This window comes from Solanum dulcamara, chromosome 2 (assembly GCF_947179165.1).
Source record: "Solanum dulcamara chromosome 2, daSolDulc1.2, whole genome shotgun sequence".
Classification (NCBI taxonomy): Eukaryota; Viridiplantae; Streptophyta; class Magnoliopsida; order Solanales; family Solanaceae; genus Solanum; species Solanum dulcamara.
In genome coordinates, this window is record NC_077238.1 from 77,214,885 (window position 1) to 77,359,063 (window position 144,179).

The following is a 144,179-nucleotide window of genomic DNA, read 5'->3' on the forward strand; positions in this document are numbered from 1 at the left end:
TGAGATAATAGTCATACCAAAATATAAAACAAGGAGTAAGGAAACAACCCAATAAAATACTTTAAATTTCTGAAAAATAAAATATTTCAAGTTCAAGTTTATACACGAACCTTGGCGTTTTAGCATACAACAAGTTCTACCACCACTCGCGGAGTTCAATTTCTCTATGTCATAGATCAACCAAAATCCACTTCGTCAAACAATTTCTCTTAGCTTGTATAAGAGAATATACACCTTAAATACACAATCAAACATCTACTTAAGTTTAAAAGCTCCAACATATCGAAACTAAGCATAAAATCACTGAAAATCAACCCAAAATATCAAAACAGAAATTCTGGGCAGCACTACTGTCTTGTATTGCTGCTCAGTTTCGAAGGGGTAAATGGGATAATTAGGCTTTGTGTCCTCAAAGAAAGTTATAGCTATATGTCTTAGGGTCATATACAACTTTGAATCACCCCTACAGCAATTATGTACAACAAGATATGCTCAAAATACCCACAGCAGTCCATGTAGGACTTTTAGACCAAAATCTGGGCAGCACCTCCCCTGTACTTCATCACCCTTTTTCGAGTCAATAAAAGCAAAACTGGATTTTGGATCCTAAATACAATTTATAGCCCTATGAAATAGCTTTCCAAAACATCTTGAATCACTCAAAACTAAGTTTTACACAAGGAGTTATACTACAATTACTAACAGCAGTCCCAACCAAAAACGGGTTTGCAACCAAAGTTTATTCCCCCAATTTCGACAACAACAACTTATCAAGAACATCAACAACAATATAAACAATCATTCTACTTCATAACTTAACTAATTCCACCCATTTAATCCAACCAAAACATCCCCTAATCCATAAATTCCAACAAAGCAACAAACAAGTTTATAACACTATTTTCTCCGTTCTAATCCGTTAAATCTCTAAACAAGTTTGATAATAAGGAAAAACAACAACTAAATCTTACCTTGAAGTATAAGTCAACCACCTTAATACACTCCTTCTTCTCTGATTTTTAGCTCAAAATGAAGACAACGCAACGTGCAACGTTTTTCTCTTCATGAGCTTTTGAAATCGGAACTCGAATTTGGGTCAAAATGGATTTTAATTCACTCTCTCTCTATCTCTCTATATTTCTATGGTGTTCTGGAAATATTTTAGATGAAAGGAAAGAGATAAGGCTGAACTTATCTCTTACATGGAAATAAATATGGGCTGACCCGATTTGGAATCGGGTTGGGCCAAATTTTCTTCCTATCTTGACCCTTCTGCCTTGCAATGTCCATAACTTTTTATTCCGATGTCGTATATAAGCCCATGACCTATGGTTGGAAAGGTATTTCAATTATCTACAACTTTCATTTTATGGGTTTTCCCAAATTTTCAAATTTTGATAGGGTTATGCCCTCCTAAAGTCAGATCATCCAAAATATAACTTAAAAAAAAATAAATAAATAATTCTTAAAAATAAATTGGGGTGTTACAGGCTAAGGACAGCCCAAAGTCGCCAAAAATTGTACACCGATGTGAGGAGGAGAGACTTAGAGTTTGAGGTGGATGATTGGGTGTATTTGAAAGTGTCACCCATGAAGGGTGTCATGATGTTTGGAAAGAAGGGGAAACTTAGTCCTCGATATATTGGTCCGTACCAAATTTTGAGGCGGATCGGGAGTGTTACTTATAAGTTGGACTTACCCTTAGAGCTAGCTGCTATTCATCCGGTGTTCCACGTTTCGATGTTGAAAAAGTGCTTGGGTGATCCCTCGTTGGTAGTCCCCATTGACAGCGTTGGAATTAAGGATAGCTTATCTTATGAAGAGGTTCCAGTCCAAATTCTTGATCGCCAAATTCGCAAGTTGAGGAACAAAGAAGTTGCCTCAGTCAAGGTCCTGTGGAGGAATCAATTTGTTAAGGAAGCCACATGGGAAGCGGAGGAAGCCATGAAATCTAAATATCCACATCTATTCGAGCCTACCGAGGAGGATATTGAAGGTAATAACTATATCCTTAACTCAAATTCATTTGTGCCTTTTTGAGTTTGATTGATACTTGATTGAGAATTTGATCGATTGAATGATTGAGTTTTAATTGTGATTGGTACCCCGAGTCCATTCTTGGTTGCTCGTCATTCGAGGACGAATGATCCCAAGGGGGAGATAATGTATTTTTTAAATATTAAATAAATAAATAAAATATCTAAAACGTCGAAAACGTGTTTCACATATGGAAACTGTAACACCCCTCAAAATTTTTCCTAAGATTCGGGCCTTCTGTGTACACGTGTGGGGGCCATCGTATTTATTTCGAAGTACGTGCTTGAGTTAAGATGAGTCCCTGAGGAGTTTAAGAGCGTTGGAGGTGATGTGGGTTCATTGAGGACCCCTAGGACCGAGCTAAGTCCAAAAGATCCGTCGTGGCTAAGTTTAGGACGAGTTCACATAAGGGTCGACTTTCAATGACCCTATTATTTGAAAGACGTCAATCCGGGTGGCCCACGACCTATCAAATTAAAGGTCGTCGAGTCTTCTTTCCAACGCCACCAAGAACGTAGATTTTGGAGTTCGGGGCCAAAAGATATGACGATCCGAAGACGAACTAGCACGACAGGGATTTCATTTTGGCCTGGGTTACCACTGCTGGGGAAATGGCCCTGGCGCCGTAAGGGCGCGACGCGCCACTATCGCGCCAGGAACATGCCTCAGTAGTTTGGTCCCTGGCGTGACGCGCCACTAAAAGTGTGCAGGGTTTTTCAGGCCAAATTCCCAGAATTTGGAGCAATAGGCGTGGCGCTGTAAGGGCGTGACGCGCCACTATCACGCCAGAAACATGCCTCAGTAGTTTGGTCCCTGGCGCGACGCGCCACTAAAAGTTGTGCAGGTTTTAAGCGTAATTGGCCTTGGCGCTGTAAGGGCGCGACGCGCCACTATCGCGCCAAGAGCATTTTTGCCTAATTTTCAGAATTTGGAGGAAGGGTAATTTGGGAAATTTCCCAAATTATATATACACAAGCCTTGTGTATATTGGGGGCATTTATTCAGCCCCCACTCTCTCTCTAAAGAAAAGCCCTAGCTCCTCTCCCTTCTCTCTTCTCTTCTTCTCCATTTCCAACCAAAAAGGAGTCCAAGAACTTCAAGATTTGAGTCCTCCATTGAAGACCCAACTACAAGGTTTTCTTCAAGTCTTCACTAAGGTATGTAAGGCTATCCAAAACATGGGTTGAGTCCATCCATGTGCCCTATTCTTGTTTTGAGGTTAGATATTCATGAAAATGGAGTTTCTTGGTATGGTACATGTTTGAATGAGCTTTGTCTCCATTTTATTTAATTATTTATGTGCCAATGTTGTTGAACTAAGAAGTTCCTAAAATGAGCCCTTATGTGAGTATGAGATGATGAAGGAATGAGTTGCTAAATATGTTTTATTGATCTTCTTAATTATGTAGATTTGATAAAGTATATTATTTTCTTAAAAATGTTGCCTATTATAAAAATGTCGATTTGAAGTCTTGAAGATGTGGTGAGTCATGAGGATTTTCTCAAATGGATGGAGGTAATGATTGATTATATCTAGATGATGTTATACATGTGCATTTAAATTTTCTTTGAAGATATGATTGAGATTGAGCAATTAGTATGCTTGGGAGAGATTTGATTGTGATAGAGTTGATGAGTTGACAAGGTTGTAATGAGACTTGTTGATATGAGTTGATTGAGTTGATTGGATGGAGTTTTATGAGCATTGAGTCTTGGGAGGAGTATCGAGCACCGAATTGGGCAAGAGTATAGTCCATACTCGAACCCAATACCTGTGTTGCCAAACGTAGGGGGGATTGAACCGTTAAAGTCGGATGCTTCCCCGGGAGCTTTTGTCCTGACATTATAGGACCTGGTTGGATTGGATCCATGAGTGTTCGTCGTTCATGCCCTGGCAAGGTATGAACGGGCGTGGCAACGACGTCGTTTCGTTGTACCTTCACTGGCTCGTAAGTGTTGGTTGTCGGTTAAGAGAAACTCCCAAATAGGTGTTGATAGTACTCTGGGTCAGATTGAGTTGAATTGTATATGATTGGTCCAGTCTAAATCATATCCTTGTTTAGACTTAGGACATTTGATTGAGTTGTCATCCCTTTTGAGTTGAGCTCCCGAGTTGATTTGTTCTTCCTTGATGTTCGTTGTATTCGGCCATTTTACATACTCGTACATTCCATGTACTGACGCCATTTGACCTGCATCGTTTCATGATGCAGAGACAGGTACTAGAGATCATCAATCGGCGCTCCGTTGAAGATCCACATACACTTCCAGCCAGTAGGTGAGTCCTCTTAGTTCCCGGAGGATATTGGGCCTTCTTTTACAGTTTTGTTGCTCTTCCTTTTATTTAGATTGTTGGTAGCCATGGGCTTGTCATTGGCACCTTTTTGACATGAGTAGAGGCTTCATAGACTGGAGTGTGGGAGGTCGAGCGGTCATCTTGAAGAGTCCTATTTTTATTGTCTTCTTTTGATTGTAAATGTTTGGCCTTCGGCCCTTATATTATGAAAAGTATTTCTTTAAATTGAGTTCCTGCTAAGAGAATGTGCTTGAATGAAGGAGTGACTGGACCAGGTGGTTCGCTCGGAGGTCAGAAATGGCCTTCGAGTGCCGGTTACGTCTAGGGTACCCTCCCGGGGCGTGACAGAAACCTTCTAATTTAATTATATTAAGTCATAAGAACACAATATTTTAGTGATTTTACATGCTAGTGATTTTACATCCTAAGCTCCACTTGTTATGTCCACTTTCTATAATACAATTTATATGCAAAAAGTCAAACAATAGTATGTGGTTACTCTATGCCAGAAAAAGGACCATGGTTAATAATTGGTGTTTTTTTTTAGTACGGGAGCTTTTTTCAATTAATTTTTTATTTGATTTTTGATATTTAAATTAAGATTTAATTAAATTTGAATTAATTACTGTCGAAATGTCTCACAATTGGGGATTAATTAAATCCCTTGAATTTTCGCCCAAGTTCTATTTTCTCATCCTACTTTTCTTGTCCTTGTAAAAGAATATAATAGTAGTTCTTTTAGATTTTATGGAATAGCTAATTTCCATAAATTTGTTCTTCAATAAAAAGTTCATTCATAGGCATTAGATACCATATTTTAGCATTAATGTATACGTGTGAAGTTGGATCTTCATGACTTTTTATAATTGTAAATGATATAAAATCTAGAAGTCGATTTCATACCTTAGAATACTCAACAAGCTTGTTTGGATAGTTATTACGTATTGTGTTTAAATATAATATTTATTTTAATTGTTAATTAAATTTTATTATATTGTATCGTTACATAACAAAAAAAGGTTTCATATATTATAATGATCGATGCATCGTTGCCTTATTTCTCTTTCTCATGTGTGTTTGGTATGAATCAATTTTCTCTTGTTTGATTGGCTTAAATATTTTCCAAATCAACTTAGTTTCTTCAAACTTAAGGAAAATCACTTTCCTCCAAAAATTAAGTAAAACATTTTTCAAAACTCTCATCTAACCTCAAATTACAATTTTTTTTCTTACCTCGTCCTTAACCCTGATCCTCCCCATCAAAAAATAAAATAAAATTCTTAAAATTTCTTTCTTAAAAAAATTTCAATTTTTTTATCCCTACCTCAACCACCCACCCCCACCCCCCTCCAACCAACCAAAAAAATTAAAATTTTTAAAAAATATTTTTGAAAAATACTTCAAATTTTTAAAAAATTCATTTTTTTTTTAATCCACCCAATTCCTAAGCACCCTTACCCCCTACCCCACGAAAAACAATTCGATTTTTAAAAAAAAAATTAAAAATTTTCATTTTTTTTAAAGTCATCTAGAATCATTGAACATCAAATAGATCGATCCGTAGTTTGAAGTGCTGATTCTGGCACCTTACATTTGTAGGAAAAGAAGTGATAAATGAATAGAATGGACAGCCACATGATAGACAAAAATAGTGATTTTGACTTTCACACCAAATACCAATAATTCAAGCTAAGGCGGACCCAATCCTATTATCCCAAAATGAAAAAGTCGAAAAAAAAATTAATAGCTTGATTAATCGGCTATTCATATTATTATCTTGTTAGTGAGAGTTTAATTTATTATATTGTGATCGATCTCTTTAATTTAAGTAAAGGAGGACCCCGACCTCTATTATTCCAAAACGAAAAGTCAAAAAATCTTAATAGCTTAATTAATTTGCTATCTAAACTTTCACTTTATTAGTGACGGTTGACTGCCCACATTATAATCGACCCCCTCCCTGTTTCCCTTCCCCTACACCTATTTTTCTTCTTTCTAAAAGTCCATTTATATCCCAACAAGAAAAAAATTAGTTGGAGTGTGGACAAATTGATGTCCAAAAAAGAAATATTCCCTCCGTTCGCTATGACCTGTTCGTTTTTAACTTTTCACGTTCCTTAAAAATAAGTATTAGTATAAATATTTAATTATAGATTGGGTCAAAACCGAGGAACTATGTTGTTTTTCTTTTTCTCTAAAAAATAAATTATACTTTTTACGATTAAAAAAATGATGTCCATCCGAAGTCCATCGGTTTTTTATTTAATTTTTTAAAAAAAATACGACGGACCGGGTCTTGTCTTCTGTCCGTCAGTGTTTGCATTATTTGTAGTAATGTTTTACCACAAAATATATACTTGATGTATAATTTTGGTCTTAGAAATAGTTTGAAAAATAAAACACTAAAAAAAAGGAGGAGGAGTATATCTTTTTTCTTTAACATGCTAAAAATGAATAATTTCTAGAGTTAAATGATGAGTAACCTTTTTTTCTCTAAAAAAAACTACACTATGTTCCATCCATCTCCAACCCAAAAACAAACATTTCCGTAGTCTCTGTTTTTCTAACATTTGCACACTCTGTTTCAACTATGGCAGCCTCCGACAACAACGACGTTGTCACCGATTTCTACCCTTACTATCGACTCTATAAAGACGGTCGAGTTGAGCGTTTCTACGAACTTTCTGGTGTACACGAAGTTCCACCGTCGCTGGAAGATCTAGTGACTGGCGTATCATCCAGAGACGTGAGCATCTCTGCTCACGTCTCTGCTAGACTCTACCTTCCAAAAAACACCGCACCTGATCAAAAGCTCCCCGTCCTAGTGTATTACCACGGCGGGGGACTTGTATTAGGATCCGCTTTTTTCAAAACAGAGCATACTTACCTCAACCATTTGGTTTTCGAATCGAATTGCGTAGCGATCTCTGTAAATTACCGACTTGCCCCTGAACATGACCTCCCTACAATCTACCAGGATTGCTGGGACGCTCTTCAATGGGTCGCTTCACACGTTGTTGCTGATACAGTTAACAAAGAACCGTGGATTGAAAACCACGGTGATTTCAACCGCGTGTTTGTAGCGGGAGACAGTGCAGGAGGAAATATAGTTTATAATTTGGTGATGAGAGCGGGGATAGAAAAATTGATTGGAGATGTGAAACTTTTAGGTGCTATCCTTGCTTTCCCTTATTTGTTGATACCATCGATCGAAAACTTCGATAAAGGTTTAGCCTACAAGCTTTGGAATACCATTTCCCCGCCATCTGAGCGGGGAAATGATAGTCCCATGGTTAATCCAATTTCGAAAAAATGCCCTAGCTTATCAATGCTAGGGTGTTCGAAGCTTTTTTTGTGTACAGGGGAGAAAGACGAACTTGTTATAACAGGAACTGGGATTCAATTTGTTGAAGCTGTGAAGAAAAGTGGATGGAAAGGGGAAATTGAGTTCATCGAAGTTGAAGGTGAAGGTCATTGCTTTCAGGCTGAAAATCCTGAAGCTGAGAAATCTAAAGATTTGATCAAGCGCATTGCTTCCTTCATCCAATGCAAGTGACACATGTCGTACGGATTATTAAGATCTCTGAACATTTTATCTTCTCCGAATTCCTCTTATGGGATTTTACTATTAGTGTATATTACTATCTTAAATTAAATACGAGTAATATCTGCAATAAACATGTATGTAAGAGTGAATACTCTATTGGAATTGTTCTTTTGTGTATGTAAAATTGTTGGCAGCTGTAAAGAGTTTACCATTGCTTACAATAGAAGAAAAACGAGCAATTACATTTTATCAGCTCTATGTTGATTTGTGTTACCAGTATGTTTTAGATTTCTGGAGTTAAAAAATTATAACTAAAATTCATATTCAATTAATCCATTTAAATTTGGATTGGATCAGTTTTTAAAATTCGATTTTGAATTAATTAGATTGGTTGTTTTGAGTTTCTGATTTTGAATTTATAAGTTGAGTTTCTTCGTTTTGCAAAAATGAACATTCTAATAAAGTAAATGTTCATTCAAGCAATTAAATCATTATCAAGAAAAATTCAAGTAGAGCAAGTAAAATTCCAAAAACTAAATTAATTTGCAAGTTCATGACAAGCACACGTATGATCAATTGATATTCAAGTCAACCACTACTCAATTTTTATAAACTTTATGCAATTTAAACATCATTTAATATTTACTTTACTGTTACGTACTATATATAAGACTCTAGAAGCAGGTAACACTTGGTCAACATGTCTGCGTCCTCACAAGGGTATTTTTGATATTCAATAATTTACATGCTTAAAGAATATTGTACCAAATTGCTTTAGAAATGTACATATGTATTCTTTCATAATAAAACCAACTCATTTTAGTTTAATTACCTTTTTGTCCACCAAAAGCATATCAATTTTTTGTTGGCCGGACAAATTTGACATATCTTCGCTTCTGTCCTTTGCATTTGTTTCGATTATTTTTTAAATTTGTGGGTCCTATTTTATACAATCTTAAAATAGCACTTCCAAGTTTTAATTTGTTGGTATAGGGGCAAATTTGTCATTTTGAAAATTTATATTTTTTTCGTTTTAATTTATTTGTCTTCTTTTTCTTTCTCAAGTTGTTAAATATTTAAAAATATTTCTCAGATATAAACAATTGATTTGATTTTTGAAATTCTATCAGTGTCACGATAATTAAAACAAAAAAGAAATATATATTATTTGAAATGACTAAAGCGTACTATAAATAATAACTAACAACCAAAAAATTTAAAAGACATAAAAATTTCGATGAACTCTCAAAATTCTATCGGTATCACATAAATTAAGACAGAGAGAGTAACATCTATTATTTGAAAATGACGTAAAAGTATTATAAATCACAATTATTATACTATAGTATAAGAGTCTAGAGCACACATGTCGACAACAACACGTGTGTTTCTTGAAATTAAATTTCCATTAAAGGGCATTTTAGTCATTTAAATATTAAAAAGAATCTTCAATAATTTATATATTTAGAAATTACATAAAAAAATATCATAAATTACAATAATTAACAATGTAAAAACATATAAAAATAAAAACATATAAAAATTTATGATCAAATAAAAATTAGATTGACTCTTCAAATTTTATTTGTGCCACATAAATTGAGACAAAGAAAGTAATATATAGTTTTTGAAAAGACTGAAAAGTATTATAAGTCACAATAATTAACAACTTGAAAATTTAATAGACATATAAATAAATTGAGTTGACTCTTGAAATTTTATCAGTGTCATATAAATTAAGATATATAGAGTAACATATCTTAGTTGAAAATGATGTAAAAAGTATTATAAATCACAACAATTGACAACTTAAAATACTTAAAAGACATAAAAAATTTGGTTTGAAATTTTATCAATGCCACATAAATTGGGACATAAAGAATAACATATATTATTTAAAAATTATGTAAAAAATATTATAAATCACAATAATTAATAATTTAAAATATTTATAAATCATAAAAAAAAATTGATTGACTCTCAAAATTCCATTTGATATAAAGTGCGACAAAGTGAGTGTCACATAACTCTTCAAATGACGATAAACAATACGGTCAAATGCTTCTCAATTTATACTATATATTTATTAGCCCTATAAGATATATTGACTGGTTAATAGGGTATTGAGCTTAGTATTACCCTTATTACTTATATTATTGCAATATTTTGAGCAAGCTAACTCTCGACTCTTTCATTGAAATATTCCTTCAATTATAATACAAATTAGATTAAAAACAATTTGTGCAATAAACATTTCATTCTTTTATATTTTTAATAAATAATGCCTAGTTGTTTTTAGTAAGCGCAAAATGTTTACATAAAAAATTAAATATTTGTATGGTGTTTACATAAATATTCACAATTCTTTAAACACCCTAGTTGTTACATTTAAAAATTGCATATTCTGATGTATATAAACATTTATATGTAGTTTAAACAACCTCATGATGTTTATACTAAGAGTTTGTAGTATACAAATATGTTTCATGTAAACAACCGTACTTTGTTTAAACATCCACAAGTTGTTTATAAAAAAATCTGCATGTTGTTTAATCTATGCATCTTTATAATACTTGCAGGATTGTGTGTAATGACCTGTCCCGTCGTTAGGGCTAGGCCAATGGTGTAAGATTTCGGTCCAGAAAATTTCGGATAGTAACTTCAAAAAATTTGAGTCTAGGCCAGACTTAGACGAATTCTGAGTTAGGTGAAGTCTAGGGTGATCACGTGAATGATGGGAGATCAAATCTATAATTTGATTGGATAGGCTGATAGACAAGACGATACGGAGCATTTACGACTTCGCGGAGTCGCATTCGGGAGAGTAAATCTCTCGGAATCGAATTTGGCATGAAGAGGATAATTTTAATACATCTTTGAAAGGGGTGTGTTGAGAAATGGAGGCTTGAATCACAAACTCCGAGCTCACTGTCTCCGCCTATTCCATCAGAATGGGGCCGTCAGAGTGGGATTTGTCCAGCCAAAGAAGGACAGTCACGACTTCAATCGTGAAAAAAACCCAGAAACGGTCTTTTCTGCAACATTCAGTTTCTAAAAACCCAAGAGGCGACCTAAGGTGATTTCAATTGATTTTCCATGGATTTCCACGCTTAAGGTTAGATTTTTACTCCCTAGATTCATACTTTGATTCCTATAAACTAGAAGTATGGGTGATAATCATTGGGGAAGGGTTTGAAATAAAAATCTATGGTGGGAAATAGCCCTAGGGTAAGGTTAGGATCATGGGTTTGGCCTAGGGAGTGAAATTATGTTATATTTTTTGATAGTTAGGCCATTGTAATGATCCTTGATATGTATTTAATATTTTTTAGACCAATAACGAGAAGAACGAACCCGAAAAGGGAAGGCTCTGGCATTGTAAGGTTGTGAAAGCTTGAATTTGAGGTAGGTGATGGTTTAGTTTCTCGTATGTGTTTCATATACTTGTTAAATTGCTTCATTATATGCATGTATGTATACGAATAGGGAAACATGCTAGATTATGTGTGAAATGATCACTTGCTGGCCTGTTATTGTGATGAACTTGTTCTTGGTGGTATAATTTTTGGATCGGGTGTCACATTCCAACACGTAATTTGGATCGGGTGTCATGTTTCGACACGTATTTGGGTCGAGTGTCACGTTCAACACATATTTGGATCGGGTGTCACGTTCGTACACAAAGTTGGCTGTTTGTAGGCCCCTTGAGAGGACCTTTATGTGAAATTATAGCATGTGGAAGACATTGAGCTGTGATATTGAGATGTGGTCAACTTATTCTGTATATTATATGCCTATTGTGTTGAATTTACTTGTCTATAATCCGCTTACTGGCTAACCGCGTGATTCTACCAATAAACTGTTATCTTTGTATACTGATACTACACTTGCTCTGCCTTTTTGTTGAGTACAGGGCATATTCAGCCGGTTGCGGAGAGACCTCGTCTAGAGTAGTGATCGTGTCTTCGAGTTCAAAGGTGAGTTGTTCCCTCATGCTGTCGTGGACTCTATCGTTATTCTAGTCCTTTTCTTTTCCAGGACTTGGGTGTCCAGACAATGTTTATATTTATTACTAGTCTCTATTTGAAGTTGTACTCCTGTTCTAGACTTGTTAGTTTAGAGTTTTGGTACGATAATTTTCAGTTCCTAGGGGTGTTTAATTCCGCACAATGGAGGTTATAACTAGTTAGTTTTCTATGTTTATGGAAACTCAACACTTGTCTTTAATTTAAACCCGCTTCTGCATCTTTAAACTTGAGTACATATTGCGATTATTGTTGTTGGGCGGTTAGAATGGTTCTCCCACTAGAGAGTTAGAGTGGGTGTCAGTCACAGCGGGTTGGGATCGTGACAAAATTGGCATCAGAGCCTAGATTCGTTGATCTCGTCGTACCAAAACGTGTCTAGTAGAGTCTCACGAAACGGTACGAAGATGTCTGTATTTTTCTTTGAGAGGCTACAGGATTTTAGGAAAAGTGTCACTTTCTTCCTTCCTTCGTTCTATAAACTAATTCCAATTGGTATCTGGTGATCCAATCACTCTCTTTTCCGCGGATGGTTAACACACGTTACAACGGTGTCAGGCTAGTAGCTCCAGTTGAGCCCGAAGAAGAGCCAGTCGTTCGAGGGCGTTGGCTCATTTTCCCGACTTTCAGTGTATTAAAATACCCGTAGTGTAACGAAATTTATCATGCTGTTTTCCTTTTTCTTGGTGCTTTCTTGTGAATTGTCGATTGGATGTTGATGTAGTAGTGATAGTTCTGTTTGCCATAAATTTTTGCCTTCTTTGTAGTCACAATGGTAATTGATGCCATCTTTCTTCTCCGACTGTGTTTGTCAGCTTCTTTGTTTTGAATAGTCACTGCTGTTAGGAAATTGTACAAACTGACAGTATATTGTTGAATATTAATGATTGTAAGGTCTTCGACAATATGCCAAAGAATATTAATGATTGTAAGGCCTAATTATACTCTTGTATTTTGTGTATATAAACTGATGAGGTTAATGAAATAAATCAAGGGATTAATCTCTTTCAAAATATGCTCCGTCGAACTAGATATGCACAAATGTCACCAGAAAGAAAACAAGTATATCTATCGCAACAACAAGCTAAAAGAGCTGAATCAAAAAGGCAACGTCTCTTGAACCATTCAAATAATACAATATCATCGTCACAAGTTGATAGTCATGAAGCAAATCAAAATATGCTCAGAATTTCTGCTACTTCATTAGCTACACATGAAGGTCAGAAAAGCTAAATTACTCATAGTATCACTTATGTTTATATGAATTTCAATATGAATCACCCGATTTTTGTTGTGATAATGGATCAATTAAACTAATTTCTCATCAAATGCCAATGGAGTTACGAAATCTCTTTCTAGGCAACACAGAAGAATGTAAACATTTTCGTACCTACAGTAGAACATACAATAATATGTTTGCATTCACCTCTCTTGGGGTAAATTATGACAGAAATCTAGCACAGAGAAATCGTGGCATATATACATGTAGAGTTCAAGGAAAAATGTATCACTTTATTGATGATTTAGTTTCTGTGAATGAAAGACCAAAAAATCTACAACTGTATTTTTATGAAAGTCCAACAAACATATAACATTTCTAACTATCAAATTTACTGTGAAAGTGAACAATTACCAAGTGTAATGAACATGGCTTCAATTGAGGGCCTACTCGACATGAAATCTGAGGTTTTATCAAAAGGAAAAAAGAAAAGATAAACTGTTGATTATCGTGAATAATGAATATTATTGTTATAAAATTCAAGTAAGACAAAAAGAAACCCATGAAACATTACATTCTGGAAGAGTGTTCCAACAATATATAGTTGACCAATACATAAAACTTGAGACACAACGATTAGATTTTTTCTCATTTAATCAAAATTTATTTAGAGTTAAGGTGTTACAAGGGATTGTCGATATATTAATACATAGTGAAAGAGATGCTTCAAATATTGGAAAAGGACGAATACAACCCGCGACTTTTATAGGAGGTCCACAAGCCATGCATCGTCGATATATGGATGCTATTGCATTAGTATAACATTTTGAAAAAATCCTACATATTTTTTACAATGACTTTCAATCTTCATGGCCTGAAATACAAGAACATTTACTGCTGATTGATGAGGTTCAAAATAGACCTGATTTAGTAAGCTGAGTATTTAGAGCAAAAGTAGAGGAGCTTAAAAAAGATATACCAAAAAAGAATATATTAGAAAAATTTGCAGCTTTAATGTATACAATAGAATTTCAAAAACGAGGACCTAAAGGGACACCAATATGTATCTTTCAAAAGCAATCAAACTGTGGATCAAATTCTAAATAATCCAATGATAAGAAGAACAATGTTAGTTGAATTTTTTGAAATGAATAGAACCAATAAATATGTTATAGAATTTAATTTATTATATAAAGACTTCCCAAAGTATTTTGCTTGGTCAGCAACAGACAAAATGTGGTCACGTCGACGACGACATAGTAATGCGATTGGTAGAATTGTCACATGTCATCCAACTGAAGGGGAAAGATACTATCTTAGATTATTTTAACAAATGTAAAAGAATCTAAATCGTATGAAGATCTGCGCACAGTTAACAAAATATGTTGCGATACTTTTGGAGAAGCTGTAGAAAAAAAATACTTATTACATTCTGATAAAAGTTTAATAGAATGTATGTATGAAGCTGTAACTTATCAAATGCCTTATAGTTTAAGACGACTATTTGCCACAATATTAATTTATTGCAATCCTGTTAATCCAAAAGAATTATGGGAAATATTTAAAGATTCAATGTCTGAAGATTTCAAAAAAAATCCTAATTTGAGAATAAAATCCATTCAACATTCAGTTATAAATCATATCAATGAATTTTTTACATTCAATCGGACACAATATATAAGAATTCAATTTTGTTCTTCAAACCATTAGACCTTCTAGAGTAACTAAAGAAGCAAAAGATGTGTGTTCTCTTCAAAAGAAATATAATAGTAAGTGAAGAGGATCTACTATTACAAACAAAGTTAAATACACACCAAAAAATGGCATTTAATATGATACTTGTTAGGGTATATTCGGATAAACCAGGTGCCTTTTTCATTGACGACCCAGGAGGAACTGGGAAGACATTTTTATATAGAGCTTTGTTAGCAAATGTAAGATCAAAAGGATTTATAGCTTTAGCAACTGCAAGTTCTGGTGTTGCAGCTTCAATTCTCCCCGGAGGCCGAACTGCACACTCACGTTTCAAAATTCCAATTGATATTGATAGCAACTTTACTTGCAACATTAGTAAACAAAGTTCATTAGCATCTCTAATTCGAGATTCAAAATTAATTGTTTGGGATGAAGTGTCAATGGCCAAAAATAAAATGATACAAGCTTTGGATATTCTTTTAAAGGACCTAACAAGTAAATCATGTTTGTTCAGCGAAAGAGTTGTAGTCTTTGGAGGAGACTTTACACAAACACTACATGTTGTTCGCAATGGAAAAAGAGAAGACTTTGTATGTGAAAGCTTATTATATTCTGATATATGGAATCAACTTGAAAAGTTATGCTTATCCGAAAATATGCGAGCAAAAGAAGATCCTACTTTTTGTGATATTTAATGCGAATTGGAAATGGACAAGAAATAACTAACAATGACCATAAAATTGAAATTCCACGTAAAATAGAATCACTAAATCAATTATGCAAAGAAACTTATCCTAATATAAAGACATTCTTCTCAGATCTATCTTCTATAACTTCACGAGTTATTTTAACTACAAAAAATGACTTTGTTAGTGAAATTAATGATATGCTTATACATCAACTTCCTAATGATGATAAAGTTTATACTGCAATTGATGAAACTCTAGAACCAGCTGACCAATGTCAATTTGAGGATTTCTTACACACCTTAAATCCTGCTAATTTACCCCCATACAAATTGACTTTGAAAAAAAAAATTGTCCTGTTATATTATTGCGAAACTAAAATCCTTCTGAGGAATTATGTAATGAAACACGATTACTATGTCATAATTTTAATAGCCATGTTATTAGTGTTACTATTGCCAGTGGTGACTTCAAAAACACACATGTATTTATATCAAGAATACCATTATTAGCATCAGCGCAGATGAAAAATTACCTATTGCTTTTAAAAGAACGCAATTTCCAATTCGGCTATGTTTTGCAATGACAATAAACAAAGCTCAAGGTTAAACATTAAATTTCGTAGGAATCTATCTACGCGAACCAGTTTTCTCACACGACCAACTTTATGTCGCTTTATCTAGACCTAAAACTTGTAAAAATGTCAAAATACTAATACGTCCGCCTACGGTTGAAGATGCAAATGATCATTCTACATATAATATAGTGTACGAGGAAATCATTCAAAAAGCATTCACATAAAATCCTAACTTCTCTATCCTTCATAAGCAAGAGCTACTAAGCCTAACTAGCTAGCAAATGCCTCCCATAACAGCTATAGCAACAATCTTCACTACAAAATATGGTTAGTAAAGCTTACATCCGATTCCTAGAACTAATTTAAAAAAATTCGAGAATACAATAATAAGCTTTAATAGGAGAAGTCTTCTATTGTTTTAGAAAAGGTCTTCGCCAAAATATACTCGTCCAACTACAAAGAATACTTGATTGACTTGATTTAAACTTGATACAAATTTTTAATTTGCAGCTATAGTTCAACTCTAAAATTGTACAAGTGCTGCAATAAAAACTGCTTATCCATGTTGTTAGTGTTCTGTGGTAATATAAGTTTTGGCGTTCAAATTTGCAAGTTAACTTTACCTATTCTATGTTCATACTTAGGAATTTGAGGAAGCTGCTACATATGGAAGAACTAGAAGTACCTGTTGTGTTATTCGAATATTCAACCACAGGGCTGAAAAAAAAGGCAAGACTTCTTAACTACCTACTGTCGAGATTTGTGTTTTTCCCCGGACTTTTAAATTGATACAGTTGAAATATAACGTCATTTAGATTTGCTTCTTTCCTCACAACCTTGAATGTTCTTATGTTGTTCAATAACACAAAATATCTTTCTTATTTAAGCTATTTGTGTCACGCTCAGGAGGGTACCCTAGACGTGGCCGGCACTCAGAAACCATTACTGGCTCTCAAGCGAACCACTTGGCATGATCACACATCTGTTCATTCATTCAATCAGCGAAAGACTTAAAATAAAGACATAATTAGGTGGTCAATTCCAATCAACAATTTAGCTCAAGGAAGAAAGACCATGGGCCAACAAATCGAACTCTAATCTATGTTATTAAAATAGTATGACAAGACCAATTCAAGGAAATAAAATACTCAATCAACCTATCACTATCTAGTTTATGAAGCCTCTATCACTATTATCTAATTGGTGTCAATGACAGGTTCATGGCCACTTCAAATCAGAAAGAAAAGACTAAACTCAACACAATAATAACATAAGTGGTATCCTCCGAATGTAGGGGAGGACTCACCAATAAGCTGAGTGTGAACAGATCCTCAACGGTGCACCTATTGATGATCTCTTAAACCTGTCTCTGCAACATGAAACGATGCAATCCAAATGGACGTCAGTATGAGGAATGTACGAGTATGTAATGTAGCAGAATGAAACATGCATAAGGTAGAATAACATCAGCTCAAGTAACTCAATCACGTGTAAGGAACTCAATCAAGATATCATAAGTCTAAAGCAAGAGTAAGATTTAGATAGAGACCATTCATATATAATCCAATCCAATCCAATCATTAGAGTACTATCAAGACCAATCTGGATCAACTCTGAAAATACTCATGTAGACTCAGAGGACTCAACTCGATAGATATGCAAATTAGAATTTAGCAATGCCTTTCAAATGGACTCAATCATCTATAATCTCAATCAAACCAACGACATCATGCACAATCCACTCAATTTGGGAGTTTCTCTAACCGACAACCATCACCTATGAGCCAGTGATGCAAAATGAAGCGGTGTCATTGCCACACCCGTCCAATACTTTATCAAGGTAAGGGATGAATCACTATCATAGGATCCACAATCTATCAAAGTCCATCGTTTTGGGACTTAAGATGTTTAACCCTCCATCCAACAAGGCTAAGTAGTTCATATGATTCGAGTAGAGACTTACTCTTACCCAATTTGATGCTCAATACTCCTCCCAAGATCAATATGCTCATATCTATCAGGTAAGATATTCAAATCATCTCATCTAGTCTCATTGGACTCTTTTTCAACTCATTCGTTCTATCAAATCAATCCTTTCAACCAATCAATTTCCCAATCGTTCTCAAATCATTTAGTTATGATGGGTTTTAGACAATTATTTATGACAACATCTAAGACTATCAATTCGTCAACACTATCAATACTATCATCATGCTCACATTTCAATCACAATCATGCATTCACAGTTCAAGGCTCTAGACTAAATACTTAATCATGATGCTCTTTCAAATCAATACAATCAAATCCACTCATTTAAATTAAATACTCAACTCTTTTAAATCTCTTTAAAAATATGCAATCTCGACTCAAAATAATGCATAGAGAAATCAGGATCACAACACAGTTATAATCTTAAAGACTCTTTACAATTCAACTCAGGCTCGGCTCTTGCTCAAATCATCAAGTTCTTTCTGTAAAATATATATATTCAAAATTATGAAAAACTTTCAAAGACTCCTTAGACTCAACTCATGTGAAAACTCAAACTCTTATAAAATCATTGCTCAAAATCAAATATAATCCTCAATTAGGGTTCACGTGAATGAAGACATGAAAATGTATCCAAATCACATAATCAACCCATGAACAACACCAATACGTATTTAAATAAGTATAAGGAACTCAAAAGACAATAGATAACTCAAGAATTCAATTCAGGGAACTTGAAAACTCCAACTCAACTCAACTCGAATCAATAAAGATGAAGGGGCACGTGGACGAACTCAATCCAATGTTGTGGTAGCCTTACATACCTAGAATAATTAGATTCTTGAAGGATTTTGAAGAACTCGATGAATTCTCTTGGAACCCTGCCTTTTTCTCCTCTTGAAATAACTTAGAACGTGTGAATTTTGATTTGTTTGAGGGTTTAGAATGAATGGAGAGGTTATAAGACTATAAAGTAGACCTAGGGAAGTTAATTGAGGATAAAAGGTCAATAATATCCTTCTAGGAATGTAAGAAAACCATAAAAATTAAAAAAAGACCTCTTAATGAGTCTCATTGTCCAAATCGACGAGTTGGAGGTCTCTTTGCTGATCCATTCGGTGAGTCGCCAAAAGGGGCTTTAGCTCGCCTAAAATAACAGTTTCTGGAGGATTTTGGATCCATTCGGTGAGCTAAATCGGGTCTCGCATAACCATTTGGTGAATCGCCAAAATGGATAGTCAGCTCGCCTAATTGTCCTGTCCGTACTCCATTTAGTAAAATGACCATAACTTTCTAATCTGAAATCCAAATGAGGCAAACTTGGTGAAGTTGAAAAGAGAACACGTAGATTTTTAATTTGATAGGTATGGGCAACCTAAATCTTAATATTCTGAGACATATGATCATTTTAAGTTGACCCTCATAAGATCTTATATGAAAACTTAATTGGTAAAGGATCTTTCAACTCGACTTAGTACTAGAGGTTCTTTATGACCATAATTCACCTCTAATACAATTCAAATACTTAGGAATTGATTCTAATTCATATATAAAATTAGAATTCATCGATTCGAGTCTATACGCATATGAAGAATTGTTCGAGTCTTGGTGAAAATTTTTGGGGTGTTACAATTTGGTTACCGAAAAAGAACATCTTTTTGAGTTCTCGAATTAACGGACAAGTCTCGCTCAGTAGTCAGATCCATCAATAGGAACTAGGGAAACTAAACTAGCTAAGTAATTATCCGTATTTTTTATTGCTTAATATTGTAGACATTGTAAGTTTGTTATCCAACTTACTAATTGTATGTTGTACATGATTTTCCTCACTCTGTTACAAAATAATCATAGGTTTTTTTTAACTGAAACTGAAAATAGTAGCATTCTTTAAGATGAGGCATATCCAAAATCGTTTGATGATCTTAGCATTCTTTAGTTTCAATAAATGTCATTACTGATGATCCAAAATCATACATATTGATAAAAAGAATTGTTATTTATTTGTTGAATAGACAGATAGATTGAAAAAATCAAGATTATGCTTAATAATAAAGACTAAAAGTAAAGAGAAATAGCAGAAAAACTAACATTGTTAGCTGAAACTAAAGTTATGTATTGAAGCTTAAATTATACATTTAGGAACTCAAGAATTTTCTTGTAAATTAAATTCCAACATTTTGGTTCTCTATCCAATTGTACTTTGTAGAGAATTTTTAGTTAGTCCGAGTGATTTTCAATATAATGTTTGCTACGCTTCCAAGGAAAGTTACATCCCTAGCCTCGGTTCACTTTTCTCCCGAAAAAGACATGAACAGCTGAGTCAATCAGGCGAAATGGAATTGGCGCGTACCAATTTGGGTTAGATTCCAGAGGTGAAATCTTCTAGTTCTTCCTATTTGACCCGAAACCAAAGGTATAGGTTGGTTGGGGAAAACTCCAAAATTAGCATTCCAAAAAGCTTACCTTATATTATAGAAATATTTGAGAAAGGGGCACCATAACCATCCACGCCGTTCCGAGCCTCGTCTTCAAAAAATTAAGCTACTTAGACTGATGCTGGTGGCGCAAGCTTGCAACAGGCAAGCGCAAGCTTGCAACAGGAAAGCGCAAGCTTGCAACGGCAAGCGCAACAACTATTTTTGGAATATTCCTAGGGCAAGAAGAATTCTAACCTGTAAACCAGAGTGGGCGAACAAGATGCAAAACATATCATAAATGTTGAATTCTAAGAAAGAGGGGGGGCCGATCGACCCTCTTTCCCTCATTCCACTCGTCCAGCCTTCTTCACGAACTTGTACGACCAGAATAGAGTAAGGGGAAAAGACTCAAGTATAGTTTAGCAATAAAAAGAGGTGGAATCTTCTAGTTCTTCCTATTTGACCCGAAACCGATCGTCCTAGACTACATTCTTCTTTCCTGGCTTGGGAAAGTTTTTCAACTTTCCAACCGGGACTGATAATCTCGGATGATGCCATAAAAAAATGTCTAAAGCAGCCCAAAAAACAGCAAAAAAGGAAAGAGTGACAGTTCCTCTGACATTTTCTTGCAATCTTCCTCCCAATATCTTTAACAAGGTTGTTTTCCCACTGCCAGAAGGCCATCAAATTTTTTTGAGTTATTTTCTTGATTCTGATTGATTGCCTTTTTTGTTCCTATGCAGATAGGAGGATCCCTTTTTTGGGATAGTCTTTTCACTCTCCACTCTCCACCATAAAAAAATCTTTCCATTATATCTCAGGATTAGTCAAAGGAAGTACGACAGAATCTAAGAAATGATCAAGTCTTCAGTAAATTGGTGGAACATTTTGCATCAGCTCTAGGATAAGAGGCGGTTGGTTTATGCTCGGCTCGGGCAACTCGTCCACGTCTGCAAGATACCAGAAGGCGTCTAGAATTTCTCGAGCGTGAGCTCTCCATGTTCCGATCCCGAAAAAAACTAATTTTTCTCGATCTATACGCAATCAAAGGATTTCTCCTTAAAAAAGATAAGAATTACCCTTGCTTTCTTTTTGGGGGTTCGAAATATAAAATATAAACACACAAAAAAGCCTAAGGAAATTCAATATACAATATATATATATATATATATATATACATAAAAAATAACTTTAACCATGTATATGTAATGATCTGTTAGTTCGTTTTTAGCACTAAAACTATTTTGACTCTTCCCATAAAATTTTTGAATAAGAATTTTGAACTATCCGTTTAACTATCGTTATTTAGTTGAAGGGTATTCTTTTAAATAATTAATTTATGTGGTGATTTTAATATTTTTATAATTAAATATTAATGGAAGACAATAATTATTTTAAATTAGAAGTGGGTCATATCCACTACTCCCTTAAAGTCCATATATCTAGGTTAGATAAAATAGAAACAATTATTTATAATCTGTACTTGAAGAAAAAAAATAGAGAGGACGACAATACTTGCGACGGCGTGAACCAGAGAAGCATTTAGTGTGCTTCAGGTAAATATTATGTTGAATGTATATTAAATTTTTAAGGATAGAAAAATTCTTTTATACTATTGAAAAAAATGTAATGTTGCAAGGGATAGTGGAAAAGTGTGATGCGGTGGGTTAGTTATTGGGCAAGAAGACAAATTGGGTTTTTGGTTCCAATTTAATGTAGATTTGCCTTTTTCTATTTGCTTTGCAGTATGCTAGAATTAGTGGAATAGTTGTATGCTCTCTTTCTTTTCTATTTTTTTTGTTAATATAACTTGTAACAAGTAACAGTAATTTATGTCTACAGATTTAAGTTTAAGGAACTAGTTATTAAATCAGAAACAGTAGGTTGATAATATGTAAGGTTTCTTATAATTTATTGGTGAATTCGCAAGTTTTTGTAGTTAAGTTGGTTTTGACATGTTGGTGTATATTTAATTATTGGGGGGTATGGTATTATACGAATACCATTAGATTTATGATATGGAAGAAATTGAGACTTAATCTTAGGCTTGAGACTTAGGTAATTGGTTATAGGTTTGGGTGAGTTTTGGGTCTAGGCTAGACATGTAATAATATGGGTGTCTACGGATTCATTTACTTATTAATAATATATATTTGATAGATTGGGAACGTTCTGAAGCCTTGCGAAAGGGAAAGGCAAAATCTTGAGGATTTGTGACACGTGTTCAATATTAGAGGTATGTTAAGACTTTCAGACTTCGTTGAAGGATATTTTTTCTAATTAAAGATTAAAATTTAAAATAGATAACGGGTAAGGACGAAAGATGGGGGTCTCGTACCAATGGTGTGATGAGCATTGGTACGAGTACTGGTGTGATAAAGGGAAAGTTTATTACTATAGAACGAAGGATTATAATCCAAGAATGCCAAAGCATATGGGCTTTAGCTGATGTATTATTAATTTGGTTTCTTTTGTATGATTGTGCTTCTTATTTGAACCCATATAATTGTGATAGTAGAGGTGATTATATGTCACACTGATGTTTGATTTATTGATATGCATCATCATCCCATATGTTGTTGATATTATATTGTGCACATGCATTGAAATGAGATTGAGTATGAGTAAAGGTCCGACACGGGAAGATCGTTCGTGAAAGATCATTTTATGGTTATAAGTTGGGCACGTGGAGATCGTCCATGTTGGGGATGTTTGATTTTATGATAGTGCATTGAGATCATTCACATAGACACGTGGAGATCGTCCATGTCGGTATATGGACCTTGCGAGTCCCCCATGGGTCACAAACTCTCTTAGTATATTCCGAGAAGTATTGTGTATATACGGTTGTGAGGTTACTTGATATTTGAGGCATATCATCTCATTGTGTTGCATTGCATCTCATTATCTTCTTCATTTTTACTTGATTATGTGTTAAATATTTTGTGTCATTTAATTATCCCTATTTTGGTGAGACTTGACTGATGAGTATAATGTAGAATTATAAACTTTGAGAATGAATTTTATATATTCATGTCACTACTTCTTCGTTGTCGGTCAATGAGACATACTGGGTACATGTGGTTTCGTCCTCATACTACACTTGTTGCATTCTTTTGTGGTGCAGATTTGATTTTGAATACGAGCGCATCTCGTGGAGCTTTGTGAGTCCGAGCTTAAGTTATCCGGGAGTTGTGGTGAGCTGCTTGGCTGTTCCGCGGCCCACACCTCACTCTATCTTTCATTTATTCTGTTATTTTAGTATTCAGGCAAGATATTTATTACGTCTAAACTGGTAATTTAGTTTCATATTTGAATCTTATTTTAGAAGCTCTTGTACTTATGACACCAAATCTTGGGTGATATTTTAGCTTTCCGCATTTCATACTTATGACAAACTTAATGTGTTGGATATTCCACTTGTCGCTTGTCTCCATACTTTATTTATTTTATTGATGCTATATAATGCTACTTGATGCTAAAATGTATCTACAAGTAGATTTTTTTATTAACTATAAGAAGAAAAGGACAAAAGTTTTCTTTTCTTAGAGAATAAAGAATGGGAGGAAGGAAATCTTGATAGAATTTGAAAAAGCAAACGACAAGTCAAATAAGGCAATAAAATATGAAAAATATATACATTTTTTATATTTCTAAGGCCTTTTTTAAAGCAAAACAAAAGGTGATCTACTATTGGTTATAGTCTTCATGACATGACATGATAAATCAAGTCAAGAAGGCGAGGCTCCTAGCAATGGAGAGAAAGGGAAGTGGGTAAGCGCGCTCCTTTCACTTAACTGGTTAGTTAGGACCTTTTTTACAATTAGTTTTATATTTTATACTATGTAATGTGTGGAATATGAATGAACAATTCTTATCTATGTTTTTTTCAATTTATAAATATCCTAACGTGTCCAATCATTTTTCAATGTGCATGCTTGCGTTTAAATAGGTTATGTGATAAACTCAAGGCAGTTTAGACGCATTATTCTCAGTTGCCTTTAACATTGTCAGTTTAATGAATATAATATCGTTTCTATAGTGCAACAACTGTTCAGTCAACGATCTATACCAACAATTCTTTTCTCCATCATTGATGTTATCTTCTCCTTCAATTTTGTGTACAAACAGGTCGATGTTGGCCCGTGCTAAAGCATGGGCCTTGCCCCTCTAGTATATGTATATGAGTTTACATCTAATCATTGGAGACCAATAGAATGGATATCATATCATTTGGTACAACGTGTAAAAATAATGTTAAATAAAGTATATTAGTATTGCTTGCATTGATAATATTTATATTAGAAATGTTTGCATTAATTATAATAAATTATTTCTTATGCATTATTTGGTTTGGTGTATTAAAAATAGCATTCATTGCATAAAAATATTTATTTATAAAAATACCCTTCACAATTATAGTGGAAAAGATCGATGTAAAAAAAGATTTTGAGAGGCAATGGGGTCTTTAATTATGTTAATGCATACATTAAAACTCTTTGCATTACTCATACCTATATATCCATGGTATTAGTAATACACACCTTAATTAATACCAGTGTTAATTATACATAACATGAAAATATGTATCAAACAAGGTATTACTAATATACAGAATTAAAGCATGCATTATTTTTGCTAATACACTCTACCAAATCACTAAAATCAATTCAAGTTATTATGTTTGAGTGAAATAATAAAGTAAATATATATTAACTAATTATGATTAAATAATAGTTACACAAATATATATATATATATATATAATATTAATTTAATTTAAACACTTAATATAAATAATTTTTTTAGATAAAAGAGAAAATATATTCACCAGTAAGAGCAACACAGAACAAATACCAACATGACTTGTGGTGCAATTGTGGGATTGTTTCACCCTTAAGTAGAGGTCTCGGGTTCGAGCCCTTGGTATGAAAAAAATCATGTTAAAAGTGTCACCCCCAAATGGGCTCTGCAGTGCACGATCCGAATTTAGTCGGGACTCCACGAGATTTGGACACCAAATAAAAAACCAAAAAATAAAAATAAAACACAGGACAGATAAGGCAAATGTCATTTTCATAGTTATATTTTAAAAACTTCTACAATGTAGTCTAGTCCAGAAAGACACTTCCTGTTGGTTGATAAAATTAAAACTCTTTCGAATTTATTTTTTCTCAAAGTCTATGGGTCGTTTGATAGAGTGTATTAAAATAATATTAAATAGAGTGTATTAGTAATGCTTGTATTAGTTATGTTTGCATTAATTATACATAGAATATTTCTTATGCATTGTTTGATTTAGTGTATTAAAAAATAACATGCATTGCATAAAAATATTTATTTACAAAAATATGCTCAACAATTATAATGAAAAAGATGTAAAAGGAGTTTTGAGGAGTAATTGGGTCTTTAACCATAATAATACAAGTATTAAATCCCCTTCCATTACTAATACCTAGAAATCCAAGGTATTAGTAATGCAAACGTTAATACACAATAGAGTGTTGCCATGAAAAAATGTACCAAACAAGATTGTCACGACTCGATCTAGGGCCTAGTCGTAAGAAGTCGATCAAAACCCGAGGGGCCTCCAACCAAGCCTCTTAAAATATCATTAAGCAAACACAAGGAAAAGTAAATGCGGAAATAACATAGAAGAAGTCTCAATCATGAATCTTTTAATGTAACTTTGACGACATAGACTCTATAACATTTGTCCAACTAATGCCTCTACTAACTAAGAAGGACGGGGGCTAAGACATGTCCCTAGATCACCCTCAATAATATGAAACATAACAAAGTCCTTTGAGGTAAGAATCAACAACTCATAACTAGTCCCAATAGATGAGTACTCACCAAACACTTCGCCGAACGGAACCTCTACTAGCCACATATAGTAGGAGCGTGATCCCCAACCCCTACATTATGAGACAATGTAGGCAACAATATGCATTAGTACGTTTGAATGTACTAAGTATATGAACATGACATGCAATGTAAATCATAGGATGCGATGATCAAATAACGTACATGATAAAAAGGCTAAGTAAAGTCATGAGGAAATCATAGTGATCAAAGCATTTAAAAGGCATATTTAAAATCATGGAAGAACATACATATGTGGGATAGAACAGTAACCGACAATAAGACCATGCGAGCTATAACATGGAATCCCGATATCTCCCCATACAATGGAAGAAAGGAAAATCTACTTGCCAAGATAGACTCTATCCCGCTAGGCGAGTCATGTACATATGCTATATGTGGATCCACTAGCTAGGCCAAAAGGAAATCCTACGGTGGCACGTAGTTATGAGACAAGAGACTTTATATAAGGACCCCCTAAGTTGAGTCTCCACCTTAAGTCATCATTCGGTGCTAAGTCAAATCCCACGAAATACATATCATAGTAATCATACTTAGCATATATCATAAACTTATGCGTAGACTTCATAATTCATAGAATAACTCCGTTTCATGTCATACTTGCAATGTGAGTATAAGTCTTTCAACTTACAATATCATACTTGGATAATTCATTAGGTTGCTTGATCACCAATATAGAGTCCAAAGTCAACTTTTCCACAGCTTGCATGAATTTCATAACTTGAACATAGTTGTAAACCGTGATCATAATTCATGCTTGAATTTAGAGTAAAATTCATATACATAGTCAATTTGGATGAAACCATGAGAATACTTTGAAATCATTGAACTCCATAATCATACTTCATGTATATCATTTTTGAAAATAGATTCATGCATGGGCATTCGTAATTCAACTAGAAATCATGCAATTTATATAGAAACATACTTATAATGATCATTGATAATAGTTAAAAACGTAATTGAAACAGCCCAACACAATTCATCAAAATTAGAGTTTAAAGACAATGAATTTTCATGAGATTTTTGAAGAAAATCTTGGGACACCATGGGAGAAAGGAACCCATGGATCAATACCCACACACCTTGGTAAAATTGACTTAGAATTGAAGAGGAAACCTTGATGAATTTGAAACCCTAGCTTGAAGTTTAGAAAAGAAGCTTTGAGAAGATCTCTTAGTCTAGCCTTAGGGAAAATTTGAAGAATAAATTGAATAGAAGGGAAATTGAAGAATTAGGTTAATATAGACTTTGAACTTGGCCATGAAAGTGTCTAGGTTCATTAAACCGAACTTGAAAAAAGACCAAACTACCCCTCATTTAATTCTGGTCGGACAGCCCTACGAGGGCTCTTTAAAATCGTAGAGGTAGTAACAAATTGTAGGAATGACTCGTCCTGCAGGCCCTGCAAAAGACCTGAAAGTTGGGGTCTCTAAAGTTGTGTCTACGAGTCGTCAATTCGACTCGTCCTACAGGGTATGAAAACTCGCAAAATACTAGCCTCTGAAGTTTGCATACGACTCACCTTTACGAGTCGTAGTCCTCTCTACGACTCATCCTGTCGAGTCGTAGAAGAGGTCACAAGAGTTACATAGTTGCAGGATATCAGGCCTGCACTACGATTCCATTCTACGAGTTGTCAAAAAATTCGTAGGCTTACACACCACACTTACCAAATTTTCCAGCCTCACTTACTTGCACAAGTCGTTTCTACGACTTGTAAGGGTCCCTACAAATCATAGACATATTCGTAAACCTGAGGACTGCCCAAATTTTCTTAAGTTCACTTTTGTTCGAGGCCTTACAAAAGTACTACTAATACACCTAATTAATGCATGCATTATTTTTGCTAACATACTCTACCAAACGACCCCTATGTTTCTTTCAAAAGAAAATGAGATGCCATGACTCTTGGAATACACATAAGCTGGGAAAGCAAACAATCATAATTACTTGCATGTAATATATATATTTTAAGTAAATATAAAATTGATACTTATTTTTTAAAGCGTAATTGAGACCGTGAAATCGAATCTAACAAAAAAAATTCATTTGATCATCCTATAGTTTTACGATCTTTTGCTGTGTAACCTGAATAATATTGTATTTTGTGAAATCCGTATGGGTGAAATTCTCATGGAAGAACGTGGGTAGAAAAATTTATCTCCTTGATAGAATACAACAACAATATACTCAACGAAATTCCACTCAATGAGTTTTGGGAGGGTAGAATGTACACTATCTTATTACTAACTCGTAGAGATAGATAGCCTGTTTTGAAATACCCACAGTTCAAGTGCATCAAACTAAGTAAACCACCTACCTTTGATAATCGAAACACAATAAAGAACATATGATATAAAGTTTGTCTTCTTGATTGAATATAACCCTTTTTAATAACTACAAAGTTTAGGGTTTAAATCCTCTTCCAAGTTGGCTAGGTCTTCCTTTACCACAAAGAAGAGTTTCCTTCATGGTAGAGTGCATTAGAAAAATAATAAACACATTAGCTTTGTATATCAACGTAATGTATACATTATACTTGATACTATGCTATGTATAAGTAATACATAAAAAGTAATGGTATTAATAATGAAAAGAATTTTCATGCATCCATTGACATGATTAAAGACACATTTGTCGCATAAAACCTCTTTCATATTTTTTTCACCTTATTTGTAGATGATATTTTTGTAAATATATTTCTTAAATATAAACTATGTAAATCAAAACTAATGTAAGTATAACTAATACCAACATTACTAATACATTATATTCAATACCAATCTCATACACCCTAAGATTATTTGGTACACATATTAAATTATTTCGATATTATAATTTTAGGATTATACTCTCTATCACATGATTAAACTTGAGATTAAATTTATATAGAGCCCGTTTGGATGGGCTTTAAGTTGGTCAAAACCAACTTAAAGCCCTTTTTAGTTTTTGGACGTGTTTGCCTAATGCTGACTTTAAGCCATAAAGTTCTTAAAGTCAGTCAAAAATGAGGATTCCTAACTTTTTTTTTCCTAAGTGCTTAAACTCATTTTCTTTGACCATAGAAATTATTTTTATATCCCTTATATTTTAACTAAATTCCCAAATTATCTTTTTTATTTTTTTAACCCTAAAATTCACATCATTTTCCTCATTTAAGCACTTTTATCCAAACACTCAACTATTTATTTATAAAAATAACTTTCAGCACTTCAAAGTTTTAAAAACACTTTATACATAAAAGTTATTTTTTTAAGCCATCCAAACGGACTCATACTAATATTTAATTAATAATATAAATTTAATACAAAATAAATTTATATTGTCCACCAAACCGAATAGAAATCTAATTTTGAAATATTCCAACTTATCTGGCGGTACCGAAACAATCCTTACACTACATCCAAACATGCCTTTCCCGCCATATGTTCCCTACCCCATAGACCCCTAGACCTTCTCGCTACGAGAGAGAGACGGTACAATTGTACTTCGTTGCCGTCAGCTCAAAATTGCGAAATCAATCTTCAATCTCCGGTGGTATCGGTGAGTTGGACCCTCAAGTAGCCGGAGAAAATGGCGGATAGGGTTTCGACAGGGAGGCCTAAGAGTCTGCAATCGGGAATTATTTCGAAAATCCGATTGGAGAATTTCATGTGCCATAGCAATCTCGAGATCGATTTCGGTGATTGGGTTAATTTCATTACTGGACAGAACGGAAGTAAGTTCTCTGCTCCCTCTTTGTATTCTCGTTAACGCACACTGTTTAAACTCCGTTATGTTCTTTGTTTGCCCCTTCACCATTGGAAAGATTCGGAGATTCACGATTTAAAGTTTATGATTTTGTAATGCTAATGAACTTGCTGATCATTTGAGTTAGTGGGTTTGGACTTTAATTATATATTTAGTAGGTTTGTCAACATATATATACGGTTTGAGCTAAAGCTATTGGGTTTGGATGAACCCATAGCTTTAATTGTGCATTTTCACTAGTCCTATGTGATAATGCAACTTACCTACCAGTTGAAGTTTATGGGTTTCGGAATGCCACTGAACCAGCTGATCATTTGAGTTGGTGGGTTCAAACTTTAGTACTATATATTTTGTAGGCTTCTTAACTCATATATATGGTTTGAGCTAAAACTAATGGGTTTGGCTGAATACATAGCTTTAATTGTGCATCCTCCTCTGCCCACCCACTAGTCCAATGTGAGAATGCAACTTACTTAGGATTTGAAGTTTATGGGTTTGGAATGCCACTGAGCAGGCTGATCATCTGAGTTAGTGGGTTTGAACTTTAGTACTATATATGTAATAGGCTTTTTTTAACACATATATGGTTTGAGCTAAAATTACTTGGTTTGGCTGAACTCTAAGCTTTAGTTGTGCATCTGCCCCTGCCCTCCCACTAGTCCTCTGTGAGAATGCAACTTACCAAAAAAGTAAAGTCTCGAGTGAGAATGCATGCGGACTTAGTATGAATATATATACCTTTTCAATTTATCAACTATATGTACAAGGTAGAACCAATCAAGATTTCTTCTTCGATTCATCATATTTCAGACTTAAAGGCTAGTGGGTATACCTTGATATTGAGTGGGCACTTGGTAAAAATATGAACTTGTTTCCTTTGCAAAGAAGGAGTACAAGTGGTAGAACTTGTCTTAGTGCTTACAAGTACAACTTCCCCAGATTCATTTTCCCCTAGTGTGTCTGCGGATTACTTATTAGAAATGTGTTCATATTTGTCTGCTCTACTTGTATAGAGGGAATTGCAGATAGGTGGTTCACTTTCAATAAGTTGGATTAAAGTGGTACTTTGAGATGCACAGCCAAGAGAATCCTTCTATCTGCCTTTAGTAATATGACTTGAGATCAAATAACTTAGTTAGTTTGGTTAATTTTTAAACTTTTAGTACTATGTATGTATGAATCATTGACTAACTTGGTGTTTGCTTTTATTATCTTTTCCACAATGTGGCTTGAGATGAACTATTTGTTGTTCGTGTATTGTTTTTTTGTTTGGTGTAGGTGGAAAAAGTGCTATACTTACAGCATTATGTGTGGCATTTGGGAGCCGTGCTAGAGGCACACAAAGAGCCAATACACTAAAGGATTTTATAAAGACGGGCTGCAGGTTTATTATTGTTTGATTATCCTTATCTCTTGCTATTTTTCAAAGAAGCATTTATTGTCCTCTATTTTGTGGATTGTGTTAAAAGCCTGTTTTTGCTGGAAGATTAGTTGTAAGTTATCATACTAATTCGCTTCCCCCCCTCCATTTTATCTCTATTTCCCTTGGGTGTGGAGAGGTGAATTGCAAGATGGTGTTTGGAATTTCTTTTGACTTAAAACTTACTTCACGGAGAGCCGAGTGTATTGCACATGTTAGATCAACAAGGTAACATAATGGATTTAAAGATGATGCCATCGTTTCTCTATTAAACCATATGTTAGTAATATGTTCTCTTCTGTTAGGTTACCTTTGAAGTTAACTGCATGACAAACTACTCTTAAGTTTTATAATATGCAAGCCAAGATTAATCCAGCTCGGAGCAAATTTGCAGAATAGTCTTTTATATCTTTATGCTCGATTCTAATGGAAGAAGTTGTTTGCTGAGTTGTTAGCAACATGGAGCATGATGCATTATTCTATTAGTGGGTATCCAAAACTAAACAAATCTAGTTGAGCCCCGAACTTTCATGATCAAATGTATCCATGAATTCTTTTTTTAACCCCTCCCTAGGAGCTCCCACCTTTTTAGCTCCCTTGGTGACTCAAACTCACAACTTTAGGGTTGGAAGTAAGGGGTGCTTACCATCCTCCCTCTTGTCATGAATAGTGGTGACACTTGGGGACCTCCTTGCTGTCATGGTTAAGGGTTAGTAGTTAGTTGACGGTCATAAAAGAGTTGCTCTCAACCTTGGAGATCATATAACTCTGATATGTATATATAGCTGAAGTTCATAATTGTGGCTAAAGAAGCTTTTGAGTTTATCTCCTATTTTTTTTTTCAATTTTGTTTGAACGGTTAAAAAGAGAACAAAGAAAATTCTGTTAGAATTGATGAAGAAAAGCTTTAAAGGAAATGTTTGTCTGAGATGATGCATGTCTAAAAAGAAAGTTAAATATGGTTCAACATCTTCAGTATATACCCATGTTATTTAGGTATGAAAGGCAAATACTTCTCTTCTTTCCTTTATATTTCCAAAAAGAAAAGAAGAAATAAATTGAATGTGTAGACCCAAAAATATTTCTCTTCTTTTCATAATGTATACAACAACAACAACATATGCAGTGCAATCCCACAAGTGAGGTATGAGAAGAGTAGGATGTACGCAAATCCTACCCTTACCTTTGTGGGGGTAGAGATGTTTCCGATAGATACTTGACTCAAAAGACTAAGAATTCGAGCACGATTGCAAGAAAATGAGATGGAAAAAAAGAATACAAAGCAAATTAAGCAACAGATAATAATAAATGCAAAAGAACAAAAGAACTATATGATTCCTAAATATAATATTACTAATAAGGAGAAGCAAAGAGGAGGCTTGCCCCCTGCCTTTCCCACATGAAGTGCGACAACACTCGGCTACCTACTAACTTCTACCCTAATCCTCAACCTCCATACCTTCCTATCTAGGGTCATGTCCTCAGTGAGCTGAAGCTGTGCCATCTCCTGTCTAATCACCTCCCCCTAGTTCTTCTTTGTTCTACCTCTATCCTCCGAGCTTTTGTTATGGCTGAACCCATTGGTAGCCTCTTAAAGTTGGCACTAATTTTCACTTAGACACCTCAACTAGGCTTTATTCATTTTAGACACTTCATGTTAGGTCCCGCTGTGTCATTTTGACACTTTTTTGACAATCAACTAAAATTACAAAGTGTATGTATTACATTCGCTAATGATGTGGTATGATGACTAATTAAAAAATGACATGTGACATTTGGGTATAAAATAATAATTAAAAGATAGATTATAAAAAAGTTAAAAGAAAAACTATTTTTCATAAAAAAAATAAAGCTATTATCTAAACCCCCACCCCACCAACTTGCCCAACCCTTCCTTCCCCAAGAATTCCCCCCATAGCCATTAGAACTCCATTACCAGTGACCATCATAAACTCCACCGTTTTACCTCTTCTTTTTTAAAAAAAATTCATATAAGGTTCATGGATAGAATTCAAGAACAAGAAGCTACACAATACATTATACCAAAATGCTAATAGTTGTTAACCAAAAGAATTGCAATGAAAAATATACAAAATGAATAGGTAAAATTTGAAATTAATGGACTAAAACGGTAGCTTTTAATTTTATTTTGCAAATGAAATGAACGGAATATTAGATTAATAAATTTGTATAATCGTTGACGAAAAAAATGGAGTGTCAGTCAAAATCTCTTGAACTCAGATCTTATTTCTTCTCTTGATGATCTTTTTCTTATTCTTTCTGTCAATTTTGATTAATATGTTAGATCTATAATTACATTGATATAGTAACATATTGGGATAAAATCTTGAAGAGAACAAGATAATAATTGTGAAAGATTCGTTAATGGTAGAATATTAAATAGGAAAAATAGAGAAAAAGAATAAAGAAGAAAAAGGAGGGGGAAATAAAAAAATAGAAAAAATGATTCTTTAGGCTCTTCACGCGCTTATTTGGAGCGAAAATCACACAAGTTGTCAAGTCAGCAAAAAGTGTCAAAATGACATAGTCCAACCTTACCTTAGGTGTTCAAAATGTACGTGGCTTACTTGAGGTGCCTAAGTGAAAAATGGTGCCAACTTTAGGGGCTGCCGATGGGTTCCACCTTTTGTTATTGTCAAACTCTCACACCTCCTTACAGGTGCACCATGCACCTCTTCTCACATGCCTAAATCATCTCAATCTCGCTTTTCTCATCTTGTTTGCCACAGAAGCCGCTCCTACCTTGCCCTGTAATGTATAAAAAGTGAACAAACAAATGGATGCATAATAACAACAACAAGAACATACCCAGTGAAATCCCACAAGTAAGGTTTGGGGAGGGTAGAATGTATGCAGACCTTACCACTACCTCGTAGAGGTAGAAAAACTGTTTTTGAAAAACCCTCAGCTCAAGTGCAACAAATCTAAGTACACATAAAAAGGAGACAATGAAGAGAATATGACAAGTAACAAAATAGCAATGCAAAGTCTACCCAAAAATGAGCCAAAAACAACAATAAAGTAATGTGATAATCGAAACACATTAAACAATATAATAGAATAGATTATTGAAAACAATAATAAAAATAAAAACAAGTACTACAATAATACAACTAGTACCATGGTAAACACCAGCCACCCTAAGCAAGACAACACTACACTACCTACTATCCTTCCACCCTAATATGTGTCCACACCCTCTTATCTAAGGTCATGTCCTTGGTAGCCTGAAGTTGCGTCACATCCTATCTTATCACCTCGCCCTAATACTTCTTCAACCTATCTCTGCTTTCCTCGTATCCTTTATAACCAAACTCTCGCACCTTTTCACTAGTGCTTTACGCATCTCCTCTTTACATGTCCAAACCATCTCAGTCTCGCTTCCCTTATCTTGTCCACCACAGAAGCCACTCCCACCTTATCCCAAATATCCTCATTTCTAATCGTATCGCTCCTAGTATGACCACACATCCATTTTAGCATCCTCATCTCCTGCATCTTTTGGACATGAGATTTTTTGCTTAACCAACACTCTACCCCATATAACAATGTCGGTCTAACCACCACTCTATAGAACTTACCTTTGAGTTCTTTTTATCACACAAGACTCCTTAGACAAACCTCCACTTCATCCATGCTGCACCAATATGATATGTGATATCATCGTCTATGTCCCCACTTCTTTGGATTATAGACCCAAGATACTTGAATCTCTCTCTCTTTGGAATATTTTGTGTGTCAAGCCTCATTTCCACACCTATGTCATGCATCACATCATTGAATTTGCACTCCACATACTCTGTCTTTGTCCTGCTCAACCTGAACCCTTTTGTCTCCACACCTCTAACTTAGCATTTACTCCATTACGCGTCTCATCAATTAGTACTATGTCATCCACAAATAACATACACTACGGCACCTCACCTCAAATCATCCATCACCAAGGCAAATAGAAACGAACTAAGAGTTGAACCTTGGTGTAATTCCATCTCCACAAGGAAATGCTCTGAGTCTCCCCCTACCATCTTGCCCGCATTTTAGCTCCTTCATACATGTCCTATATCGCCCTAACGTAGCACACTGATACACCTTTTGCCTCTGGGCAGCGCCACAAGACATCCCTCAAGACACTGTCGTTGGCCTTCTCAAGATCAATGACCACCATATGTAAGTCTCTCTTCCTTACATATAACCAAGAAATTCTCTTATTTTCTTAATGAAGAAGGAAACACTATTCAGTCTTCACAGTTGCTACAGATATCTGTGATATGTTCCTCAATTTTTTGGACTCCTGGTTCATGCCCCAAAATATCAAAGAAGCTTATGAGTGTTGGAGTTGTTGGTAACTCAGTAGATCCATAAAGAATATCTTGCAGATGATGCCAGCTTGTTTTTTGGTGTGTTTGGACGGGAAGAAACTGCAGATGCTTTGATGGAATGTCAACTCCAAATCACTCCTCTAACGGCTAGGTGTACCATACCCCCTTTATGCTTTTGGACTTTGTCAGCTCCCTATCCTTAGCGTAGGTCCATTCTAATGGAGCTGTTAATCTCTTTTTTTGCACTCTATGTATTTTGTTCTATATGCATCTTCTTGATGCCACTAAGAAAACTAATTATTTCATAAAAAAGCACTCTTTAATCTGGTATCCATCTCGTTAATCACCTTTCCCTTTCCTTTCAGCAAGACAATCTAAGTTGAGTTCTGGGTTTGAATTTCTGCTAATTTGCTTATAATGTGCTGCTCATTTGTATCTATTCACAGCCATGCCCTTGTTCACGTGGAAATGAAAAACCGAGGAGAGGATGCTTTCAAGGCTGAAACTTATGGTGACCTCATAATGATAGAGCGCAGGATTTCAGAGTCTACTAGTTCTATCGTACTAAAGAATTGCCAAGGTTTCCTATAGTGATTTCAATATCTCTTTCCAGTTGATTGGTTATGCTAGCATCTGTGGCATATAGAATATGTAATGGACAGCAATCTAAATTTACGTGATATATGATTACATCTTGATTTTTACTGAAGATATCTGTTACTGAATATGCTATTGTCTTGTGTGCTTGCTTATTTTGTTTGTTTCATTTTCCTGTCCTGGTAAAACAATGCTTTTGCCATAAACCTTCATGTCCAAAGTCCAGCTGAAACTTGTCTTCTTCCTTTTTTTCATTTTTATTTTCTGAATTTGGTTTGGCAGTTTGTTAGGGTCTTCTTAAAGCACCATGATATGGAAATCTCTGTTTGGATCTCAATTTACCTATGCTCAATTAGGTTTGAGAGTAACTTGGGTCGATATCGGTTGTGTGGCCTGATTAATTTACAATAGAGTAGTACTTTTTTCTCTTTATGTCCGTCTGTTCCTCCTCAAAGTTCCCAATTTTAGGAGTATAATCCTATTTTTCTGAAATGTAATGACCAAGTTGGAGATCGGGCTGTGCAGTATCCATGCATCATGTATTCAGTTTCAAGTTCACATTCTAAATCATTGCTTATGTCACAATTGATGATTCAGTAAACATTCAAATGCCAAAAATAAAATAAAATAAAAGTTCATTAAGCTCCTAATTTATGTTTGTGGATACAAGAGCTCAACTAAACTAAGTTACCTTGCTTGTTTTGTTATCTCTTGGGTTATGGGGTAGTAGCTTATAGATTTCTGCCTGGATCTTCTTGTTTTTCCCTGTCTTTTTTTCCTTCTTCTAATTGACATTTAACAGGTAAAAAGGTGGCTGCCAAACGAGAGGAACTCCAAGAGCTTATAGTACATTTCAATGTTAGTGCCTGCCTAAACAGGAAATTTGTTCTTAATTTTACTGATGAAGTTTGAGCTTTACTTTGCCGAGACCGGTAGACTTTTTATTCTTTGAAAAACATGAATGAGCAAGTGGAGGGCATCACTGGCTTCTTCTTTATGCCATTACAGAAACAAGGTATTCTAGATGTTGTTCATTTTTGATTATGCAGATTGATGTGGAAAATCCATGTGTAATAATGAGTCAAGACAAAAGCAGGGAGTTCTTACATTCAGGAAATTCAAAGGACAAGTTCAAGGTGAGGTGCTTAATTGCTAACGTTATTAGGTGATGGTTGTGTTATTTGATTGTCCACTTGGTAGCTTATTTTTCTGCTTTATTCATATTTCATTTGGAGGTTGGCCAGCTTTGTTCGGTGAACTTTATGTCTTTTTCTGTTTCATGTTTTTTGTTTATCAATGACAATTGCTTAGTGGAGGGAGATCCTATTTAGTGATTAATCTGCCATTATCATCATCCTTTGCAGTTCTTTTTTAAGGCAACATTACTTCAACAAGTGGAAGATCTTCTGTTTGGTATTGAGATTCAATTGAAAAATGCAAATGAACTAGTTGCTGAACTAGAGAAATCGATAAATCCTATAGTGAAAGAGCTTGATGAGTTGCAAGGAAAGATTAGAAGCATGGAACATATAGAGGAGATTTCTAATCAGGTAGACTCATTGAAGAAGAAATTGGCATGGGCATGGGTCTACAATGTAGATAAACAGTTACAAGATAAAAGCAAACGGATTGAGGAGCTGAAAGGACGGGTCCCCACTTGTCAATCTCGAATTGATCAGCATCTTGTAAGTGCTCTGGTTTTCCCTGGTGAAAGTTATGCTAAGAGTTAGAATGCCTTTGCTGGAAGCATTTTTACAAGTTTTCTTTACTTCCACGTATGCTAATGGTGACTTTTTCATTACCTTGATGTAATGTTTATTAGTATGGCAATCCTTCTTTGTTAGAAGCGGCTGCGCTTGCGGCCTTTTGGGAGATGGTGCTATCCTATTTTATAAAAAAAGAAGTGGATGATAAAAAGTGCTCCCTCCTTTCAAATTTATGTGCCGTAATTTGACTCGCCACAAAGTTTAAGAAAAGAGACTTTTGAAACTTACACATCCTATGACATTTGTGTCTATAAAAGCTTCTCATTATGTGTAAACTAGGAAGTTCATAGTTAAATTGCTTCCAAATATAGAAACATGTCTTTCTTTTTGGAACACATTAATAAGTAAAAGTGTCACATAAAATGGAACATAATGAGTAGAATGTTATTGCTCTTATTATATTATCAAATGAGAATGAACATCAGTAAGTAGACAATGGAGGTAAGATTTTTTTGATAACCGTGGTGTTCGGACCAACTTTTGTGCACCTCGACTAATTCCACAGGATATCTGCCACCTCTCACCAGCAATAAGTACCGGGTAACTTTGTCCACTGCTAGGGAAGATAGGAAGAAATCTCCTTGTGTTTTTTTGTCTATGCTAGGATTTGAACTGAGAGCTCATGGTTCTTAGCCTACTTCATTACCACTTGGGCACACCCTTGGGTGCGTGGAGGTCAGATTTTCTTCAACTAATCACATATCCTAAGTGCAAATATGAATTTAAATAACTTATCAATTGATCTTTTTGCTATCATCAAACTTCTGTTTCTTGCTTCCTGCAGATTCCTAGTGTAACTAATGTTCCCCTTCCTCGTGTATAGTAAGGTGTAATCTGGTCTTCCAAAAAAATAGCATTGAATTTTGGGATAAAGAAAGAAACCCACTCTATTTTCACTTGTTACCTCCTTCTTTGTTTCTCTCTTCTCTCTCCTCTCATCTTCCAACGGTAAGTACCTCCCACCACCCCCACCCACGACCCCCCATCCCATTCCACCTACCCCCAGGCCACCACCTCCCCAAGCGGCCACCGGCAAAGAGTATTTCCGGCCAGATCTCTCTCTCCCCTCTGTTCTCTCTCTTCATCTCTTCTTTCCTTCTTCTTTGTGTTTTTTTCCCTCTTTGACTGCAATCCGAAACCCCTACCAGTGGATTTTCGAGCAGTTTCTGCACAGGTATTTCGGCAGTTTTCGGCGAGTGAACAGTATTTTCGGTGAGTGAACAGTGTTTTCAGTGAGTGAACAGTGTTTTCGGCGAGTGAACATGTTTTATTTACTTGGAGTTGGTACCTCCTATAGCCCATTTCCTATATTTTAGCCTTATAAATTTTGCTTGCTCCGCCTAAATAATTACATATCTCACTGCTATTAGACGATTGCTAACCTGTGCTCTACTATTGATCCTTTGTTTATCTTAGATTATCCTTTCACTAGCATATATCTGCTGTTCTGACTTTAGTGAGCGATGGTAGACTAGGGTCATGTTTTCGGTTGGGATCGAGGGACAGGGTTGGGGGGGCTGAGAGAGCTTCTAGATTGAGAGTAGGGTCTTGGGATATTGAGACTTTATCAGGAAAGTCCATAGAGTTAGTTAAGATTCTTAAGAAGAGGAAGATTAATATAGCTTGCGTCCAAGAGACTAAATGGGTAGGACCTAAAGCTAAGGAGGTGGACGGATACAAACTTTGGTTCTCGGGCAAGTCGAGGTATAGGAATGGGGTAGGGATCTTAGTAGATAGCGAACTTAAGGATCAGGTGGTAGATGTTAGGAGGATCAATGATAGGATGATGACGATTAAGTTAGTCGTTGGAGGGCTCACATTGAACATTATTAGTGTCTACGCGCCACAAGTGGGGTTGGACGAATAGATAAAAAGGCGTTTTTGGGAGGACTTGGACGAAGTGGTGGCCAGTATATCGCCTACTGAGAAGCTATTCATAGGAGGAGATTTTAATGGGCACATTGGGTCTGTTTCGACGGGCTATGACGAGGTGCATGGAGGATTTGGCTTCGGGTGCAGGAATAGTGGAGGAGCCTCACTCCTGGATTTCGCAAAAGCTTTTGGATTAATGGTGGCCAACTCCAGTTTTCTGAAGAAGGAGGAGCACTTGGTAACCTTCCGTAGCTCGAGGGCAGCGACACAAATAGACTTTTTGCTCCTTAGAAAAGATGATAAAAGCCTCTGTAAGGACTGCTAGGTCATACCAAGTGAGAATCTTACGACCCAATATAAGCTATTGATCATGGATTTGGAGATAAGAAGGAAGAAGAAGAAGAGGGTCGTAGATGACCGCCCGAGGATTAGGTGGGGTCGTTTGACTCCGTCTAGTGCCCTAGAGATTGGGGAGAAGCTAACGGCTATGGAGGCGTGGGATAGTAGGGGGGATGCAAGCAGTATATGGGATAGGACAGCCAGCTGCATTAGGAAAGCAGTTAGAGAGGTATTTGGGGTCTCACGAGGCCGCCGTGGTGGGCACCGAGGGGATTGGTGGTGGAATGGAGAAGTCCAGGGAAAGGTAGAAGCAAAAAAGCAGGCATATGTGAAGTTGGTAGATAGCAAGGATGATGAAGAGAAGTGGACGAACAGGGAAAAGTATAAGATGGCGAGTAAGGAAGCGAAGATGGCAGTTTCGGCGGCTAAAACGACAGCCTTTGAACGCTTTTATGTTGAACTAGAGGTGAGAGGTGGGGATAAGAAGCTATTTAAGCTCGCCAAGGCGCGAGAGAGGAAGACACGCGACTTGGATCAAGTGAAGTACATCAAGGACGAGGATGGCCAAGTGTTGGTACAGGAATCCCGCATCAGACAGAGATGACAGTCATACTTTCACAAACTATTGAACGAAGGAGGGGACAAAGACTTTGTGTTGGGAGACTTGGAGCACTTGGACAGGCGTCGCAACTTTCGGTATTGTAGGAGGATAATGGTGGAGGAGGTTAAGGGAGCTGTTCGTAGGATGTGCAGGGGAAGAGCGATCGGACCTGACGAGATCCCTGAGGAATTTTGGAAGAATGCATTTAGGGTAGGATTGGAGTGGCTGACTTCATTTTCAAGACATCGAAGATGCCGGAAGAATGGAGGTGGAGTACAATGATTTTCGTGTACAAGAACAAGAGAGACATTCAAAGCTGCAACAACTACAGAGGTATCAAGCTACTAAGCCACACTATGAAAGTGTGGGAAAGGGTAATGGAAATGAGGGTGAGGAGAAGTATGTCTATTTCAGAGAACCAGTTTGGATTCATGCCGGGGTGCTCGACTACAGAAGCCATTCATATTGTAAGGAGATTGGTGGAGCATTATAGGGAGCGGAAGAAGGACTTACACATGATATTCATCGACCTAGAAAAGGCCTACGACAAAGTGCCAAGAGAAGTCCTATGAAGATGCTTGGAGGCGAGAGGTGTACCTGTGGCGTACATTAGAGCGATTAAAGACATGTATGATGGAGCAAAGACCAGGGTAAGGACGGTAGGAGGAGACTCGGAGCACTTTCCTGTTACGATGGGGTTGCACCAAGGATCAACTCTTAGCCCGTTTCTATTCGCCCTGGTGATGGATCAATTGACGAGACAAATACAAGGTGAGGTGCCTTGGTGTATGTTGTTCGCGGATGACATAGTCCTGATTGACGATTGACGAGACTCACAACGGAGTTAATGATAAGCTAGAGGGCTGGAGACAGACGTTGGAGTCTAAAGGATTTAAATTGAGTAGGACTAAGACAGAATACTTGGAGTGCAGGTTCAGTGGCTTGCCACGTGAGGCGGACGGGGAAGTGAGGCTTGGTACCCAGGTCATTCAAAAGAAAAGAAGCTTCAAGTATCTTGGGTCTATTATACAGGAAGATGGGGATATCGATGACGATGTTTCACATCGTATTGGTGCAGGGTGGTTGAAATGGAGACTCGCCTCCGGAGTGCTGTGTGACAAGAAAGTGCCACCAAAACTCAAAGGCAAGTTCTACAAAGTGGTGGTTAGACCGACTCTATTGTACGGGACGGAGTGTTGGCCAATCAAGAGGGGCAAAGGGAGGCCAAAGAAGTATTGAGAAGAGGTGATTAGACATGATATGACACAGTTGCAGCTCACCGAGGACAGGACCTTAGACAGGACGTTGTGGAGGACTAAGATTAAGATAGTAGGCTAGGTGACTTATCTATCCACCATAGTAGTCGTAGTTTTGCTCATTTGTTTATTAACTTTGGATTTCTACATTTGATTACTGCTTACATTTGCGGGCCAGGTATACGTTGGTTATCCTATTCATCTATAGTAGTGAATGCTTCTTTCTCTCCGATCTGTCCCTGACTTTCTCGCTCTCAGTACACATATTTTTATATTGTTTTCGATATGCTTGGTTCTATCTGACTTTGGTTTTTGTTTTCCTTGTTTCTTCTCTCTTGTTCTTCTCTCTTAAGCCGAGAGTCTTTCAGAAACAGCCGCCCTACCTTTCAAGGTGGGGTTTAGGTCTGCGTAAACTCTACCCTCCCCTGACCCCACATGGTGGGATTATACTGGGCTCGTTGTTGTACCTCCTTCTTTGTAGGAAAATCTATTTGTTATCAACTTTCTTTTGTTTCCCTGGTCACTCCTACTTAGAAAATCAATGGCAAGTAGCACTATGACTGCTCCCAGCCATTTTGTTCTGCTTGATCTACACTGGCTTCAATGGCTGCTTCAACTTTGTCTTTATTCTGTCAGGCAGATGGAGCAGAAAGGTTATATTTACTCTTGGGATTAGGAATTTCAATGGCCCTTATTTGATTTTCATGTTGTTTGGTTTATCCAAACTTCCTAGGCTGGTTCTCCATTTGTAGTGCTGCCTTTGAATGTGCCTTTTGTGCTGAAAGCTTGGTCCTTTTTATTTATTCTGGACCTAACTCGCTTTTGCCTGTGCCTATGTACCTGCTCAATCAATTTTTATATTTTGAACACCATATTGTGTTTTGGTACAGTGTCAGTACATCATCCTTCCTCTGACTGTCTGACTTTCTCGTCCTTGCCTTACCTGTGTGACCATCTTCACTGATAATGGCTTCCTAAGGGTTTTTCTGATGGCTTCCTGCAACCAGCTTTCTGTCCCGCCTAGAACCTTGGTTCCCATCATGATATTTTTGTGGTTTAAGTGGGCTCCACCAACAACCGAATTCTAAAAAAACATTCTGTTGGCTATTTTAACAAACATAGAATGGTTCATCTGTTCCAAATGAGTGGTTTCACTCTTGACATGTCCTCTATTCTGGTGTGGAATTAGAACATTACAACATCTAGAAAAACTATAGCTTAGGCTGTGACGTCTCATTACCGTTCTTACCATAAAAATATGGCACCTGAGCCTGCTCATGAGGGGAAGATTGCTAAGTCTATATAAGCAGACCACCATTTCCTTTCTCAACCAATGTGACCCTCTAATCCACTCTAACACCCCCTTTCACGCCCAGGCCCAACTGAAGCGTGGACCGAAGCCCAAACGAGGATGAAACTGGCTATGATACCATGTAAAGATATGACACCTGGGCCTAACTCAATCCCAAAAGTTAGCTCATGAGGGAAGGATTGACCAAGTCCATATAAGTTGACCACCAGTTCATTTCTCAACCAATGTAGACTCTTAACAGTTACATTTGGCTTTTGTCTCATAGATCATACTTCCTGTTGATGTTCTGACTAGACTTGCTTTAAGAACTCCTTTCTCCCTTCTACTTCTGCTTTAAAGAAAGAATTTGAAGTAGGCGTTTGGACAATATTTTGTTGAAGTTGAAAAGAGTATTTGAAATTGAAGAGAGTTTGTGGAATTTGAAGTTGTGTTTGGGCATGAACTTCACTTGAAAAATAAGTTGACGATTTATGTTTGGAAACCATTATTTCACTTGAACTACTTCTCAAACCAACATTTTAATATTACACATATAGAAGTTCACCATTTGCTCTTACCGATGGCCAACCAGTATTTGCAAATATCGAAGACCGTAATCATCCTTCATTTTTCCACATTGCATTTTTCATATTAAGAAAGAGTTCTCCGTCCTGTCGTATCCCTGCACAAAGTATCTGTGACATTTTCTAGTCAGATACTCTGATTCAATGGTTGCTATACTTTTTCTGTACCAACCCCAAATTGCTATTGAGGCGTAGTTGTTTCTCTTTCTGTACCAAAGTCATACAAGTTTTAGGCATGTTGTTAGGTACATTGTAATGTTACTCAAAACCAGAAGAGAACATGATAATTTGTCCTCGTGTATTCTGTGGTGAAACTTTGGTTTGTGGCCCTATTGTCTATCCTTTTCTTTCTCTCTTCTTGCATATTTCAGTTGTCTCTTCACATTGCTTGATATGATGTCTTATTCCTAGAACTATATAACACACTAAGCAAACTTGTTTGGTTTTCAGACGAAGATGGAGGAATTGAATGATCAGTTGACCAAGAAGAAAGCTCAAATTGCTCATATGATGGAAAAGACATCAGAAGTGAGGAGGATGACAGAAGAGTTGAAACAGAGTCTTTCTTTGGTATGTGTGCAATTTCATATATTTTGTTTCTGATTTGGATGGTGTTATTTGATATGTATGATGATGAGATGATGGTTTCATTGTCATCCTAGTTTGAGTTGTAGCTGATGCCCAGTTCTGCTACTCTTGTCATCCTATATGAATCCTCACTATTCCCATCACTCCTTCTAACCCATTCTTTATATTGAATTGTTTTCTTCTCATTTTCTTTGTCTCCTTCTTCCATATGTCCATCTAGAGTTAGGAAATCAAGTTAGCTGTATATATATGTTGATATCTTCAGTGGTGATCTATCACTTAAAAAATAAATGTACAAAACTTGCCGTGTTTTGCTCCTTTGGCTGTATTTCCTTCTGGAAAGGACTGAACACTGTATACATTCAAATGCTCTTTCTCTAGCTTTTGTTTTTATCACCAAAGCTTTTCTAATCTATGTGAATTTCATTTGTTAGGCTACAAAGGAAAAACTTGAGCTGGAAGAGGAACGGGGTCGTAGATCTAATTACATCCAAAAGATGGCAAAACGAGTCAAGATGTTTGAACAAAAAATATGTGATATGGATGAGCAAAATATTAGAGATACACAGGTTTTCTTTACCTCTGTGAATTGCTACTCTATATAATTAGTTCTCAGTACACCCTGATATTGCAACCCTAGAATGAAAGTATGCTCCTTTTTCCTAACTTCAGATATTCCTTTCAAGCCTTTCTTGATGTGATTTGTTTCCTAATTTGACAGTAGCATTCCGGTATTTAAGCTAACAGTAGTAAGTCAACTGTACAATATGGAACTTTTCCTTTACTATCTTACGGGGCAGGGATGGGTGAGGCTTTCTGATGTTATATGTTGACTTTGAATGTAGCTACTAATAATGACATAAAATTTCCTTTGTGCTCACCCTGCAAGGTCGCGTTCCATGGATGAGGTTAATGCAGGAGCTATAAACTGTAGGCATTTCTTGTGTAAGGGCTGAAACTTGTGCAGCGATGTTGAAATTGATTTTGACCTCAATAGATCTTCTCGTTTTCTATGAGTAGCATAGCCTTTTGATTAAAAAATGATACTCCAGCGTGTTTCCAGCCATGGTGAATAAGGTAGGATTTCAGGCAAGTGTCTATGCCTCTATATAAAAACTTTTCTATCAGGGGTGGTGCGACAATATTAAGTTGGGTTTGGACGAACCTAGTAGATTTTGGTTGATTTTAGGGAATCCATTAAATATGTATAAATATTTAATTGTGAACCCAGTAAGTAAAACGAGCCTTGAATTTGGTGGCAAGTTCAGAACCCATAAACTCCAAATCCTGGCTCCACCTTTGGTTATTGTAGTTTGAGGTTCAACTGTGTGAAAACTGAAAAGATTAAAACTAGTCGTGTAGGAAAAAAAATGTGTTGCTGAATTCAATTCTTCAGCTGACTAAGTGTGGGGTTTTATGTTTATCTTGTGAAAGGGATTTTACATGCTTCTATCTTCCAATTTACTGTAGGCTGAAGATCTTGATATGGAAGTGAAACTGAAGGAGTTCCAAGCTGAGATTGACAGAGCTAATGTTGTATTTCAAAGGTCACAGAATATTGTGTTCTAGAAATAGTTGATTGTGTTACTGTTTGACTCCTTGAATCCTTCACGAGTAATGTTTGTTTTTTAAGAAATTATTCTCTTTATCCAGCTGAAGTTTTTAAGCTGTAATATGGCAGGTTGAGGAATGAAGAAGATACCTTACTAGATAAAATTAATCAGGCGAAGGATCAGATAAGCAAACTTTTTCATGAGGTATGAAGATATTAGCTGATTTTCCACTGTTCAACAAGCATGACATAGTATGCGGAAAGCTTTCCGGACTTTTATAACCTTTTTGATCGATGCTGTGTTCTTTGTTTTATCTTGTCAAGATCCAAAATTGGATGAGCTATGACTGACACATATTGAGCCATTTCCCACTAAGTAAACCCTTAATCGCTTTACTGGACCAATATTCGAAATCATTTAACTCAAAGAACAGTCATAAATTGCATAATACAATAAAAATTCGTAGTTGTAAGACAGTGTCCAAAGTAATCAACAGTCACCCACAATCCATTATCACCATGGAGTATCTAAATAAAGCAGAGTCAAATAAAATTGAGACACAGCCCAAAGAAACATAACGTTATAAAGTAAAGACAAGCTTCTGCCTCCTGGAAGAATGGAAGGCTCACAGTGACAGCTGAAAGTATCGCTGGTACTCAGACGTCCGTCGCAGGGAATGCTCAGGTTCTGTACACATAAATATAAGGGTTCAGTCAGATAGATCCAGTAAGCATCCTCGATCCGTCCCTAACAATTCGGGACAAGTCTTCTATAAGAGCTATGCAATACAACCTGTGATGCAATTGTATGCTGATTGGATTGACCAAGTCTACTATGATGATGTGCCCAAAGGTTTGATCATATTGGCCACTGTGCATACGCTGATGCAACGGCGTGTATGAGCGGTTCTGTATCAAATCGAACTGGGTTCTCTTTGGCTCGATATGGTACTGACGTTGGAGCTGGCGCCCTAAGAGCTTGAATGGCTATACATGCTAGTGCGGAACTATGCACTCAAAGTGCACACACTCTGTATGTAAAAATGCAATTGTGAGCATGAGACTAGGAAAGGGTTCCTTTTGGACACCAACATATGTTGGCATCAACCACGACCTATGTTGCTCGGATCTTCCAAAAATTCCACCGCACCAGTTTTTTTTGGGGATTTAACACTGGTATGATAACATTTTAGGGGGATGTTGAATGTTTCCAAGAATCTATTGTAATCAGGTTAGTCCCTTTGTGCTCAACAGAGAGAGAAAACATTTCACACTTGTATTTTAAATGTGAAGTATCAGCTCAATTATGGAATAAGCTTGTACCTGGCAGGGTCTATCTAGACCTATGGACTGGCAAGAGGAATTAAACTGGCAGCTCTGTATCCTAGATGACGAATTACTATAGTAGAAATTTATTGGATGGCTATGGCTGCATCTATGTACTACATTTGTCATGAGAAATCAAAGAGTCCTTCAACAAAAGCAAAAGGAACCAGAAGCTATCACTAGACACATTATTCAGGAGATCTTTTATGCGGGAGCTGTGCGGAGGAAGATAGCACAAATTATTTTAGCATTTCAATTTGTATCCTTAGAGCAAGGGGAAGAATTAGTGCAGTTTACTAGGCATGTGTGGCGAAGTAGTAGAGAGTTGTGTTTACTGTTAGTTGGATCCGTCAAGTTGCTTTTGATTTTCAGTACATCATTTTCACAATTGGTAATAAAGTTTTCTATTTACAAACAAAAACAGTTTAGGAGAATCCGAGTAACATAGGCCAGAAGTAGCTTTATTTTAGAGCAATACCATTCGCTATCACTGAACTGTCCCTCTCTGTGGGGAGAGGGGCATGGCTGGTTCACATTATGAGAGCATATAATCTGGCCCTCCCTGTGGGGACATAAATTGTATTCTCTGCGGGGACATAAGAAAGATGGTCTTCCGTATGTCGGAATATCTAAACGTGTTTTCTCCTCTTTGATTTTCTCAACTGTCTTCAATTTGAGACCTTTCTTGTCCAATCAAAAATGATTATATCATTTCGGAATACACAATACAATATAGATTGATATATACCTCATTTATGTCTCTCTTCTTGTCATTTTGCCATTCAATTTGAAATACTTGAACTATCGATTCTTGTGTCCTCTCTATGGGGACATAACCTTCATGCATGTGTTATTTTTGGGTGATGCCCCACAATAGGGGGAGATCAAACCCCCACTCAGTGCCCTTCTGTATACCTCCTGGCTCCTGTGACACAACTCAATAATTTGTAACTAATCGTACTTATTTTGATAAAGGTAACAGTTGTATAGACATCAACAGGTATACCACAACAAAAATTGTGTAGTCCCCCCTCAAAAGAAAGTCAGTTACAATTGGAGCCTTATCTACTGAGATACTTACAAACTGTCTAGAACATCAAAAATATATTCAGTTCGTACTATCAATTCCTGTTTACACCAAAAATAATAGAGAGCTAACCAATTCATCTTGAACTTCTGAATATTACATTGCTTGTCCTCAAAATATCTCTGATTCCTTTCTGTTCAAACAGACCACCAAATGCATGCAGGGGCAATCTTCCATCTATCTCTCTGTAAGCTGCATTCCATCTCTATTCCAGCAGTTCAGAACATCCTTTATTCTATCTGGCACGACCCACTTGATTTTCCTCAGATTAATGAAAATCTTCTGTAATTGATTTGTCTAGTTACAGAAAAATAAAGGAGATGGCTGATTGTCTCTGCCTGTTCATTACAAAGGTAGTTTCTGGAGCATAATTGAATTCTTCTTTTGTTCAAATTTTCATGAGTCAGAACTTTTTCTGAGTGTATGCAACAATGCATATATTATGTATGTAAATACAGCTAATACTAAAATCTTGTAGTAAAGCAACATGACTAATCATCCATGAGATATAAACGGGTAGAATCTCAACGGGTATCCAAAATCAGCTTACCACCAAGTATACCCTCGAATGTGTGTATATATGTGTGTGTGTGTGTGTATATATATAATATGGAAATTAAAACACATGTTCAAAACATTCATGCTATTTTGGAATCATTTCACATGCAATTTACAGAACAAGCAGTCATGGGGTAAAGTCTCTATTTACCATGATTTCAAGCTTATGTAACGCTGCTACACTATCCACAGTCAACCTGAAGTCTCTTTTTTTTTTTTTGAGAAGGTAACAATTGGTATTGTAAACCAGTACTTAGGTAGTACTGAAAACCCCTTTACAAAAAATGTATGAAAATGTAAAACAAAAACAACAAGCCTAGCATGATTTTAATACTTCTAGGATTGCTTCTGCATCTATAGGGGAACTCTTTGTAGTTTGTACCCCAAAAACATAATAACAGAATACAATCTGTTTTGATCATTTGTAGGGATCTACTTCTATCCTCAAAGCTTCTAGCATTCCTTTCTCTCTAAATGGTCCACCAGATGCATGTTGTAATGGTCCTCCAATAACTTCTGTTCTTTGTCCCAATTCCTGCTTCCTCCCAACTTGAGAGAGTGTCAACAATCTTGCTAGGCATTGTCCATTGAATGCCTCTGAGACTGATGAAAATCTTCCACAGTTGATCAGTGATTTTGCAATGTAAGAACAAATGTCTAACTGTCTCAGCTGCTTCCCCACATAAACAACAGTGTGTCACCAGAATGTTGTCTCTTTTCCTTAGATTCTCATGTGTTGGTACTACATGATTTGCTAGCAGCCAAGTGAAAGATGCCACCTTGAGTGGAACTTTGGCTTTCCAGATTTGTCTCCAAGGCCAATTGAGGGTTAGTGGAGCCCTGCTTATGACCTTGTAACCGGAGCTCACTTTGTATCTTCCTTTGTTGTGCTTTGAAGTCTTCAATTTACACAAAATATGGTTCGATGATGTCAAATTCACCTAAACACCTCATCTTTTAAAATTGGTTTTAGGTTATAGTAACACATCCTTTATTCAAACTTTGTCTAACCAAGGGACACATTTTTGTTCTAGGTTACCCATAGTCTCCTTATCCAATTCCACCATTTATATGTCATTAGATCCATTAGATATTTCTATGTTTAAATCTCCAATCTCAAGGTAAAGCATACATAGATTCATGTATATAATCCAAATAGCATTAGGAATCTCACTTACCAGTAATTTTACTGTCACTTTTACTACTAAAAGAATAGCATTAGGAACCTTGTTCTCTAGTGTGTTTAGGATATTGATATTTGCGAAGAACACATCTTTTTATATTTTGGGCATGGCTGCGATCTAAGTTGATCGGGCTCTTCAAAAATACTGCTAGGTATATGTCAGATCCTCCAAATCCTCTGTCGGATACATCCAAAAATGCATATCTATCAGAGGATTCGACACACACCCAACAACATTTTTTGGAGGATCCGAGCAATATAGGCTTCGATTATGGAGCCAGTTATGAATGTTGCTAGGCCTTTTCGGGTCTACAATGGTCATATAGCCGATCCTATGATCGCAGCTCAGTCCATGTGATGTCCTGAAATGGCTCCTGTTCCCCAACCCACTTTCTACTGCAATCGCGACTGCACTAGATTTTATCCAACTTGATCCAAAATGAGTTTGATCCCCTCCAAATTCAATCCAAAAATCTACACCATTCGTACAAGTGACAAACAGTCACATCAGCTTGATATCATGCTCAAAATTTCGTTTATGTCACGACCCGAATTCGGGTGTGATGACACTTATCCTTTCCCACCGGACAAGTCAGTCTAAAACCCAACATTTGCTGAAAATAATGTGGAAACAGTTTAAAGAGATAGATAAATATGCAAAAGCGGAAGACTTTCAAATCTAAAATAACCCTCAAAATCTGGTTGTCACATGTACAAGCCTCTAGTAAAACAGAACTAGAAAATAAGTATAAGTCTTGATGCAATTGTTCCTCAAATAGAATAAAGCATAAGTAAAAGGGACAAGAGAGATTGTCGAGCGTCAACAACTACCTTTCAAGTCACCTCGAAGCCTCGGAGGATAGAATAGAACTCACACACAGATCAGGCACAGTACCTACACAGGTGTAGAAGCAAAGAGTGAGTACCAAACAACACGGTACCTAACAAGCACACAACTAAACATAAGGAAAGCTATATAGAACTCAAATACCCCTGTCACACTACTCGAACCTCCATAACTACAACCTACATGCAAACCAGCCCAATCTGGCAATATATATTACAAGAAGCACATAGGTTACAACAGTTCTCTGTATTTCAATTAACTCAGTCAAGTGGCAAGATATATCTGTCACAAGGATATCACAGGGGTAAACACGAATCCACAGACAATCAATGAAGTGCAATACAATGCAATGCCGTGTTAAATAATATGATGCATGTCTGTCCTACCGGTACACATCCGCTGAATCTCAATCCAGAATCCATGAGGGAACATATTTGTCCATGTTACCTGTCACAGAGCGTGTGGCCTGACCCCTCATATAGTACATGCCACGGAGCTTGTGGCCCGTCCCATCTTTCTCATTATTATCACAAGTGTTTCATTTCAGTTGTGTCATAGAACAAGTACAATATTGGCATGATCACACATATAACAATGTACAATGATAATCATAACAACTCACTAGTCATGTCAATATAGTCAAGGCACGTTGTCTCAAATAAGTCAATATCATCAATCTCAATATAGTCAAGGCACGGCATTTCAAGTAAGTCAATATCATCAATTTCAATACAGTCAAGGCACGCCATCTCAAGTAAGTCAATATCATCAATCTCAATATAGTCGAGGCACGCCATCTCAAGTAAGTCAATATCATCAGTCTCAATATAGTCAAGGCACACTATCTCAAGTAAGTCAATTTCATCAATCGTATTGCACATATCGTTAGGATCATCAAATTTTCCTTTTTATTATCCCATTCGTCATCCTTAATACATTCAAAGTTCACGAGTGATTCCCAAATCCGAGTCCCTATTACTTCTCAATACAGATAGCAAGAAGTAGAGAATTCTACAAGCTTAACGAAGGTTTAGAAATATACTTGCCTCGAATTCAATCATAACTAGTCCGAACTTGAGCCTTGCCCTTACGTCGACACTCTGAATCGACAAAATATAATCAAATACGCATTCACAATAAGAATACAAGTCTAACAACACCCAAATCATAATTTTTGAAAATCAGGCTGAAGCGGTCCAAAAACCTAATTTCGAAAACAAAGGGTTTAAATCTGAAATTTTTTGGATAAAAATGTTCTCTATAATAAAGGAATCTATTAGTGAAAACCATTTCGAAAAAGGAGTTCAAATCAGTTCGGAATCATCACTTTAATCAAATTTTCAATGTTCTTGAGAACCCCCAATTTCTTCTATTGAAAAACCTCAAATTCAAGTGAAATTAATAATTAATCAATGGATAGTAATGAATTCGAGTTAGAATGACTTACCCAATGAAATCCCATGAAAATATTCCTTCAAAATCGCCTCTACCAAGCTCAAGAACTCAAAAATGGTGAAAAAAAGAGGACTCAACTTTATAAAGAATTTTCCAAAACTAACACCCAACATTGATCAGAAATGACTCAGGGCAACTATCGAGAGGGGTAAAATGGTCATTTTACAAAAATTACCAGAAGTGACCTTCAGGGTCATTACATCATCTGCCACTAAAAATCATGTTCGTCCTTGAACATAAAGTAAAAGAAGGTAGAACACTCGATGCTACCAAGAGCCCGAGGCATAACTTCCAAGCTCGGTATTTGTTTTTCCCAAGCGAACCCATCCTTAGACCATATCATCAGAATCCAATGCTAAAATGAACTTTCTAATCGAACTTTGGCGAATCTACAAATCAGAAGTAATATCCAAGTCACGAACTAGCCCATGGACCAAATCTGAACTGAAATCCTCAAAACCCCAGCATAACCATTAGGACAAATCCTTCATCACATAACCACGAGAGAATTTCTGAATCAATTCCCACCAAAATCAGGTGTCGGCCTGAATCAGCCACTAACCACTCATGACACACGAATCATCACCGACTCTAGCAAAATTCTATTCCCACTGCCAAATCTTTCCATAAGCTGAAGTTATACAAATTTGATTCATAGACATCGGGTACTCATCACGGGGGAATCAAATTTATCTGACCCAAAGAATGAAATGGTCAAGCAACCATCTAGTGGGAGATACTCCCAAGCACCCAGAATCTTAAACAACACTATCGAAATTATCAGATCAATAGCTGTGATTGTAAACAACCCTTAAGAGTGGTAGCACTAGGTCTAACGGTCTCCACATTCACTCATACATATCTGGAATGTGAACTCGATGACGAGATGAATAACAAAACTGTCGGTCACTGTATATATCCATGGTAGCTCTTTTATAAGTTCTCATAAGCAAGGTGACACTTATAAAACCATCGAAACATTTCAACTGCCCCAAAGCAACACCAAATTTGCCAAATCTGAACTAAGTCTGCACAAGCATCCTACCCTATCAAGAAGACATCGCAGGATCGGTACACCCAATCCACCACTATGAATCCATCCACAGAAGTGGGAACACGCTTGACCATATGCATCGAATCATACTCCAAACCATATCTTGAGTGAAAATAGACGATCACATAAGAATGTACGAGACCAAGGGAGAATACCACAAGGTACTCCTTCCATAGTGTCCCTATAAAACATCTCCTTTACAATCGTAGACATGCTCGTTTCATCATCTCCCACATTCTCCTCACAGTACTCTATTGAAGCCAACACGCTTAGTACCAATAGAACTTCATAACCACATCTGTCATTCACTTTACTCTCAAAACATCACTAGTATCAAAGTCTTCGTAGCAACACATTGTTAGTCTCCAAAATTTCAAACTATGGACCTCTCTCCTTCTATTTAAGCATCCCATGACAGGTGTGGGTCCCACCCAATTGCTAATAATCCAAATTTTTGAATCTCATAGTACTTTTCCATTGAGATAAAACTATTGAATCACACCCAATAACACTCCCACACAACCTTCACTTACCCAGTTTCAACTACTATTCAACCCATCATATACCTCATGCCAAAACTTAAAAAAATTCTTGGTCACAACAATAATTCTGTATACCACGGGCACATAACCTCTATTTACCATCAAGTGTTTATGTAACACATTACAACAGTCTGGGTAGTCCTATCAACAGAGTTATCAACCCAGCTAAAAAATCCTCATTAACCACATAGAACTATAAATCCTTTCGATGGTGCACCCATAAGCCATCTACCATAATTTGAACGACCCAACCCAACTCAACAGCGCAGAATCTCTCATACATCATTGTTTATCACCGACACCAATTTCTTGAAAGACTTTCTGAGACCACAAATGCAGAGGAATGCCTACCTCTCATCCAAGTTTCTTTGCATGTTAAGGAGTTAAGGACGCTTCTTATTAAAGGGTTCTACCATTGCAGATGGAAGCTGCAATTCTTCCATCTCCATTTACCTTGTAAGGTTTGCTCCACCATGTGTTTGTTTGGAAATTCGAACAGAAATGGGTCGCCATGAAGCTCGTAAATGTTGACCCCAAATGCTTTCTTCTAGTTTGTTGAGAACCATCTTCTGATGTCAGCAAGTGTTGGCTTTTCCTTCAACTCCTCTCCGCAATAACCAACTACACATCTCTTGTGTAGGCTATCTTCTTGATCGTCCATTCTATCATCTACTTTTATGTTACCCATTCCTACTTTTTATCTCAGCAGTACGGAGACTTTGTGATTGCCATTTACTCTCTTGTACAACTGCTGCAAAAGGGTACTTGACATCCGTCATTCTCGGAGGAGGTATCTGTACCTTTCTCCTCTGCCATTTAATGAACCTTTTTATCTTTAATGCAATATCCATCTGCCCAACATTCAATGTTAGTTCTGGATTGATTAAGCCAGATCTTCCCCTCCATTTAATGAGATTATGCTTATAAATCTCCCGTGTTGGTTTCTCTTTCTAGTGCAAAAAAGGTGTGACTCCCTTTCTGAAAATCTCCATTTCTTGATCTCCTTCTTCTGATCTTTCGATGCTTCTTTCATACAAAAGCATATCCACTCCATAGCTTTTCTGCTGACAGTGGACCTTCGCATCATCTTCCTACTCCTTTCCACTCATTCATACCATTCAGACTTACCATTTTCCCACCTTGTAATATCGAATGACTTAAAACCTTGCGTTGAAATAGATCCTTTTGTCCTCCATCATTAAAAAATAGAGTTTCTGGTTGAGAGAAATGCTCAAAGAAGGAAAACAATAAAAGAGAGTAACAACAGAAGGTGATAACTCAAGGAGGTGAGAGAGTGGCTTTCTAGTAAGGAGTGCTGGAAAAGTGTCTAGAAAAGATGTTTCTCCCTCCTAGGAAGTAGGAGAGTTTTTGATTTTTGTGCCTGAGAGCATTTTTTACACTTTTTATCAGCTTTTTAAAGTAGCTTACAAGCTAAAAGCTAAAAGTCATAAGTTGGGAATATCCAACTTTAGGCTTTTAGCTTATTTTTGTACTTTTTCAGCCTAAATTAAGCACTTTTTGTCTTTCCCAAACATATCCAAAAATTTAAAAAAGCTTAAAATCCAAAAGCTACTTAAAATAAGGCAATCCAAACACCCTCTGCTGGCATTAGAGACCTTACATGAAGTCGCTTTTATTAAGGATTACTGTTTAGTCTTTCCATAACAATATACAACATCGGTGGTGAATGGTGTAATATTTATTCTAACGATAGTTACATTAATGATGAGGATTATAATGTTTGTTCGTCAATAAAATAAATGGATATATGAACAGCCAATCTTGGTTTGTCATTGTCTAGCATGATTAATAAATTAAAAACTGGATTTGTTTGTGTAGTCAGTACTGTGGCAATTTATTACAACAACAACAACCATACCTCAATCTCAAACTTCTTAGGTTTGGCAATACAAATTCTTTGTATCCATTCGAAATCATTTGTCATTCATTTCACGTCAAAAGCAAATTATGAATTGTTTTAAAATAAATTCTCTAAATTCTGACACTCTCTAATACTGACATATAATTCTCTAAGCAATTTAAAATACTCAAACACCAAACTTATTACAAGTGTACCAACTATGTCTAAACCTGAAATCCAATATCTTTAAGCACCGAATCCCGTTTTAATTTTACCTAAACAATGCGTCTTTTTCTTGGTAAAGTAAATAAATTTAGGAATGATGGGGGAACAACCCAGTATACAAGCTGTATACCAGAAGGTAGAGAACTTACAAACAAAATATGGTTTCCCACAAAAGAAACCCAATCTTCTATACAAATGGGGATCTCATGGGTACACCAAAAGGAAACTAAACAATACTCTTCAAATGCTTTCCTGTTTCTTTCTTTCCATAAAATCCACATGATGGCTGATGGAGCAACATCCCAAACATTCGAACTTCTTTTCCCCCCTCCTGAAAGTCTAACTATGTTTATGCCGTGTAATTCGTACATAGAAGGGTCTGTACTTATTTCATTCTAAGTTTGGTTCCTTTAATTGTTTGAGACATCCATCTTCAATTTGATTTTTTCTCCTATTCGTCTTGTTTATATAAGTTGCTTGCACTTGGCATATTAGCACAACAAGCACAACAAAGGTTTCGTATATAAACTTCTTAGGTATTTTTTGGGTTGTTGATTTTATCATTTATTCTCATTTGTTATTGCTGTTAGGATTATTACTGCTAATACCGCTGCTGTGGCACTGCTAGTATTTTGTTTTTTCTTTAGCTTTTGCTGAAAAAAGATAGAATTGGAACGAAATGCAATGTGGATTGTGTCGGCGACCTTGCTAGAAACTCTATTCCAAAGAAATGTAATTTAGCTCTTGAATTTCTTCATAGAACTTAAAAGCCACGGGAAAGTAAAAGGAAAGAACTGAAAAGCCACAGGAAAGTAAAAGGACTCTTGAGTAATCTCCTAATATATTTCATTTTGCCCTTAATTTCGCTTTTTAGATGCAATTCATTTTTGTTGCTTTGGAACTAATGGATTTATACTTTTTTTTTGGTTCTTTTAGATTGAGGAGTATGACAAGAGGGGTCGTGACATTCACTCTCGAATCCGTGAACTTCAACTTCACCAAAGCAACAAGGTATCTTATCTCTAGTATCTCAACTAGTGTTTTGCTTAGAGCTTCTTTATTCTTCTTAGCTTGCTTGAAGTAAGGAAATTCATTTGCAAAGTTCTTAGCTTCCCCAACCCTAACAATTGATACTTTGGCTGTCTTCCAAATTTATAGTTAGATGGGATTGAATCTTGGCATTACCATATGATTTTCTATTGACCTAGATGAACCGTCTTATTTACCACTTTCAACAGTTGTTTCGAAGATCACCCGTTAGAATTGTATTTTGGTTATCAAGAGCTCAAATATGGAGACGTACAATAGATAAGATAATTGTTAAACATGAGATACTATATACTCAGTTACATATAATGCCATTTTCTGCAATCATCCTTTGTTTTTGTTTTTATTTTTGTCGAGTGAATGCAAAGAGTTACTCAATCTTTTCCCTGGATGTTCTTATGGCTTTTCTGGTATGGATTTATCTCTTCTTTCTGTGACGTATTATAGCGATAAGCTATGTTGTTGTCAAAAGAAAATAAATTTGGGGAATGAATTGTTTGATTATTCTGTCAAGTATGTTGGGGTTTCAATAATGTTTACAAATATTCCGAGTTTTGTTCAGTTGATTTGACTGAGGCTTGGCATGATTCTTGGCAGAACTATCCTGCAGACTTTTGGGTTGTTTGTGTCTGCCTTGTGTGGATTTCTTTCAGTTTATTTGTGTGTTAATGTACATTAGAAGTTGAGTATTCCATATGTGGATTTTTTTGGGAAGGAGAATTATATAATTAGGTAAAAGTTCATGACAATGTAAGTTGTAAAGATGCTATTAATAAAATTGAATCTTATTGTAATTTTCATCTGGTTTGTGTTTTGTCCACTGTTAGCATAAGAATTTTGTATTATAGTTTACACACAAATTGACTGACTTATTTGCATTTCCTAAGTGATTATTTTGTCTTTCTTTCTCTGCAAACCTTGCTGCTTGGCACTGATTTTCTTTTTTCTCAGGTTACAGCCTTTGGAGGAGGTAGAGTGATGAACCTCTTGGAGGTGATTGAAAGACAACATAGAAAGTTCAACAGGGCGCCAATTGGTCCAATAGGTGCTCATGTGGTATGTGATAGAGAAAACTCATTGTACATTGGTGAAGTATATCTTTTCCTGCTTTTCTTTCCTGAGCTTACAAGCTAATTGTTGAAGTGTGTGACCATCTCGTCTAAAAGGTTAAGCCGTTAGAGAGAGCACACTCTTGATAACTTAATTAGGTCTTCAACACACCCTCTCTCGTGCGCGCATGATGTTTTCTCATGGGCTAAGCATGTGGAATTTCTTTTTAATAATGGATGGGGGTCACTCGAACCTAAGGCCTCTGTTTGCTTGATACTACTATTTATCAACAGAATCTTCAATCCATGCTTGCAACTTATGATTGCTCTCACTTGGCAATCATGCTGGTTTGTAACCCAACCTACCAATTTCTTTCCTGAGATCGAAAATATTTTTCCTCTCAGAGATGAAGATTCCTTTTTGTGATGTGGCTACTTCAATTCTGATGAAATATTGCAGCTTCCCTAGATCCATGATATCAAACTCCTGAGCCAAGAGGTTCTTCAGTCGAGCCATCTCTTGTTATCACTGTCATCAGAGTCAATTATGAAAAGAGTGACTACCCTTGTGATGTCTTATAAAGAGAGTGTGATCTGCATTGCTTTGTTTATTACTGAAAAAATCATGTTTTTGCTGTATCTGTTAAAGTATGCTCTAGGAGACTGTTTTAACCCGTATAAAAGTTTTTCTCAATCTACATAGCTTTCCTCGAGTTCTCTTATCATCAAATCTAGGATGAATCTTTACATACACTTCTTCTTTCAAGTTTTCTTGCCAGAGTGCAATTTTGAGATTAAACAACAGCTATTCCCAGCCAAGGTTGGCTGCATAGGAGTACAAGATTCTGTTTGTGTTCATTTTTGCAACAGGAGCAAATGTTTGCTGGTGCACATAAGCGATTTAACACCTTTCAAGACGATGTCTATTTTAAATTTTAGCCACTCCATTTTTTGGCGCTAGTTAAGGACAACTAGCTTGGTGGATGATCACATTAGACTACAAGTAGATCATTTTTTTGCTTTGATCAGATACCCTAGTTGCATTTGCAATTAACAATTTAGCTTTCCTGCTTGTTTAACTTTTGAGAGCTCGTGCTAAGCATTTATCAATATTTTATCGCAGACCTTGGTTGATGGTGACAAGTGGGGTACTGCTATTGAATGTGCCGTTGGCAAGGTGCTTAACGCTTTTATTGTAACTGATCATAAAGATTCCCTTTTATTAAGAGCATGTGCAAGGGAAGCAAACTACAATCACTTACAGATTATCATTTATGAGTTCTCTAGACCAAGGTAATGATCGTTCTGTATGTGTTTGTTGATGTGTGTGTGTGTGTTGTATTTATAGGGATGATTTATATCCTTGAACATTGTTGATGGGTGATATATACCAGTCACTTCTGTGGAGATATATACTTATCTAGTTTATTTCTGATAAGTGGATTATTTATTTATCAAGCTTTTGCTTATATTTTTTGGTGTAGGTTGCATATTCCCGATCACATGCTTCCCCAGACTCATCATCCAACAGCAATTTCTGTTCTACGGTCTGACAATCCTACTGTACTAAATGTCTTGGTTGATGTGGTAAAGTTGCTATTTCTGTGGATGATAATTACCAAAGCTAAGCTATTCTTTAGTTCTGCAACTTCTTACTGATCATAATCAGTTTTGAATTCAAATTTAATTGATTTTTAGGAATAGGCATATGATGACAAATTTGCAGTAAACACTCCTTATTGTCATATCAATTATGATTATGGCAGCTCGGGTTATCCCTTGCAGTCACCACAATTCCATGTTCCTTTAATTCTCCTCACTTCTGGTTTCTCTAAGTTGTTAGCTCCGATTGGGGTTCTTATTCGTTGCCATGAGCTTCAGACAGTTTTCCAGCCTCTTGTGTTTATATGTAATCACTGTTACATCTGTATTATACTATTTTTTAGATTAGTTGTGCTGATTATGCCTTGATATTTACTGTGTCTTATTAGAGTAATGCTGAGAGGCAAGTGCTAGTTAAAGACTATGATGCTGGGAAAACAGTTGCTTTTGAGCAAAGGATTTCAAATTTGAAGGAGGTTTATACTTCTGATGGGTACAAAATGTAAGATTATGTAGTCTCTCATATGCCAATTAATTTTTTTTATCTCGATACTAAGTTATTTTCTGTAATCCCATGAGCAACTCACCGTATGAGTCAGGTCTACGTATTGCCTAAGTTGCATATGGTTCATGTATAGATTCACCTAGTACTTGGTGACAAAATACAATTAGTTTTTCCGGTTAGAATTAAATCTATAAATTGCCTTCCATCGGCTTATTTTGTGAGGTTTTTGGATGACTAGCCTGGTGCTCTGCCAACAGAAACAAGTCTGACAATAGTTGTTTATTACAAGAGAACATCCTCCACTATAACCATCATGTTGATTCAAGATGGCTTAAAACTTATAATTTGTTTTTTATGAGCCTTAACTAATCTAATTTACTCTTTTTGCATTTCTTATTTTAGTCTTGGCTCTAGATAGAAAAGTTCATTTTGTACTAACTTGATTAACATACCAAAACTTCCTAGGTTTTCTCGAGGTTCTGTCCAAACTATTCTTCCACCAATGAAGAATATGAGAGGTGGGCGTCTTTCTGGTTCATATGACAATAAAATTAAAACTCTAGAAAGCGAAGCACTTGAGGTACAGAACAAAGCTCGACAAAGCGAGGGTATGAAGAGGAGTATCCATGAAGAGCTTCAAGGACTCCATGATAATCTGCAAAGTGCTAAGGTATTTGTTATTTTAAGTTAGATGCAGTCTCCACCAGAGTAATAGCTTATGCTCCTTTTCTAAGGCTGTTGCAGGTTTCACTCTGGTTTTACTTTATCAGAAGTAAAAGTGGTTTTCCTTTCTTCTGTCTTTCTTTCTCCATCTCACTTTTGTGAAGGGATATCATCTCAGCGTTATCTTTGCTTTCTGTTCATCATGTATATTTCATTACTTTATTGTGTATGAATACTTGATACACACAATCCTCGACACCATTTCTAGATAATGATTAGTCTATCTATCAATTGCATCATACTTCTGCTGTTCCATCCTATAAATTCGTGAAAGCATCAAGCCTCATGGACTGTTTGCTCTGACCAGAAAGTTGAAGATTTGGAGCAAGAAAAAATTAGTGCATAGCCACTAAGCCCAAACCTATGGACATCAAATTATAAGCTGGCCTTGCAAATTTTTATTAGGATCCTTCAAAGATTATTCTGCAGAAAGAGTGCGTTTGGCTTGCTCACCAGAACAGTTTCATGTGACTGATCATTTTTCTGACAGAACAGCTAACATTCAGAAAATGATAAATTAAAGTAATGTGTGGACCAAGTAGGATTAACTTCTCTCTTTGATTTCATTAGTTGTTCGTTTGTATGCTTTATTTATATCTTTAGATTGTCTGGACAATGCCTCTTCATCTGGTTGTTTGAAAACATCTGTGTCCACACATATTTGGGAAAAATGTGATTTTACTACCTAGAAACAAAGAAATGGTATATATTTCTCATGGCCATATTTGGTGAAAAAATTGGGAATGCAATAATCGCCAGAGGACACAGAGCATCCATTGCTAAGATTTTAATATGCTTTTTCATGGATGGTTCTTTCCTGAAGAATCATACAACCGCTTTTTAGTTACTAGAAGAAACCTTGACTTGCTGTTACTTTTCTTCTCACTGAGGTTTGCTGCCTCATTGAGAGTGAAGCAATGCTAAACCTTCTAAAAAGTAAAGAGAAAAAGATGATGTACTTGTACTGCAGAGAAGTTGGTGCTACCCTTATCTAATAGGGTGCATTATTCTTTCTGGAGCATCATTTGTATGGTCAAGACAAAGGAGTGTTCTTGGTAGTCTAAGTTACTGTTATCCATATTCTTTTGAATTTTCATCCTTACGGTTCTTGAGTAAATTGCTATTACAAACTTTGCTTTAACGAGTTCTGATAAAACATTCAGACGGATATATGTGAGTGGGGTTTCCTAAGTATTGAATGAAATGAACAACTATTGATATAACCATTAGTTCCTCCGCTCCTGTAGAAGAGGCGCCATGATGCAGAGAAAGTTTTGAGATCCAAGGAGTTTTGCTTGCAAGATTTTAAAAAGTCATATGTTGCAGAATCTAGCTCCAGTGCTGTATCAACAGTAGATGAGCTTCATGTAGAGCTATCGGTTTGTTCCTCTTTTCTTCCACCCATATTTCACTTCCATTTCCGGGGCTTCAGTTTCAAATTCAATGTTCTCTTGATCTTTTAGAAGGCATTCCACTACAGTTTTATTTTCTTGAAAACTATGTACAGAAAATCCGTGATGAGATGCATGAAAGAGAAAATTTGTTGGAAAAGCTTCAAGTGAGGTTGAAAGAAGCAGACAACAAAGCTAATGATGTTAAAATATCCTTTGAAAATTTGTGTGGTATGCATATTTTGCTTCTTTGTCAGGTTCAAATACCTCCAAGTATATTTCCTACTATATATGCCCTTTTCATAAATTCCGTTCCATTCTGAAAATGTAGAATCAGCAAAAGTGGAAATTGGTGCGTTGGAGGAAGCAGAACGTGAGCTAATGATGATTGATAAAGATCTAAAACATGCAGAATTGGTTCAGTCCTACTTTTAATTGACACTTCATAAATGTTTTTAACCTGTTGTGATGTTTATTGAAATTTATGGTCTGTGTTGCAATTTAAACTCTCATTTCAGAAGAAGAATCACTATGAAGAGGTAATGAGTACGAAAGTTCTTTCTCAACTCAAAGGAGCAGAAGCAGAGTATCGGGAACTTGAGCACAACCGTAGGGTATGAATATTTGCTTATATTCATATAAATTCTATGAGCACTAACTGGGATTGATTAAGATATTGTACTACTTACCAGAACAAAAATTATTTATGATAATGCATTATCTGCTTTGCTAGTGAAGTTCAACTAGTTAAATATTAGCCAAAAAGCTTGATTAAGTGCTTAAACTCAAAGGGTCTTAATTAATTAGAAAGTTGTATACTGATTGAGACTTTTGGCTTTCCTAGTCCGTTTTCCTATTGTAAATGCATTTTCATTTTTGAGTTTGTGATGTTTTCAATGTTCTATACTTCAATTTTTGTTGTTGGGCCTATATTTTTGATTTTTCTACTGAAATAAAATCTAGTTACTATTAGGAAAAGCATTTATTGGTTTCCAACAAATTATACTCTTCAGTAAAAGTCAATGGAAGCTATTCATGCAATTGAAAGAAACATCATCTTTAGTTTCTCTTGTTTTTAAGAACTTTTTTGAGAGTACAATTGTATTGCACATAGAACTACAAGCACTTGGTATTTTTTCCCACAAATTATTCGTCTTATATTGTGAGTTTCATGAAATGTTTTAAATGTAAATATTCAAATTAAGATAGCTGTGAAATGAAGGGGAAGTATACTTTTGGCAAGTTACTGTATTTAGAGAGTGATTGTTAGAGATATAATTCAGTTACTGCTATATACTAACAGTACGAAAACTATGACAACAAATGTTATTGGCCTTTACATTAGTAGTATGATTAACTATTCACTGCCTTGTTCCCCCTCTCCATGGTCTACCTTATTGGTGGATATATGCTTTTCTCTCTCTCTCTACTCTAGAGCCCGTTTGGATGGGCTTAAAAAAAGTAACTTTTATGTATAAAGTGCTTTTAGAACTTTGAAGTGCTGAAAGTTATTTTTATAAATAAGCAGTTGAGTGTTTGGATAAAAGTGCTTATGATGTGAATTTTAGGGTTAAAAGAATAAAAAAAGGTAGTTTGGGAATTTAGTTAAAATATAAAGGATATAAAAGTAATTTCCATGGTCAAAGAAAATGACTTTAAGCACTTTGGAAAAAAAAGTTAGGAATCCTAACTTTTCATTTCTGACTGACTTTAAGAACTTTATGGCTTAAAGTCAGCATTAGGCAAACACGTCCAAAAGCTAAAAAGGGACTTTAAGTTGGTTTTGACCAACTTAAAGCCAATCCAAACGGGCTCCTACTCTATTTTTCATTTCATGTCAGAGATTACATTACCTTGCTTTAACTGTACCCCTGGCTGCAGGAGAGCTACAAAAAAGCTTCAATCATCTGTCCTGAAAGTGAAATTGAGACTCTAGGAGGCTGTGATGGAAGCACTCCAGAGCAATTAAGTGCCCAGTTAACCAGGCTAAGTCAGAGACTTCAGCAAGAGAGTCGGAGGTAAGGATTTGATTATGTTTGATTGTTTACCTATTCAAACTCCTTTATGAATTTTTCATGCAGACATCCAGAGTCCATTGAGGATCTCCGCATGCTGTACAACAAAAAAGAACGCAAAATTTTAAGAAAGCAGCAAACCTACAAAGCATTTCGTGAGAAATTAGGTGTAAGTTACCTTCTTTATGGTTATAGTCTGCTCTCCTCCATCTGGAAAATGTAAAAATTGTTTTTCCCGGCTCATAGAAGATGATAATGAAGGAGTTCTTGTGGTTACAGGGGATCAGCAAGTCCTCTCTAGTTGCGTTATACGTGAAAACTGATCTGTTTTTGCTTTGTCATCATCCTTGAGTGCTTAGATGTATATTCTTCTTATTGATATGAATGACTTGTTCCTCACTGATGCTTGTTGCTTTATCCTAGTAAGGAAAGCTTTCCTGAAAGCCGCTTAGCATTTTTTTGGTATAGGTTTTACATTATTGGTAACACATATCTTTGCCTGGAGATGGTACAGAGAGATGTTAGGGGGCAATAAATCTTACCATAGTTGTGTTATCTTCCTCAGATGAAAGCAGTTTTCTTTAAAATCTCCGGTACTTTCTATCAAAATCGGAGATGATATAAGGAGGAACTTCTTATGGATCCGGATAGTGTTACGAGTTTTCCACATTGGTTGAGGGAACATGATGTTGTCTCCTTATATAGTCCTTGGCAATCCTCTCCTCAAAATCTATAGCATGGGGTTGAGTTAGACACAAGGTCCATTATCTTACCATAGTGATGGTGGCAGTGCCAGACTCATACCTATTCTTGGTTTGTCAAATGTAGGGCCAATATTATTATGTCCATGCTGCAGACATCTAACCTTTGAGCATACAGGGATGTTAGAATTTTCCACATTAGTTGGGGGAATGGATGGTTGTCTTGTTATATGGTCTTGGACAATCCTCATAGCAAGAGCTAGCTTTTGAGTTGAGTTAGTTCAAGGTCTATTTTCTTATCATGTTAAAATTGAAGAAACTTCTCATAGATTTGATAAAATAAGAAGGGAAAAGAACACTTATACCCTAAAAAAGTAAAATATTTACTCTTAAATGCCTCATTACTTTCATACCCCCTTTTTATTTTAAATTCGCGTGCTGATGTCAGCCGCCACCTTTTTTTCCTCTCTGATACCATCATAGTATATTACAGAATATGAATATACCTTAATGGTATCAAAGAGTAACTGAGCAGTGTCTTCATTGAAGGACTGCTTCTTCCTCCTTGATACCATCAAAGTATTATACTTTGATGGTATCAAAGAGTAAATAAGCAGTGTTTTATTGAGGTTTGCTTCAATTCTTCGATGAGATTACTCAATCATCCATGATTCCATTATGATTTATCTGCATACTGTCATGGTATCATTGATGTATGTTTCAATTCTTTAATATTTTAATTTAAAAACAATTTAAAAAAGAGTCATAGTTTCGATACATTTTTGTAAAAAATTTGAAAAAGAGAAAAATTATAAAATATATTTTCTTCTAATTTAGAGTTTAATAAATAAGATTTTGACTTTCATAATTTTCTCTTAATTGAGCCAAATCGTATATGATACCAATAGGGTATCAATATACTCATAGAGTATCACTAAGAATTAAGCTTAGTCCTCTATGATACCAATATGGTATCAATATATTGACGGAGCATCACAGAGGATTAATTCATAGTTATGATGTTGACGTCATGCGCAAAATAAGAAGAGAGTGGGCTAGGCGCGTAAATAGTTCCGGCCATGGTTCCACCGAGGGTAAATAGTTTGGGTTTGGTCCAATTTCAGTAAATAGTTTCACCAATGGGTCTAATTTATGTAGTTTTACTAGAGATGCTCCTTATGTAGGAGCCCTAGTCTACCAATAATATGGTAGGTAATCAATCTCTATGATAACAAGGTAAGTTATTTGTAATTAAATACATAATATTACAAAGTATCCTATAGAGTTTTCCTTATTCAAGTATAATGAATTTTAACTTGTATTCTCTTGATATTCTAAAAGGTTCCTCAAATTCAAAGTGGGAAACCAACTTAAGTTTCTTTTTTTGAAAATATAAAAAGTTGATGCTGTTAGAATAGGAATATGTATATACAATCCAACTTAGAGTAGGAACTGAAATAAGAATAGAAATAGTGAATAGTATTCTACTTGGTAAAGGATTGTAGTGTTGTGTCTATAAATAATGTCTTTGTGTAATAATGTAGATACATAATTCAATAATATTTTTTCCTTATATTTCTCACATGGTATCAGAGCCTCTACGGTCTTGGTAGAGAATCAAAAAAGTTTCTGCTGCCGGCAGGCGGTTATTACCCATATATGTTGGTTGTCTGACCAATGATTATGTTAGCAAAAGTCAGACCAATGATTATGTTAGAAAAAATCGTGTATCTTTCCGATGACTATTCTCTCATATCGAATTTGCGTAGCACAATGCATCTTTTCGGTGACTACTTTTTTTCATATTTAATTTGCGTAGTACCGTGCATTTTTTTGGACTACTTTCTCATATCTGATTTGTGTAGCACCATGCATTATTATATTCTGGTGACTACTTTTTCATATCTTATTTGTGTAGCATCGTGCCATTTTTTCGGTGACTATTTTTTCATATTCATTTTGCTTAGCATCGTGCCATCTTTTCGGTGAATACTTTCTTATTTGTGCAGGGTCGTGCCATCATTCTGACCCTACCCTTATCATTCTCTTTCTCAGTAGGGTCATGCCTTCATTTCGACCCTACTCATATAATTTTATTTCTTAAATTGTGAACACTTTCGACCATTAAATTTAATAATCCAGGGCATGAGCATGTTCCAGCCAGTTTTACAGTGACTTTTTTGTTCAAGATCTACTCATCTCTTGATTTTGAGACGTTTCATATATATTATACCAAATTTCAAGCACTTTCTAGCGACCATTGCATTGTTTCCGAAAGATTTGAGTTTTCCTACAGTGTTTTCTTTCTGTTTCGGATTTACTTTCGCCAAAAAAGAAAAACAAGGCATATTAAGATATTTGGGCTGGATTACAGTAATTCTCTCTCATGGCTAAAATAGCACATGTCCGCCTTTTTCTATCTATAGTTGTCATTCTCCATTGGCTTTTTAATCAGTTGGACATTAAGAATGTTTTTCTCCACGGTGATCTTTAGAAAAAAGTTTATATGGAGCAACCGCCTTATTTTGTTGCTCAGGGGGAGTCTGGTAACCTTGTATGTCGATTGTGTAAGTCACTCTATGGTCTGAAACAGTCTACTCAAACTTGGTTTGGGAAGTCCAACACTGCAATTCAAAAATTTATCACTTGTGTTTTATCGACATTATGCCCCAAATTCAGTATTTCATGAGAAGACCAAGCACATTGAGATTGACTGACATTATGCATCAAATATAGTATTTCATGAGAAGACTAAGCACATTGAGATTGACTGTTAATTTTGTGAAGTTGAGTGATCAACTTGCAGATTTCTCACCTAGTCCCTCACTAGTCCTTGTATTAATTACATTTGTAGCAAGCTAGGGATATATGACATGTATGCACTAACTTGAGGGGGAGTGTTAGAATAGGAATAGGTATATACAATCCAACTTAGAGTAGGAACAATAATAGGAATAAAAATAGTAAATAGTATTGTACTTGATAAAGGATTGTATTGTTGTGTTTATAAATAATATCTCTGTGTAATAATGTAATGTAGATACATAATTCAATAATATTTTCCCCCTATATTTCTTATCGACGCCAAAATCTCGCTCGATAGTGCACAATCACAAAAAAAAGGCAATGTTTGAACTCTTTCCAATGGGAATCGTTGGTAACTGCTCAATGGAAGAAAGTGATTCTAGTACTGCACATGAAAGTAAATCTATTTTTGAGCACCTAAAAGAGATATGATCGGGCAAAACTCCTGGACAATGTCGGTGTAACTTGAATTGATGACAAAAGTTCAAGGTTTAGATGAGGGTGCTAGGTCTCTTAGAAAACAGTGATTTCGGTCGTCGAAGAGATAGTGGTACTGGAATGGTCGCCAGAAAGATGAAGAGTCATTAGATAATCCTAGAAAGAGCAACGCCTGAAAGGTTGATAGCAGTGTTTTGAGAAGCGAGAAGCGGAAAAAAGCGACAGGGGCTCGCTTCACAGAAGCGAGAAGCGTGAAGCGAAGCGCATGCTTTTTTCCGAAAAAGCGTATTTAGTATAAAAATATAAAATATAAAATATGCATAGATAAATAATCAAGAACTCAAAAGACTTAGATTAAAAAGTAACTAGATAGTCAATAATCCTCATAAGTAACAACATATAAAGCAAATGCATAACCAAATCACAAAGAGAGCAAAATCCTATTCTTCAACAAGATCCTCAAACTCTCGAAGTGCCATCAACAAGGGTTCTACTTCTACTTGGTCCTCGTCTTCTTCCTCATCGGAGGACTCATCAACAAGAGTTCTACTTCTATTTGAACATGAACTTGAACCTGTAGCTACTCTTTTTTCCTTGCCCCTTAAAGTACTCCCCCTAAAACCATAAATATTCTCCTCCACACCACTAGCCGTAGCAACATCACCATAAGTGAGACCTTCTCCTTTATATACTTCTTCATCTTCATGATTTTTGGGTGCTCCAATTAACCATTCATTTGCATCATCAATATTATCCAACAAAATTGGATCAATGGTATTGCGAGCATTATAGCGACGCACCAATGTTCTATTATATTTGATGAACACTAGATTATTCAGGCGTTTTTACTCAAGCCTGTTTCTCTTTTTAGTATGAATCTGCATAGAATTCGTTGAAAGTAATTAATGGGAGGACTTTGGACAATTAAGATACCATTTACTTTAGTAATAACGAAATATAGGTTCTCACATGTTCATACACGCTCCAATTTCTCTCGCAATCGGATGAGCTACAAGTTAAACTTTGTATTCTAATAGCAAATTGTTGCAAGTTTGGGACATTATGACCATATTGCATCCACCATTCAACTGTAGAAGAATTATTTTAAAAGTTAATATATAATAACTTAAAAGTTAAAGCTCTAACAGTTAAATGTTGAAATGCTCACCTGGTGACCTTAAGGTTCTAGCTCTAATGGCCGACTCAATTCCAAGTAGCCCATGAGCTTTCATGTACACACCAAGCTCATCCCCTATTTTGTCTTGCAAAGTTTTATCTAGGATCATCCTCTCAACACATGCATGATATCCCAACCACACTTCTTCAGTTAAAGTCTTCATCTCATTATTTTTATAATAGAGCCCCGGGTTCAAAATATGTCCAGCTACATGTAAAGGTTGATGAAGTTGATCCGTCCACCTTGCATCAATAATTTTGAAAACATTCATATATTTCCTTTCATCATAATTGAATGCCTTTTCAATACTTTCTTTTGCCCTATCCATGGCTTCATAAATGTAGCCCACTGGTGGTTTTTTCTCCCCATCCACCATACGAAGTACATTAACTAAAGGACCACCAACTTTAAGTGCTTGAACAGTGTCATTCCAAAAATATGGACTAATGACGTGTCTCGCAACTTCTTTCCCAAGAGTTTCCCTTGCATAGACACTTTCATTCCATTCAGTGGACATAAATAAGGTTCTCAGATTTTTCTTTTGCATATAAAAACTATGCAATGTCAAAAAAGCTGTTGCGAATCTTGTCTTAGCAGGGTTTACCAAATTTCTTTGCTTTGTGTATCTCCTCATCATATTCAACAACAGTGCCCTTTGACTGATATAAGAATGTATCTTAACAGCCTTACCAAAAACTATTCAAAAAATTTTAATAGTTTATAAGTAAGAAAACTAACATGAAGATTAAAAAAGAATATTAAATATCAAGACTCAAGTTCACCTGTAGAATACGGGGCCTCTTTGAAAATGTCACCAAACATCAAGTTGATACAGTGAGCAGCACAAGGAGTCCAGAAAATATGCGGGAACACTCCCTTCAACATTTCACCCGCTTTTTTGTTCTCACTTACATTATCAGTCACAACTTGTACCACATTTTCCTTGCCTATTTTCAAGATAGTCTTCTCAAACAAGTTCATATCTTATTAGAGTCAGTAGAAGAGTCACTAGCATCATGAGATTCAAGGAACACACTCCCTTTTGGAGAATTCACCAAAACATTGATGATCATTTTCCCATTCCTTGCCGTCCATTTATCCATCATAATGGAACAACCATATGTTTTCCATTGAACCTTATGATCTTCTACAATTTTGTTTGTCTTTTCCACCTTTTTTTAAACAAGGAACTCTTACCTCATGATAGGTGGGGGGCTTCATTCCAGGGCCATATTGGCCTACTGCCTCAATGAATTCACCAAAACTTCCGGTGTAGTTAACACAATTGAAAGGCAATCCTGCATCATACATCCACCTAGCAAAAGCAGATACAACACGATCCCGTAAAATCTTACTAGAAGCCTCTAGATCAATAGGTCCACCTTTTCTCTTTTCATTTGGTTTTTGCGAGAAATAGAGATTAAGAGGACCTTTGACATTGCTAGCGGTAGATGACCCACTTTCACTAGTTGAAGGTTTCTTTTTTGTTTTTGAGGGAGGCCCCAACATATTCACTTAAACTTCATCATCCATTTCATCATCATCAACAAGATTAACCACGGATGCTTCAGGATTCATTTGAGTTTTAAATTTATTTTTTTCGTAAAATACTCTTTTATTTCTTCCTTCACACTATTCGGGACCTTTGGACACACTTTAACATCTTTATAACCACCAATAAGATGCTTTTTGTGACGAAATATTCCGCCATTATATGTCATATCACAAAAAACACATTTGATTTTTTTGTTACTTCCCATTGCAATTCCATATGCCCAAGCTGGATCCCTTTTTTGTGCCATTATGAAAATACAACTTACTACAAAGAAAAAATAGAATAATAATTCAGTCACACAAGTCAAACTGTCAAAACAATAACAGAGCAGCTGTAGCAAAATTAAAAAAAATAAATAAAGCAGCCAGACTGTGAAAAAAAAAACAGAGCATATGCTTTATCTTCAAAAAAAAATGGCCAAACTGCTGAATAAAACTTGAAAAAAATAATTCTTCGCAGACAGCAGTTGCGCAGAAATAGAAAAAGAAGAAGAGAAGAACATCGCAGGAGTTGAGAGCAGACGGCAGCACTGCTGAATGGAAATAAAAATAGAAATAGAAAGAGAAGAAGAGAAGAACAGAAGAAGAGAAGAAGAAAAACTAACCTAGTTGACGTTGAACTGTCGAAGTTGAAGAAGAAGTCACACTGTCACAGCAGCTTGGAACAATTAATGGTAAGTTTTACAGTTTTTTTTTTTAAAAAAACTAGCGCCACTTTTTCCAAACAAGCGAGCTTTTTTCTAACTTCTAGATGAAGCGTGCTTCTCGCTTCTCCCATGAAGCGCACGCTTTTCTGAAATCGCTTCGCTTCACGATGTTGAAGCGCTAGTGCCTCGCCTCGCTTCGCTTCACGCTTAAAGCGAGCGCTTCGGCGCTTTTTCACAACACTGGTTGATAGAGAAGCCATGCATGAATAGTTTCCAAAGTGGAGATGCACTCGTCCAATCATCCTGAGAGTAATGGCATCGGTTGTCGGAGAGAGGAGTGGTATCGTAAACCGAAAGGAAGAACAAAAGAAGAAAATTTTGGTTGGACTTGAATTGCCTGCCAGTGCAGAAGCTATTTGTGTCTCACCAAGATCATAGAGGCTCTTATCCATCAAATTAGAAGAAATTTCTCATTGATTTGATTAAATAAAATGTATAAGAGGTATGCCTTACGTAATAGTCTTAGACTACGTACAATTTGGTAGGTAATTAATTTCTATGCTAATAAAGAATTTTTTATAATTAAATGAAATATCCTTTAGTATTCTATAGACTATTGTACTGTCAAGGTTGGTGTAAGGTTTGTGTATAGTCTACTCTCCCTTGACCCCACGTTGTGGGATTACACCAGGTATGTTGTTGTATTCTATTGAGTACTCTGTAAAATGTCACCATTAGAAAACTTTGGAGGATGATAACTCCTGCTATTTTTTGGAGTATCTAGACTGAAAGGAACAAACTATGTTTTGATGGAATATCACTGTACTTGCAAATCCCTCAAATCTAGACGTCTTATGTATCTATTTAGTTGGGCTTCTTTGTTTCCTATATACTCCCTTGATAGTGTTTTTTAAAAAAAATAAAAATAAATTGTTGGCTCCCTAGTTCTAATATGAACATTTGTACTGGAGCTAGCAATCATCCTTTTCTTCTATACCACTTATGTAACTATTTTGCAGCCTCTTGATTCCTACAATGAAAAAAAATTACTTCATAGAAAAAAAGATTTCCCTTTGTCAACTACAATGATCTAGACTTATATTCACACATATTCTATTGACATTCTGACAAATAGTAAAGGAAAAAGGAAGAACTTTGCACCTAATAAGATGGAAAAGGTAATAAAGTTGATACAAAATATTGGTTTGTGTGTAAATAATTTAAAATCATTGAACAAAGCCACCTTGGAAAGTGGATGCAAAGATTTTGCAATGAAAAACAAAGGGTGTGGAGAAGTCCAACAGTGGGCAAGTATGGAAAGGATAAATGAATTGAAGCTCTAAGCTAATCCCTACTTCCTATTAGGTATGTGTGGGAGCAGATAAATAGATATTGATATAATTCCTCTGAAATACTTAGCTTTAAAGTGAGGTATGGGAGAAAAATCTGATTCTGATCTGATACTTGGATGGAGCATCCGCTACTTAAGAAAGTGTTCATAGTTTTACACAAATTTGTGATAATTATGAGGGCATAAAAGCCTTACACAGAATCGTCAATCTTATTGCTGAACATTAAGTGCAGAATGGAATGAAATGATTTGGTGATGGGCCATAAGGACCTTCTTCTTACCATGTTTCAAAAATATTCCACTATGCTAACACCAAGATGAAATGCTATAAAATGGCTGGAGAAATGGTAGTTAAGCTAGGTCCTTCTATTAAGTTCTTCTAGGTCAGAAGGAACATGAAGTACCTTTTCCATGGAAAGCCATTTAGCAGACAAAAGTCCCTCCTGGAAGTTGCCTTTTTCTTTTTGGTGGATTGAAATAACTCGATCTGCAAATAACTTGAGCTATTGATGACCTGATCTCTCCAACCAAAGGAACCTATAGGTTGTTTTGATTTTCATACAGTTGAGTGTGTTATCATATAGGTCAACTTTTAATTCTTACTGAAATTTGGCCTGTACTCATCTTTGTTTAAATGTGTTTTCTTTTATACTAGAGTTATCTGTAAACAGTAAGACAGACAATTGTTGGTGTTATATATAGATTACGAGCTGCTATCTCCAACTACCTAGTATTTTATTACCTACTAAGTGATTGTGCTAGATTGACTAGTGAAAGATGTACATCTGATTTCTCAGATTATGTACCTGTTCTGAGTTAATTGGAATGACTTGAAAAGCTAGTCATCTTAAAATTGCAAATCTTGACCTCCAGCTTTACTCAAGTTTCTGTCTCACAGCAAAGTTAGTGAGGCAATACCTGCTTAATTGTTGCAATTCAGCCAATATTTATGACATTTGGGGAATCATGCTATATTAAGTCAGTCTTTTGTTCATAATACTTTTTGGATTTGAAATCTTTTACCCATTTTCATAGTGATAATGTTATCCATCTTGTGTCTTGCCCTTTTGTTTTGTTAATGTTAATTAACATAAATCTTCCTAAACATATTGTCAGGCATGCCATAAAGCTCTCGAGCTACGGTGGAGAAAATTCCAGAGAAATGCTACTCTTTTGAAGCGCCAGTTAACATGGCAGTAGGATCTCTATCATTTGCATATCCATATTATGTAGGTTCCTTAGTTGGCAGTTCCTTCATATCTCGATTTTCTTGATTGCCAATTTTGCTCTAGATTTAATGGCCATTTGGGTAAGAAAGGAATCAGTGGGCACATCAAAGTTAGTTATGAAGAGAAGACTCTTTCAATAGAGGTGATTTGAATTAACTTGACGTGGTTCTGTTTGTCTAAGCTAGTAGTCCATTCTTATTTATGTGGACTGATTCTTTAAATTTTGTTTCCCCATCTATTTTTTTGTTTCTCTGAAATGTTCCTTAGGTAAAAATGCCCCAAGATGCATCAAGCAGCAGTGTTCGTGACACACGAGGACTTTCAGGTTTTTTCTCATTCTTTAGAAATACTAGGAAAGTGAATGCAAGAAACAATGGTTGATGACCTAGCGCGGAAAATTTGAATGTAAAATCCCTTTTTATCTCAAATTTATATAGATACTCACACCATAATCAATCAACTAAGCCGTAATCCGTAAATAGTTGGGTCGGCACTGTGATCATATGTGGTAATGGTGTGGGGAAGAAAAGTATTGTTATATATCTTAAGAAAGATCAACTTTAGATCATCAAAATTGGGATGCGAGACTAATTTGTTGCTGCAAGTACCAACAACAACATACTCAGTGAAATTCCACAAGTGGGGTCTGGGGAGGGTAGAATGTACGTAAACCTTACCACTACCTCATGGAGATAGAGAGGCTGTTTCTGAAAGACCCTCGGTTCAAAAGTATCAGCCCCAAGTAAGAGAAAAATAACATATATAGCATAATGGAAAAAAATGAAAAATGATGTAAATTTTACAAGGCAAGAACAATAACAATAACAATAGCAAAGTAATGTGATAATCAAAAAGCAATAACAACACAACTATAATGGCACGCCTAGACCTACGACCAACCCTAAACCGACACAAGTCAAGACACCATTATGTCCCTACTAGCCTTCTACCTTAATCCGCAACCTCCACTCCTCTCTATCTAATGTCATGTTCTCGGTAATATTGAGTAGCGCCATATCTTGTCTAATCACTTCTCCCCAATACTTTTTCAGTCTACCCCAACACCATCGCAGTCCGCATAACCCCCAAATCCAACCTTTTGCACCTTATAATTGAGGCGTCGACACCCCTCTTCTGCACATGCCCAAACCATCTCAGTCTCGCTTCTTTCATCTTGTCTGTCACAGAGGCCACTCTCATCTCTCGAATAACCTCATTCCTGATTTTATCACTCCTAGTGTGTCCACACATCCATCTCAGCATCCTTATCTCTGTAGCATGCATCTTCTGAACATGAGAGTTCTTGACTGGCTAGCATTCCACTCCATATAACAATGTCAGTCTAACCACCATTCTGTAGAACTTATCTTTAAGTTTAGGTGGTTCCTTCTTATCACACAGGACTCAAGAGGCAAGCCTCCATTTCATCCATGCTGCCCCAATGCGATGTGTGACATCATCGTCGATGTCCCCACTACTCTGGATGATGGATCCAAATATTTAAAGCTTTCTATCTTGGGGATAGGTTAAGTGGCAAGCCTCACTTTCATGCCTTCTTCATCTATCGGAACACTAAGTTTGTACTCCAAGTATTCTATTTTGGTCTTGCTCAATCTGAACCCTTTGGACTCCAGAGTTTGTCTCCAAACCTCCAACCTATTATTAACTCTATTCCGAGTCTCATCAATCAAAACTATGTCATCCGCAAATGTTGCTGCAAATACCAGACGAGCAAAAATCTTTTTCTATCTAGAGAGCGTTGCGGATACTATATGAATAAATGTGCACACATAGAGGATATAATGAGTGGTTGCAGTAGATTCTTTAGTCATGACTCATATCTTACGTAAGCCTGATAAATGAGATGTCCTAATTCTCAACATAAATTTAACTTTTGGCTAAGGGTTCAGTCACTTTCTGAGGGGAACAGTTCACCGCATGTTAAAATCCTTATGGGGAGTGGCCTGGCCAATCCCCTGACCCCTAAACCCTAAGGTCGGTTGGTTAGGGAGCAGTTCAGTCTTGTTTTTATTTTTTTTGTTTCAAAAAATAAATTATCTTGCAAATTGTCTTCATTTTTATTCAACAACAACAATAACATACCCTATGAAATCCCACAAAGTGGTGTTTGGGGAGGTTAGCATCCGTTTATTTTATTCCTCACTGTAACATTATTTATTTAAGATTACAAAATATAAATGTAATACGTGCAAAATTGGAAAAATTCCATAAGATAGTAGATTGTATTTATAATTTAAAGAATAAAGTAATTAGAAAGCTTAGGACTCTAAAAGTTGTGAAAGATTGAAACTAAAAGTGGATCTAAGTTTGTGCTCGTGTTTTTGTTTTCTATAATTTTTTGAATTCAAGTATTTTTGAGATTGAACTCAGAGAACAATCAAAAGTGGTTTAACTCTGAACATAACATCCTTTTTCTCTATTACATCCATAACCCTAAAAGAATCAACTTCCAATGTTGGTATCCGGTTTAATTTTATATTAATTATATCTAATTGTTAGAGTGGGTAAAAGTCTCATATTGGTTGGGGAATAGACTGGTGCTATGCTTATATGGACTTGGCAATCCTCCCCTCATGAGCTAGCTTTTGGGGTTGAGTTAGGCCCAGGTGCCATATCTTTACATGGTATTTGAGCTAGGTCCATCCCCATTTGGACTCCCAGTCCATGCTCCAGTTGGGCCTGAGTGTGAAGGGGGGTGTTAGAGTGGGTAAAAGCCCCACATGGGTTGGAGAATGGACTGGTCGTCTGCTTCTATGGATTTTGGTAATCCTTCCCTCATGAGCTAGTTTTTGGGGTTGAGTTATGTCCAGGTGCCATATCTTTACACTAATTATATCAATTTTGATTTACTTCTTGTGTACTAGCGTTTTTTGCCCAAACTTTCAACAAACTTATTTACTTTATAAAAAAGATCATTTTTTTTTAATTTTTTATGTAATTATTCTGTGTTATAACTTAAAATTCGTTGGCTTTAATATTGTGATTAAGTTGTTTGTATTTTAGTGTCTTCTTTTACAAAGAGCTTTGTATACATGATTGGTTATTGCTATAAACTTGGAAATGCAAGGTCAAGGATTCGAAGTTTGATGGTAATTAGGGGCAGATCTATTACGGAGGGAGGGGTGCCATGGCACCCGCACACATCAATCGAAACTATGTATATATATAAAAAATATTATAAATATGTAAAGTGACACCCATACTAATAAATGTTCATTTGGTGCCACTAGCTAAATGCTAAAATTTTCTTCCCACGGGCCATGAGATTGACCCCAGCCTGCAACACTTTTAGAGAACTAATTTGTGTTCTGCATTTAATAAGCTTACAGCCTTAGAGGAGATTATTTCTCCCTTTTTCTTCTTTTGTTTTTCTATTTTGCTTCTTCTTTTCTTTCTGTTTCTTGTTTCTTCTTTTTCTTCTGTTTCTTTATTTGTTGTTGACTCTTTTTTCCATATGAGTTCCTATTATTTTTTAAGTTTTTATTATTTCTTTCTTCTGTTTTTAAGTTCATAGAGTTCACTAAGCTTTTGCTTTGCGCATTTAAATATGCATTTATAGTAAGTCTAGTTCTAGATGTCCATCGTTGAGTCAATAGCTCCAAAATATGAAAATTCGTCGAGGACGATTATAAATACATAATATATTTTTGTTGATATTAGTAATATTATTGAACTTTTATGCTTTGTTTAAAATTGTCATAATTATTAAATTATTACTTTCAATCAGCTTGTCTATATAAACCAAAAAGACAGATAATCCGAACCGAAGATCAAAATAGATCAAGTCAAAAAATAATGTGGTACTTGGAATCTCAAAATCTTGGATCCACCTCTGCCGATAATGTTCCTAGAAAATATATTTGGGCCTGTTAGGCCAATGGCCCCAACACCAATCTGATCTCTGGTCAGGCGGGGATCTGGGAATGGTAGGATTATCCCTAACACCTTAGGGCTTGGGCTAGCTTCAACCCGTTACAGTAGGAGCTGTGCAGTTAGGTAGTGGGTCAACCTGGGCTATTTTTCTGGTCAATCAGGCCTACTTGCCATGTATAAATATATGTAGGCCTCTATATGCGCCGGTCTATAGGTATGACTGATACTTGTAGTTGTAGATGATAATACACTAGGACGAGATAAAATTAAAATTACATAGATTGACGTCGTCTTAAAAGACTTACAATCTCTCTCAATCATTATGGACTTGCTTAAAATGTAATACAATGGATGCAAAAGATCTGTATGATGCGGTAGCCCAATACATAGACAATCCCTAGAGTCCCTTTTGTAAATATGGTTTCAGTACTATCTAAGTACTGTTCTGGATACGATACAAAGCCACTACTTATCATAAAACATCTTAACTGAGATTGCTACCTATTAAACACCTCGTTTGTATCCAAAATGTGCCTATTGAACACGCCACACTGATGTGGATAATAAGTGATTTTCAAGTTGAGCACGTGAATTGAAATGTAATTTGTTTTATTTTCTTTATCAAATAATATTTTTTTCTTCTTCCTCCATATCCTTCTGCCACCACCATCTATCTGTCCACTATCATTTTTGACAGACTATCAACCACCAAATACAACCATAGACTTCAGCTCTCCCTCCTAAATAAACCCAATCAACAAGAAATATCAACTAACAGCGACCCTCCATATGCTTCCGTTTGCACTAAGAGAACAACCATTATAAAAAAGACCAAAGACTGATCGATGAACAGAACACCATGGCTGAAAAGAACACCCAATTTCTACTACTACTATGCCCCATGATCATCATCCATGCACTCCATCATTCCAGCCCCAAAAATTGGTCGTTTTTCAATTTCAATCAGAAACACACCCACCTCCATATCAGCATTTAAATCCACTATGAATGACTAAGGGGACAACTTATGAAGAAGTAGAAGAAGAAAAAAAAGATGATGAACCTCAATAACAACGCCTAATAAAGCCTCCTAAACTAATAGAACCTGAACATGGAAAAGACAACCTCAAAAGTAACGTATCTGTTCAACTTTCTCTTTCCTCGAAATACTTTTGGAAAAATCATCGGAAAATTAAGAAAAACAGCGAACCGCTGATGGACCCGACTGGTGTATCAAACTCTGGATCCTTCTCTCTCTAGAATATGATGATTGAGAGGGATTGCTTCTTCTATTGTCCAGCCCTCGGCCTTTTCAGTTGCATCCTCTTGCATGTTTCTTCAAGTAATGTTTTTTTCCGCTTAATAATAAACGGAGCATATCATTTAGGTCCATGCCGATTTTTTTTTATGAGAAGGGTTCATCCATTCGTACAATTCTTGCTAAATGTACATTAACTTATGGAAAAGCTTATCTATAAATTATAATTCTAATAAATTGAAAATGTTGAATTTGTATTTCATGTGCTGAGCATTTATTTTTTTTGATAAACAAAATAACATCAGGAAAATCAAACTGAAAAGGCAAATATAGTTGGTTTGGTTTCTTATTTGATAAACATCGAACCGTGAACATCCTTATTCTCCATTTTCAAACAGTGCAAACTTTTCCCATTTGGTAAAAAGATAAAATAAAATTGAAGCTTTCCACAAACTTCAATCACTGGTTGAGAGACTTAAGAATTGAGAGATTTGAGGAAATATTGAGAGATAAGGAAGCATAGTAAGCTTTGTGTAAAGGAATGTAATTGAGAAGGGATATTTTTAGGTCAAAATTATGAGGACAAAGTGAATTAGCCAAAAAAAGAAGAGCGGGGTTTGAAGCTGTTGCGAACAGTTGTCATATTCCTGACGGTTGAAGGCTTGAAGCTATACCTTTTTATTTTTTGATTATGTTGTGCTATACTGGACTGGTTTGGTCAGAAATGGGTTTGGCTCCAGTCCCAAGCTGGTCTTTGGAAGGAAGAACCAGTTCCAGCCCCTCTAGGAAGCGTGCCTGCTCAGGACCCTCAAGTATGGGCTGTGGCTTATTCCAGCCTCTTTTAGCTGGTTGGGCTGAGCTGGTTCAGAGAAAATCCAATTCAGTTGACTTGTATTAAGACATGTGCTAATAACGATGTAAAGATAAATACTCTCTCCGTTTCAATTTGCTTGACTAGTTTTGACTTGACCCGGAGTTTAAGAAAGCACAGAAGACTTTTAGATCTTGTGGTCTTAAATATAAGATATGTAGAATGTTCCAAAACGTCCTTTATTCTCTTAGTCTTAAACATGCCATGTGGAAACTTGAAAATAAAGAGTTGCCAAAAAAAGAAAGAAACATTCTTTTTGAAACAGACTAAAAAGGAAAGTAAGACAAAGAAATTGATATAGAGGGAATACTAATATAGATTGTAATGGGTCAATGTTGCTCCCGACTTATTGCAATTAATCATTAATGCTATTTTTGTTAAAGAAAAAAGGCAGGGTCCTAATGAGTTATTAGGTAAACAAGTGAGGAGTATGAACCACTCTGCATGCATTTAGCGTATGAGCTTGAGTCTCAGATTGTTTTGCTGGACTCGAATTCAAATTTTCTCTCCTTTCCCCTTTTCTTTCAACCTGAAGGTTGGAGGGAGGGGAATGTGCTTTTCCAATTCCCATTTCCCGAGGCTAATATATGTTTTATGATGTTCGCATTTTCAGGGACCATGATCAGTTATATCGTATTTGCTTGTTAATTGCATGCTTTATTTGTACCTCTTCAGCTATTATCTTTGACAATGAATTCTTTCTCCTGGGAATATGTATGAGTGCCTTCTTTGAGCATCCTTGTAAATTTAATCTGATGAGAAACTATTTTGGTTTTTTGTTCTCATGTAAAATCAGGGGGAGAACGCTCTTTTTCAACTTTGTGCTTTGCACTTGCTCTTCATGATATGACTGAAGCTCCATTTAGAGCAATGGATGAATTTGATGTATTTATGGTGAGTTTTACAACTTGGCTTTGTTTTTTTTAACTTGCTTAAAAAATGCTTTTCCTACTAATTGGGAAATAACATTTGGGGGAGCTATCATTTTTTCTCCTCCTTTTGGGAGAAAATTGCAGTTTTGGTCCTTAGTTATTGCTTTATTCCTGTCAGTTCAATTAAGCAAAATGTTTGATTTTAGCCCATATCGCATTGCAACTATCTAATGGAAATCAACTTGGGCAGTTCCTATACACTGGTGATTTCAACCTGAAAATAAAGGAATCTGGAATATACTTCTAATCATCATCATGCCAATCTTATCATTGTTGTTTATATCTCTTTTTATTAGATTTCTTCTAGTGCCTCCAAATAGATATCCAAATGACTTAGAGATTGCAATGTCCTTCAAGGGCAACTGTGGATTGTTTCCACAATCAGGATGCCAAATCGGATCAGTCCTTTATTGGTACTGTCCATGTTCAGTATAAAGCCATCATCAGTGTGATAAACCCGTTTTCCTCCTTTGCTCCCAGGCTCTAAGGGAACATAGAGTTGAACATGATAACACAAGTTGGAGATTTGTGTATACATCTGATTTATGTCGTTGGTTCATCTATTAATTGCAATCCGAAGGAGGGAAACAAATGAAGCCTAAGGCTTAAAGAGCTTGGTCAGAAGAAAATTCAGAATAATGACTTTGAAGGACCCAAAAAGCTTCTCTGAAAGCTGAAGGATTTCACTCTTGAGTAGAGAATATATCTCAACTACTTGTTTGTAATGATCAGATGGTAGAGTAGCAAAACATTCATAACCATATATCTGCTGAAAGCTAAGTAATAGCTAGGATACAAATTGTGTTATGGTTATTCCTTTCTTTTATTGTCCTCTTCACCATGAAGTTACTGACTACTCCTTCATTAACAAAAGGTAATAAGAAGTATTTTCTCTGTTAGATAAATGAGTGAAATCACTTAGCTGTATGTTTTGCTTTTCACAAGTTTTCCACTATAACTGCCATCATCAGGGATCAGATTTCCGGATGAGGTTATTATTTACTTTATTCTGATAATTTAAATGTAGCTCAAATGGAGTAATGTGGTGCTGCAAAGAATTGTGACACTTGAGGTGTTTTCTTTTAGATCATATCCTCATAGATTAGTGCCAACCCCATGTATCTGGATGGATGGATCTTTTGATGCAAGCATGGTGTAGTGAACTGTTGCAATGGGGGATTGGTTTACTCATCTGGTCCTAATCATGAATAAGTATTGAAATTTACTTATCTGTCAGGCATCTATAAATCCTTATTCTGTGGATTACATAGGGACAAGTTTAGTTGCACTAAACATTGTAGAGAAACAGTCAGTTGGTTGCAATTTGAAATTTTCCATTTATGTACAGGACGCAGTTAGCAGAAAAATCAGCCTAGACGCTGTCGTGGATTTTGCATTGGCACAAGGATCACAGTGGATATTTATTACCCCTCATGACATCAGGTAATCTGAAAACACGAATTAAGTTATCTATCAATCTGAAAGCCTTGATTTATTATTGCTACTTAAATTGATAGATGGATGGATCATGCATTTACTAAACATACTAATGAGTCTATGCCTTTCTTCAATTTTTGCATTCTATCTTCTAAGTCTGCCAAGTCAGTCTCTACAGTACTGACAAATCAGCACCCAACAAATTAAAATGCTTATTTTTCCATAGGCTCTTTAAAAGATTATTTTTTGTCGTTAGCCAGAAGAAAAGCTTTTATTCTGGACTAATTGTGTCCTGTTTACAAAGGAAATAAGAGGCGGGATAATGCTATTTTCATATACAAATTTGATTATATTCATCAATTACTGCAATATGGCATGCATTTAGTGATGGCAAAGTTACATTGGCCGCTCAGTCAAAACTATTTTTTTTTTTGGTGGCCGGCTATTTATGTCAATTTCTTAATTCTCTATCTTTGCTTCAAATTGGTTACAATGTTGATCCATCAAACATTCTTTTGTATTCAGTATGGTGAAGCAGGATGAAAGAGTAAAGAAGCAGCAAATGGCGGCTCCTCGTTCCTGATTGCTTTTGTATTCTCTTTTTGTGAGATATGATTATTTTTGGGGTTTTCAGGTGGGCATGATTATAAAATAGGTCTTTGGCTTACATGTCCCAAATAATTTCACAATTAAATTAATCCTTTTGGATAGATAACCTCCTGCCACTGGAAATTCTAGTGAAATGTGAAATTAGAAGGTGAATTGCTTAATAATTTTAATCTATTCTGTCTTAAGTCTTGTTTCCAGTGTTCTTGCTGGTGTACAGTTAGCTTTTTTAGTGATTGTGTAACAGAGCGAAGCTTATATCTTTGCATTGTGAATGACTTTAACATCTTTCAGTTACTGAATTGGAACGCCATGTGTTCGGTATGATACATATCAAGTCACACATCCTGTCAATCGTTGCACAAAAGCCATTACTTTATGTTCAACTAGCATTGCGAAGGCTACTTCTACTAGAAGTGGTAGAATTATTTGAAGTATTTTAGCTGAAAGAACTATTTTTTTTCCTATTCACTCATGATCTGGTCTGGTTTAATATTCCATGCTTAGTTTACCAAAATAAGGTGTAACCCATGCTTCAACATCTCCAAAAGTGTCATGTCATTGTCATAAGTGGGTAACATAGCTTTATTAGAGAAAGACGTCTCAAAACATAGCATATCTCTAGACCAGAATATATGTCCTAGATTTGGCTCGTCCCATAATATATTTTGTTTCAAATTACATGTTGTGTTTCTTTGTTACACGCTTTTTAAAAAAAAAAGAATTTTTGACTATTTTATACTCATTTATGCCTTGAGATATAACTTTTCCATTAAATATTTACTCGATTGACTTGTTTATACTTTATAGAACAATTACTGCTAAAGATAAAATGAAAATAATAATAATTAATTATGTCTTAAATTTTTAAAATGACAAATTTGAAACAACTATTTTTGAAAATTACTATAAACAATTTGAGATGGGAGGAAGTAGGTAGGGGCTTGTATTGGTTGGTTTGGTTCGATTCGATTTTAAGTATTATTGGTTCGGTTTATCGGTTTTCGATTTCTAAATATGTTAAATCGATGACCAAACTAATAAGATATTTGTTATCGGTTTTTGGTCTTTAACGGTTCGATTTTCGATTTAATCAATAAGAAAATACTTTTAAAACAAATATATGATTCCTAGAGCTGTCGTTGTCGCAACTTGCAAATCTTTGTTGCTGAACACTGAACCTACAATGGCAAAGCCTAAAAGATAAATACTAAATAGTATGATATAGTGTTTAACTAATAATATATTTATATTAATACTTTTTGTTTGGTATTTGTGTATGATAGTAGTAAATTATTATAATTTTAATGGATTATCGGTTTAACTAATAACTCAATATTAAAAAATCAATATCGAACCGATAAAACCCAATATTTTTTTTTATAAAACCACTAAATAACTATTAAGTCAATAACCCAATAACAATAAATTAATAACACTTTTTTTAATTTGATTTATCGGTCGATTCAATTTTTACACACGAAGTAGGCAGTTGAAAATCACTTTAAAGTATTTAATCAAACTCTAAAGTCATGCTTTTTGGAAAGTTGAGCAATCAAAGGTTAAAGTCTCACACCTCCAAAACAACAAAATTCCCCAATGCTCCAACCAAATGGCCTCCAATATCCTCAAGCTAGTCCAACTAATTTCATAAATTTTGTCAAAGTCAAGTCATTGGTCAAAGTTAACTTCGGGATCCAACATCCTAAATTAATTAATTTCGGAATTAGTATACAAATACTGATTGCATGAATAAGTGCCCTTTGTTATAAATTAACTAATTTGACAATTTTATAAAGAAAGAAAAGCAAGAGAATATAGAGAAAGTAGTAATATAGAGAGAGTAGTAGAAATTTTCTTCTATTTTTGTGTGTAGCTTACATTGCAAATGATGGCTTATTTATAGCCAAAAAAAGATGAAGTAAAATACCACTTAAATTAAACAAATATTTCAAGTGGACAATCCACACAAATATTTCAAATTGACAATCCACAAATATTTCAAGTAGACAATCCATTAGTCCATTTGTTCTTTAACACTCCCCCTTGGATGTTCACGTGAAATGTGCCTCGTTAAAACCTTACTAGAAAAAATTCAGTGGGAAAAAGCCTAGTGAAGAAAAAAGAGTACACACATCTGGTAATACGCCATGAGTGCTGCCTCATTAAAAACCTTATCAGGAAAATCCAGTGGGACAAAACCTTGACTAAGGGAAAAAGAGTACAACTCATATTTTGCTTCCCCTAATGAAAATATCACTTAATATCTCGAAGACGACGCATTCCAATTTTGTATCTCATTTTCTCAAAGGTTGAAGTTGGCAATGCTTTGGTAAACATATCTGCCAAACTGTCACTTGAACGAATTTGTTGGACATCTATTTCACCCTTCTTTTGAAGATCATGAGTGAAAAAGAATTTTGGTGAAATATGTTTTGTTCTGTCTCTTTTGATGTATCCTCCCTTCAGTTGAGCTATACATGCAGCATTGTCTTCATACAATATTGTTGGAGCGTCTTTTGTCAAAGAAAGGCCACATGTTTCTTGAATGTGTTGAGTTATTGATCTTAACCAAACACATTCTCGACTTGCTTCATGAATGGCTATTATCTCTGCATGATTTGAGGAAGTGGCAACCATAGTTTGCTTTGTTGAACGCCATGATATAGTTGTACCACCACATGTAAATAAATAGCCTGTTTGCGACCGCCCTTTATGGGGATCAGATAAATATCTCGTATCTGCATAACCGATCAATTGTGACGTGGAATCATTTGAGTAAAACAATCCCATATCAATGGTACCTCGAAGGTATCTGAATATATGCTTAATTCCATTTCAGTGTCTTCGTGTTGGGGAAGAACTAAATATTGCTAACAAGTTTACTGAGAAAGCTATATCTAGTCTAGAATTGTTGGCAAGATACATTAATGCACCAATTGCACTAAGGTATGGTATTTCAGCACCAATAAGTACTTCATCATTTTCATAAGGTCGAAATGGATCTTTATTAATATCAAGAGATCTCACAACCATTGGGGTACTCAATGGATGTGTTTTATCCATATAAAACCTTTTAAAAATATTTTCAGTATATGTTGACTGATGGACAAATATGCCGTTTGTAAAATGTTTAATTTGTAGACCAAGATAAAATTCTGTTTTTCCAAGGTCTTTTATTTCAAACTCCTTTTTCAGATATTTTACTGCCTTTGAAAGTTCTTCCGGAGTTTCAATAATATTCAAATCATCAACATATACTGCTATTATGACAAATTCAGATCCAGACCTTCTCATAAAGACACAAGGGAAAATTGGATCATTTTTATATCCTTCTTTTAGCAAATATTCGCTAAGACGGTTGTACCACATTCGTCCTGATTGTTTCAACCCGTATAAGGATTTCTGAAGTTTTATTGAGCAATTGTCTCGAGAATCCTTGTATGCTTCAGGCACTTTGAACCCTTCGGGAATTTTCATAAAAATATCGTGGTCCAATGAGCCATATAAATAGGCAGTGACCACGTCCATTAAGTGTATTTCAAGCTTTTCATGAACTGCCAAATTTATTAGATATCTGAAAGTAATTGCATCCACCACAGGGAAATATGTTTCCATATAGTCAATGCCAGGTCTTTGCGAAAAATCTTGGGCTACAAGTCGTGCTTTATATCTTACGACTTCACCCTTTTCATTTCGTTTACGCACAAAAACCCATTTGTGCCCTACTGGCTTGACACCTTCAGGTGTTCGGACTATTGATCCGAAAACTTCATGTTTTTCAAGTGAAGTTAACTCTGCTTGAATTGCATCCTTCCATCTTGGCCAATCATTTCTCTGTCTGCATTCATTGACAGATTTTGGTTCAAGATCCTTATCTTGTTGCATTATTTCAATGGCAACATTATAAGCAAAAATATTATCGACCACAATATCATTTTAGTTTCACCGTTTTCCTGTCGAGACAAAACTTATTGAGATTTCTTCATTCTCATTATTTTCAGGTACTTGGACCTCTTTGGTGGTATCACCATTTGTTGTGTCTCTAGGCTCTTCTTGAGCACTCGCCTCCAAATTATGATCATCTTGATCATTTATTTCTTTTTTTTTTCGAGGATTTTTATCTTTGGAACCAAATGGTCATCCACATTTTAAGCGTGGCCTAGACTCATTTGCCTGAACAAGTTGTCCTACCAGGACATCAACTTGAACTTGAGCATTAGCAGTTGGGATATGCGATTTAGTAACTCGTGGAAGGTTAGTAAATGCATCCGGCAGTTGATTTGCAATATTCTGCAAATAAATCATCTTTTGAACTTCTTGCTCAAATTGATTTGTTCGAGGATCTAAATGAGATAGTGACATTGAATTCCAATCTATCTCATTTTTCAACTGCTTATGTTCTCCCCTAATATTGGGTATACTGATTCATCAAAATGACAATCAGCGAATCTTGCCGTAAATAAATCTCCAGTCATAGGTTCCAGATATTTTATAATAGAAGGAGATTCATATCCAACATATATTCCCAACCTTCTTTAGGGACCCATATTTGTGCGGTGCGGTAGAGCAATTGGGACATATACCGCATAGCCAAATATTCTAAGATGAGATATATTTGGCTCCCTTCCAAACGCCAACTGTAATGGAGAAAATTCATGATAATTTATTGGCCTTATGTGCACAAGTGCTGCTGCATGCAAAATAGCATGCCCTCATACTGAAATAGAAAGTTTTGTCCTCATTAGCAATGGTCTAGCTATCAATTGGAGGCGTTTAATCAATGATTCTGCTAGACCATTTTGAGTATGGACATGAGTGACCGGATGCTCAACTTTTATTCCAACCGACATACAATAATCATTAAATGATTAAGATGTGAATTCACCAGCATTATCAAGACGAATTGTCTTTATTGCATAATCTGAAAATTGTGCTCTTAACCTTATAATTTGAGCTAACAATCTCGCAAAAGTCATGTTGCAAGTTGATAATAAGCACACATGTGACCATCTTATAGATGCATCTATCAAGACCATATAATATTTAAATGGTCCACATGAAAGGTGAATTGGCCCACATATATCACCCTGTATACGTTCCAGAAACGCAGGAGATCCAATCCCAACCTTAGTTGCTGATGGTTTGATAATCAGTTTTCCTTGGGAACAAACAACATAAGAGAATTCCTTAGATTGAAGAATTTTCTAATTCTTCAAAGTGTGTCCATGTGAATTCTCAATAATTCTGCGCATCATATTATAATCGGGATGGCGCAACCGGTCATGCCAAATGATAAAATCATTAGAATCAGTAAACCTTTTGTTTACTATGACATGTGATTCAACAATACCAATATTTGTATGGTACAACCCAGAAGAAAGTGCAGGTAATTTTTCGTGCACAGTTTTCTTCTCCATATTTATTGTAGTAATATAAAGGTATTCAACCTTTCCTGCATTTGCAGTCTCAATATGATAGCCATTTTGGCGAATAACCTTAAAATTTAACAAGTTTCTTTGAGACTTACTACAATACAATGCATTATCAATTACCAATATCGTTCCTCCAATTAGTAATAATGCCTTTTTTTCAGAGCCTTCAATCAATTTTGTACTACCAGATATTGTATTGACATAGGCCTTTTTCATAATCAAATGACAGAAATATTTTTTTTCTTTTAATATCGTATGAGTTGTGGCACTATCCAAAAGACACATATCTCTACTATTCATCTTGAATCCAATTGAAGACTGAAAAATTTATTTATCTTCATAAAATAAAAATGCATTGTAAGAAATAAAATAAGTAACAATTTATCTAGAAAAACATAAGTCCCTTTTAAAGTTAAATTGTGGTAATTTAGAATTTTTAAAAATTATAGGATTCAATTATGATGAATATTACAATAATTTAGTTTATGAAATTATATTGTAATGAATTTGTAACACAGAAAAAATGATTGATAATATGAACCTAACGTGCCAAATTATAAGAATTAACCAACTGAGGTGTAACACGTTAATAATAAACATAATTTTATATAAATTAATAATTTACTAGTGAATTAGTTTAATAAACTTAGAATTCAAAAAATTTATGACAGAATATACTTATTAACCTTAAATAAATATTATACATAAGTGTTAAAACAAATATAAAATAAATAAAATTATAAAACATTAATATAATATTATTCATCATGTATAGATAATTTGTTTATTGGCAAAAATAATACAATCATTATATATTATTAATGTCTAAAATATCAACAAGAATAAACAATTAGTATAATGACATTAAATAAGGCGAATATTATTTTTAGTAACAATATGATATTAATATTAAATAATAGCACACTAATAGTAATTAATTACCACATTGTAAAATAGCATAATGCAATAAACAATATACAATTATCATAAAAATGTGGCCCTGATTTTTTTTTAAAATACATAAACGTAAAAACACAATAATTCAAAGTACATAAAAATGACAACATATTGAAAAACATGAAATTAAACATCAATTAAGATCCTTAAAAAAAATTCAACCTCCAAATGAGTAATATCATTGAGGTAATTAAAATCATCATCCCTTAAAGCCATATTTGCTTCAATATTATCATTATTCAAAGGTCTTGCCTCAACATTATTTTTGAACGTCAAGTGTGACTCTATCCGAGCATTAGAAGAAGAGGCACCACCTCTATTTGTCTTTTTTTTAAAAGAATTTTAATAAAGTCTTACAAAATGCTCAGACGTCCGACATTCATTTTTCTAGTGGCCTTTCATGCCACAACGATGACAGTTACTTCTCGAAGGGCCATTTTGAGATCTGATATTGTTCTTCCTTTTATGTTGACCACCACCACGACTATTATTAAATCGTCTTCTGTCATTGTCATGTCCATGCACATTATTGTGGCCATGATTTTTATTTTGTCTTCTTTCAGACTGGCCATGTGCTTTTTCCATATTTGCCTCCGGTAACGGAGTAGTTCCAGTGGGATGGGATTCATGATTTTTCATTAAAGGGTATTATGTTGCTCAGCTACCAAAAGGCATGAGATCAATTCAGAATATTTTTTAAAATCCTTTTCACGATATTGCTGTTGTAATATTACATTAGATGCATGAAAAGTAGTTAGTGTCTTTTCTAACATGCCCTCATCATTTATAGTTTTCCCACATAATTTTAATTGGGAAGTTATTCTAAATACAGAAGAATTATACTCAATTACAGTTTTAAAATCTTGAAACCGTAAATGCATCTATTCGTAACGAGCCCTTGGCAATACCGTTGCCCTGAGGTGGTCATACCTCCCTTTTATGTTTTTCCACAATTCAAGTGGATCTTTCACTGTCAAGTATTCCATTTTCAGGCTTTCATCTAGATGATGATGAAGAAAAATCATAGCATTTGCTTTATCCTGACTTGATGATGTATTTCCTTCAATTATAGCATCACCAAGACCCTTAGCGGTAAGGTGGATTTCAACATCAAGTACCCATGACAAATAATTCTTGCTAGAAATATCAAGTGCCACAAATTCCAAGTTTGAGAAGTTTGACATGATGAAAATTAATTTGAAAGTAATAAAGACAACTTAAAAATTAAATTTCTTTAGTAGATATACCTGATATAGAAGTTAATTTTCTGAAAAATTAGAGTTTCGTGCTGATAACGTGTTATAAATTAACTAACTTGATAATTTTATAAAGGAAGAAGCAAGATAATATAGAGAAAGTAGTAATATAGAGAGAATAGTAGAATTTTTTTTCTATTTTTGTGTGTATCTTACATTGCAAATGATGACTTATTTATAACCAAAAAAAGATGAAGTAAAATACCACTTAAATTAAGCAAATATTTCAAATGGACAATCCACAAATATTTCAAGTGGACAATCCATTAGTCCATTTGTTCTTTAACACCCTTAGTTATGTATATAAGATTGTTAGGCATTTGTTGAGTACCTGCCACTCTATCCTGGATTTTGGAGCTTTCACATATATGCATAAAATTCAACATATATATATTTTTTTATTCTAATTTATGAGAGGTCACTTAGTATATGTAACTATTTACAAGTTGAATGTGAGAGATATGTTATCTGCATATCACACATATTTATTCATCAAAAATATCATTTATCTTTTCATATTTGTAATTGCTATCCATTGTTGACATACATAACAATCATAATATCTATATGATTGGCACCAAATTTTACTAACCGTGTGTTCTGAAAGAAAGTCAAAAAGAGCTGCAAGAAAAGTCTTCAAGGAGAAAAGTAAAAGATAGGAAGGGTAAGTGTGTTTGTATTTACACGTTTTGGTAGGAAGGGTAGGTGTGTTTACGCGTTTTTAAAAACGCGTATACTCCATCCTTTTACGTGTTTTCATCTTCCTATAAATAGAGGGCCTCGTGCCCTCATTTAATTCATTCAAAAAAAGTGAGAGTAAAAATACAAACAGAGTTATAAACTAAGATAAATATTGTAGTCTTGAGTGTCCTCTTTAGTAGTTGTTTCTTTTACGAGAGAGAAGTGTAAATTGTTGTTTTTTCCTTGTATTTGAGAGCAGTGTACTCCCATATTATCATAGTAAAATCCTTCTACCCCGTGGTTTTTTTTCTCTATCTGTTTGAGAGGTTTTCACATAAAATTCTCGTGTCCAATTTATTTTCATTATTTATTATCATATCAAACTTTAGTTGTGGTGTTTCCTCCCCAAACATGTTCATCGTGTGGAGTCTCGAGCCAAAAGGTCACTTTTCCCAACAATAATGCATAAAGGGATACTTATTTTCCCATATATTTGGATTGTTTTGTATTGGTAATGGATAATTATCATATTAATGGACAATTAATAGTAAAATATTTTTTTTATTCTTATTTTTAAAAAAAGTTCATATTTCGTGGCGATAGAAGTATCTTTTTATGGCGATTAAGTTGTCACAAAATGGATCATTTGTAGCGACTTTTTTATGTCGCCACTAAAAACCTTTAGTTTCAGTAATAACGCCAACGACACTTCTTTGGCTATTTGGCTCTCGATTTTGAGAAATCAAAAGGTGAAATTTCATCCTAAAATTCTCTATGCATGGTTTTGTAATACTACCTTGGTGTTTATACTTCAATTTAATAAGATTTGATCCATAGAAATCTGAGTGCGGAGCCCAAAGAACCACTTTTTTCAAGTCAAATTGCCAAATGAAATATTAGCAGGTCCTACTGCTGGTTTTACTTACACCAATGATGTAAGAAGATTTAATGGACTTTTAAAATACAAACAAAAAGAGTACAAATTTTGCTACTCCTCTGCAGTCCAAGACATTATTTTTTTTTCCTGTATAACTTAGCTCCAAGGGTGACTGTGCCAGCAGAAACCGACACACACGAAAACTCTTTCAACTGTTATGTGATATACTAAAATGAAAAGTATATGCTACCTGACATACTAAATCGAATATGTTGTAGAATAGAGGAGTTTTCATAGAGCTTGCATCTCGAGGTTGGTTTGTTCGGTGTTATTTGTTGAGGAAGGTACAGATTCACGGTTGTCGCTAGCACCAGCATTCATCTCCTGGATAGGAGGAGGATTGACTATTGTCATCGGCATGGCAGAATTATCTGACAGACGATTCTTCATCTCTCTATGCTCCTGGCACAACGCACACCAGTGCAAGCAGCAATGTGCTAAGCAAGGGTCACACGGGGAATTCTGCATCATTTCGAAAGTGTTATACAACAACCACCACCAGGTATAATCTGACAGAGAATCATACAATATTAACTGTAAACATGAAGTCCCACTCTAATCTCTCTTTTTGTACGTGTATGGACCAGTTTATGTGCACCATAACTAATCCTTCGGGTACATGTTACCTTCCATCAGTACAACTACCAAATAACTCTTTCCAACAAGACTTTAAGACATATAGGATAAAATCACCTAGCATTTCTTTGCGTCTACTGAGATTTGAACACACTAGTCTCCTATGGTTCATTCAAGTTTCTTTCACTGCTATGTCACACTTCGTTGCTAAAGTCCCACTCTCATCTCCCAAGAGTTAAACTTTAGGTCAACCATATAGATGACAGAGGCAAAATTGCATTGTACAATAAAAGCATGTGAACTTACTTTATCGAAAAAATAATAATAAAGGGCAATATGTGCACTAAATGTCCCGCATTCATGCAGGGGGAGGCCACACCCTAAGTGGGTGTGATGCAGGAAGCCTACCCTGAAGCAACCATCAGGCTGATTCCAAAGGCGAAACAAGTGACCTATAGATCACATGGAGACAACTTAACCATTGCTCCAAAGATCCTCTTCCGAAAATATTAATACTAAAAAAAAAAAAACGCCAACTTCAGCTAATGATAAACAATTTACTCCAAAGTTTTGTTACCCTTTATTCTTGTGGTCACAGTAACATCAGAAAAAGATACTTTCTTGCAATTAGAATAGTTAAGATGATCTCCGTCCTCTAGATGTTGCGAAGTCTAAGCTAACAACTTTTTAAAATGTTAAGATTTGCAGGACATTCAAGAAGACATTGAATAAAATTGATCAAGGAAGAAGGATTTGATCCTACTTATGCATATATACACACAAAAAGATGATGTTACCTTGAGATGATACTTCTTCTGCAGCGACTGCCGGAAAAGACCAGTATATATTCCACACATCCACCAACTAAATAGTAAGCCTTCACCAATGAGGAATGATGTACCTGGATCAATACCATGACATACTGCTGTTGCAACTGCAAGAGCAATGCCACCCTCAACAAAAATGGCATGACAAACACAAGGGGTAGTCCAAGGAGTATCATCTCTCAGGGTCTCGACATTACGCCCAAACAAGACACACGGGCAGAAAAGTCCTGTCCAACCTATAGAGGTAAGATATAAAAACCAGGTTAAAAGAAGAAGCAACAGCTGCACATAGACCACATTCAAGAATATGATAAGGAGGTTCTTTGCTGAGATGGAAGGATACCAGAAATCGAACCAGAGTAATAACAACCTAACATAGTGATAGACGTCTATATTTTACAAAATTGAATAAGACCAACTATTAGTTGATTATCGATAAACTTGATGTACAAAGAGCTTATTCTTCCATCTCCTACATTTTTGGATAGATCTTACTATTCTCTTTTGCAGAATACCAAACCGCAACCAAAGACTAATCTATGTCCCCTCCTAAGTGTCAGAATGATGAGCTGCCCGGTTACACAGTATTTCTAGCACCTCCCATTGGTTTTGGCAGAAATTAGTTACTTGACCAAGACTGTAAGGACCTAATCTCTTCACTTGGTTAGTCTGAAGATCAAAGAGGTCTAATTGGGAACAGAGATACTAAAGGTTTCGCTTTCTATGTTAAAGCTACAAGATACTATTCTCATAGTTCAAGTGCTTTGTGCCACAACAGGAAAGGGTTAACGAAAATGATAAAGAGCAATATTAAATTTGTAATTTAGACAAGCAGGCCTCAGTCCTTTTTACATGATGTATATAAATGCTTACTTAATTAGCTTATCCTTAAGAGATCTAACGATAACAACAGCATCCCAGTGTAATCCCACAAGTGGGATCTAGGGAGGATAAAGTGTACACAGACCTTACCCCTACCTCGTAGAGATAGAGAGGTTGTTTCCGATAGACCCTATCCTTGGAGATGTAAGTCCTTCCAAAATGATAGAGTGAGCTTCTTTCACTAAAAAAAAATGGTGAAAGAGAAAAATGGACGGTTTTGTTAAGTTTTTGGTATGCTGCTTTTCAACCACACTGGTAGGATGTAGATAAACGCAAAGATACTACCAAAGTGGAGAAAGGAAAAACTTGGAGGTGAGATGCTCATTCATAAGAATGTCTTTTGGAAACTATTTAGACAGTGTAAAGAGGAACATACACAAGTGATTACAAGCATTATGTACATAATGTAAAAAAGAACACTTACAACTGTCTTTGTCCTCTGTACATCCAAAAATCCCACTTGTCCAAGGCTCATCTGCAGGAGGCTCAAAACTTTCAGGTAAAACTTGTCCACATTCGTTGCACTTGTGAACGACTAGCTGCTCAATGAGACATGAAATTTGTAATAGAAGGAAAGATAGACAAGAACCAAACCTAGTACAAAATTTAAACCAATTAAGAGCATACTAACATCTGGCAGATTAATTGGAATCAAAGTACTATACTTTTTGGCAATTTCAATTAATGAAGTCCGCTAAACGCTACACCATGTAATCACTGACAGAAAAAAGTTCCTACAAAGGAAATGCTTGTTTGCATTCTTCAAGAACCTCATTCGATTAAACATGTAACTGTTTTGTCCCCAGGGCCTAGCTCAAGTGGCAAAGGGTGGAGGATTTGTGGCTTAGGTCACAGGTTCAAGCCCCACACCATGCAAAGAGAAGCCTGGTATTTAAGTGGAGAAGGGTAGAGGGGCGAGCCCATTATCCACCGAGTTTAGAAGGCTATGGTTGGTCCAAAGGGCGGGGCTACAGACGGATTTTTCGGTTATCAAAAAAAAAACATGTAACTGTCTGCAGGATAATCGTGGCACTTATACACTCTTTATTTATAGAATAGTTGTCGTCAGTGTGCAGTGATACATTTCAAAACAAGCCCTTGATTATATGTTTCTTATGACAATATCTATTCATTATTTTTACATTGTTTGTACGACAGTTGTTAGTGTGCAGTGATGAATTTAGAAACAAGCCGTTGACTATATGTTTCTTATGACGAGTTGAGTGGGAATTACGTGATCTTATAATCAAAACTATTAAGAATCAACAAAGTTTCTGTCTAACAAGAAATCAATAAGCTCATATCCCTACATTTCTTCACACAGAATAATCCAAAAGATCCAATGACTCATACACAATTAGCCAAGAAGATAAATTGACAGAGAACATTTCATCCCACACCCATCAGCAATTAAAGGCAGATCTAGCAAAAAAACATTAAACAAATGCAACCCCACAACCCCATTACGAAAAAGTTCAAATCTTAAATTCGCCTCTACGAATCAAATTAAAAACAGATCAAAGAAAGACCTGAGGGACATGAATAGGCTGATTGAGCTCTCCAGGCTTAATGTCTTCTTCAAGAGGTGCTTGATCTTTTGTTAATTTTACATACTTTGACTGAATTCCTCCTTCTGCCATTTCAATCTGCTAAATATAACAATTAATCAACAAAACAAAATTATTACCCAAAAAAAACTAAAGTGAAGTGAAATTTGTTTGGAAAATTCGAGGATAGTTCATCGTACGTTGTTGTAATAAACCGGAAAAAATTAGAACTAAGTGCCGCCGGTCAAATGAGGTACTTAATGTAGTAACTGCTAAGTACTGTTTATATTTATAGAAAATGTTGGGCGTTTATTACAACGCGGAAATCGTAGATTGTCTCCTAGAGTTGAGGGCTTTCATCCCCGAATTGTTTGGTACGCGAGATAAAGGAGATATCTTAAAATTAAATTTGAAATTATATTTATATTATATTTAATTAATAATATAAATAAAGTTGTACCACTGTTTAAATGATATTTTACCTATCTTGTTTAATTTGGATTTATTTTATTTCACCTTTCGAATTGGATAAATTAGTTTTGGAATTATAATTTTGAAATAATTTAATCTATGTACCAAACGACTTTTTAAAGTTTTATGTAGCATATCTCTCTTATTTTCAAAAAAAAATACAGAGATTTTTAAATCTTATTACATATAATGTAGTAAAAACTTGTGATTTTAAACACGTCACATGATATTTTAAAATTATATTTACCTCTTACCTGTTAAAAACTAATTACATTTTCCTTCACCCATTAAAACTCCATTTTCCGCTTTAAAATGTAATGTATCATGTTCTTATTGAACGAAAAGGTTAGTCTTACTTTTAACCCTAATTTGACCCGACCCACTTTTCCACCCATACTAAATCACTCCCAATACCTAGCTTGCCCACCCCTACTTGCAACTATTACTTTTTTTACCCCAACTGAAATGGTTTTAGTATGCTATGGAATATATTACAAGAAAACAGTTTTTAAATGGATTTACATTTTAATGCTGGACCAAATTAGGAAAATTGATTTGCATCATTTTTGGGCACAAACAAGTCTTGGACTTTGAATTTATAACACTTGTTTAGTTGTTTTTAATCAACACAGAGATATTGTTATCAGTCCTTCATATTCAAAACAATCACCTAATGTCATTCTCATGCATTATTTTTTTGAATTTATAATGGGATAATTTGCATAAATCATATAGCATTATAGATTTATTTTACGGAAAAGGGTCAAAATTATCCCTGAACTTTGAAAAATAGTTTATTCATGCCCTTCGTTATACTTTAGGGTCAATTATACTCTTATTGTTATACTTTGGGCCAAATATGCCCTTGAGTATAACAGAGTACCACGTGTCGGCCTCTCAGTGGCCAACTTATTTTCCCTTTTAAATGTGTTTTTTTATTTATTTTTAAATCTGTTTTTTATTTGTTTTTAAATCTGTTTTTAAAATTTATTTTTTAAAATCTATTTTTTAAAATATGTTAATTTTAAAAAACAGATTTTTTTTAAAAAAGATAAAAAACAGATTTTAAAAAAAAAAAGATTTTAAATCTGTTTTTAAAATTTATTTTTTAAAATATGTTTTTTTTATTTGTTTTTAAAATCTTTCTTTTTTTAAAATCTTTTTTTTATCTTTTTTAAAAAAATCTGTTTTTTTAAAATTAACATATTTTAAAAAATAGATTTTAAAAAATAAATTTTAAAAACATATTTAAAAACAAATAAAAAACAGATTTAAAAACAAATAAAAAAACACATTTAAAAGGGAAAATAAGTTGTCCACTGAGAGGCCGACACGTGGCACTCCGTTATACTCAAGAGCATATTTGGCCCATAGTATAATAATAAGGGTATAATTGGCCCTAAAGTATAACGAAGGACATGAATAAACTATTTTTCAAAATTCAGGGGTAATTTTGACCCTTTTCCGTTTATTTTATGTCATACTACCTCAGCAAAAAAACAGTAATAAAAAAATCTCGATTTGACTCAATTGAGCTCAATATTATAGAATCTCGACTAAGCTTGGTTTATGATTCCCCCCCCCCCCCCCTCTCACACAGGAACAAAATTGGGATATAAAATTTATGAATCACTATAACAAGCTCAAGTTAATAGACAATAATAATTGAATTCACAATCATTTAGATAAATTTAATGATTTTTTCTGAGAAAATACTATTGAGTTCACACGAATTACATTGCAGATCCGCCCCACGAAGCATAAATCGACATGACATAGAGGTTTAGCCATTTGTGCAGTAAAAAGAATAAAATGCATTCCCAGTTACACATGTTTAAAAGTTAACAGTCCCTATGCACATTATAGTCTTCATAGCAAATCTTCATTACAGTATATCCAGTGGTCCAAGCAAACCACAGTTGGTGTTCAAGTATGCTAATTTTGTACTAAGTTGCTAAGAGTACATGCTCTTACATCTCAGCAGTAAACGATTTACCACAACCACAGGTTTGCGTAGCATTTGGATTTTTGAAAGAGAATCCCCCACCTATCAATGCATCGCTGTAGTCCAGTTGCATTCCGAAGATGAAGAGAAGGCTTTTCGGATCACAAACTGCAAGAAAGAGTCGATGCAGCAGAAATTTCATAAATAAACTCCAATAATCAATGGAAAAGAAAACAGACAAAAGTAGCTAGCACGCATAACCTACAAATATAAGAGCGAAATGGTACTCGTCTCTTGAATGGACCCAACACTATAAAATAGCATAACTACTTCATGAGTTAAAAGGCCGCACAAATTGGCAAGGGAACCTTACTGAATCAAGGGCATTATAATTTGTCTGAAAGTGAACTAAATTGTCTAAGTAGATGAGTATGGCATGAGACTGCTAGCTTTAGAAGCATACAAGAGCTAAATATAGGTAATCTTTATACCGCAATGAGCATTAGAAAATCAATCAAGCAAACTTTACATAGCACACAAGTCTCGAGATATGAAGCATAGATAGATCCTTGAGAGTAGAATTTCAATGGAGATAAAAGAGCAGCCCGGTGCACTAAGCTCCCGTGATGCACGGGGTCCGGGGAAATTTTCAATGGAGATGTGAAGAGAAATTCCACAAATGTTTTTATGGCAGAGTTATACTTCATTTGAGCAGCGATCTCCCCTCTCTGTTTCTCCACAAGACTGTTAAAACCAGAGAACTCTTTGCACTTTCATTTACATGGAGGTCATCACATTAAATTGCTAATGCATCTATCAACTCTTTTATCTATCAGGCCAACCAATCACTCAATCCATACTTTCTTTTACTTGTCTTATTGTCTTTCCATTAAATGAACACAGTAACTATCTCATCAACTACAGGGAAGGTTGAGTATCCGTGATTAACACAAGTATGGTTGTTTCACTGAATTTATCTTCTTCCATGCTAAGGAGTTAAGGGTTTGCAGAAGGACACAGATCCAACGGAATTAACTGCAAATGTGCTCCAACTTTGGTGTGAAAATACTCATTCTCTGGCAAAAAAAACCAAGACTGACATGTTAGAAAATGAGAAATTAAATTCACACATACCAATAACAAATCCATTGTACTCAATGATTGAATCATCTGGTCTAGCATTTTCTCGTTTTTCAAACTCCATCGTGTATGACATTCCCGAGCATCCCCCTTGTTTAACGCCAATTCTAAGACACAAGTCCTCATTCCGATCATTCCTCATTTTATTCAAGTGCATTAATGCATTGTCGGTTAAGGAAACTGCAGGTGCTACTCCTCCAGATGCAGGTGCTGCTGCATATATTAGAACCAAAGCAACTTATCAGAGCCAAGAGAGATCACCTGTAATAATGTCAACATCAAGCTTTAACTATTAATTCAGCCTAACTACATATGGCACGGTTTGTCTCTGGAAAGTCACTTTTACTATTTTTTACTCTGAAAAAAGATGGTGATTCAGTTATTGTAGATATACTAAGTTAGAGTTCTAAAATTCATATTAAAAGTATTATGGCTCATAACAATTTGCCTATAATTATAAAAGACATAAAACTGTAAAAGAAAACTACAATTAAAATGCATCTCCTTTGTTAAAGTAAGTGCAATTAATAATTTGGACAATAGTAGAATCCCGTTTAAGTCTCGTAAAATGTAATTATAATTTTTGGATATTTCTCATATAAGGTTTTGAAGTGAAGCACTCAAACTTTCTTGAGTAAGCTATGGCACTCAAATTTGGATAATTGAGTGAGCTTTTTGATTCAACCATTTCTTTGTCTACTTGAATCCTTGACACTCTTCCATTTGGGACATACCAAAATGTTTCACACCATTCCACAAATAAATCTTGTTCTATATAACTTTGGTAACTTCCAAAATTTCAAAATCATAGTTCACACGTTGTGATGTTTTTCCTATCAAGCTAGACATTCAATATCTCTTTTATATTTTCTTTCACTATTATACCAGTATATTATGTAAATGAAACTAACATCTTAAACTCCATAATTAGCCAGACATCATACAGAAATAGCGGTATCAGTACTCTAGGATAAAATGCAACAACAATAACAACGTTTCAATCCCAAACATACACTAGGATGAATAGAAATTATTTATTTACAGCAGAAACATGGATATATTTCACAAAATATCAGTCTAAGCAAAACTTCATAGCTAAAAAGGATTACTCTTATTTCTTCAACTTTAATTCAATCATTGAAATCATATCCTGTATCCTTACTTTCGAAGTGAACCAGTCAAAAGAATATGCTGAGTGTGGTGCAGTGCTTAGAAGTTGGCTAATCTGACAGGAGTATATGGAACTTCGTCAAGGTAACTTGATGATTGTTCCCTTCACAAGTTCATGGATCTTATTCTAGTCTAGTTCGAGCAAGTAAGATAACTTCAAAGATCAGAGCCTTTTGAGTAAGATTTGGGGTTGACGAAGGAGAAATTAGTAAATATGCACTACTTTGAAATGAAATCTGGCAGAAAAATAACAAAGCAACGAAAGAATCTAACTTTAGAATAGCTACTGCACATTTAATTGGTTTTGCCTTCATGAAGTAAGCTGAATTGTTTTCTCTGCATTTTGGTAGGATATCCCAACTTAAGCCATATTTATATCAATAATACCAACATTTATACAAACTTTGAGTTTATTTCTTCTTCAGTTTTATAATGTAGAAAATGAGTCAAAAAGCTATAAGTTTTATAGTCGTAATCCAGGAATATTTAAAAAGGTTATCTTGTGTCAAAAGAGGCTGCACTATTTATTACAAGACCATTGGACAAATAAGAATGTTCTATTCAGGCTCTACTCCCAAATCCCAAAGTTTTAGATGTTATTATTAGATTGTTCCTTTTCCCTGCTGTTAAAGTTAGTGCTCTGAAACTCACCACATGATTTTCTTTCAATGAATGAAAGGTACAAAGCCAGTAAAGTCATCCTTGACTTTAAGCACAGAAGAGATAATCAGACAAATACTAAGCCTTGATGCCCTAGACCTCCTTTATGATGGTTTTAGCGAGACATACTGCTACCGGTCGTCTCTTATCAACTTGCTCATCACTTCATCGAACCAAAATCCAAATTTCTTATTTTAGAATGTAACAGAAAAACCAGTTAAATTCAAGCAAGGTGATCAAAGCTGATCAATTTCTTCCCAGTGGCACTTAACCTTCTTTAAACAGCTTCTTAAATGATGGAAAGTGAAAATAAAGCATATTGTCTGAATCTTCTGGATAACGGTTCTGAAGTAAAACATTCAAACTCTCCTAAGCATAAGCTTTGGTATTCAAAAATTTTGGTTCATCTGGAAACAGGTAATAGACCTTCCTTAACCCTTCGGGGTGGCCCATTGGTTTGGGTTTGGGACTTCCATGTTGGAGGTCACAAGTTCGAAACCCCTTGCTAGCGAAAGCAAAAGGTTTGCCTTCTGGGTCGAGCTCATCGCACCAGGTTTGCCTAGTGCGGGTTACCTCTCCTGTATGGTTTGCGAGTTATTGCATAGGAGCGGGGGTTTTACCCTGTGCGCACCCAAAGGATAGCGGTTGCGGGTTTCCCTTGTCATCAAAAAAAGGTAATAGACCTTCCTCAAAGTACCTTGAACGGTTACTTTTCCAAAGAGTTCTCATATAATGTACACATATTATCTGACTAGATAGTTAAATCAATTTTTGTGCACCTTTTCTTTTATATTCAACTTTCATCTATATATTTTTATTTTTTCAATTTTCAATTTTTGATCTATTTCTAAATGTTATACAAAACTTAGTGTTCTTCACCTCCAAAAATATCAAAAAGCAAATCCCATATTCTAGTAGCTCACTGAGAAGTTTGACGCAGACTACTCAAAAATCAGCCGAACAGTCTATCCTGAATTCCAGACAGTTTACGGGCACAGATTCGCGTTAAAACGTCCAAACACTATCAAACCTAGATTCTTGTTTTTTCTCTTTCCGAAAGGATAATGTTTCTGTTAGCTAGTAAACAACCAAGTGACAAAAAGAGTCATCATGTACAGTCCAGCTAGGAAAATACTATCCCAAATGACCTTTACGGCAAGAGAAGAAAACTGATGTTGTCCAATATCAGCTATTCCAGTTATATAACTAACAGGCCAGAGTCTGAAATCCAAGTTTCAATCAATAACTATCATTTTCAAGTCTTATTTTGGGACAAAACAGACAGTTCAAGGGTGAGATGATATTCCAAATAGAAATTTACAACGTATTAGCTACTAGAAGCATAACGAGAAATTGCAACAGACTAAGCTCAGCTGCTCTTCATAGCTTACAAAAATTCTCTTCCTTCTTCTTTCAAGCATAATCAATCATAGAATTACAGCTTATATCTTTTGTATATACTGTAATCAACAAATCAACTACTCCTTATATTCAACTTTCACCTATATATTTTTATATTTTCAATTTTCAATTTTTGATCTATTTCTAAATGTTATACAAAACTTAGTGTTCTTCACCTCCAAAAATATCAGAAAGCAAATCCCATATTCTAGTAGCTCACTGAGAAGTTTGACGCAAACTACTCAAAAATCAGCCGAACAGTCTATCCTGAATTCCAGGCAGTTAACGGGAACAGATTTGCGTTAGAACGTCCAAACACTATCAAACCTAGATTCTTGTTTTTTTATCTTTCCAAAAGGATAATGTTTCTGCTAGCTAGTAAACAACCAAGTGACAAAAAGAGTCATCATGTACAGTCCAGCTAGGAAAATACTATCCCAAATGGCCTCTACGGCAAGAGAAGAAAACTGATGTTGTCCAATTTCAGCTATTCCAGTTATATAACTAACAGGCCAGAGTCTGAAATCCAAGTTTTCAATCAATAACTATCATTTTCAGTCTTATTTTGGGACAAAACAGACAGTTCAAGGGTGAGATGATATTCCAAATAGAAATTTACAACGCATTCGCTACTAGAAGAATAATGAGAAATTGCAATAGACTAAGCTCAGCTGTTCTTCATAGCTTACAAAAATTTTCTACCTTCTTCTTTCAAGCATAATCAATCACAAAATTACAGCTTATATCCTTTGTATATACTGTAATCAATAAATCAACTACTCCTTAAACCCTAGATCAACTATATATGAATCTCCTATATCATTTAGTATTCAGATAATTTATCACAAGTTAAACTAATTTTAACTAATTCAACTCTTTTTTTATAACTGTGATGTCCGGTCCAGCTTGCAACACCAGCAGCAGGTACCAGATAACTCTGTCCACCAAGGACAAAACAAATAGGAAGAAATCACCTAGTGATTTTGCCTCTGCTGAAATTTGAACTTGATAACTCATGATTCTCAACCACTTCATTGACCGTGACTGCTAGGACACACCCTAGGGTACAACTAATTCAACTCTAACCATAAACACACCACAAAATCTCCTCCTCTATCCTTCTAATCGATTATACTTTGGAAAACTCAAATAAATAGTGAACAAAAAACAATTTACTCAAAATATCAATAATCTCCATTAGTATTCACTACGATTCTCCTTTCCACTCTTCTTCACTACGAAAAACAGGAAACAATAGCTCAAAACCTACTTTAACTAGAAATTAGAAGGAAAAAAAACTATTCCTATATAATTTTAACTACAAATCTTATTCAAACATGAATCAAACAAACTAAAAATTATCAAATCCTAAACAGTTTTGGTTTCCTTCAAGTCAAGTATGTAAAAAATTACCTTCAAGTGTAGCAGATCGAATAGACAATGATTTTTTGCGATTAAAAAACGAAGGCGAAGATCGAAAGGAGATTGAAGAAGAAGATTGAGGCAAAACTCTTGAAATTGTTGAATTCTTCGAAGGGCGGTATAGAGAAGATGAACATCGAAGAGTTGCAGAGAACGCCATTGTTTTGGAATTTACCTGCAAATTCCACAAATGATTTTTGTTTTCCTTTTTTATTTTCAGTCTATAATTTATTTATTTATGGTTTATTTACACGTGGTACTTGAATTGTGATCATTTTGTCAATTTTATTTTTTGAGGTCTATAATGTGTGTAAGGGGAGATTTTGTATAAAAAAAATAAGCTCTTCTTTTAAAAAGCAAAAAAAATTCTATATAATTCTGAAACATAAAAACAAAAAATTATAAATAAAATAGCAAAAGATTCATCCCGAAAAATCGTACTAAATTCTAATAAAATCAAAAATACATGATTGTAAAATTCATACCTTCAAATGTGAGTTCCTCATATTCTTATTATTTTTCCGCAGTTTTAGTCAAATTTAATAGATAGAATTAGCAAATATTTGATGAATATTAAAAGAAAAAAACTACACCAAATGGACCCTTTAAACAAACTATTTACCATTTTATACCCCTTTTCTAAATAATTCTTTTATGTACCCCTTCGGCCAAATTAATTATCTCTGTACCCCCTTTAATTATTTTTAAATTCGCACGTCAGCATCCACTCTATATGATACCGATAGGGTATTATATACCGATGGAGTATCACAGAAGATTAATCTTAGTTCTATATGATACCGATATGGTATCAACATATCGACGGAGTATCATAAAGAATATATTTACTAATTACTTTAATAAATAAGATTGTGATTTTAATAACTTTCTCTTAATTATTTTATTTTTATTATTTAAAAATAGAGTTCAATCATACATGATACCAATAAGGTATCAATATATTGTTATGGTATCATTGAGGATTTTAAAAATATCTCATCAATGATTTTCAATATCATTATAATATACGAATATACTGTGGTAGTATCGTTCATGTAATATCGAATGACTTAGGATAACCTTTATGATGTCATACTATGATGGTATCGTTCAACATTTGTATGAAACGATCCTTAATGATTATATGAAACGATCCTTAATGATACTATACCAGTATATGATGGTTTTCATGAAGATATAGCTGAAGGATTGAAGTAGACATCAATAATACCATGACAGTATATAGATATACTGTGGTGGTATCATTAAGGACTGAAGCAGCCTCAATGATACCATGTTGGTATATTGATACCGTGACGGTATCTTACTTGCGAATCTCATGCTTTGAGGGATACGAATTGTAAAGAAATATTTATTTGTAATTATTTTGTTTTTATGGAGCATGAACTTAGTTTTCCCAATTAAAAATAGTCACTTCTGATAAATTTAAAGATCAGAACTATGGCTAAGTAGTTTATATAGTTTATTTAACGGGGGAAAAAATCACGGGCAATTTTTACGATAATTAAGTAATTAGTAAATGTAGAAGGAAGCATGTCTACCATCAAAATGATATTAGTGAATTTTAATCATAAGATATATAAATTGATTAGTGAATTTTAACTTGTGATAAAAGTTAGTTACTAATTAACAATTCAGAATTTAATGTTTATACATTCTTATGTTGGGAATAGGGCTGTTCACAGTTTTGGTTAAAATCAAAACCAAACCGAAAATTTAACCAAATCGAATAAAAAAATCGACATTTGGTTTGGTTTGGTTTGGTTTGGTTTTAAATTTGAATAACCGATAATATTTGGTTTGGTTATGGTTATAGGAAAAAATAACCGAATAAATAACCGAACCAAACCGATAATTATATACATAAAATTTATAATTATTTATATGTATAATATTAGTTTTTCATAAATAATTAAAGATATTTTATTCCTTTTAATTATTAATTTAATATTAATCTACTTATTTTTAAGGCCCAACAATCCAAGCCCAACTCTCAAGCCCAATTATAAATTCTAATAAATACTAAACAACAGTCCAAGTCCAACAATCCAAGTCCATTGGCCCAACTCTCAAGCCCAATTCTAAATCCTCAATTCTAAATCCTAAATTCCTAATAAGCACTAAGCACTTAAGTAGCAGATAGCAACATAAGGTAAAAGTTAAAACTTTAAAATCCTAGTATCTGTTTTCCTTTTACATTTCTGTTCCTCTCACGTTGGTTTCTCACAAAATCACAAACTCACAGTCATAAACTAACAGTGAAGGCTCAAGAGCAACCTTAACTCCTCAACCCCCAGTATAAGATTGTCAAATTTTGAGAAGGTTTGTAATAAATTTTTCAAATTTTAAATTGATTTTAAGTTGTTTTCTTTTTTGTTTTGAATGTTTAAGTTGTTTCCTTTTATGTATCGAACCTCTGTAGGCCGTGAGGAGCTTCGTAAGAATTTGAAGAATGTAGAGAGAGAATATTTGAATTGTCTCGGCTAGTCATAAACCGAATAACCGAACCAAACCGACAATAATCAAACCCGTGGTTATTATTTTACTTGGTTTGGTTATGATTTTAGACATTTGATAACCGATTAAATTGGTTTGGTTATGGTTTTAATCAATAACCGACCCAAATCGAACTATGAACACCCCTAGTTGGGAAAGGCAAACACAAATAAAAATGCACAATAGGGCATTAGCAGAAGAAAATTCAAATCTAAACTTTTCTTTCTATTTGAATAAGAGGAGGCAAACTAATTCAAGTATAAATAATATTTGGGGCAGCAAGCATAACATCAAAATAAATCTAGCAAGGCAAAACTAAATCAACATACTAGACACCAATTTTACGTGGAAAACCTCTTCAATGTGAAGAATAAAAACCACAAGGACCAAAAGCTCCATTATAATCAACAAGAGTTACAATGTATTCTCCAAAATGACTACCAAAGAAATGACAAATTGTTACATTCCGTATTTTTGCATTTTGGATTATTCGTAAGCTAACGATTATAAATTCAAGGACTTTTAATTTTGAATTTAAAAAGACATGATTTGTTGTAGATGTCAAGTTATATGAATAATTTATGTGTAGTAAAATACATCTCAAGAAGGACCCTTAAGCCAAATCAAAATAGAAGCCATCAAATATGTTTTTCTTAAAGTCACGTTTCGGGTAAGCTGATTTTGGGAGGCCATAACCTCTTTATAATTTGGGAATTTGGGAAAACTCTCAAAATGAAAGTTGTAGGTAATTGAAATATATTTCCAACCATAGGTTGTGGGACGAAATGTGATATCAGAGTAATAAGATATAGACGTTTTAAGTCTGATAGGCCAAACTAAATAGTGAATTCGGCCCAACCCAATTCTAATTCGGGTCAGGCCCAATACCCACGAAATTAATCTAATTCTTATCTCTTCCTTCATACTTTAGACTAAGAAAATATCCAGAAAAATTTCCAGAGAGAGAGAGAGGGGAAGTTCTTGAGAGAAAAACCAAATCCGACCAAAATTAAAACCCCGAATCTCAAAGCTCTTGAAGAGAAAATTGTTGTACGTCGCATTGGCTTCAATTTGAGCTAGATATCATCCAATAAGGAGAAGATTTTATGTGGTGCTGCAAATTTAAGGTAATATTAAAGTCTCCTTTTCATTGTTGACAAGTTTAGTTAGAGTTTTAACGGATTAGAACGGAGAAAATAGTGTTATAAACTAGTTTGGTGATTTGTTGAGATTTATAGGTTAAAGGGTTGTTTTAGGTAGATTAAATGGATGGAATTAGCTTAGTGATGATGTATAATAATGGTTGATATTGTTTTGATGTTGTTGATGAGTTGTTGTTCTTGAATTTGGAGGAAAAAGGTGTATGAAGATTGTGAATGTTCAAACCCGTTTTTGGAATTGAGTAGCTGGTAGTAATTCGGGAATATCTCATTGTGTAGACCTTCGATTTTAGATATTAAATATGTTTTGGAAAGATAATACACGTACCTACAACTCTTATGTTTATGTCTTAGTCTATATCTGTTGTTATTATGTCGAAAACTGAGGATGAATCATAAGACAAATTCTGTCCAGATTCTGGATTGAAAAATCCTTCATGTATAGCTGTTCGTATTTTGATGATATCTCTTTGTAGAAAATGATTTTTGAGTTGATTTCTTTTGCATTGGAAAATTAAGACAGAGATCTAAATGTTTCATGAAGGTCATAAAGTCCAGTTTTGCCGTTTTCATTTTTAAAATTTAGATACAACGTGAGGTACTTGACTTTCCGAATTTACTGCTTTGGTAACATGAGTGGGGTGGAAATATTCTAGGCTTATTGTCAATAATAAATCTTATTTTGTGTCAATATTTTGGATTGTTGATGTTGATTGATGATTATATGGCTAGTTTAAAAGTGGGAAAAGTGAGCGGTATAGGGGAGGTGCTGTCTAATTTTTTTAGAAATAACCTACTAACGATAGACTACGTTTTATTCTTGTCCATAGCTTAACCATAGTGCTTAACGTTTTAATATAGGTTGAGACAATATTGGACAGCATATACGTATAAACGCTAAAGGTATGTAAAGTTAACATTTTCTTCTTTTGGCATGATCCATATGAAACGAACGAATGACGTATGCTTAAATTCCAAAGAAACTCTTATTCGTAGATATACTCGGATGGCTACCGTTCTTGATTTTCAAAATTTATATTGTTATGTCTTGACTCATGTGTATGATTCCAGCCATCCTAGTTGGTATAACTCATGTTGTGATATAATTCATATTTTAGTATAATCCATAATTGGTGTGATTCATAATGACTATTGTCTTGGTTTTCAAATGATAGACTGTTTTGCTTATTCTATTAAGTCTCCGATAATGATCAAATTTCACAAGGTTGCTAACGATACCTTATTCGTGCATATTGTTATGGTATTATTCACCGAGTCCTACGATAGGCCGGGTATGTTATCATGTATGGATTCCACTACATTATTCACCGAGTCCCTTACTAGAGGGCCGGGTACGTGATATGATAATATGATATTATGATGATATGACGATATGATTATGGCACCGAGTCGCATAATGGGCCGGGTACGGTATCAGTGTACACTACTCTATTCACCGAGTCCCTTGTTAGAGGGTCGGGTATGGTATATATATACATATGACGATATATTGATATAATTGTGACACCGAGTCCCATAATGGGCCAGGTACGATATATGATGATGATATGCATGTCTTCATTTTATAAGACACAGGTACAGTGATTTATTGATTATGATACTTGACTCCTGAATCTTTATTTCAGATGTGATCTCCTTTGAATATATTTTATGCTTTATATACTCGGTACATATTTCGTACTGACCCCCTTCTTCGGGGGCTGCGTTTCGTGCCCGCAGGTACAGATACTCATTTTGGAGAGCCGCCACCTTAGGATTCTACTCAACGGGTTGAAGTGCTCCATTGTCTCGGAGCCTAAACTTTTGGTACTAATCCTTATAATGTATATATTTGTGTATTTAGGGGTACGGCGGGGCCCTGTCCCGTCATATGCTATTGTTAATCCTCTTAGAGGTCTGTAGACACATGAGTGAGTTGTATATAGATATTGTCCGGTGTACTAGTATGACTTATGTTTTTGGACGTTTACATTCGGAGTGGAAGCCTTGTCGGCTTACATATTCTGTTATTTTATTTTTGACAATTAAGACTCCCCAAGAAATAGCTGATTTTGGTATATATATAAGTGACCGTTTGAGACGACGTGCTACCCATATAAATTCTTTATCGTGTTTAATTGTCGATTGACAATAGATAATATGTGTGTATACGAGTGTCCAATTTGGACACTATTCACGGCCCACGGGGCTAGGTCGTGACAAAAGTGGTATCAGAGTAGTTCATCTTCGGAGTGTCTACAGACCGTGTCTGGTAGAGTCTTGTTTATTGGTGTGTTGTACACCACATCTATAAACAGGGGGCTACAGGACATTTAGGATGTTATCATTTCGTTTACTTTAAATCGTGCGATAGAGCTGTATTATCAGGATAATTTCTCCCTAACATACTATTATATTTACAGCGATGCCTCCGAGAAAAGCGACAGCTGCCCAAAAGGGAAAGTCAGTAGCAGGAGAGACTAGCCGGACCCCGAGGATTACTAGGGCCCGTGCCCAGTCTATGCCTGAGGTTGTGCTTCAGTCGGCGAGCTCTACTACGTCGCCATATGAGGAAAGAGCAGCAGCAACTACAACTATGGATCGGGGGGTTGCTTCACCGCCAGCTCCAAAGGCTCCAGTACCTGAGCCTACAGCTCCTCAGCCAGGGGCAGAGGTGTGACACCCCAGAAAATTTTTCGCAAAGAATCAAACCTTTCTTCACGTGTGAGTAGACTCGGGCCGGAGGACTTGTAATTCTACATGTGAGTTAGGACTAATTCCTAAGTATTTGAAGTATGTTAGAGGTGTTTAGGGGTCATAAGGGATCTCTAACACCAAGTCGAGTCCAAAGAACTCCAATCGATTAAGTTTTCGGATGAGTTAGTATAAGGGTCGACTTCAAACGACCATATATCCTAGGAGTTAAAGAACTGGGTGGCCCACGACCTACCAAATTAAAGGTCTTTGAGTCTTCTTTCCAACACCACCAAGATTGCAATTTTTGGAGTTTGGAGTCAAAAGTTATAGCCATTTTACTACATACTAGTACAACAGAGATTTTCAGACCTGGGTTGCAATTGCTGGAAAACTGGGCTTGGCGCCGCAGTGGCGCGATGCGCCACTATCGTGCCAGAAACATGCCTCAGTAGTTTGGGCTCTGGCGCGACGCGCCACTATAAGGTGTGCAGGGTTTTCCAAGCCAATTTCCAGAACCCAGAAAATATTAGCCTTGGCGCCGTACGCGCCACTATCGCGCCAAGAATGTGCCTCAGTAGTTTGGTCCTTAGCGCGGCGCGCCACTACGAGGTGTGCAGGTTTTAGGCGTAATTAGCCTGGCGCTGCAAGGGCGCGATGCGCCACTATCGCGCCAGGTGTATTTTTGCCTATTTTTCAGAACTTTTAAGAAGGGGCAATTTGGGAATTGTCCCAAATTATATATGTATCACCATAGACCATTTTAGGATCATTTTTCAGCCCCCACTCTCTCTCTAGAAAAGCCCTAGGGGTTCCTCTCTCTCTCTCTTCTTCTTCTTCTCCTTTTCCAATAAAAGAGTCCAAGAGCTTCAAGATTTGAGTCCTCCATTGAAGACCCAACATCAAGGTTTTCTTCAAGTCTTCACTAAGGTATGTAAGGCTAACCTAAAATATGGATTTAGTTCTTCCATATGCCCATATATGTGTTGGATAGAAGTTGTGAAAGAGTTGAACCTTCTAAGAAGGTTTTCTTGAAAGTTTTCCTAAACTATGGAATGTTTTTAAGTACTATTAGTTGATTGATGTTTTTAATGACTTGAGTTACTAAATAGTTATCTTTCATATTTTTGGCTACAAATGTATCTTTGTATATAGATTTATAGGTATTGACGATATTCTTGAGTTGAGTTTTATTGAGTGTATGGGTCCATGTTTCATTCACATGAACTCAAGATGAGATTTCTTGTCCTAAATGTCTTGAGGTTGAGATGGATAGTTGTGTGTATATATATGTATTGATTGAAATGAAAAGAATGATTTGATTAGTTAAGAATGTCCCTTTGCTTCTATAAAATGAACATAGGACAAAAATGAGGATTTTGGAGTAGATGTTTGATGATTGATGTGATGATGATACTTAACAATGATGTGATGATAATGTTTGATGATGATGTAAATGATAATATATGATGATGATGTGATGATGATGTTTTGGTGACGATGTGAGTGATGATGTGAATGATGCTTATTTAATATATGTAGAATGGTTGACGAAGAGGTATATTGATGAGGATGTCATGTGATGAAGTGGATTGGGGTCTAATGTGAGTTTGTGGTATGTGATGTGCATAATTTGAGTTGATTGGAGTCTTAGGAATGTTTTGAAAATAAATGATCTTTTGAGGAGGAGCTTTAAATAAATTAATTGTGAACCTTTTTGCATAAACTACTTATACACTATTTTGAGTCTAAAGAATTAATAGTTTTATCTTTGATTTAGAAAAGAGTTTAAGTATGAGTTGAGTAAGAGGAGCCTTTCAATGAGTTGAGTATTTTTACATTAAAGTATTTATTTTGAGTTTGAGTTGAGGAGTTGAAATTATATTTTGATGTACATAACATTTTCTACATTCACTGAGTCGAGATTGTATAAATTTTTAAAGAGAAGAGTTTGATGATTTGAGATGAGTCGATTTGAAAGAAGGTCCAATGAGACTTGTCATTATGAGTTAATTGAGTTGAAATGAGAATAGAGTTGATGAGGTGGCAATGTTCCACATGAAACTAGCCGTGAGGGCTTGTTTGAGATGATTGAAGGAGTTTTATGAGCATGGAGTCATGGGAGGAGTATCGAGCACCGAATTGAGCAAGAGTACAGTCCATACTCGAACCCAATACCTGTGTTGCCAAACGTAGGGGGGATTGAACCGTTAAGTCGGATGCTTCCCCGAGAGATTTGTCCTGACATTATAGGACTTGGTTGGATTGGATCCATGAGGTTCGTCGTTCATGCCCTGGCAAGGTATGAACGGATGTGGCAACGACGTCGTTTCGTTGTACCTTCACTAGCTCATAAGTGTTGGTTGTCGGTTAAGAGAAACTCCCATTTAGGTCTTGATAGTACTCTGAGTCAGTTGAGTTGAGTGAGTCGCTATATGCTTATGAGTTAGTCCGGTCTACACAATTTCTTGTTAGACTTAGGACACTTGAGTGAGTTGTTACATATTTACTGAGTTGAGTCCTTTGAGATGATTGTATTAGTTGAATGTTGAGTAGATTGTATACGGTTGGATTGGAGTAGATGAATATGTGATTGGAATGAATGGAATGGTATGTGACTAGATTGGATTTGATTATTGAGTTAATTGTTGAGTTGAGTGTATATAATCGGATTGTACATGATTGAAAGGGATCGAATTGTAAATGAGTTGATTGAACGGTATTGTGTATGATTGGATTGGACTGTATGGTATATGATTGATCTTTGTCTAAAAATGTATTATTACTTCAGACTTATGACGCCTTGTTGAGTCTCTCTTATCTTTCAATTTGAGATATTTGGACCGCTGCTATTCTTCCTTGAGGTATGTTCATTCTGCCATTTTACATACCAGTACATTCCACGTACTGACGCCATTTGGCCTGCATCGTTTCATGATGCAGAGACAGGTTTGAGAGATCGTCAATAGGAGCATCATTGGGGATCTATTCGCACTCAGCGTGGTGGTGAGTCCTCCCCTACGTTCGGAGGACACCGTCTGTGTATTCTTGCATCGAGTTAGCCCTTTTCATTTTGATTCGAGGTAGCCATGAACATGTCATTGGCACCAATTAGATAGTAGTGATAGAGGCTTCATAGACTAGATAGTGATGAGTCGATCGAGTTATTCTTGTCAAACTATTTATAATGACAAATATTAGAGTTAAATTTGTTGGCCCATGGCCTTTATTCTTTGAGTTAGACTGAGGTTTGAGTTGCCCACTGAATATTCTCTTTATTCTTTTGTCTTCCGCTGATCGAATGAATGAACGGATGTGTGATCAGGCTATGTGGTTCGCTTGGGAGCCAGAAATGGTTTCTGAGTGCCGGTTACGTCTAGGGTACCCTCCAGGGGCGTGACAAGAGGATAGGGCTATGAGAGATGCAGTTCAGTTGCTGACCAGAATAGCGACAGGGCAGGCTCGCAGGCATGGGTTAGGGGTTGACTATGCTGATAGACATGATAGTTTAAGGGCTCGTGATTTCTTGACTTGTAATCCCCCAGAGTTCTATGGGTCAAGGCCCGGGGATGACCCGCAGGAGTTTATCCGACAGGTGAAGCGTACGTTGAGGATAATTAAGGCTTCTGAGACAGAGTCTGTTGAGTTAGCTTTCTATCGGCTGCGTGATGTAGCTGTTAATTGGTATGAGTCATGGGAGTTATCTAGGAGCGAGGGTGCTCCTCCAGCGGTGAAGGGTGAATTTGTGGAGGCCTTCCTTGGCCACTTTCTACCTCTAGAGATGAGACGAGCCAGAGTAGACAGGTTTTTACAATTGAGGCAGAATGGCAGGAGCATCAGAGATTATAGCCTTGAGTTTGACTCGTTGGCGAGATATGCGCCCGCTATTGTAGCTGACATGGCTGATAGAGTGCATCGGTATGTGATAGGGATGGATCGTTATTTGATTGATAGCTGTATGGCAATGGCTTCTCAGCCAGGTATGGATATTGCTCGGGTACAGGCATATGCACAGGGAGTAGAAGATCGGCACAGAGGGCGTCAGTCCGATAGAGATCATGATAGAGGCCAGCGTAAAAGAGCTAGATCGGCTAGTTATTTTGGGGAATTTCAAGGCGGGCAGCCTCAGCAGTACAGTAGATATCCTTCTCAGCCAGCTCGGAGTGCACCCCCACAATTCAAAGGTAGTAGATTCGATAGCACAGGGTATTCAGGATCCGGTCAGAGCTCCAGGGTTTCAAGTTCATAGATAACAGGGGTTCGCGTCAGTCGAGACCACCTTTACCTCGGTGTCCTCGTTGTGGTAGGTCATATTTTGGAGAATGCCATTTTACTACAGGTGCATGCTTTACTTGTGGTCATCAAGGCCATATTATGAGGGAGTGTCCATTTAGGGGTAATTTAAGTAGTGCAGCTCAGCCTACTGGGTCAGTTGTTGGCTCATCTTCTTCTGTAGCTATGCGCCCTGTGGGGCAGGGTATTCAGATAACAGCAGGCCGTGGTAGAGGCCGTGGTGGATCTTTCAGTTCTAGCGGTCCTTCGAACCGCATATATGCCTTGGCTAGTAGACAGGACCAGGAGGCGTCGCCAAATGTGGTTACAGGTATATTATCGATTTTCTCGCAGGATGTATATACATTGATAGATCCAGGTTCCACCTTATCATATATATCTCCCTTTGTTGCTACTAGAAACGGAATAAAATCTGAATCAATAGAACCATTTGAGGTAGCTACACCGGTAGGAGATTCTGTTATAGCCAACCAAGTATATAGAGATTGTTCGGTGATTATATATAGTCGACACACCAAGGCAGATTTGGTAGAGTTAGTTATGACAGAATTTGATGTTATTATAGGCATGGATTGGCTAGCTTCTTGTTATGCTAATGTTGATTGTAGAGAAAAAGTAGTTCGATTCTAATTCCCAGGAGAACCAGTCATAGAATGGATGGGCAATACAGCATCACCGAGGGGTAAGTTTATTTCATACTTCAAGGCAAGGAAAATGGTTAGAAAGGGTTATATTTATCATCTGGTTCGTGTCCATAACTTGGAAGCAGAGGTATCGACTCTTTAGTCAGTTCCAGTAGTTAACGAATTTACAGATGTATTCCCAGATGAACTTCCAGGTCTTCCTCCTGAGCGGGAGATAGAGTTCAATATAGATATATTGCCAGATACCCAGCCTATATCTATTCCTCCCTACAGAATGACACCCGCAGAACTGAAGGAGTTGAAGGAGCAACTGCGAGACCTATTAGAAAAAGGCTTCATTAGGCCCAGTATATCACCTTGGGGAGCACCGGTATTATTCGTGAGGAAGAAAGATGGGTCACTATGAATGTGTATTGATTATAGGTAGTTGAACAAGGTGACAATAAAGAATAGATATCCTCTCCCCATGATTGATGATTTATTTGACCAATTGCAGGGTGCTAAGTGTTTTTCAAAAATAGACTTGCGGTTAGGCTATTACCAGGTACGGGTAAAGGAGGCAGATATTCCAAAGACTGCGTTTAGGACCCGATACGGGCATTATGAGTTTCGGGTGATGTCTTTTGGGATGACCAATGCCCTAATAGTGTTTATGGATCTTATGAACCGAGTGTTCAAGCCATTCCTAGACTTGTTCGTGATTGTATTTATTGATGATATTCTGGTCTACTCACGATCAGAAGGGGAGCACGTAGATCATTTGAGGAAGGTACTTGGGGTGCTCCAGCACCAGAAGTTGTATGCTAAGTTTTCTAAATGTGAATTCTGGTTGACTTCAGTAGCATTCTTGGGGCATATTATTGGAGCTGATGGTATTCGAGTAGATGCACAGAAAATCGAGGCGGTAAAGACTTGGCCTAGACCTACGACACCTACTGAGGTACGTAGTTTTCTTGGGCTAGCAGGATATTACAGAAGATTCGTTGAGAAATTTGCTTCAATTTTAGCACCTTTAACAAGGCTAACTCAGAAGGCCGTTAAGTTCCAGTGGACCGATGCCTGTGAACAAAGCTTTCAGTTGCTGAAAGACAAGTTGACTACGGCCCCAGTTCTAACCCTTCCTGAAGGACCAGATGGCTATGTTATTTATTGTGATGCTTCTGGTGTTGGGTTAGGTTGTGTATTGATGCAACATGGTAGAGTCATAGCTTATGCCTCCCGACAGTTAAGGAAGCACGAAAGAAATTATCCAACTCATGATCTGGAATTAGCAGCAGTAATTCATGCTTTGAAACTGTGGAGGCATTATTTATATGGTGTACATATTGATATCTATACGGAACACAAAAGTCTCCAATACATCTTTAAACAGAAGGACCTGAATTTGCGACAGAGAAGGTGGCTAGAGTTGCTGAAAGATTATGATGTTAATATTCTATACCACCCAAGGAAAGCAAATGTTGTAGCAGATGCACTTCGCCGTAAATCCATGGGTAGCCTGGCAGATGTACAACCAGAACGAGAAAAGATAGTCCGTGATATTTGCCAGTTAGCTAACCTTGGAGTCCGTTTGGCTGATTCTAGTGATGGTGGAGTTTTTATTCGAGGAGTTGCTGAATCCTCTATCATGGAAGCGGTAAAGCAACGCCAGTATGAAGACCCTATTCTGGCACAATATCGGGATGAAACCCTTCAAAAGAAAAGGACCCCATTCGAGGTCACACCTGATGAAGTGCTAAGATATAGAGGCAGATTATGCGTACCTGAGATTATAGGGCTACGACAACAGGTTTTGGGAGAGGCACACTATGCCCGGTATTCTGTGCATCCAGGGTCGACAAAGATGTATCATGACCTTAGATGTTTATACTAGTGGAATGGCATGAAGAAGGATATAGCAAAGTTTGTAGCCCAGTGCCCAAACTGCCAACAAGTTAAAATTGAGCATCAGAAGCCTGGCGGACTATTACAAGAGATGGAAATCCCGACTTGGAAGTGGGAAGCAATTAATATGGATTTTATTACAGGCTTACCTCGCACTCCACGGAAGTATGATTCCATATGGGTGATTGTAGATAGGCTGACAAAATCAGCCCACTTTCTTCCAGTTAGAACTACATATTCAGCGGAGGACTATGCAAGGTTATATATCAAAGAGATAGTAAGACTTCATGGGATTCCCATAGCTATTATCTCAGACAGAGGGGTTCAGTTTACAGCTAGCTTCTGGAGATCATTTCAGAAGGGATTGGGAACACAAATAAATCTTAGTACAGCATTTCACCCTCAGACTGATGGGCAGGCTGAACGCACTATTCAGACGCTAGAAGATATGTTACGGGCCTGTATTATTGACTTTAGAGGTAGTTGGGATGACCATCTACCACTTATTGAGTTTGCCTATAATAACAGCTACCATTCTAGCATTCAGATGGCACCGTATGAGGCTTTATATGGCAGAAAGTGCAGGTCACCTATTGGCTGGTTTGATGTTGGTGAGGCTAAGTTAATCGGACCCGATATGATTCAACAAGCTGTTGATAAAGTGAAGCTTATTCGGGAAAGGTTATTAGCAGCCCAGAGTCGACAGAAATCATATGCAGATAATCGACATCGACCCTTAGAGTTTCAGGTTAGTGATTGGGTGTTTTTGAAGGTGTCACCCATGAAGGAGGTAATGAGATTCGGTAAGAAAGGAAAGCTTAGCCCGCGCTACATTGGCCCTTATCAGGTTACTCATAGAATAGGCAAGGTTGCATATGAGTTGGACCTACCATCTGATTTAGAAGCAGTGCACCCTGTTTTTCACGTGTCGATGCTTTGCAAATGCATTGGTGATCCTTCTAAAGTATTCCCCATGGATGATATCCAGGTGACGGAGGAGCTTTCTTACGAGGAAAACCTTATAGCTATACTTGATCGCCAAGTCAGAAGGTTACGTACTAAGGATGTGGATTCCGTCAAAGTATTGTGGCAAAATAACAATAGAGAAGAGATGACCTGGGAATCCGAAGAAGAGATGAAGGATAAGTATCCTCACTTGTTTTCTACGCCTACAGGTAATCTAAACCTCTCGATTAATTATATTGATTGACATATAAAACTATTTGTTGTTGCAAAAAAAAAAGACTATTCCCCCAAATTTCTTATAAGACTTTATGAGGCGGGTTTAACATTCGAGGACGAATGTTCTAAAGGGGGGAAGAATGTTACATTCCGTATTTTTGCATTTTGGATTATTCGTAAGCTAACGATTATAAATTCAAGGACTTTTAATTTTGAATTTAAAAAAGACATGATTTGTTGTAGATGCCAAGTTATATGAATAATTTATGTGTAGTAAAATACATCTCAAGAAGGACCCTTAAGCCAAATCAAAATAGAAGCCATCAAATATGTTTTTCTTAAAGTCACGTTTCGGGTAAGCTGATTTTGGGAGGCCATAACCTCTTTATAATTTGGGAATTTGGGAAAACTCTCAAAATGAAAGTTGTAGGTAATTGAAATATATTTCCAACCATAGGTTGTGGGACGAAATGTGATATCAGAGTAATAAGATATAGACGTTTTAAGTCTGATAGGCCAAACTAAATAGTGAATTCGGCCCAACCCAATTCTAATTCGGGTCAGGCCCAATACCCACGAAATTAATCTAATTCTTATCTCTTCCTTCATACTTTAGACTAAGAAAATATCCAGAAAAATTTCCAGAGAGAGAGAGAGGGGAAGTTCTTGAGAGAAAAACCAAATCCGACCAAAATTAAAGCCCCGAATCTCAAAGCTCTTGAAGAGAAAATTGTTGTACGTCGCATTGGCTTCAATTTGAGCTAGATATCATCCAATAAGGAGAAGATTTTATGTGGTGCTGCAAATTTAAGGTAATATTAAAGTCTCCTTTTCATTGTTGACAAGTTTAGTTAGAGTTTTAACGGATTAGAACGGAGAAAATAGTGTTATAAACTAGTTTGGTGATTTGTTGAGATTTATAGGTTAAAGGGTTGTTTTAGGTAGATTAAATGGATGGAATTAGCTTAGTGATGATGTATAATAATGGTTGATATTGTTTTGATGTTGTTGATGAGTTGTTGTTCTTGAATTTGGAGGAAAAAGGTGTATGAAGATTGTGAATGTTCAAACCCGTTTTTGGAATTGAGTAGCTGGTAGTAATTCGGGAATATCTCATTGTGTAGACCTTCGATTTTAGATATTAAACATGTTTTGGAAAGATAATACACGTACCTACAACTCTTATGTTTATGTATTAGTCTATATCTACTGTTATTATGTCGAAAACTGAGGATGAATCATAAGACAAATTCTGTCCAGATTCTGGATTGAAAAATCCTTCATGTATAGCTGTTCGTATTTTGATGATATCTCTTTGTAGAAAATGATTTTTGAGTTGATTTCTTTTGCATTGGAAAATTAAGACAGAGATCTAAATGTTTCATGAAGGTCATAAAGTCCAGTTTTGCCGTTTTCATTTTTAAAATTTAGATACAACGTGAGGTACTTGACTTTCCGAATTTACTGCTTTGGTAACATGAGTCGGGTGGAAATATTCTAGGCTTATTGTCAATAATAAATCTTATTTTGTGTCAATATTTTGGATTGTTGATGTTGATTGATGATTATATGGCTGGTTTAAAAGTGGGAAAAGTGAGCGGTATAGGGGAGGTGCTGTCCAATTTTTTTAGAAATAACCTACTAACGATAGACTACGTTTTATTCTTGTCCATAGCTTAACCATAGTGCTTAACGTTTTAATATAGGTTGAGATAATATTGGACAGCATATACGTATAAACGCTAAAGGTATGTAAAGTTAACATTTTCTTCTTTTGGCATGATCCATATGAAACGAACGAATGACGTATGCTTAAATTCCAAAGAAACTCTTATTCGTAGATATACTCGGATGGCTACCGTTCTTGATTTTCAAAATTTATATTGTTATGTCTTGACTCATGTGTATGATTCCAGCCATCCTAGTTGGTATAACTCATGTTGTGATATAATTCATATTTTAGTATAATCCATAATTGGTGTGATTCATAATGACTATTGTCTTGGTTTTCAAATGATAGACTGTTTTGCTTATTCTATTAAGTCTCCGATAATGATCAAATTTCACAAGGTTGCTAACGATACCTTATTCGTGCATATTGTTATGGTATTATTCACCGAGTCCTACGATAGGCCGGGTATGTTATCATGTATGGATTCCACTACATTATTCACCGAGTCCCTTACTAGAGGGCCGGGTACGTGATATGATAATATGATATTATGATGATATGACGATATGATTATGGCACCGAGTCACATAATGGGCCGGGTACGGTATCAGTGTACACTACTCTATTCACCGAGTCCCTTGTTAGAGGGTCGGGTATGGTATATATATACATATGACGATATATTGATATAATTGTGACACCGAGTCCCATAATGGGCCAGGTACGATATATGATGATGATATGCATGTCTTCATTTTATAAGACACAGGTACAGTGATTTATTGATTATGATACTTGACTCCTGAATCTTTATTTCAGATGTGATCTCCTTTGAATATATTTTATGCTTTATATACTCGGTACATATTTCGTACTGACCCCCTTCTTCGGGGGCTGCGTTTCGTGCCCGCAGGTACAGATACTCATTTTGGAGAGCCGCCACCTTAGGATTCTACTCAACGGGTTGAAGTGCTCCATTGTCTCGGAGCCTAAACTTTTGGTACTAATCCTTATAATGTATATATTTGTGTATTTAGGGGTACGGCGGGGCCCTGTCCCGTCATATGCTATTGTTAATCCTCTTAGAGGTCTGTAGACACATGAGTGAGTTGTATATAGATATTGTCCGGTGTATTAGTATGACTTATGTTTTTGGACGTTTACATTCGGAGTGGAAGCCTTGTCGGCTTACATATTCTGTTATTTTATTTTTGACAATTAAGACTCCCCAAGAAATAGCTGATTTTGGTATATATATAAGTGACCGTTTGAGACGACGTGCTACCCATATAAATTCTTTATCGTGTTTAATTGTCGATTGACAATAGATAATATGTGTGTATACGAGTGTCCAATTTGGACACTATTCACGGCCCACGGGGCTAGGTCGTGACACAAATAATGAGCAACAACAACTACAAGATAACACAGAAAACAGGAGAAGTAAAAGGAGTAAAACCACCAAAATGCAGCTACTGTTCACGAGCAAAAATATGGAGTTACGGAACTCCAAATTCACTTCTGCCAGTTTTCGATCAAAGATTAAGTTGAAAGGAACAAGTTATCTAAATCAGCTCAATCGAACAAGGAACAAAGTGGAATCGCGATTTGAAAAAAACTGCTAGGACTTGTACGAAAATTTGCACTCGTTGCTTATCTCTCTTGTGAATTATTTGAAAAATAAGACCTAAAAAGGTCTTATATATGCACCATAAGAATTGGGTGAATGGGCAAAAGTAGGCTAGTCCAAATTGTCATTTTATTTATCCACATAAAAAGGAAAAAGACCAAAAACCTAACTTCTTATACTAATACTAATACTACTAATAATAATAATACATAGAGTCTAAAAAAGCTACTTACGTAAATTTATAAGATATAATATTCGTCTATAATTCGCTCCTATAAGAAATTTAGAAACAGTTTGACTTTTATTAATACTAGTTAAGTGTACGTACTTTGCACTTGTGTATCGCGTTAATTAATAATAAATATATATAAAAATAAATTATTGTGTGTACGTTATATCATTAAGTATTTTTTTTTTTTAAATAACATAAAATTTTTAAGATAAAAAGTGTACTTAAAGAGGAGCATGATAACTCATCATCACATTACTGATTAAAGAACAAAATTGAATGAAGTGAACTAAATTTTGTCGTTCTGCCAAGAGACTTCACCTTATATCTGGTATATAAATTGATACATTTATCTTAGATTTAACTCTTTCATCCAACTTGACTTCCATAACTAATAGTACTGACACATAAAAAATACTAATGAAAAATAATTCTTTTTTAAATCAACTGAAAAATAAAAATGATAGAACGTAAAATAAAATATTATCATTTCACCATATTTTCGAATCTTATCTAATAATAAATAACTTAAGAATAAAAAAAAATACATACATGTTGATGAGAGAAATTAAAATCTTAGAATTCTTACCATATGTCTTACCTCTTTCTATATATTTTACGACTCCTTAATTTTTTAAATATATTTTTCTCTTTCCATATTAATTTATGAATCCTTAATTTTTTAAATATATATTTTCTCTTTCCATATTATTTTACGACTCCTTAATTATTAATTTTTCTAATACCTCTTACCCTATATTTTAGAACTCCTTAATTTTTAAATATATTTTCCTCTTACCATAAATTCTAAAACTCTTTCATTATTAATTCTCCTAATACATCTTACCATATATTTCAAAACTCCTTAATTATTAATTTTTTCCCATACCTCTCATCATATATTTTAATACTTATTAATTTTTAAAATATATTTTTCTTTTAAATTAAAATTCTGGTTATTAAAAACTTCCTTATTATAAGAAACTCCTATTATTGAGAATTTAAATTTAAAAATCAGTAAATTATTCTTTATATAAATCCTTTCCGTAGAAAGTTATATATTAAAATATTTAATATTCCACACTTTGACTTTTTTATATTATTTTTTTTTACTAAAAAACCATACGAAATCTTAGTTTAAAAGTAAAAATCCTTATGATTACAAATTGAAATCAGGATTTGCTTCGAATAAAATAAGAAAATATTTAAAAAGTAAAATTTTAATCAATTTTAAATTACTAAATATTAGGAGTTCGTATCTTTTTAAGATAAGTAAAGATTTTTAATTAATTTCAAAATTCTAAATATTATTATAATAATAATAATAATAATAATAATAATTAAATGACAATTATCTAAGAAAAATAGTAAATAATAGATGAGTTTTGCAAGACTGAGCTTCACCCATGGCTTCCTTATTATTTGTTTCTGTTGGCAGATAACCAAAGAAAAATTATATAACAAATTCATATTTTTTAAATAAGATATTGTTTGAATTAATTGTATTATAAATCTATCGAATTCTCAATATGAAATAAAAAGACACAACTCCTTACATCCATCTGGTTACCAAACAACAAATTTTTCACATCTTCCTCTTTAATTGAAAGGAATTTATGTAAAAAGGCATCCAATTACTAAGTTAAGGAAATAGAGCATAAAACCAACCAACCTCATGATCTTTGTGATGAGTTATCATCGTCAACCATCTTCAAGATACCTACAAAATTAATGCAAAACAAATCAAACATTATCAATATAATTTTTTGCTGTAAAAGAAAAAATCAAACAAAAAAAAAATCTAATCTTAAACAAAATAAAAAAAGATGTTTAAAAAGAACACATAATAAATATACATATATGAAGAATTCTAGATGGAACAAAATTAATCACATACACATATTAATTTTTTAGTAACCATTAGTTGTCATTATTTTTTAATTTAATGTTTGTTAACTTGACTCCATAAATATAGATTATATATATACGAAAATTATGGAGATATATTTTATAAGGTATATTTTAATAGAGTCTTAAATAGTGAAATTTTCCATTAAAATCAAATAATGATTGATTTAAGAAGTCAAATTGTAGTTAGTTTTAAAGTCTAAATATTAGGAGTTCTTACTTTTTATAAATAAGTAAAGATTTAATAGCTATAACTTTAATTAATTTTAAAGTCTTAAATATTAGGATAATAATTATTTGAGAAAAATAGTAAAAAATAATTTTATCTAAAATAAAGTCTAAAAAGTTCAAACAATATTATTAAGATCTTCGTTCTTTTAATATAGTATATATTAGGATGTTCGGATATTGAATAATTAAATTATGTTTAATTTTTTTATCAAAGTTTATAAATATAAATTTTAAATAATACATCCACACGGTTATTGTAGAAGTTTAAATTTAAATCATAATATTCAAATCTAGATTCAAATCAATGCGGCAAGAAAAAGGGGACAAAAAGACAAAAGTTCAAAAAGTAAAGACCTTTTTGTGAAATTTAAAATCCAACGGCAATTTATAGTGTTCGATATGGAGTAAAATATTTTTTGACATATTCACTCCGTTTTTATTTACTTGTCAAATATTTTTTTAATTTAATTTTTCTTTACTTGTCAATTTTGACAATTTAATAAAGAATTTTTTTTTCTTTCTATTATACATTTAAGTGAGTAAATATGTTTACAAATCTATCAATTAATAAGGGTAAAATGATAAACTCACTATACCAATTATTGTTTTCTTAATAGGTATGCCAAGTCAAAAATTTGACAAATAAATAGAAACGGAGGGAGTATGTTTTATTTTCTAATATTCAATTGGTCAAATTTTAAAAAATATTTTTTTCTAAAAAACACTTCAAAATGAGATATATGACTTTTGTAGTATATGGAGAAAAAATAAGTTTCATAAGTGATATTTCAAAGCAATTGTGTTTTTCCCACTCTACAACATATGTCATCTTCACCCCAAGTACGTAGGATCTTTCCTCACCACCTCACACACCCATGTCTCTCGTAATATTTATTTAAATTTATATACAAATATTTTTAAGATAATAATTTTTACCTAAAAACTACAAAAACATCAATAAAGATTCATTTATTTTTCTAAAAAAAAAATACTTTCAATGGAAAATATTTTCCTTGATATCGAACACACCCTTTTTTTTGTTTTCTATTTGATCTTCTGTTATCGCATTGAAATTCGACTAAATACGGGTTTAAGTCAAAAAGTTCGACATTGGAGGTAAAACACTCTTTAACAAAGACGACTCCATAATCAGATAAATTCAAATTCGAGACTTCTAATTAAGAATGAAAAAATATTTATCACCCCACGATAACTATAGTAGTACTGAACACACCCTTTAGTTGGTATTTAGACATAACCAAAGGCCCTACTTGTTTTCTTCCATTTCTTTTTATACCATCTTACTTCTTGATAACCAACACAACACCCCAAAATATAGCTTCTCCTTCCCCTTTTGCTGTCAACTTCTCTACACCATTAATAAAGTTCTTGCCTTTTTTCATATAAATTTAACTTCAGAATACTTTGAAATTGTTTGGCTTGCAATGGAAGATCATAAAGAGGTAAAACAAAAAATAATCTATCTTTTGTTATATTTTATATTCTTTACTCTTTCCCCACCTCAAGTTTTGCTTCTTATTCGGTAGGAATTTAGAGTTGGAACTTTTTTTTTTTTTTTTAAATCCTATTTTTCTCTAGAGCTATATTTATTCACATACGATTATTTATATCAAATCAAATAATTTAATTATAACAATAATATAAAATATATACTACTCTTATTTAACCATAGTTCTGTCATAAATGTTTATATAAAGCACACATGACTTTATATTTATTGTCTTGATATTAACATCATATGCGAATCGATTTTTGACTATATTTTGTATGCGCATTAAAAAATAATTGAGCTCTATGTATTAATGTATTTTTTCGTCAGTCCTCTTGCGCCCCCTAGCTCCGCCTATAGCTCTACTAAACTTTTGGGTTTCCTTTCTTGTCCTTATTGTTTTTCCCCCCTAATTATTCAATAATTACATATGTATGGTGTAATTTTAATCTTCTATAGTTATATGAATAATTTCCTAATTATTCAACATTGTTTTTCCTGCATTCTCTTCTTCTAGGGTTGTCTGAGAAGTTATGGGTGTCATGACTATAATTTTCTTTTTTTTTCCTTCAATTTAAATCTATTTTTTAAAATATTTTTTTGTGGTTCACGTTTAGTCAAAATTAGACTTTGAATTGTCAGCTAAATCGCACAGAAAATTTGAAAATGCAAAGGTCAATTGAAGGGAAAAAGTTATACAATGTAATTAGCTGTTACAGCTGGACCATATAATACACATTATGTTTTTGTTAATATTTTCTAATTAATAAATTTATTAGTGATGTGATAAGCTAAAGAATAAGTGGAGTATACAATATACGACTTGTTTATCACTTTGGCGTGATAAATTGTATACTTTTTTTTATTTTTTTTAAAACGTCAAATATTTTGAAATATTAATAAAGGGTAAATAACTTGCACACAATTCTATGATGAATTTGAATACTTTTTTATTTTTTCAAAGCGATCAAATATTTTGACACAAATTTTGTAAATCATTTTTTTTTACAAAAGATAGGAGGTGAAGGCACTACAACCCTCTGATGAAGAAAACTATGACTAATTAGATCGTTAGTGACCAAATGACAACGTCGATATAGAAAAAGAAGGTGAGATAGGGGATGAAAATAGGGTAGTGCTAATTCCGCATCCACAGCTATTTTGCTCTTTTCGAAGAGCATCAAATCAAACTCTTTCATTAACATTGAGACTAACCCTCTTCCAAGTGAAAGAATTTTACGGCAATATATTAATTATTGCCGTTATATTTTATTGAGTGACATTAATATAATATGAGTATTTTTAATCAACACTCTATATAAATGTCATTTAAAACTTTAGTGATCCCGGAGGTATTGATCTTAAGTACTCAAATATTGCTAAATATTTTTGCAGTAATAACTAATATCACTAATATCTTTTTTATTACAGCAAAAGTGCTTACCATCCAAACAACCCTGTTGTCCACCGATAATTTTGTTGATAAGCCATTGACCAAAATTTTGTGAATTTACAGAAGGCAACACCATGGCTATCTGTGCCACAATTTGGGGACTGGGATCAAAAAGGAGCATTGCCAGACTACTCAATGGATTTCACAAAAATAAGAGAAAATAGGAAACAAAACAAATCAAGAGCTAGTCTTGGAAATGAGGAAGAATTCAATTCCATCTCAACTACAAATAATAATAATAATAATGTGAATACAAGCCATTCAGCCCAAAGCAATGATCAAAGTTACCATCAAAAACATTCTCCAACTGTAAGATTTTGTGACATTAATTTATTTATACATTCTTGTTTTTGCTTGGACTTGTGCTGCATCATTTTTGGTTTGAATGCAACTTTCTGTCTCAAATTATCTGTCGTGTTTCTCTTTTATATGTTCATTGATAACATTAATTAAGAAGAGTTTTGACTAGGGATGACAAATGAGCGGGTTGAATCAAATATGGGTAGATAAAAAATGAGTAAGGTGAAAACGGATAAAATATTCGACCCGCCTATATTTGATATGAATAATTTTTTTTGACTATCTTACCTTTAATTTATTTATGTCTTAAGATATAATTTTCTCCTCATTGAATATTTACTCTATTTATATGTCATTATTCCATAATTGAAGTTTTTATAGTTTTCAAGAACAATTACTAAGTACTCTATTAAAGATAAAATGAAAAAGAAAATAATTAATTTTATCTTGGACTTCTAAAATAACAAATAATTTGAGATAACTATTTAAATATTTTTTAGAGATAAGTGTCAAAAATACACCTAAACTATTTCTAGTTTCATACACCTAAACTATCACTTCTTAGTTTGAAAAACACACCTCTCTCTTTTATTCCACTCTCACCATGATGTGTGTGCTACACTCTTTCTTTCATTTTAAAAAAATTGTCACATCACACTCCACATAGACAAAATATTCCACCTAGACAAAAATTAAATAAATTCTTAGAATTAGTTAAAATTAAATATTAATGTATCACTATCCACCCTCAAAAAAAATACAAAAAAATATAAAATATTTTTATTACCCACTCCATTTTTTCTCACCATACTTCCCCCTCCCCCCCCCAATTTTTTTTGTTTTATTTTTTTTTCTAAATTTATTTTATAAAAGTTTTAAAAAAAATTCTTACTTCATCTTCCCCTACCCCTTCAAATAATAATTTAGATATTATTTTTATATATTTTTTTTAAAAAAATTCTACCCCACCACACTTAATCTTTCGCTTCCAATTTTTTTTCTCGTTTTGTGTTAGATACATACACATGAGTGAGAAAAATAACTTTTTAAAAAAAGTAATTTCATTTTTTTAAAAAATAATTTCTTTTTTGGAGATAGAAATACTTTAGTTTTAACTTTTAACTAATATTAATAGTTTATTTAATTTTTGTCAATATAAAATATTTTAGCCATGTGACAAAAATTTTTTAGAAAATAGAGAGAATAGAGAGTGGTGTGTTTCTTAAACTGAGAAGTGATAGTTTATGTATAAAACTCACATTTTTTATAGTTTAGGTATGAAACTCACACTCCCTATAGTTTAGATATGAAACCACACTCCCTATAGTTTAGGTATGAAACTAAAAAAAGAGGGATAGTTTAGGTGTGTTTTTGACACTTATCTCTATTTTTTAACATATTTATTCAATGCAATTTTCTAGAGAGGATGGTTGGTACTATCGGCTATTTCATTTGCTTTGTATTTCGTTATCCTATTTTTCATGCTTTGAAATTATTATTTTTTGAGTCGAGGTATTGGAAACAACCTCTCTACCTCACAAAGGTAGGGATAAGGTCCAAGGACGAGGGAGGATATTCACCCAGCCCCCTCGACAAAATTACATTGTATAAATAAAATGTAATTTTTTATTAATTTATTATATACATATATAAATTTAGAAATCCCTTAAATATAAGACCACATACTGATTTTGTGGTTTAAGAGGTTCAGAATTCACCTTGAGATTTCAAGTTCAAATTCGTGGTACATAATTTTATTATTTTGAACTTCATCAGTAAAAATTCTAAATGCGTCATCAAACTAAGGTTTACCTATATCTTATTCTTTTCCGACCACTTATATAATTACACTTTGTTGTTCTCACTTGTGGATTTCCTTTCAATGATGTTGATCATGTGGTCATTGTATAAGTACAATATCACATGAAAGATGTATACAAGTTGCAAGAAAGTGAAGTTTGCAATGCCTTATTTGGATAAGCAACTTCTCTTGTGCAGAAAAAAATGGTTGAACAAGTGTTGAAATTTTAGGAGAAAATGTTCACATTGGTTTTTAAGGTATGGGTAATGTTTTTTTATCTTTAAATATATTTCATTTCATTGACATGGTCATTAATTTATAATAAAAGTCTTTTGATCCTTTTTAATATATTTCACTTGATTGAAATGGTTCTTAATATATAATAAAAAGTGTTTATTTTATTTCTTTATCCTAAATCTTAGAGATTTATATTTTTTTAAAAAATATAAAATTTAGTTGTGAACCTCACGTGGGTAACAAAATTCACCATTATTGTCTTCTTTGTTAGCTCCAAAAAAAAATCCATAAAATCTAACACCATTTTAATTTTTACAAGTAAAACAAAAATTATATTAAGTAAATTTTTTTATTCTAAAAATATTTGTATTTAATATAGATAATTACTATGGGAGGTAGATGTGAGGAGTAGGGGTGTGGGGTGGTAGGGATGGGGACAAGGGGATGGAAGTGAATATGAGGTGTGTTGGAAGGTGGAGAGGACACGATTATTGTAGAATGTCACTAGTGAAATTTGTTTTTACTTTTATTAGGCAAGTAATTTTTCTCATTTTTAAAAAACTTGTTTCCGACTTTGCTTGTGCTATTTGTACTTCAGAAGATTGGTTCCAAACATCTCCAATTTTATTGAATGGATTATGAAGAGGTCAGTCAAAAAATTTGGATTTTTGATTAGTTCGCTTCCACCTTCTCATTGTCCATTAGTGGGCAGAATGATCAACTTATATAGAAGGCATTCGTCTCCTTTAATTCAAACATGTCCTGATAGAAATTTTTTACTCCTTTATGGATTCAACACAATGCGAATCTAGATAAGTCAGATGAGTAAGTTTGAGATACTAGATGGTATTATAACTTAACATACGTGAAACACAACAACAACAACAACAACAACATACCCAGTGAAATTCCACACGTGGGGTCTGAAAAAGATAGAATGTACGCACACCTTACCACTATTTCATGTATAGTATTAATTATATAGTCTTCATTAATCCTAATATTTCTATTTTCTATTGGTATAAATCCATAGTGAAAATTTGCACCTAAACTTTTGTTGTTTTTACATTCTTTTTATTTCTAATTTTTCATTTTTGACAGACAAGGAAAAGCATTTTCAGTTACTTCAATTGCTGTGTGAAAGCTTGAAGATACATGAGATTGATTTTGGTGTTCTATGTAATGATATACATGTACCAATATATATTAATATATAAGTTGATTTCATTCCCCACGTTTTGAATTGTTTTTAGAAAAAGGAAATTAATATTCTTGTCTTTTTCACATTTTGATGATCAATGACAATTGTTTATCAAGAACACGAATCAAGTGGTAGTGATGATTGCTTTGTTTTATCCACAACTTCATCCAACAATTTTTTTTATAATGATGATGTCCAGATTGATTAAACTTGCATGTATTTGATTATTTCTTCAAATACTTTTTGTATGAATGAAATTTGATCTCATGACCTTTTGGTTATACGGTGAGTCGGAAAAAATAAGTAAATAAATTTTGTTAGTTAGTTTAGATGATCTTTCAGAGCTGATTATTACAAAATTGATATGCAAGTTTAATAATTGCATGTGTTGAGATGGCCGAGTTGGTTTAAGGAGCCAGATTCAAGATTCTGATCCGTGGGGTTCAAATCGCACACCCAACAACTTTTTTTTTAATTAGAAGGAAAATTATTTCTATGTTTTGGGGAGTTGATATGTTTTTATCAAATCTTCATACTCCATTAAATTATGAAGTAACCGATATTATTTCTATTTCCAATCTAAAAACAGTAACAATGGCTTGAGTTAAGATTTTTTCAATTTTAATCAGATAATAAGTAAAAAAATCACCTATTTTTAAGAAAACATTTTCCATTATACTAAACACATACCAATTATGATTACCACAAATTTTCAATATTTTATTTTTACACTTAATATATTTCTACATACATAATATTTGAGTATGACAATTATAGAGGGTAATTTGATCATAATAAAGAGTGTACCACTATAATGAATGTAATTATTATTATTATAGGTAAAATATTGTTATAGAAAAATAAAATATAACATAAAAAATTAAGGAAAACATACATAAAATAGATTCAGATTAAAAGTAACAACCCGGAATTGCCTCATCCTAAAGTAATTTCAAAAAATACCCCATTTGTTCCAAATTTATGCCTGAGATACCCCTTTAGTCAAGGCCCAATTCGCGTTTATCATTAATAACTGAGTAGTTTTGTGAATGAATGAAAAAAATCTTAGTGCTAACACACCAGTATATTCACATACTGCAATGGTATCATACATGATTTAAAAAGTATTACTGATTATATCAAAAAATCTTTAATGATACTATATCAGTATATGATGTATAACACCCATAATATTAAGGGCACATTTGTCATTAACTTTACAAAAAAAAAATATGTAAGGTTAATGGGCTGTAGCCCAAAACAGATGGCAGCAACGCTGCTACAATATAAAACAAAAATAGGGATTAAGAGAAAAGAAAAGTTTGCGCACAACTGGAAGAAAAAAAAAAAACAAGCTGCTGCCTCTGCTTTCCAGTAGACGAATGAAGAAGAGAAAAACAATAAAGTTAAAAGCTTTGATTCGACACTAAGGAGAGAAGCAGAAGAAGGTAAGTTTCCAAACTTAGTTGTAGCTTCGATTTGTTGATTCCATGGCTATAGAATTGAGGTGGAGAGCTTAAGAAAATAAAGATTAAAGAAATAAAGAAATTGTTAAATTCTTAGGATTCGATGTAAATATTTGTTCTAATGTTCATCTACGGCCTTGCCAAGATTCTTTCTCTAGGTAATTTACTTTAGGTGTTGAAATTTAGTGACAAGAGATGAGTAACTTGACAATAAAGATAGCTTTGGATTACCGAATTAGATGAATAAAATGGGTAAATTAGCCTAAATTATTAGGTTATTGTACTGATTAAACTACACAAGGCCTGGATATATATAATCCATCAACTTAGCCGGCAATAGAAAGTCTAAAAAGGATTGGGTACTCTAAATTTAGTATGAAATAGACTAAACAAAGGAAGTAACACGAGAATATTGTGATATGATTATAGATTGATTGAAGGAAGTCCTACGGATTGCTTGAAGTGACAAGCTTGGTAATTTGATACGAGTATTGTGAGTAGTAATCTTGGCACAACTTGCATTTTTATAATTCTCATGATTTATACAAAGTTTATAAAGCGAATGTGTTACCATATGGGACAAGTCTTTTACTTAATATGATATTGAAAGGGTTATGTGAGATGCTCTCACTTATATAAAACTTGTTTATTGTTAATTGAAATATGATTTACCATTATGGAAAGGATTTGCTGTTTACTTGAAAGTAAGTATCTTGATATATATTTTTATGGTTTATGTTTTATATGATGTGATTTGATAAGAACTTGAATGTCTTGTAATATTTGAAAAATGTTTCTACTAGTTATAAAGAAAAGTATAAGTGGGAGTAGACCTTGATGGATCCCGTAGCTAAAGGCGGGTTCGTTAGACCTGGTGCACCTTGTATTTACAGATTACCGATATTGCCCTCGCTAGTGGGAAGGTAGACAAGCATACTGTTACCGATATCCTTCGAGAAGGGATCCACTGATATGAATATTTGACTCCTTTATGAGGGGCCACACCGATTACATGATTCATTCTTGGAAACCTCCCAAATATAAGATTTGATATGAAAGTGTTTATTGGATTTATTACTATATGTTTACATTGATTTTGCTTACATGAGGCAAATAAGATTTGAGTATTTTCATCATTTTGCTCTGAAAAGGCATTTATTACATAATTTTGATTATCGTACTAGCATGTTTTCTAACTTGTCCCTTATTAAAATGGTTGTGGTTAAGTATTAGTACTCACTAAGATAGCGTCTCACCCCCCACTAAATGTTTTTACAGAGAATTCAGGTGGCATTGGAGAGGATTCCATTAACTAGAGAGCGCGAATTGATAGTATCTGGTGAGCCCCGCATTGCTTCGCGTGGCAAGAAGTTATTAAGTTGTTTTGGTTCCTTTTCTCTTAAAAACTCTTAGAGTCGTTCCATTTGTCCTTTCTCTAGTAGAGTCATGATTATTCATTCGTATTTGGAGATGAATTGGTATTACTACGTAGTGGTTGATGTATTGATGGATGTGGTGCCTTGTTTTAGTGTTGTTGTTAGTGTGGTTGATTTCTGAGACAGGAAAGAAAATTTAGGATAGGCCCAAAAATAGAAGAAACTTTGCCCGATTTTCTATAGAATTCTGGTAAGGCTTGCTTTGGGATTCTCCCTTTTAGCGTCGGTTACGATCCTAAATTGGGGCATGACAAAGTTGGTATCATAACTTAGGTTATTCTTGTGACTTATGGAGCACACGTTGTTAGTAGAATCTCAATTATGGTTATGTTGCCGGCCATTCCTATAATCGTGATTCTGCGAGGACGTGTGTTACGTTTAAGACAACTAGATGAATCTAACATCATTTGATTTGTTAACCAGATGACTCGAACTTGATTATCTAATGACAGAGCTACGACAAGTGTTCCTTAGACACCTAAAGTTACCTCGGCTAGGCAGCCAACTTCCTCGGCTAGGGGAAGGGGCGGATCACGCAGAATAGGTCGAGGTAGGGGTCGTAGTGCCACCACAGGAAATCGCACTACCACTACTAGAATTTCAAGAAAAGTCACTCTTGAAATGAGTGCTAGTGTACCTCCACCATTACATGAGAATGCTACTACTGAAGCACTCAACTCCATGTAGAGGGTCATCATGGGTTTGGTCGATAGAATGGACAGACAGGATAGGGTTGGTTAGGCACAACTTCAGGCACCTGATCAGACACAGGCACCACTTCAGGCTCTTGCATGGACTTACACTTTTGGAAATAAAGAAGTATCCTTGCAAGAGTTCTTGAAGTTGAAATCACCAAGGTTCACAGGTTCTGATAGTTCAGTTGATCCTCAAGATTTCCTAAATAGGACATTCAAGGCGTTACGGGCGCTAGGATATTCTAGTGAGAGAGCTGTGGGTCTTGTGACTTACTAACTTGAGGACATGGCTAATACATGGTATGAGATCGTATTGCTAGGTCGACCTGCTGGAGCAACACCACTAAAGTTGGATGAGTTCACTAAGTTACTCATGGATTCTTTTCTTCTTGACAGTCTGATGCAAAAATATGCAACTCAGGTTGAGAGGTTGGTACAGATTTCGGATATGGATGTGTCAACCTATAACACCAAATTCTGCAAACTGATTAGATATGTCCCTTACTTAGTACCCAATGAAGCAACTAGAGTTCAGAGGTTCATGAGTGGATTGGTTAGTCATTTATTCAATGAAGTAGCCCTAAATATGAGTACGTTGACCTACTCGGGTGTAGTTGAACTTGCTAGAAAGATTGAAAACAAGGGTCGTGAAAAGCGAGAAGCCTTTGATGCACGTAAGAAGGCCAAGATAGGGGTTTTTTTCGGCGGCAATCGTAGTACAAGTCACAAAACAGGTTATCAGAAAAGACAACAACAAGGCTCTCAGGAAGGAATTGATACAGTTTCACAGTCCACATACCGGCCAAATCATAAATAGGGTACTCAAGAACCACCATCATCACAAGGACATCGTAATTTTAGGAAATTGTATGCCACTGCTCCATCTTGTCCTACCTGTGGCAGATCACATGTAGCCTAGTGTCGTGTTTTAACATGAGGGTGTTTTCGGTCAGTTGGGGCATCATCTTAGAGATTGTCCTCTACCTCCGAAAAATTCCACCCAGACTCCTGCTCAGATAGCTGCGCCTACTCAGACTACTCGAAATGCTTCAGGAAATAGGGTTCAAGGTGCTGGAGATTGTGTTGCTGGAAATCAAGGATAGGGAAATGGTGGTAGAGGCCAGGCAAGAGTTTTTGCACTCACTAGACAGGATGCTCAGGCTTCAAATGCAGTAGTTACAGGTATTCTTTTCAGTTTGTTCATTTGATGCACATGCTTTGATTGATCCTGGATCTACCCACTCCTATGTGTCATCATACTTTGCTTTGAAGTTTGCTAGACAGTCGGAGATGTTGAATCATCCTTTACTTGTTGCTACTCCTGTAGGAGATTCTTTGTAAATCAAATATGTGTATCGTGATTGCCAAATTGGAGTTGAGGGTTAAAATACTCTAGCTAACCTAATTGTGCTTAATATGATTGACTTTGATGTGTTAGTGGGAATGGATTGGTTATCTTCTTTCCATGCTACAGTCGATTGCTATGCGAAGATAGTTAGGTTTGAGATACCCAATGAGCCTATTTTTGTATTTAATGGTTGTCAAGTCCTAGAGGTTAGTAAAATTATATCTCTTGTGAAGGCTCAGAGATTACTAAAGAAAGGTTGCATAGGTCTATTAGCTATGGTAAGGGACACCAAAGAAGAAAGATGGGTCTCTAAGAATGTGCATCGATTAGAGGCAGCTAAACAAGGTAACGATATGTAATAAGTATTCTTTACCTCGTATAGAGGACTTATTTGATCAATTGTAAGAAGCTGTCCACTTTTCAAAGATTGATCTTCGGTCTGGCTATCATCATCTCAGAATCAGGGAAGAAGATATTTCCAAGACTACATTCAGAACTCGATACGGGCACTATGAGTTTCTTGTGATGCCTTTCGGGTTAACCAATGCTCCAGCTGCATTCACGGACCTAATAAATAGGGTGTTCAGGTTGTTCCTAGACATGTTTGTAATAGTGTTTTATTGATGATATCCTGATATACTCCCGTAGCCAGAAAGAACAAGAGAATCATTTGAAGACCGTGTTACAGACCTTGCGAGAACATAAGCTTTATGCTAAGTTCTCAAAGTGCGAATTTTATCTAGACTCAGTAGCATTTCTGGGGCATGTTGTATCCAAAGAGGGAATCACAGTGGATTCTAAAAAGACAGAAGTTGTACAGAAATGGCCTAGACCTTCTTCGCCTATAGAGATTCACAGCTTTTTGGGTTTTGCATGTTACTATAGGTGTTTTGTGCAAAATTTCTCTAGAATAGCAGCCCCATTAACCAAGCTAACACAGAAAAAGGTGAATTTTTGCTGGACAGAAGAATATGAGCAGAGCTTCGAAAAACTCAAAACATGTTTGACAACAGCACCAATATTAGCCTTACCATCGGGTTCTGGAGGATTCACTGTATATTGTGATGCATCTAGAGTGGGATTAGGATGTGTTCTTATGCAAAATGGTCGTGTTATTGCTTATGCTTCAAGGCAGTTGAAGAAGCATGAGAAGAACTATCCTACACATGATTTGGAGATAGCCGTAGTGATATTTGCTCTTAATATTTTGATATATTATTTATACGTCGAGACTTGCGAGATATATACCTACCATAAGAGCTTAAAGTATATTTTTCAGCAGAAAGATCTAAACCTTTGACAACGTCGGTGGATGGAGCTACCTAAGGATTATGATTGTGTTATTTTATATCATCCTGGAAAGGCCAATGTTGTGGCTGATGCTTTGAACAGAAAATCTATGGGCAGTTTAGCACATATAGCTCTTAAAAAGAGATAGTTGGCAAAGGATATACAAAAACTTGAAGGCTCAGGTGTTAGAATCAGCGTGGGAAATTCAGGGACATTACTAGCATGTGTGCAAGCTAAATCTTCATTAGTAGAGCGCATTAAGGCTACTCAATATGAGGATGGGCAACTTTGCAGATATCGAGAGGTCATAGCTGATAAAAGTAAGAAGATGACTGTTGATAGTGATGGTATGCTTCGACTAGGAAATCAATTATGTGTACCAGACATGGGTAGGTTAAGACGAGTTATTCTCGAGGAAGCTCACAACTCCAGATACACTATACACCCTAATTCCACTAAAATGTATCACGACCTGAAGCAATTGTATTGGTGGAAAGGTTTGAAGAAAGATGTTGCTAACTTTGTTTCTAGCTGTTTGACTTGTCAAAAGATTAAAGTAGAGCATCAAAGACCCACAGGATTACTACAGGAGATCCAAATTCCAGAGTGGAAATGGAAAAGAGTTACTATGGATTTTGTGGTTGGTCCACCATGAACCCTTAGGGGTTATGAATCTGTATGGATGATTGTATACCGACTAACAAAATCAACACACTTCTTATCGATAAAGACTACTAGTGGAATGAGATATGCCCAGATCTTTATGAATGAAATTGTTCGACTTCACGGAGTTCTGATATCCATCATCTCTGATAGAAGGTCACAATTCACTTCACATTTTTAGAGATCTTTCCAAGAAGCATTAGGTACGAGAGTAGATCTTAGCACTACATTTCATCCACAGACAGAAGGACAGTCTGAACGCACCATACAAATCTTAGAGGATATGCTGAGAGCTTGCATCCTTGATTTTGGAGGTAGTTGGGATGCTTACTTGCCTTAGCTGAATTTGTCTATAATAATAACATTCAATCAAGCATTTAGATGGCACCATATGAAGCCTTATATGGTAGGCGATGTCGTTCTCCTATAGGGTGGTTTGAAGTTGGAGAGGCTAATGTGTTGGGACCTTACTTGGTACAGAAAGCTATGGCACCGACTGTTTCTATGTTAAGAAGATATGCGTATCATTTGGCATTTCCTCCTGATATGTCTTTCATCCATCCAGTATTCCATGTTTCTATGTTAAGAAGATATATATCGGACCCCTCTCACGTTCTTGAGGCACCGACTGTTCAGATTGATAAGAATTTAACGTATGAAGAGGAACCAATGGCTATTGTCGACAGACAAGTAAGAAGGTTAAGATCAAGAGAAATTGTGTCCGTAAAAGTCTTCTGGAGAAATCACACCGTTAAAAATGCTACTTGGGAATCAGAGAATGACATGCGAGTCAAGTATCCTCACTTGTTTTCTCCCACAGCTATACACTTATTTAAATTCGGGGACCAAATTTCTTAACGTGGGGAGAATGTAATACCCCTAATATTAACGGCACATTTGTTATTAGCTTTACCAAAAACAATATAAGGTGAATGGGCTAAAGCCCAAAACAGATAGAGGCAACACTGCTACAAATGCAAAACAAAAATAGGAATTAAGGGGAAAAAAAAGTTTGCGCACAACTGGAAGAAAAAAAAATACAAGTTGCTGACTCTGCTTTCCGGTAGACTAACGAAGAAGAGTAAAAAAAAAGTTAAAAGGTTAGATTCGAAACTAAGGAGAGAAGCAGAAGAAGGTAAGTTTCCAAACTTAGTTATAGCTTCGATTTATTGATTCCATGGCTATAGAATTGAGGTGGAGAGTTTAAGAAAATATAGATTAAAGAGATAGAGAAATTGTTAAATTCTCAAGATTCGATGTAAATATTTGTTCTAATGTTCATCTACGACCTTGCCAAGACTCTTACTCTAGGTAATTTACTTTAGGTGTTGAAATTTAGTGACAAGAGATGAGTAACTGGACAATAAAGATTGCTTTGGATTACCGATAGATGAATAAAATGGGTAAATTAGCATAAATTATGGGGTTATTGTACTGATTAAACTACTCAAGGCCTGGATATATATAATCCATCTACTTAGCAGGCAATAGAAAGTCTAAAAAGGATTGGGTACTCTAGATTTAGTATGAAATAGACTAAACAAAGGAAGTAACACGAGAATATTGTGATATGATTATAGATTGATTGAAGGAAGTCCTACGGATTGCTTGAAGTGACAAGCTTGGTAATTTGATACGAGTATTGTGAGTAGTAATCTTGGCACAACTTGCAGTTATATAATTCTCATGATTTATACAAAGTTTATAAAGCGAATGTGTTACCATATAGGACAAGTCTTTTACTTAATATGATATTGAAAGGGTTATGTGAGATGCTCTCACTTATATAAAACTTGTTTATTGTTAATTGAAATACGATTTACCACTATGGAAAGGGTTTGCTATTTACTTGAAAGAAAGTATCTTGATATATATTTTTATGGTTTAAGTTTTAAATAATGTGATTTGATACGAACTTGAATGTCTTGTAATATTTGAAAAATGCTTCTACTAGTTATAAAGAAAAGTATAAGTGGGAGTAGACCTTGATGGATCCCGTACCTAACGGTGGATTCGTTAGACCTGGTGCACCTTGTATTTACAGATTACCGATATAGCCCTCGCTAGTGAGAAGGTAGAACTAGCATACCGTTACCGATATCCTTCGAGAAGAGATCTACTGATATGAATATTTGACTCCTTTATGAGGGGCCACACCGATTACATGATTCATTCTTGGAAACCTCCAAAATATAAGATTTGATATGAAAGTGTTTATTGGATTTATTACTATATGTTTACATTGATTTTGCTTACATGAGGCAAATAAGATTTGAATATTGTCATCATTTTGATTCGAAAAGGCATTTATATTACATGATTTTGATTATCGTACTAGTATGTTTTCTGATTTTTCCTTATTAAAACGGTTATGGTCAAGTGTTATTACTCATTGAGCTAGTGTCTCACTCCCCACTAAATGTTTGTACAGAGAATTCAGGTGGCATTGTCGAGGATTCCATTAACTAGAGAGCGCAAATTTATAGTATCTAGTGAGCCCCGCATTGGTTCGCGTGGCAAGAAGATATTGAGTTATTTTGGTTCTTTTTCTTTTAAAAACTCTTAGAGTCGCTCCATTTGTCCTTTCTCTAGTAGAGTCATGATTATTCATTCGTATTATAGTCATGTGACTAGTGTTAAACTTATTTTTCGTATTTGGAGATGAATTGGTATTACTGCGTAGCGGTTGGTTTATTGATATATGTGGTGCCTTGTTTTAATGTTGTTGTTAGTTGTTGATTTCTGAGACAGGAAAAAATTTCAGGATAGGCCCAAAAACAAAAGAAACTTTGTCCGATTTTCTGTAGAATTCTGGTAAGGCTTGCTTTGGGATTCTCTCCCTTAGCGCCGGTCACGATCCTAAATTGGAGCGTGACATGATGGTATCATGGAAATGTTGCTGAAGGATTGAAGTAGACATCAATGATAGCATGACAATACATATATATATTGCGGTGGTATCATTACGAATTGAAGCAAGCTTTAATGATACCATGTTAGTATATATTGATATTGTGATGGTATCATGAAGGTCTCCTGCTTTGGAGAGAAGGAAGGAAAGTGGCGAGTTGCATGCTTTGGGGGAATGAATTATAAAGAGATATTTGTTTGTAATTTTTTTTTATGGGCATAAATTTAATTTTCTCAAAAATTAATTATATATGAAGAAAATCAGACCATTATAATAATATTGTTATTATAATAAAATTTGAATTTAATTAAAAAGAACATCAACTTATCTACAAGATGTTAGCCTTGGCACAAATTAAGATAAGTGTGCTGTGCCTTTGGTTCGCACAGGAGTGTTCCCTGTGCGCACACGAAAAACACACATGGCCACTTCTTCTTGCTCTCCCTATAATAAAATTACGTAGAATCTAGAAAAATGTTATTTAATATGGTGATTTTAAATATGTCACGTAAAATGTTAGACTTAAAGAGTTATTATCAAAAGAAATAAAAAATTATTTATTTTAAAACGAATCAAAAAAGAACGTAACACAAATAAATTGAAACAAATGGAGTATCTGATCTCTATACGGAAGAAAAAGATTGAGATCTAATCATATATATGGCCTTTCGAAGTAGCAAACCGACCATTTTCTCTTCTTGCTTGATGATAAGAACACACAGTAATTAGTAGTACTCTTTTTTTTTTCCCTTCATTGTTATGTGATTTGCTGTTTGGAATATTTGAAAAGCATTTATTCCAATATCCATCTAAAGTAAAGTCAATTTATCATCGAAAGAACAGTTTGGAGAATTATCTAGATTTCTCCTTAGGGCATGTTTGGTATGAAGGAATACGTTTTTCTAAAAACAAAATAAGTGATTTTAAATTAATTTTTTGGTTAGTTATTAATAAGTATCAGAAATATTATTTCACACATATAATTAGAAAATTACTATGATTATTGAGGTGGGTTGTGGGGTTGGGGGTGGGGATGGAAGTGGGGGTTTGAGGATGTAGGGTAGGAGTATTAAGGGTTGAGAAGTCAAGAAGACAATTAGCATGAAATGACATTTATGTGATCAGGCCTTCATAAAAGGTGGCACTTGATTTTTATAAATATAAATGTTTTTTTATCAATCAAATATGAAAAACTCAAAAAATGTTTCTAAGGGTGTATTTGGTATCAACGAAACAAATATTTTTTTAAAAAATAATAAGTGATTTAATTTCGTACTACGATATTTGATAAGCAAATAAAAATTGATATCTCAAAAATATTGTATATAATCTATTCAGACACTATAAAATTAGGATCAAGATTAGGGTCGTGGGGGAGGGATGGGGGTGGGCTTCTTTTTCTACTTGTACTAGGAAAATATTATGACTTCAAAGCAATTACAAGTGAAAAGCCTTTGTATCAGCAAATGATCAAGGAATAATTTGCATATATATCCACCGACTTTGCATTGTTCTTTTGGAATTGTGTAATCTTTTATTTTTTTCTGTTCATTATCCCACCACTTTAAACCTTATATATAAAACTTTCTACAAGTTCAATTTTTTCATAGCAAGTCAAGTGTCACGATCCAAACACGGTTATGATGACACTCATCTCAATCCATCGAGACTAGTCAGTTTAATACTCAACGGAAAGTAGATATGAAAGAAAAAGAAATGAATCAAAATTTAACTTAACTGAAAACACGTAAAACAAACTCAAACTTCTCCAAGATTGATTGTCAGGTGTACAAGCCACTAATACATTACCGAAGTATGAAAGAAAATACAGTCACAACGTCTTTGTCTCTAGAATAGAACTAAAAAATATTAAAAGAGCAAGAGGTGTCCGTTAGATGGATATAACAGCTACCTCAACACTCGAGATGATAGCCTCGGATGTGGTAGAAAACACTAAGAGATCAAGCAGGTTCGGGCTCACAACCTACACAAGTGTAGAAGCAAGGGGTGAGTACCAAACAACACGGTACTCAGTAAGTGGATAACTAAAATTAAGCAAAGCTCAATAGATACAAATACTCCTGTCATTCCAAACGAACCTCTTTAACTACAACCTGCATAAAACCAACCCAACTCTACACTCTATAAAATAATAATAATACAGTCTACGAATACTCATCAGTAGTCTCATCAAGTGAATCATATCAAGTCAAATTCAACATATACAGAGCAATAAGTGGTAAACATGAATTCACAAATATCAACAAAATGCCAGCAATGCAATGAGATGATGCATGTCTGTCCTATCAGTACAAATCTGCTGAATTACAGTTCGGAACCTATGGAGGACATTTCTGTCCACGTTATCTACCATAGAGCGTGTGACCCGTCCCCTCAATATACATATCCCGCCACGGAGCGTGTAGCCCGATCCCTTTGTTTTATAATACCTGTCATGGAGCATGTGGCTCGACTGTAATGACCCGTTAGGTCATTTTGAGAACGAGTCTTCTTTCCTTCATAAAAGACTCATTCCGTACATTTAAATTGTAAATTTTAGACTATTCGATAACTTCATTTAATTAATTGATGGGTGATTTTAAATAATTAATTTAATTGATAGGCTAAAGTGTTAATTTATTTAATACTTATACCACTTTTCTTATATTTAATAAATTAGGTTAGTAGGGTTTGTCATTTTAGTACATAATTAATTTAGAAAAGAAAAAGAAGGGAATAAATAATAATAATAATAATAATAATAATAATAATAATAATAAATTATATATATATACACAATCTGATGGCATTAAG

General features: G+C 35.1%; 7 protein-coding genes and 1 long non-coding RNA gene across 12 annotated transcripts; 5 read left to right on the top strand and 3 right to left on the bottom strand.

Annotated features, from left to right (window-relative positions):
* Nucleotides 1–6,764: 6,764 nt before the first annotated feature.
* Nucleotides 6,765–8,132, top strand: LOC129877461 (2-hydroxyisoflavanone dehydratase-like). The gene has a single exon (XM_055952968.1). It carries the CDS (start codon nucleotides 6,924–6,926, stop codon nucleotides 7,887–7,889), a length of 966 nt encoding a protein of 321 aa, XP_055808943.1. The 5' UTR covers nucleotides 6,765–6,923; the 3' UTR covers nucleotides 7,890–8,132.
* A 6,812-nt stretch (nucleotides 8,133–14,944) lies between these two features.
* LOC129873391 (uncharacterized) lies at nucleotides 14,945–15,514 on the top strand. Its single transcript, XM_055948480.1, has one exon. It carries the CDS (start codon nucleotides 14,945–14,947, stop codon nucleotides 15,512–15,514), a length of 570 nt encoding a protein of 189 aa, XP_055804455.1.
* A 14,244-nt stretch (nucleotides 15,515–29,758) lies between these two features.
* On the top strand, nucleotides 29,759–83,978 carry LOC129880813 (structural maintenance of chromosomes protein 6B-like). Of its 2 annotated transcripts, XM_055955016.1 has the most exons (28): nucleotides 29,759–30,095; nucleotides 31,406–31,511; nucleotides 36,334–36,467; nucleotides 37,287–37,342; nucleotides 37,534–37,620; nucleotides 37,849–38,169; nucleotides 44,644–44,763; nucleotides 45,216–45,350; nucleotides 46,252–46,328; nucleotides 46,463–46,538; nucleotides 57,408–57,482; nucleotides 58,470–58,574; nucleotides 59,691–59,860; nucleotides 60,052–60,154; nucleotides 60,559–60,671; nucleotides 61,140–61,344; nucleotides 62,645–62,776; nucleotides 62,905–63,019; nucleotides 63,120–63,205; nucleotides 63,307–63,402; nucleotides 64,670–64,806; nucleotides 64,870–64,972; nucleotides 74,593–74,672; nucleotides 74,769–74,847; nucleotides 74,973–75,030; nucleotides 81,525–81,622; nucleotides 83,009–83,103; nucleotides 83,623–83,978. In XM_055955016.1, exons 1-28 carry the CDS (start codon nucleotides 29,951–29,953, stop codon nucleotides 83,678–83,680), a joined length of 3,165 nt encoding a protein of 1,054 aa, XP_055810991.1. In that variant the 5' UTR covers nucleotides 29,759–29,950; the 3' UTR covers nucleotides 83,681–83,978. The 2 variants fall into 2 exon arrangements, with proteins under 2 accessions (XP_055810991.1, XP_055810992.1); XM_055955017.1 differs by lacking the exons at nucleotides 29,759–30,095; nucleotides 31,406–31,511; nucleotides 37,287–37,342 and having other exon boundaries at nucleotides 36,378–36,467.
* LOC129880814 (uncharacterized) lies at nucleotides 69,856–71,006 on the bottom strand. The gene is made up of 2 exons (XM_055955018.1): nucleotides 70,707–71,006; nucleotides 69,856–70,131 (listed from the first exon to the last, which is right to left on the bottom strand). Exons 1-2 carry the CDS (start codon nucleotides 70,903–70,905, stop codon nucleotides 69,896–69,898), a joined length of 435 nt encoding a protein of 144 aa, XP_055810993.1. The 5' UTR covers nucleotides 70,906–71,006; the 3' UTR covers nucleotides 69,856–69,895.
* An 8,896-nt stretch (nucleotides 83,979–92,874) lies between the features above and the next one.
* LOC129880815 (cell number regulator 6-like) lies at nucleotides 92,875–97,131 on the bottom strand. 2 transcript variants are annotated; one of them, XM_055955019.1, is made up of 5 exons: nucleotides 97,002–97,131; nucleotides 96,784–96,900; nucleotides 95,679–95,793; nucleotides 94,343–94,608; nucleotides 92,875–93,431 (listed from the first exon to the last, which is right to left on the bottom strand). In XM_055955019.1, the coding sequence occupies exons 2-5, from the start codon at nucleotides 96,892–96,894 to the stop codon at nucleotides 93,201–93,203; spliced, it is 723 nt and encodes a 240-aa protein (XP_055810994.1). In that variant the 5' UTR covers nucleotides 96,895–96,900; nucleotides 97,002–97,131; the 3' UTR covers nucleotides 92,875–93,200. The 2 variants fall into 2 exon arrangements, with proteins under 2 accessions (XP_055810994.1, XP_055810995.1); XM_055955020.1 differs by having other exon boundaries at nucleotides 96,784–96,903; nucleotides 97,002–97,125.
* A 1,806-nt stretch (nucleotides 97,132–98,937) lies between these two features.
* LOC129880816 (iron-sulfur assembly protein IscA, chloroplastic) lies at nucleotides 98,938–105,283 on the bottom strand. Of its 2 annotated transcripts, none has more exons than XM_055955022.1 (3): nucleotides 105,002–105,283; nucleotides 100,352–100,570; nucleotides 98,938–99,385 (listed from the first exon to the last, which is right to left on the bottom strand). In XM_055955022.1, the coding sequence occupies exons 1-3, from the start codon at nucleotides 105,168–105,170 to the stop codon at nucleotides 99,243–99,245; spliced, it is 531 nt and encodes a 176-aa protein (XP_055810997.1). In that variant the 5' UTR covers nucleotides 105,171–105,283; the 3' UTR covers nucleotides 98,938–99,242. The 2 variants fall into 2 exon arrangements, with proteins under 2 accessions (XP_055810997.1, XP_055810998.1); XM_055955023.1 differs by having other exon boundaries at nucleotides 100,352–100,567; nucleotides 105,002–105,224.
* A 21,077-nt stretch (nucleotides 105,284–126,360) lies between these two features.
* Nucleotides 126,361–131,609, top strand: LOC129877470 (uncharacterized). Its single transcript, XM_055952979.1, has 3 exons — nucleotides 126,361–126,517; nucleotides 128,081–128,326; nucleotides 131,457–131,609. The coding sequence occupies exons 1-3, from the start codon at nucleotides 126,500–126,502 to the stop codon at nucleotides 131,502–131,504; spliced, it is 312 nt and encodes a 103-aa protein (XP_055808954.1). The 5' UTR covers nucleotides 126,361–126,499; the 3' UTR covers nucleotides 131,505–131,609.
* Nucleotides 131,610–132,854: 1,245 nt separating this feature from the next.
* LOC129880817 (uncharacterized) lies at nucleotides 132,855–141,620 on the top strand. 2 transcript variants are annotated; one of them, XR_008765498.1, is made up of 3 exons: nucleotides 132,855–133,004; nucleotides 134,301–136,335; nucleotides 140,886–141,620. It is a non-coding gene; the product is annotated as an uncharacterized LOC129880817 (long non-coding RNA). The 2 variants fall into 2 exon arrangements; XR_008765499.1 differs by having other exon boundaries at nucleotides 132,860–133,004; nucleotides 134,301–134,361.
* Nucleotides 141,621–144,179: the final 2,559 nt, after the last annotated feature.

What these genes read in the sequence shown, in the direction of transcription:
- LOC129877461 (XM_055952968.1), top strand. Translation starts at nt 6,924, where the DNA reads ATGGCAGCCTCCGACAACAACGACGTTGTCACCGATTTCTACCCTTAC.
- LOC129880813 (XM_055955016.1), top strand. Translation starts at nt 29,951, where the DNA reads ATGGCGGATAGGGTTTCGACAGGGAGGCCTAAGAGTCTGCAATCGGGA. An exon ending in GCTAATGTTGTATTTCAAAG is followed by an intron (nt 46,329 to 46,462) that starts GTCACAGAATAT and finishes GTAATATGGCAG; the next exon opens with GTTGAGGAATGAAGAAGATA. An exon ending in ATCCTTTGAAAATTTGTGTG is followed by an intron (nt 63,020 to 63,119) that starts GTATGCATATTT and finishes CTGAAAATGTAG; the next exon opens with AATCAGCAAAAGTGGAAATT.
- LOC129877470 (XM_055952979.1), top strand. An exon ending in ATCAAAAACATTCTCCAACT is followed by an intron (nt 128,327 to 131,456) that starts GTAAGATTTTGT and finishes CATTTTTGACAG; the next exon opens with ACAAGGAAAAGCATTTTCAG.
- LOC129880814 (XM_055955018.1), bottom strand. Translation starts at nt 70,905, where the DNA reads ATGAACTTGTTTGAGAAGACTATCTTGAAAATAGGCAAGGAAAATGTG. An exon ending in AGAGGCCCCGTATTCTACAG is followed by an intron (nt 70,132 to 70,706) that starts GTGAACTTGAGT and finishes CTTTACATGTAG; the next exon opens with CTGGACATATTTTGAACCCG.
- LOC129873391 (XM_055948480.1), top strand. Translation starts at nt 14,945, where the DNA reads ATGGCATTTAATATGATACTTGTTAGGGTATATTCGGATAAACCAGGT.
- LOC129880815 (XM_055955019.1), bottom strand. Translation starts at nt 96,894, where the DNA reads ATGGCAGAAGGAGGAATTCAGTCAAAGTATGTAAAATTAACAAAAGAT. An exon ending in TACAGAGGACAAAGACAGTT is followed by an intron (nt 94,609 to 95,678) that starts GTAAGTGTTCTT and finishes TTACCTCTATAG; the next exon opens with GTTGGACAGGACTTTTCTGC. An exon ending in AGAAGAAGTATCATCTCAAG is followed by an intron (nt 93,432 to 94,342) that starts GTAACATCATCT and finishes GAAATGATGCAG; the next exon opens with AATTCCCCGTGTGACCCTTG.
- LOC129880816 (XM_055955022.1), bottom strand. Translation starts at nt 105,170, where the DNA reads ATGGCGTTCTCTGCAACTCTTCGATGTTCATCTTCTCTATACCGCCCT. An exon ending in TCGATCTGCTACACTTGAAG is followed by an intron (nt 100,571 to 105,001) that starts GTAATTTTTTAC and finishes TAATATATGCAG; the next exon opens with CAGCACCTGCATCTGGAGGA. An exon ending in GTACAATGGATTTGTTATTG is followed by an intron (nt 99,386 to 100,351) that starts GTATGTGTGAAT and finishes TCTTTCTTGCAG; the next exon opens with TTTGTGATCCGAAAAGCCTT.